Source organism: Chanos chanos, chromosome 14 (genome assembly GCF_902362185.1).
Source record: "Chanos chanos chromosome 14, fChaCha1.1, whole genome shotgun sequence".
Taxonomy (NCBI): domain Eukaryota; kingdom Metazoa; phylum Chordata; class Actinopteri; order Gonorynchiformes; family Chanidae; genus Chanos; species Chanos chanos.
The window spans coordinates 14,446,336-14,580,278 of NC_044508.1; the positions used below are offsets into that span (position 1 = coordinate 14,446,336).

At 40.1% G+C, this 133,943-nt stretch overlaps 8 protein-coding genes across 10 annotated transcripts; 5 read left to right on the top strand and 3 right to left on the bottom strand.

Moving 5' to 3' along the window:
- Positions 1-17,030: 17,030 nt before the first annotated feature.
- On the bottom strand, positions 17,031-29,527 carry osbpl1a (oxysterol binding protein-like 1A). Its single transcript, XM_030791305.1, has 21 exons — positions 29,469-29,527; positions 29,022-29,066; positions 28,785-28,858; positions 28,538-28,601; positions 28,285-28,386; positions 27,704-27,832; positions 27,304-27,385; positions 26,800-26,906; positions 26,141-26,303; positions 25,073-25,268; positions 23,378-23,453; positions 22,555-22,689; positions 22,072-22,169; positions 21,782-21,964; positions 21,537-21,644; positions 20,923-21,012; positions 20,669-20,805; positions 20,441-20,547; positions 20,063-20,186; positions 19,400-19,490; positions 17,031-17,587 (listed from the first exon to the last, which is right to left on the bottom strand). The coding sequence occupies exons 1-21, from the start codon at positions 29,499-29,501 to the stop codon at positions 17,485-17,487; spliced, it is 2,247 nt and encodes a 748-aa protein (XP_030647165.1). The 5' UTR covers positions 29,502-29,527; the 3' UTR covers positions 17,031-17,484.
- Positions 29,528-36,054: 6,527 nt separating this feature from the next.
- impact (impact RWD domain protein) lies at positions 36,055-61,077 on the top strand. Its single transcript, XM_030791480.1, has 11 exons — positions 36,055-36,361; positions 36,507-36,635; positions 36,715-36,767; positions 36,934-36,996; positions 37,491-37,576; positions 43,901-44,032; positions 44,395-44,489; positions 50,503-50,576; positions 52,035-52,125; positions 56,250-56,384; positions 60,376-61,077. Exons 1-11 carry the CDS (start codon positions 36,320-36,322, stop codon positions 60,433-60,435), a joined length of 960 nt encoding a protein of 319 aa, XP_030647340.1. The 5' UTR covers positions 36,055-36,319; the 3' UTR covers positions 60,436-61,077.
- A 5,480-nt stretch (positions 61,078-66,557) lies between these two features.
- On the top strand, positions 66,558-77,962 carry LOC115827287 (histamine H3 receptor). The gene is made up of 4 exons (XM_030791098.1): positions 66,558-66,630; positions 67,369-67,623; positions 71,470-71,636; positions 77,081-77,962. Exons 1-4 carry the CDS (start codon positions 66,558-66,560, stop codon positions 77,960-77,962), a joined length of 1,377 nt encoding a protein of 458 aa, XP_030646958.1.
- Positions 77,963-87,942: 9,980 nt separating this feature from the next.
- Positions 87,943-107,808, bottom strand: LOC115827357 (lon protease homolog, mitochondrial-like). 2 transcript variants are annotated; one of them, XM_030791163.1, is made up of 24 exons: positions 107,282-107,808; positions 106,634-106,722; positions 106,028-106,147; positions 105,518-105,794; positions 105,355-105,416; positions 105,126-105,255; positions 104,944-105,027; positions 104,466-104,686; positions 104,119-104,257; positions 103,694-103,872; positions 103,502-103,589; positions 103,277-103,399; positions 103,061-103,177; positions 102,769-102,909; positions 102,504-102,669; positions 101,884-102,104; positions 101,350-101,514; positions 99,998-100,137; positions 91,308-91,508; positions 88,937-89,162; positions 88,698-88,805; positions 88,435-88,554; positions 88,205-88,303; positions 87,943-88,049 (listed from the first exon to the last, which is right to left on the bottom strand). In XM_030791163.1, the coding sequence occupies exons 1-24, from the start codon at positions 107,768-107,770 to the stop codon at positions 88,008-88,010; spliced, it is 3,747 nt and encodes a 1,248-aa protein (XP_030647023.1). In that variant the 5' UTR covers positions 107,771-107,808; the 3' UTR covers positions 87,943-88,007. The 2 variants fall into 2 exon arrangements, with proteins under 2 accessions (XP_030647023.1, XP_030647024.1); XM_030791164.1 differs by lacking the exons at positions 99,998-100,137; positions 101,350-101,514; positions 101,884-102,104; ... (13 more) ...; positions 106,634-106,722; positions 107,282-107,808 and adding exons at positions 91,896-92,021; positions 92,224-92,394; positions 92,673-92,798; ... (1 more) ...; positions 93,822-93,958; positions 95,450-95,678 and having other exon boundaries at positions 91,308-91,528.
- On the top strand, positions 96,468-98,276 carry rpl36 (ribosomal protein L36). The gene is made up of 4 exons (XM_030791165.1): positions 96,468-96,492; positions 97,009-97,103; positions 97,720-97,854; positions 98,146-98,276. The coding sequence occupies exons 2-4, from the start codon at positions 97,011-97,013 to the stop codon at positions 98,233-98,235; spliced, it is 318 nt and encodes a 105-aa protein (XP_030647025.1). The 5' UTR covers positions 96,468-96,492; positions 97,009-97,010; the 3' UTR covers positions 98,236-98,276.
- Positions 107,809-108,182: 374 nt separating the features above from the next.
- On the top strand, positions 108,183-117,547 carry ftsj3 (FtsJ RNA 2'-O-methyltransferase 3). Of its 2 annotated transcripts, none has more exons than XM_030791705.1 (21): positions 108,183-108,308; positions 108,840-108,945; positions 109,154-109,200; positions 109,329-109,408; positions 109,515-109,614; positions 109,857-110,051; positions 110,174-110,289; positions 110,401-110,505; positions 110,766-110,866; positions 110,967-111,053; positions 111,250-111,414; positions 111,584-111,719; positions 112,449-112,639; positions 112,983-113,106; positions 114,563-114,647; positions 114,877-115,036; positions 115,236-115,324; positions 115,477-115,579; positions 115,677-115,860; positions 116,163-116,257; positions 116,768-117,547. In XM_030791705.1, the coding sequence occupies exons 1-21, from the start codon at positions 108,242-108,244 to the stop codon at positions 117,027-117,029; spliced, it is 2,598 nt and encodes an 865-aa protein (XP_030647565.1). In that variant the 5' UTR covers positions 108,183-108,241; the 3' UTR covers positions 117,030-117,547. The 2 variants fall into 2 exon arrangements, with proteins under 2 accessions (XP_030647565.1, XP_030647566.1); XM_030791706.1 differs by having other exon boundaries at positions 111,256-111,414.
- A 2,266-nt stretch (positions 117,548-119,813) lies between these two features.
- On the top strand, positions 119,814-121,443 carry lim2.2 (lens intrinsic membrane protein 2.2). The gene is made up of 4 exons (XM_030791959.1): positions 119,814-119,991; positions 120,269-120,409; positions 120,787-120,921; positions 121,373-121,443. Exons 1-4 carry the CDS (start codon positions 119,814-119,816, stop codon positions 121,441-121,443), a joined length of 525 nt encoding a protein of 174 aa, XP_030647819.1.
- Positions 121,444-122,582: 1,139 nt separating this feature from the next.
- On the bottom strand, positions 122,583-123,776 carry LOC115827288 (G-protein coupled receptor 55-like). The gene is made up of 2 exons (XM_030791099.1): positions 123,716-123,776; positions 122,583-123,509 (listed from the first exon to the last, which is right to left on the bottom strand). The coding sequence occupies exon 2, from the start codon at positions 123,501-123,503 to the stop codon at positions 122,583-122,585; it is 921 nt and encodes a 306-aa protein (XP_030646959.1). The 5' UTR covers positions 123,504-123,509; positions 123,716-123,776.
- Between the last annotated feature and the right edge of the window lie 10,167 nt (positions 123,777-133,943).

The window sequence follows — 133,943 nt, forward strand, 5'->3', positions numbered from 1 at the left end:
GACAGGTGGCCAGTCCATCGCAGGGCAGACACACGGTCAAACACACTCACACACACATTCATACCTAGGGGCAATCTTTAGTGTCTCCAATTAGCCCAACCTGCATGTCTTTGGGCTGTGGGAGGAAACCGGAACTCCCAGAGGAAGCCCACGCAGACATGGGGAGAGCATGCAAACTCCACACAGAAAAGACCCTGGCCATCCAGCCCTGAACCACCGTGCCGCCCTTCAATAACAGACGTAAATTCTAAAATTAAAACTCTTAAATTCAGTGTCTGTGCCCTTCTCTTGACCTATCAGTTTCAATTCCCATAACCCAAGGGGGCCGGTAAGTCATCAGGGCTTAATGGTTTTTCTGTTGAATATTACAAAAATCCATCTTGGCCTTTATCTTGGCTCCAGTATTTACCAAGGTGTATAATGAGGCACTACAGGTTGGGTCTTTGCTGGATACATTTAATGAAGCTTAAATTTCATTAATATCAGAGAAAGATAGGGATCTGATGGATCCCTCCAATTTCTGTCCAGTCAGCGTGATTAATGTAGACTGCAAAATTCTTACTAAACCTCAAGCATTTCATCTTGAGAAAGTTTTGTTAAGCATTATACACAGTATGACCAAGTAGGTTTTTATAAAGGTAGAGCCTCAACAATCATGAGAAAACTACTACACTTACTTTACCATTCATATACTTTTTTGTATTTTGTTACTGATCAGCTACCCTCACAAGTCCCCACCAGTGCTGATAGGCATCACGGAAGCTTGTTCAAAACTCTCTGGGTACAAAATTAACTGGCACAAGACATAGGCTAGTATCAATAACTTGTACTCGAAATATGGTGACACAGTGTAATTTGAAATAGATTCCAAAAGGAATGAAATATCTAGGTGTTTATGCTGAGACAAGTTACGCTATGGGATAATATTAACATAGTAAAGATGGTAATCACCCCTCTATTTAAGTATCTTGTCACAAACTGGAGCAGAGGCTGGATGCATGCACAACATCAGGTGGTTTATTTGAAACAAGGTAGATGAGGGTCCAATGAAAGCAGAACACTGAAACGGGAATAGGACACAGGACGCTTAAATGGAGTGGTACAACAAATAGACAGGATTACAGGATTGAACAGAATTACTAGACTTTAACCAGAACTCAGAGAATCAGGGCTTGATTTTTACGAACACTTCACAAAGAAACAAAGAAAAGGCAGTGGTGTTTATATACACTGAACAGAAACTGGGCTTGATTAAGAAAAACAGGCAAACAGTGTTTGAACAATTGGCCTGATCAGACCGGTGATCAGTAGACCGGCAACACAGATGTGCAGCGGAAAGGCTGCAAACAAAAGGGTACGTATAGGCGTGTACTTCGGGAGTTCCCTCTGGTAAACCCAGTTCAACAAAAAAGGTCTCGACATTTTGAGTAGGTGGCTTTGATCAACTATTCTAGTATTACTTCAGTTGTGATAGTGAGTCACAGGAAAGAACTTCCCAGTGCCACACATACTGAATTTCATGTTATTATAGTTGGTATTATAACATTTCTCAGAAAAAAAAACAAAAACAAAGTAGAGGGACAGGGGACTGATTTAGGATGCGTGTGTTTAGGAGGCAAATAGCCTCAGAAAGAAAGCTGCAGGGATACGGGTTGTGCAAGTCTTGTGGCTCAATGTCTCTGTGATAGCAAGCTGTTTCTCATGCTGCTATGTGGATGTAAGGAGTCAGCAGAGATCTTTCCAACCCTCACTCTGGCTATTGCGATGTACAGACACTTGAGGAGTGGAAGCAGGCAGCCTATGATCTTCTTTCTGCTGGGTGGAAATATTCCCCAGCCAGGCCAGGGTATCTGCAAGTATCAGCAAATTCAATATACTGCTTTTTAAGACCCCTTTAATGTCACTTGAGGCTTTTTAATGACATTTCGACCCACGGGTTAAACCACTAAGGCTAGGCAAAAGCTAAATTTACTAATCAGACAGTCTTGATGGGCATAACCTCTGCATCTTAAGTGCTTTACCAATGGGACGGTCACTGTAGCAATGCAGTGGAATTAAAACATGGGGGGAACAAAGCACTAGACAGAAAGTTGTGAGAAAGCCTTTGTTAAGCTTGCTGTATATCCTGTGCTTGCTTCGTTCCTGGTCTCTTGTATTTCCTTGGTTTGAGCTCAGTCATGTTTAAATAAAGCTGATATGTGACTGCATCCAGCCTCACCTCAAGTTCAGCAGAATTCTGCAGCCAAACATGGATGCACCAGATTGGCTTCAGTTCATGGAGGAACCTATATTTCCCCTGTGGTGGAGCCAGCTATGATGGTCTCCCTTGAAGTGCCAGGAGTTCCAATCTGAATGCTCCTGGTACTGTCTGAAACATCAGAACGTCTGAAATATCTAATGTCATTCTGTATAAATGCTTAACTTTGGAGTCCCTCATCTGTTGTATTGTGGAGGAGATTTTAGGATGGCATACTTAGAGGCTCAAAACTATAAAGGTAGTTATTTTTAATTCTTTTGTAACATTCCTCACACTGAAAAGTTACGAAGTAAACATGATTTCTTTCAGCCAATCATTTATCTCCCCTGTGTGTGGCTATGTAATGCACCTGGTTCTCATCCCCCCCGTGCTGGCAGTTTGATCCGTTTTCATTTTAGTCACTTCCTTCTCCCAATCAGCTAATTATTCAGATAGTCTGGACACCTGTTCCTGTCAATCTACTCTGCCTTTCTGTTCGTATAAATACCCCTAGTTTTGCTCAGTTGGTTGTGTGGAATTTTTCCCTACATGATGTCTGTGATAGTCCTGATATCTGTAATTTTAAGAAAATCTCTGTCAATCTTGTAACCTGAGTCTGCTATGTATCCTGTGCCTGTCCTGGTCAGTTGTATTCCCTGGATATACCCTGTATAAATTCTGAGTTCATCTGTGAATGCATCCAGTATCACCTTCAGTTTGTGACAGGGTTTTAGGCTTATTTTCAATCAAGTGTCAGAAATTGATAAACTGTTTTTTTTCCCCCCCATAAACATTTTAGAAATACAGAATTACTGGTGACGCTGTCACAAACATATCAATTTGTCTCACTGATTTTTGGTAGATGAGATCCCTCCAGCATCAAACGTATCCTGGAATTAGGGTTGCCACCTTCTATGTGGAGAGATAAGGGACCACCCCCACACCCTCCACCCCCTTTGCATACTGAGAATCCAATACGCTGATACACATGGTTTGAAGTGCTTTATTGCAAGACAAAATAAGAAAAGCACTCAAGATCAAGATTCTGTAACACAACATATATATATATATATATATATATATACTTTCAAACACAGATATAAAGTATAGACAACTAAGTGAGGTCAATGGACGTACACAAAACCAAAGAATTATACCTTAAAAAAATAAAATAAAATAAATAAAGTTGAGGAAGAGTGCAGAGAACGACATGCCATTCTGACGGCGCGTTACCATGCAGAGGTTGTAGGTCTGTAGCTCCCGTGAACGTGCTATTTGGGAATAAGCTTCTCACTTGTACAGAGTTTGTCTGTTAGTAATGTAAATCGTAACAATATTTCGAACTGGCCATTTGGTTTTCATTTCATATTAACATCAATTTCGACAGAGGGTTGTAAATGTGTTCTGATGTTATTGACACATCGTGTCAGTTGCATCACAGGTTGCTCGTTGCTGAGAAACAAAAACATTCTACTTCGGTAGAATAAGCATCAGCATAACCGAACTTTGTATATTCAAACCGTTTTCATACTAAAGGACAATTCTTCTCTAACCGCCGTACAAAAGACATTTTGTGACCCACCGTACTTTGTGACCCCGAGTGGTCTGGGTTTGGGATATTCTCGTCCGCTGAGCAGCGGCCACTGGGGGACACAAAACGGTAAATCATAAATAACGTTCGCGGCGTGAGAGAGTGACAGTTGTTGTTTCAAGATGCCTGCTAAATTTGAAGACATGTTTCACCCACCGGTAACACTCTTTGTACCATACGGATTAAAAAGTCTGCTCGAGGCTATCTCTAGGGCTGTACTGCTGGAGCGCCCACAGCACGTCAGTCAGTTCATAGCTGACTACTGTGCAAAGGTTCAAGACTACAGAGATGGTAGGCTGTCTATAACTGTTCTATCAACTTGGTAAACAAGAATACCTGATTTTCAGACTCACACATGTTGTTTTATTCTTTTAGAAGAGCCGCGAATGGATTTGAAAGACGTCTCCATCACTTTTCAGCAAAAGAGAGGTAGTGCTCTTAGTTGCCAATATTGTCTAATATTTTATATTCTGTTACAGTATAGTACATTAGTCAGTATTATAAGATACAGCTGGATACCTACAAATTTGTATTTGTGGTCATTCCATAGAGGTAAACGAGGCTGACAAGCAAATTCCCCCATTTGAAGAGATACTGTCTGGCAGACTGTCAGAATTGGGAAGATCATCTGATCCAGAAAGTTTGTTTGAGAGTTCTTTCTTTATCAGACGTAAGTAAAGAGCCTTTTTGTTTCATCAGACTCTATGTTTAAGTAGAAGTAGGGAGAGATATGTATCTCCAAAAATATTTTATATGTTGTCATATTTTATGTGGTAGAGTTGTATTTTCACATATAACAGACATTTTTGCCTTTGTTTTTACTTTTTAGATGAGGGTATACAAAATGGGGACCCAGAACCAATTGTTAGTTCAGAGAGAGAAGAAAGTCGAGAGAGGAGAGAAGAAAGAGTGCCTGCTGAGAGATTCATATCACCTACAATGATGGCAGAAACAGCTTTTATATCAGGTGCAGTGAAAAACTAATGGGGAATCAGGAGATACTGTTTTTTTTTTAGCAGCAATTTGTCATATTGATATTGACATTGTCTCATTTGTTCGTATGGAAGGGACTTCTTCAACTGAAAAAATATCTTCAGGTTCCTGCTTAGAAACATTCAGCATCGTTACCCTCGAAAGTGGTAACGAGGCAGAAAAAATTGCTGCTCTGTCACTGTCTCGATCTCTTATGGAGCTTCTTGAGGCATCAACAGAACACATCACTCAGTCTGTTGGTCTGAGTGAATGCCCAGACAGTGAGATCCCAGAAAGAACATCATCTGGTAAAGCAACAGACAAAGAAATTTTTCACAGCATACCAACTCAGAACCAAGATGCTCTAATGCAAAAGGTGGAACCCTCTGAGGAACTTCCCACTCCAAAACTAAGTGGTGATGCAGGTGATTTTTTGTTTCTTCATGGTAATAAATTGTTGTTGGTATTTTAATGTTTTTTTTTTTTTAAATATGAGTGCAAGTGCTGAGTCGAGAAAAAAATGAATCTAACATTATAAACATATACTAAAGATTAAATTAATAATATAAGCTATTGATTCTCATACTAAAATGTTACTTATTTTCATTTACTTGGTAGTAATTGCTGATAGTGAGATGGAGGCTCACATTCCCCTGAGCTGTAAAGCATCATCTTCAGAGCACAAAGACATAAGTTCAGCAGTTCTTCCATCCCGGGTGAAATCAAAGGACAGCTTTCCTTGTACATTAGTGGAAAGAATGCCATCAGAAACTTCCAAAGAATTGTCTGGACAGATCCAGCGCTCCAGTACTGACATCAGTATGGACACAATACCTATGATCATGCCTGAGAAGACATCTTTAATCAGAGAACCCAGTCAAGAGGAGAAAGTTGAACTGCAAGCTGTCGTTTTTGCAGAAAGATTCATATCTCCTATATTATCTGAAGAGGCATCATGTCATGCTGGTAAAATGCTTGCCATTGCCACAATTGGACAACCTTTTGATTGTGGTTAAATGTTAACTTTATCAGTGCAGAACTGAATCCTAAGTAGTTTGTCTGACTGTTCAAAGAATACCTCTATTTGCAGGCTTAAGTCTAGATAAAGGAATTTCTTACTTTTGATGACTGTGATCTCTGTATCTGTGTAAACAGGGGATTTAGAAGTGGAGGAATTAAGAGAGGACTTTATTCCAGTACCACTTGTGTGTTCATCATCTGCTGTGGAGAAAGCACCTTCAGCAACATCATCAAAAGTAGCATCTGATCAAAATGGATCTTATGCATCCCTAAGGGATGTAGTGGGTGTGGACGTAGTTCTGCCAAGAGAGAATCTGGAAAGCTGCTATTTATCACCCAAATCATCCTCCATTTTAGGTAAATATTTCCAAATCAACTTTCACTTATTTTGTTAATATGAATTAGCAGTACTTTTTTTCCCCTCCTTAACTAGATAAAACTGTCTTGGACAAATGAAACATCAAAGTCAGGTTTTAAGGGAGCACATTCATCGGTAAAAGAGAAGGGAACAAGTCTTATAGAGTCTAATATTGTCACACGTGTAGAACAGCTCCACACAGGTCTATCAAACAAGGACTTGTATCCCTTAGCAGCAGCAGAAGATGTGGAAAGGGTGTCTTCAGGAATTTCAACAGAGTCATCTGCATGGGTGAGAGGTTCAAGCAGTGCTGTTGCTGAAGAAAAGCCACTTGAAATGATGTTGCAGAGAACTTGTTCCTCAATAGAAAGCAAAGGAAAGAGTACCTCTGTGGAAAGCCTTGGATCACCTCATTTATCTCCAGAAGATTCGAAAATATCAGGTACTCTGTCTTTCATTACAAGCACTGTGATTTGATATTTTGATAAAAGACATGCTCGTGAGAGATCTTGATTTCAGTGATTGGGTGCATTCTTTTATGCACAATATCATTTGTGCATTGTGTGGACTTGAATCTGATGCTCATCATGACACACTGTTGAGTCTAAGCAAAATTTCTGCCGCCTCTGAAATTCCACCGATGGCTTACTTTGTACTGACTAAGGGCATTCACTAGACCTCACCGAAGTGTCACAAAATACCTTACAAGATGTAACGTGGAGCTTGAGTGACAGGATGGGCCAGGAATTAGCAGATTCGTACATGTCTTCACCCAGAACACCTAGTCAAGAGGAGAGAGTAGGAACAGAAAGAATGGTCTCAGATGAGACAATCAGATCTGCGGCTCCTATATCAGGTGAAATATTTCTGAAAAATAAAAATATTTAAGTTAGAGTGTTTTAATTTTAAATATCTGTTTTCACTTCTGGTCTTCCTTTACCACAGTGAGTTCTCTGGAGAATCCGGCAGACTTTTTCAAAGAAGTTGGAGATGTACCATCAAGACCAAGTCTTGTTAGGGCTCCTTCCTCCTCTTTTATGGAGAGTTACAGAGAACCAGATGTGGTGGTCATCTACAACATTCTTTCAGATGAGTCATCATTAGTGGATAGAGCTCCATCAGAAAATTTGAACGCATTTGATGAGACAAAACCTTGTGTCAGTGATGGCATGAAACAAGAGGACACACTTGGTGGCTCTGAGAAAGCATCAACTGAAATACCAGAAGAGAGTGGTTCATCTGTCAGAATAGCTTATCAAGAGGACAGAGGCTCCTATGAGGATCTTACAAAGACCCACAGAGTTCTTACAGAAGAATCATTGTTGACTGATAGAATTTCATCAGAAAATATAAATGTGTATGAAGAATCTCATCCCCTCACATTTGAGAACACAGTTAATTTGACCTCATCATCTAAGTCTTGTAATATCAAAAATGCTTGGGAAAACATTTTCGACAAATCAGATCACAGTCAGACTCATTTGTCATTAAGCCCAAGAAAGGACATAATTTCTGCTGACTCCGAGTTACAAGGGGAGAGCCGCCGAAGGTCACAGCTAATTTTGGAGCGAAGTTCATCAGTAACATCAAAAGAGTCCATGGAACAGCTTCAGTGGCAAAGGACTCATGTTGTGGAGAGAGAGCCCACTGAAACAGAGTTGCAGGAGATTTCAATGAAGATGCCTGTAGACGAGCAGACAACTGAAACAGGAACAGCAGTGTATACAGATAGACTCAGATCGCCTAGATTATCCCCCAAATCATCCTTGGTTCTAGGTAACACACTTTCTATTTGAGCCATTTTCAGCCAATTTGGATAATTGACAGAGAACATGTATATCTTCAGTAGTCTATAACTTTTAAGATGTGAGGGATCAAAACTTGAGAACATTTAGGTTTGAAATATAAGCCCAGTATTATGCAGGCTTTAAAAAGAAACTCAATATTTGGTACTAATATTTTCAGAAGACCTTGCTAAACCAACTCCAGTTGCGGAAGGAGGCTCATCCACAGTTTTGGAAACACCATTTGGGATCACAAGCTCAAGAAGTGATGTTGTCGAGAGAGAACCCTCTGACATAACTGCTAATGGTGTGAGGTCAGCAACCTCACAGTCTCTCATAGATATGCCAGATGAAGGTATGGTAGGCACCTCTAAAGATCCCTCACTGACAGATGTAGATGGCCACATTATACCTTCAGACAGTGAGACAGCTGAGATGCAACGGTCCTCTGAAAGGATACCTAGTCAAGAGGACATTGCAGCACCTGGAGCAGATATAATAGAAGAAAAATCCAGTGCTCCAAGAGGATTTTCTCAGGCCTCTCTTGTTTCAGGTGAGGACATTTGAGTGTTTTTCATCAACATGGTTAGCTACTAAAATTGTATTTGTACCTAACTGAATGAATTTATTAAGTTCAAAAGTGAATATTCATCACTGTCAAATATTAAACTTCTTCATATTGTAGTCTGTCAGTTTCAAGAATGCTTAAGCTACTATCAACACCTGTAACGTTTGGGATCCATTCTTCAGTGTTTGATATTTATATGTAGGTGGCTCAGTGGACATTTTCCATGATAGCTTTCAGTTTGAAACAGTGTTGCTTTTTTTTTCATTTTTATTACCTTTAGTGAGATCTCATGAAGTTCTGGAAGACACCCACTCAGGTCATAGTTCTACTTCACTCTCTTCATCCCTCATGATACAAAGTGCTAGAAAATCAGACACCACAATATACGTGTCAGCCAGCCGCTCTGATGGGGAACAGTTGGAGTCACCCTCAGTACCTGACAGAGCTCTACCATCAAATGTAAATGCAATATATGATGCATTTGGGCTTTCAACCAGTGATATGGTTAATGTCCAGTCTTCAAGAGTTGATGCCGATGAAAGGGAACAATCTGAGACCGTGGAAATGAGAGTATCCTTAGAGAAGATCGCATCTAAGGAGGAGACAGTAGAACTGAGGGAAACAGCATCAGCAGAGAGGTATGGCTCTCCTGGCCTGTCTCCTAAATCATCTCTTATTTCGGGTAAGTCGTACCTCAACCATACAACAACCTCCTCAGAGCCCCTTGCTTTGTCATCATGCTCCAGCTCAGGTTATGTTACTTCTGTCCCCATGGAATTAACAGGAGATGTTTGTAAACCACTCTCAATGACAGAGGAGGCACTAACCCCAAGGGAATTAAAAGTTTTCTCAAATGATAAAAACAGCATTCAGTATTCAAGGAGTGACAAAAATGGAAGGGCACCATCTGAAACAGCTTTAGAAGACCAACCCACATTAAGGATAGCGTCTGAAGAAAGCCGAGAACATATGGAAGAGCTAGCTCTGAGGGAGAAATCCAAATCTGTTGTATTATCTCCAGTAACATCAACTGTTTCAGGTAACACTTTTTGTATAAATATCTGATGTCCATCTGTTTTTAAAATGTCTTTTACATCACGAAATGTCAAAATAAGTTAAGAAGTACAATAATGTGTTATACCACTGTTGACAAAGCACTAACCAGAAGAAAAGGACTAATTTTCATGTCAAAGAACAACAGTGCTATGGTAGAAATATCTGGGACACAAAAATTTCTTCCTCTGATATAGTGAGTGACGGGGAGAGTTTTCCAGTGTATTCGGTAGTGTCGTCAGAGAGACTCGGATCTCCGACGTTATCACCAAGATCAAGATCGGGTAAAGCATTAGCATGTTATTGGAATCTGAAACATTCTTTTAGTAATTCAGTCTATTTTTTTTAATGTTCACACCCATGTTTTTACAGGGAGCTCAGATGGTATCCATGCTGTTAGAGATGCTTCCTCAAAATCAAGTCTTAAAATGATCTCTTCCCCCTCTATCATGGAAGAAAGTGAAGAAAAAGAGATTGATATAAATGTGCTCTACCAGTCAGCTGTGGATGATGAACAATCACCTGCTGTTTCTTCAGGGATTGTGGATGAGTCTTATGATACAGCAAAGCTCCTACCAGAAACAGCACTAACAGACATTTCATTGTTAAAGATACTATCTGAAGAACGCTTAACACAAATGGCAGAGCTGTCTTCTACAGAGCAGCACAAATCTCCCAAACTATCACCAAAAACATCACTTGTCTCAGGTAATATTCTTTATGACGCAAGGCTGATTTGATGCCTGTTTTTGATTTTTAGTCTCTCTCTTCCTATGTGCCAGAGTAAACATGTTTAGATTTACATTTATTTTGGTGCTTTGAAGTCCAAGCTTAACCAGCAGAACATTTAGCAGCACAGACTCTGTCTCACTCACTTTCTCAGCATCTCATCCAGTCACCCCCAGGGACAGCTCCAGCTCAGTCAGTGTTCACTCTACAGCCATAGAGATAACAGATGATCTCTGTGAACCACCAGCGATAGGACAGAAAACACTAACACCCAAAGAATCGTCAGAAATGATTATTCCAACAATGACTGACAGTGCCTTAAGACAGCAATTTGAAAAACAACAATCAGTTTCTTCTGAGGTTTTAATTCAAGAGCAGAGTGTGAGAATAGATTCAGCTTTGTCATCAGAGAGACTTGGATCGCCAAGATTATCTTCAAAGACATCATCTAGAACAGGTTAAACATTAGCGTTTTACTGAAACAGTAAAAATTATTGAACGGGGTCCACACATATTTTAATGCGAACACTTTTGTTCTTTTAGGGAGCTCAGAAAATGTCCACATAGTTACAGGTACTTCCTCAAAATCAAGTCTTGGAAGGACCTCCTCTTTTTCCTCAGTGGAAAAATGTGGCACTGATAAAGAGGTTATTTGGCTCCACCAATCAACCCAAAGGGATGAAGAACAACCCGTTGTTTCATCAGGGATTTTGGATGTCTCAGGTGATCAAATGACACAGCTATCTGAATCAGAACCAAAGGATGTTCCACTGTATAAAACATCACATGAGGAGCACTCAACTCAAATGGCAGAGCTGGTTTGTATGGCGAAGTACAAATCTCCCGTGTTGTCTCCAAAAACATCACTGTTCTCAGGTAATATTCTTTATTAAGCAAGGCTGTTTTGATTCTTCTTATTATTTTTGAATCCTTTTAATATTTGCTGAGCTGACAAAATGATTATATGTATAAATGGCTAGAGGCTCTATGTTCACTTTACAGAGGAAGCAAGACAAGAACAAGATATTCAAATGGAGACTATCATGACTTCAAGTCCAAGCTTATCCAGTGGATCAGTTAGCAGCATAGAATCTGTCTCACTCACTTGCATAACATCTCATCCAGTCACCCCCAGGGACAGCTCCAGCTTGGTCAATATTCACTCTACAGCTATAGAGACAACCGATGATATCTATGAACCACCATTGATAGGACAGAAAACACTAACACCCAAAGAATCGTCAGAAATGATTATTCCAACAATGACTGACAGTGCCTTGAGAGAACCATCTGAAACACAAGTAGTTTTGTCCTCTGAGGTTTTCATTCTAGAGGAGAGTGTGAGAATAGATTCAGCAGTGTCATCAGAGAGACTCGGATCACCAAGATTATCTTCAAAGACATCATCTAGAACAGGTTAAACATTAGCGTTTTACTGAAACATTCAAAGTTCTTTTAGCAAGGTGGCACACATTTTAACATTTACACTTTTGTTCTTTTAGGGAGCTCAGAAAATGTCCATGTAGTTAGAGATACTTCCTCAAAGTCAGGTCTTGAAAGGACCTCTTCCTCTTCTACCATGGAAAAGTCTGAAGAAACAAACATTGATACAGAGGTGATTGTAAGACATGCAAAACAAGAACAAGAAGATAGTCAAATGGAAACTGCCCTGTCTTCAGTTCCAGGCTTGACCAGCAGAACATTAAGCAGCACAGACTCTGTCTCACTCACTTTCTCAGCATCTCATCCAGTCACCCCCAGGGACAGCTCCAGCTCAGTCAGTGTTCACTCCACAGCCATAGAGATAACAGATGATCTCTGTGAACCACCAGCGATAGGACAGAAAACACTAACACCCAAAGAATCATCAGAAATGATAAATCCAACAATGACTGACAGTGCCTTAAGACAGCAATTTGAAACACAACAATCAGTTTCTTCTGAGATTTTAATTCAAGAGGAGAGTGTGAGAATAGATTCAGCTTTGTCATCAGAGAGACTTGGATCGCCAAGATTATCTTCAAAGACATCATCTAGAACAGGTTAAATATTAGCGTTTTGCTGAAATGGTAAAAATTATTGTACGGGGTCCACACATATTTTAACGCGAACACTTTTGTTCTTTTAGGGAGCTCAGAAAATGTCCACATAGTTACAGGTACTTCCTCAAAATCAAGTCTTGGAAGGACCTCCTCTTTTTCCTCAGTGGAAAAGTGTGAAGAAACAGAGGTGGTTGGGCTCCAGTCAATCCAAAGGGATGAAGAACAACCTGTTGTTTCATCAGGGAACATTTCATCATTCAAGACACCACTTGAAGGAGAGAGAATCCAAATGGAGGTGTTATTTTCTATGGAGGGACACAAATCTCCCACATTATTTCCAGAAACATCACTTGTCTTAGGTAATATACTTTCTTATGCCAGGCTGATTTGATGTCTTCTGTTTTTCAATTTTTTTCAAGTACCAGAGTGTGAAAATGTATTTACTTATATACTTTTGGACAATTCATATTTACCTTACAGAAGAAGCAAGACAAGAGCAGGAAGATATTCAAATGAAGAGAACCTTGTCTTCAAGTTTGAGCTTATCCAGAACTTCATTTGGTGCCCCTGTGGACAACACAGTATCTGAGACAGTCACTGATGTAATGACCCATCCACACACCATTGAGGACAGTTCCAGCATTGTCAGTGCTACCCCTACACTCTACACCACAACCCCTCAATCGGTAGATGATCTCAATGAACCATCTTTAACAGTAGGGGAGACACTCACTGTAAAAGGTTCTGAACAGCTGAAGAGTGACAGTACTGTGAGAGAGCTTTCTGAAGTGGAGCAAAAGGTTTCTTCCTCTGGGATTTTTATACAGGAGAGTGTGGGAATGGATTCACCTGTCTCAGCAGAGAGACTTAAATCTCCAACATTGTCACCAAAATCATCCCTTATGACAGGTAGGACATTTGCACAGTTTTCAAGATTAAAAAATCCCTGTACTGATTATAGATTTTATATGAACATTTTTGCTCTTTTAGTAGATTCACAGAAGGACCTGACAGAGGATATGAATGAGGAAAGGGATAAGTCTTCAGTATCAGGTCTAGAAAAGTCTTCCTCTTTTCCTCTTTTTCTAGAGGAAAGTTTTGAAAAAACAGACATTGATGTGAAGATCATCTACCAATCAGACTTGGAAGACAAGCCATGCAAGTCACCACTGGCTTCAGAGGCACTGGATGCTCTCTCAGCCAGTAGTATCAATGTTCAGTACTCAAGAAGTGATGCAGATGTAAAGTCACCATTTACTTCAGAAGACATGTCCTTGACACAGACGGAAATAGATATGTCATCAAATCTGGGTATTGAGCCTGGAGTTTCTGCTTCCTCAGAGTTAGCACCTGGGGATGTTTCTTTACCACCATGTGCTGTAAGGAAAGTATCCTCTTTAAAATTATCTGTCAAGAATACAACAGATGAGATCGATGAGAGCAGACTTTCTGAAACAGATGAAGAAAAAGAGCTCTGTGCTAAGACATCGAGTGAGGAGAGTAATCTTGGAGTCAGAACAACCTCGCCACTGCCGAAACGCGGATTTCGCAGATTATCCCCAGCATCCTCACTTGTTTTGAGTAAGTGAGTGCTTCCTCAGAACTGTCGTTGCGATTTAAATGGTGCTAATACTAGAATGTTATTTAACAGGCTTTGCTGTTTTGTCCTTAGGTTTCCCTCCTTCTGAAACGCAGAACTTCAGTGGTGCAGAACAAGGAGCTCCTATGGTTGTGGGTACTACACTGGCAAGATGTAGATCATACACTAATCACAATGTTATTGTACCTGCTGATCTGCCATCACGTCTGGTCACAACTCATTCTTCATCCAATGTGGTGACTTCGGGCGATTATTCTCACCTTCCTCCTATTGACAAGAGAATGTCGCCACCATCATGTCTTTCAAGAGCTTCAAATGATAGCATTGTTATAAGAAAAACATCTGAAATGGAATTACAGAAAAAGTCCTCAGAGACACTCCGATCTCCTAAATTATCTCCTCAGTCATCACTTATCTCAGGTAATGTACTAGCAGAGGCACATATGAATGATCATTTCTGAGTTTCCAGGTGAAGTGGAACAAAATCAACACTAATTACTCTTATATATGAACCTTAAGACCAGACCATAAGACAGTAAGCTTACTTTACAGATTGTTACCACGTACTCGCTTAGGTGGCAAAATGTTTGTGTAACTAGCATTGCTGAGAAAATAATGAAAAACATCTGCAGAGTCTTACATTCCCTTTTACATGAGTCCATTTACATTTTAATGAATCACAAGACTGATTTTTAAAAATATTTATTGACCTCTTTTCCTATTTGGTGTCAGGAATTCTAGAGGACCAGGGCAAACAAAGGCCACTGCCAGTGCTTTTGACTTCTGATGGGTTGGTTGGTCAAAGTGGACCTTCTCACAGTGGTGTTCACCCTGTCACAACCATATCTGTACCAACTAACTTCAGAGTTCCTGTTCCACCTCCAAAGGCTGATCGACAAGGTATCTAATTTGTGACACAAGGACTGTATATTATCATGACTTACAGAATCTAATTTATTTTAATTGCTCAGTTACAGTAAAGATCTATGTCAATACTGGCTTGGGCAAGCAAGAAGAAGGGACAATGGGAAACTATAAATTGGCAGTCCAACAAACTCTTAAATCAGATTATGTCATAGGTATTTGTTCTCCAATTTAAGATAATCCAGAACAGGGCATGGCTCCACAAAGAGGCTCTGATGAGGATGGACCTGGAGATCCAGCTTCTAGTCCGCTGTGGGAGAGCTTACTAAATCGCACATGGACATTATACCATCTGGAGCACTACAGAGATCCAGGAACATTGTCCACTAGTGTCTTGTCCCAGCCACCGTTTCAAAATGGAGCTGAAATCAGAACCTTTGGGCCAGGGAATGTCTTGGTGGCGCCTACACCATCTTTTGACTCAGGGTCTCCGTCTCATTTGAGGTATTTGTCTGCACACCGAGGCCCTGTCCATGGACAGCTTTATCCTGCTAGCCATTTTACCCCTGGGCAGAGGCCTCCTCCACTTGGTCCAAATCATTTAGTTATCCGACCACCCCAAGAAATTAAGGATACATCCATGAAAACCGACTACTTTTTTGTGGTTGATACCAATGAGATTACTCATGATGGTCAAGATACCAACATGATGGGAACCAATCAAGTCACACTAAGCAAAGTTAGTGAAGGGGGAATGTCAAGCATTGCATGTCAAACTTGCCAAAACTTTAACTCTTCTGCTATACCTGCTACTACTCTGTCCAATTCAACAAGTGAAAATCATTTACGTTTACCACAAATCAATCATCACAGCGGCCAGTTTGTTCCCTCTCTAACCAGTGAGCGTGTGACCGACACATTTAACACAAACGGGGATAGCAAAAACTCCTCTAACGACCATTAGCCACTTACACATGAAATGACCTGGAACAATGACACAACAATCGCTTGTATTCCAGTTATACTGTCAATAAAACAGCATGGTTGTCAAAGGCAAAGGCTTTCTCTGTTCAAATTATTGTCCATAGGCCACAAACCTTAACTGAGGATATAGGAATCTACAGGATTCTCTGAAATAAATTAGTTATATCCATCTTTGTATCTGTATAAACAGACAAATTTGATAACATTTTAAAAGGGAAAAAAACAATGAAAAATTAGGCCATTTTCAGACAATGAATCGATAGGAAGATATAAAGACTATTTACTGATAATGGTTGTAGTTTCTTTTTAACAGCAATTCAACAGAAAACAGACAATGTTTGTTTTTCATTTTTTATTAGGATCAGATGCAATTTATTAGAAATGATAGATCAGTATTAGGAGGGTCCATATACACAAAGTTTGTTACACAAATAATTTTGAAGTACACACAAGAGCACACCTCCATAAATATCTGTACATAGTTTTCGGGGACAGGTTATGTGTGTGAAAAATACACACACATAGAGTGGTTTATTCACCACCTCAAGTACCCCAAGTTTGTTTAATAAACAACAACCTCATAAGCTCCCATTTTGGACTGAGGAAAGAAAACATGTTGAATACATTTTTTTTACATTCCTGTCTAAAATTCTTGGGTTACACTCCCATATACACACATACACGTACATACACACAAACACACAGACACAGACACACACACACCCTGAAATAATTGTTTTACTGACTAAGTAACGGATGAGGATATGACAGTCTAGTTCATTAAAACACACCATATCATATCTGTCGATTATATGAGAAAAAACATGAATCAGAAACATCTAAAATCACTGCTGGTCACGCAATTAGGGATTAAAAGCAGCATTCAAGGGAAAACAAACACAGTCCTTTAGTGAATGTAATGTATACATGTGTACAAATAAGTGTTCATTTTTTGTAACAGAAAACATAGAACTAGATGTGTTTCTGTCTCCAATTTCAACAAATTGGTGAGGAATGTGGGGGAAAAAAAACGTACTGACAAATCATCGGTGACTCAGAACACAGTCAGACTGAAACAGACCGGTGTCTTTAACAATACAGTGAGCTCCCATGTTGCATGTGGATACAAAGACAAACTGATTCTCTGATTTAGGGGGTGGGGGTGGGGGGGGCATGTTAATGTAAAAGGCTCTTTTTAGACTTAAAAATATATACATTATTGCTATTTCAATTACAGTACCATGATGTTAATATGTTAAGGTCAGCTTAGCTTAACATTTTTGATTGGTTTCATTTTTTTATGCCTAAAATGGGTATTTTTTGGTGTAACTGACCCATTGCTACATTAAAACATTTAAAAAGTGGAAATGAACTCGCATTGTTCCTTGTTCATTGTTTCACTGATAAAGTGCAGTTGACAGAAGTAACTTTTTGTTTGCAGTAATCCATGCTGACTTCAGAACCCTGATTAGTGCACTTAGTAACTTATTGTCATAAACAAAACATCTGTGGAATGAGACTGAGACACCCAGCCATGGATTGTGTTTTGCTTTATGCACATTTGTGTTTTTGTTTTGTTTTGTTTTTTTGTTCGTTTTGACAACTGCAGCTCACCTTATCACTTTTAGCTAAAATTGAGATTGAGGGTTTAAAGTTAAGGATCACTTTTTAATGGAATGCTGATCAGTAAATGTCAGGTAACTGGGAATAATTCCGATCCCAGTACCCACTGGAGAACAGCCAGTCCTGAGAACCATTGTGAGGATTTGGACCCTGTTGGAACCACCTGGTCAAAGTGGGGAAGGAGAGAGAGCCTGATTAAATACTGCCATAAATAACACACTTACCACACAGGTGTGATGCTTTCATATACTTATATAATGCATTTAATTGCACTATGGACCTCTCTTATGATTGTTTCAGTGGCCTTCAATAATTAAACAATGGCAGGTCTATACAGACATCAGCATAATAAGAGAATCCACCCTTTTAACGTCTATACAACTTTTCATTATGAATATGAAGCATTTGTAAATCATTTGACTGATATCATTACATATATATATGTATATATATATATGTAATATATAGAGTACAAACTCACAATTAGACAAGCAGACACTATGAGAGTAAACAGAGCCTAAAATTAATTCCTAGCTCTAAGTCCTACAGAATTTCATACCTACTCTAACCAGTGTGAATCTACAAATTGGGAACAGCTCCACATGCTGGTTCTATCAGTTGTGTTTGTGTAGTGCAAAAGCAAAACACCTGTGGCTTTTTCAAGAGGATGATTGTCTATCAGGTTCAATAGCAATGACTTGACTGGCACTGCCTGTGATATTTACACCAGGAGTAAAGTTTCGACAGCCTGGCAACCACGTCCCTCATGTACAGAGGGAAAGGCTAAGGGATCTCGTTTTACATTGTCTAATTCCACGTGAATTATTGATTGTCTAAAGGGGACTGTTTTCAAATCTGATACAGTTAATTGGCAAGAGGATCTTATTCAAATGAGAGGGCTTTGTTGTAAATAGATATAGTCCCCCACTAAAGTCGTGAAAATGGCATTGAACGTTACAGAGTTCATTTAGTATAGATTTTGCGGTCAAATCACTAGGAGATCTCAAGGGAAAGATGTTTCATGGTTTTGTTTTTTTTTTCAAATTAATTTACTCTTTGAGGCGTGAAGACATCTAACGCACTGTTGTTGTTTTTTTTCTTCTGAGGATATGCTAAACGTCACAGGTCTGACAACAGTGTGCATTCATTATATCAGTGGCATCTTTTAAGAAACTACAGAGGCTTATTGCCACCTATCGGATTCAAACAAACTCTTTGTCCAGTCAACTTGGGCATAGCAAATGAAAACACAGTCCTAGATTCTATATTACTGTATTTGTGACGCAGTTGCAAAGAAATGTGACCATAACGTAAGCATTACATTAGTGAGACAAGCAAAGGCAAAGCAACAAAGTCAAACCTGGGCCCGACGGCAGGGTTTCTGCTCACCACAGGGAAAGCCCAGAGCAAATGGTAATTTAAAGAAAGATGGAAAAAAGAAACAGGTTTAAAACACACAATGCATGAACCATGAACCAAACCAGAAAGACAATGAGCATTATGGTGCCAGAGAGGACAGCCAAAAGTTGTGTATATTAGCTGTAAACTTAATTTCACTATGTGTCTGTCGAGTAAATGACTGTCGAGTGTTTTAAGGAAATGGGATGGGTCAAGATGAAAGGAGAAGCTGCGGTTTTCCCGTGATGCTCGTATGGTGCTAAATTTCAAAACTCGCAGCCGCAATTAAAACCACAGCAGGAAACGCTACTGAGCTGGACGGTAATTGCAGGAAATTGGTGAAAAAAAGATGTTAGATCATTTGTCAGGCAAAAGCCTCCCAAAGAAAGTTTTATCAAGCATCCAGCTTCTCTGTGTGATCAAGATTTAGTTTAGGAAAGAAAAAAAAATTGTTCCTTAGTACAGAAAATATGTTATGTGGGATAGGTAACGTAAAGGCGAATAAGTAAATAACTGAATGAAGTGTGTGTGCATAAACATGGCTCAAAGCGCAGCGAGCGCAGTAAAGTTTGCATACCTAGTCTTCCACTCCTCGTCTGATTTGAAGCGGCTTTTGCGAGCTGCTCTCTGTTTCTCCTCCAACCTTTTCTTCTCCTCGCTCGCTAGATCTGCGATAAGGGGCGGAAGTGAGAGTTTCAACAACCGTTCACTTTCAATACCGCATCGTTTCCAAAATGAACGCTTTCTTGACGGGCCTCTTCTGTGTCTATAGCTCGTTAAGTAGGAATCTGAAGAGTTCTTATGCAGTAAGTGTATGAGAACGCGTCAATGACAAAATCGGCCTGACAGCACTTTGAAACCGACAGCTTGTGTGTCGCTCTCCTATCAGATAAGGTAACACGTGACTGTGTAGCACATTAGGTCTTGTGATTTCATTTGTGATAGTGCATCACCAATGTAACAGGCTAATCTGAATGTCACAATGCATATATTCCTGTACATTAAAACTGAAAGATATTTGTAAGGATTTCTGGGAAATTCTGAGTGACAGGGCAGAATGTATGACGTTTGAAATCGTATACTCATATATTCTTGTGAGAAAGTTCAATGTTTCTTTTATTACCACAAGGCTAGGCTGGTGGAATTAATCTCGGTACAGATGGAATGACTGTAACAATACAGCCATGACATCATTCACATCATTTTGTGAACAAATATGAAAGTTGAGTAATGTTCTTACCAATTTCTCCATTCTCCATGGCCCGGATGTCAGGTCTCAGTCTGCAGTCTGTCTTTGGGATGACCTCCTCCATCTCTTTGTCAAGCTCATTCAGTTGCATAGCAAAGGTAGTGAAATTGTACATCTAAAAATGACACAACAGAGAGATACATGAAGATGACATCAATTCAAGACTTTCATTCTTATTCAAGCCCAAAATTACTATATACTCATTGAGCCCAGCTTTGGGATGGGTTACATCATCATCTAGCCTGTATTCGGAAGGCTGAATCTGTGGCTATATCATCATCAGTCAATGGCTAACATGTGGTACAGCTCAGGACTGCTGTATGGTGTTCTGACAGATCTGCTTATCAAAAGTTGCAGGTTGTGACAAACCTGGGCAGAGTTGGCTGGTCTGGGTGTGATCTTCCACAGAAGCTGACTGCCTGGAATCACTTCCACAGTGTCACTGTCTGGCTGGGGGGTCTCCTCTGACTCTGCAACTGTGTCCTGGGGGGTGGGGGGGGGGCATATTAGTACAGACAGCTTTAACCCTAATCTCAGATATGCTGGTCAGAAAATCCTATGACCCAGTGAAACAAACAAGCAAACAAACAAACAAACAAACAGGTACTTGTTTGCTGTTCTTTTTCTCTTCTGCAGCCTTTTTGTCATTCTTCTTGTGTGCCTCATAGGTAGCAGGATCTATTGTGTACAAACACTCTGTCCACTTTCCATACAGGACACAAAGTTTCTTTTTGCTGTGTGAGAAACATTAACAGTTCGTTTAAAAAAAATCTCAGTACTGGGATCCATGGGAACCAATGACATCTTTCTGATCAGTAGCACTGAGTGACATACAATTATTGAGCAGTTACCTCTTGTCCAGAATGTAGCCTTCAACCTTATGCAATTCTTTACCAAACAGCCCGCAAGGTTTAAAATTTAGGCAGCATCTCTCCCCAGTTCTGAGGGTAAAACATGAAAATGAAACATAAATTCTTCTTTCTCTCCTTATTTAAACACTGAAATAATTATAGTTTTGTAAACTATACAAAACAGAGATTAATCGCCTCTGGTGAATTAACAGTGACAGGGTCTAGGGACCAACTAGAGGGCCAAGCAACAGATAAGCTGTATACAACAGGAGTCAGTAACAAGCTTAGACCAGGATCACTGAATGATCAAAAAATGTGACATTAATGACAAATATAGCTCAAGATGACAAATATAGAACAACTGACTGTTAATTTAAGTACAGCGAACAGTCTGCAAAGATCAGCATAAATAAATGATCAGCTCACAGCAGCACCCATGAATGATTAGTAAAGAAAAGCCTGACTGACATGCTTGAGATAAAGACCGTAAACAATTAAGAACAGTTCTGTCGCTCAATTATCTGCATTAAAAGAAAGAGTCAAATGTGAAGGACAGCACCAGGTAAAGATCAGTCTATGGTGAAGTCAGCAAAATGAACAGTGTGCTTCCTTACTTGTGGTTGAATACTTCTATGTTTCCATACTGTTCGATCCACAGCTGACCCACAATAATGTTGTGAACGCAACAGGTTGGGTTCGTCCATGTGTATGCCTCATTGTGTCTGGGCAAAGAATGAACATGAAACCGTGTGAGGATGGTAGTTTTAAACAAGATGTCGATTCAGTTCACTGTGTAATGGCAATGCGTTACTTTCAGATGATGAGCATTCAGCGACTGTACTTAATCGAATCTGCATACTTGGGCAACTCAAGCGTAATGACGCCTTTGGGTTCCGCCTCCACACTCTTTCCCCAGAATTTGAGCTTGGGATAGATGGAGCCGTGGAACACAAAGTCCTTCTGCAGGCCCTCAGCATGGAAGGCGCTCACCGGCGGGTGGTGACTCACTTGTTCCGATATCAGTCGGAAGCCGAGATCCTCTCTGGGGACCAAAGGGAGAGGGAGAGCGAAAGAGAGAGCATGAAACAGACAGAAATATGACAGAATGAAAACTGCTGCGGCGACACGCGATGAGACGCTGAGTCTCACCTGACTAGTTCATACGTCTCTCCAAGCAGGGGGTTGAACGGTTTTCCGGTCCTTTCCCACTGTGAGGCGACAGCAGACACAGCGAAGGCTGCTACACACTACAGAGAGCGCTCAGATTAATATTCACCCTGACATCTCCCCATTTACACACAGACAACAGCAAAATACAGCTGCTCACACGCAGCTGAAAATACTCTCAATCCAGAAACATACAGTATGTACCACATTCATGGCTTTGCATGGCACAGCTTCTGAATAATAACTCCTGTTGATAACCACTGAGTCTAACGATCTGCTCGGTGATGGTTTACATTCTTTTTCTGCGTAAAATGACAAGGCACATTTCCGCAACACAGGTGTTTCGGTAACTGTTAAATAACATGAAGAAAAAAAATAAAATGTATGTCTTAATCAAGTACAGGGCAGTAAGCCAACACTTAAATGACCGAAATAATAACCATAGCCCTCTATTGGCCTGGTTACCTTCATTCTCTCAATGGAGTCTGTAGAGCCATTGGCCTGGTGAATAAGGTACGTGTGCTCCATGTACTCTGTGAGTCTCTGTAGAAAGCTCAGGGGCTCATTAAAGATCACAGGCATAGTGATTTTAGATAACTCCTGAAAGACAGGGAGAGAGAGAGAGAGAGAGAGAGAGAGAGAGAGAGAGAAGGAGTGTAAGGGGTGAAAAGTAAAGAGAAAGTGAGAAAAAAAGGGGGGAAAAAAAAGAGAGGTCAGAAGCCATCCTTTGGTGTGGAGGAAATGGATAGGTAGTCAGTCACACTGTAATTATTAAATGGCTGAACGTACAGTGTGTGTAATGCACTCTCTCAAGCAGCACACCACTGTAATTCTAGTGTCACCCAAAAACACAAAATGGAGCCTGTGGCTGAAAAACCATCAATTATTTTGATCAGTCAGCAGCCATTAAAGGCTGTTACAACTCTGCAAATCTTAGGGAGCTAAATTAGTAATCCACATTCATTTCACAGTATTTCAACATTTCATCACAACATTTCAACATTTTATTATGGCCTCTAAAATACACCATTTTTTACACTCTTGGAGATACAGTTAAAGCTTTTGAGGGCAACCAAAATCCTACTTTTGTCCACAAATAGTCCTGCTTTTTCTTAAAGGACAGAGAAGAGCAGAAGAGATATGTGTCTATTTCTGTTTACTCCAATGTGACAAAGAGACAAAAGCCAACAGGACTTTGGTCCTGGAATTTTGTACTCATGGTTGAAGATTTCAAAACACAAAGAAGAGAGCAGAGGAGAGCACAGAAACAGAACAGAGGAAATCTCACCATGCCAATACACTTTTTTAAGATACTCCATATACTGAAGTCATTTCTGGAAAACATAGGCGCCGGCAAACTTGTTCTAGGGGAGGAAAAATAACACATTCCCCACCACACACACACACACACACACACACACACACACACACACACACACACACACACACACAGACACACGAATGTCCCACGAATGGTTAGTACATAGAAGTAACAACTACTAACAGCACTTGACAATGCATCACACAACTAAGTGTAAGAATGCCTTGGTTGAATTCTATTGACAGACTGACTGCAGTCGTAGGGATCACTTCCATATAGTCCTAGGATGTCTAGACTAGCGTCTGACATGTAACGGATGCTTTATATCTTATTCAAACAAACAAGGTCTAATGGAATATCAGTTTCAGGCACGCAGCTTAGGGAGTCAGCCCTCATTGGATAAAGGTTAATCAGTCAGGTTTTTTTATTTAGCTAGCTAGATAGGAAAATAAATAACATATAACATGCATTAAAAAAAAAACACATTGAGAAACAAATATGTTTAAGAACCACAATGGGGCCATTTAGACTCTTTTAATGAACTCTTTAAACAACCTGGATCTTTTTTCTTTGTTGTTGTTGTTGCTCTGACTTCAGCCAACAGAGCTGTTGTCTTACAGTGGTTTTGATGAAGTCTGAAACAGAATCCAAACTCTAGCAAAGTTCATTTCTGTGGATGTGGGACCAACAAACCGCATTAACAGACTCAGACCTGCATCCTCAAATATAACACAATGTCCTGCCCATATTCTTCCCATCATAAAAAGACATAGCTACATAAATTGCTTACATGAACAAATATCAACTGCTAAAGTATATCATATCAGAAAACCTGTGTGAAGTAGGAAAAAAAACATTAAAATTTATAAGAGAGACGGCGACCATATAGCCAAGTGTTGCTTTACACAACTGGCCATCTTGGTTAACAGTGCCAAATGCCATTTAAAGGGGAAGCCATATGAAATTTCACCTGTGCATTTTGGGTTAGACTTAAAACCCCAAAAAAATCACCTCAGATTACAGTCCTGTGAACAACTTTTATAACAGAATTAAAACTGAACGAGGTAAAAATGAACCTGGCTGGCGTGAAAACGAGCTTACACGGTGGAAGGCAAAAACACAGGGACATATTATAAAGCCTTCATCACTGGACACCGAGTCCATCAGTCAGTCGGTACACAGTGCCTTCAAGTTCAAATTACGACGTTACACCAAGCTCCTCTCATCAATCTTTAACCATTTCATTATAAGCGTCTCCTTTACCTGCTGCCTTCTGAATTATTCAGTCTCGAGATATGAGAAAAAACAACCACGCATGTAAAACGCCACAGACAAACACTACCTTTTTAAACATGTGATATGACACCAGGAGATGCCAAAGCACCGTTTATTCTATCACGAAAGTGTTGAGTGCAGCCGTGACAAATTTACCCTCATAAATGAACACGCGTCTATTATGTGTTCAGTCAGCAGAACACCCAAACACTGTGTCGAAAGTTCTGTTAAATTGCAGGAAGATACAGAGAGGTATCCTTTCTTTCCTTTTCCTTTCCTTGACAGCGATTCTCTTCCTTAAACTTGCAAAGCAACTTGTGAGAAGTCAAGATGAGTGTGGCCACGCTGTATGAACCCGTGTATTCTAACACGATTAGCAAAATTTACCTGTGTTTCCGCAAACCATTGGGTCTGGAGATCCCCTCTTCCTCTTCCTCCTCGTCACCACGGCGATCCTCCTGGGACATCCCCGCTGGGTGACTGCGGACGCTACAGAAGAGTTCGGAGGTGTCTTCTGCCTCTTCCTCAAAGGACTGACTTGCAACTGTTTCAAATCCACTCAGAGAATGCTCTGAGTCGGACTCTATGAAGGGAAACAGAGACGAGCTTCAGGAGGGAGAACGTGTGTGTTGTCATCGACAGCCAGCTACCTGTGGAAATCTGACCAGGGGATCGGATTGCTTTTAAAGAGCCCCGGTACCAGCAAGCCAATCCGGCTCCATCACCGTGTATTCAACTGAATCAACGATCGGACCAATCCGGAATCATTGGAATAATCAGATGTAATGCCTCTTACTTACATTATTGTCCAACAAAATCACTCAGACAACACAGATAAGCAGAGCCATCCCATTGTTCCACAGTAAACTTAAAAGGTACACAGATAGGAAAGCCATAGATTGCATTTTTTAAACGCAAGACTAATCAAAAACATTATCCTGATTACTGGCCCTATCACAAGTAGATACTGACATTAATCACAAGACCAAAGGCCAGTGAGGACAGTCTTCTTTACAATGGCTCATGTGAGGAATGCATCCATTGATCAAGTTAAACAAGTTAAATTCAAGAAAGCCACAGAATGTGTGAGACTCCACAGTCTTCTGTAAAATCTGGATTCAGTTGACTCTGAGGCACTATTAACTCATACATTTAAATCTGTTTTTGTTTTAAACAGAGATAAACCTGGTTATGCAAGAGGTTTCACTGTTAATGTGGACTCTCCATTAAATACTCTCAAGTTTTCCCGACGTACTTTTTTTTCCAAGATAGGTTGTAGAGCCTCAACTCAAAGTATTCTCTCTTTTTCCAACTGTCACCTAACAATTTGCGCTTGGTAACAAATCATCTAAGTGCATTTTAAATTTAACCAAATTCTGTAATGACTGACATATAAGATAAGTGTATTTTAAGTGTGTTCTCTGACTGGTTCTCTGAACCAGCTGACCCACTGACCAGATACTGCGTCGTAGAATTCATCCTCACTGAGTGCACTGCGTGGAGATGACCCCTTAACGACAGACTGCTCCAACTCGTGATGCTCTGTTGCCAAGGTCTGCAGAGCCTCTGACAAGATCTTATTCTTCTCTACCTCCTGCTCCAGTTTTAGGCTCCGTGCCTGACATGCACCCACACACACACACACACACACACACACACACACACACACACACACAGATACAGATACAGATACAGATACAGAAAAACACAAACCCCATACCACATGGTTAATATGCTGCATATGTAATGTTTTTGAATAAACAACATTACCAGATCTGGATTCAAATCTGAGTGTTGGTTTTTCTGTTCACTGCAGAATGATCCTCTGAATATCTCAGTAATGTGACTACACCAGGCAGGAAAATGGTTAACCTTCGATTAACCTTCAATGTTAATATTCAATATGTTTCATCATGTAACTCACAGCTTTAATGCCTCTAACTATATCTTCATATTTTTAACCATCTTACTCAGTTCAGAAGCACCTGCATATACAGTATAATACAGCTCACAATGAGGACTGATGTCCAGTGAGTGTTGGTAAGGGGCAGCCCCTCCTCTGCTCCCAGGTTTGTTGATATCTACTCATCAGTAAGTGATGTGACGTGACATACCCCCTCCTGTTTGGAGAAGAGCCCAAGGCACTGACGCAGGGAGGAACAGGTCTCACTAGATGCCTCACACACCTCTCTGACCTTCTGCAGTACCCCAGCTGGCAGTGCTGAACAGACGGACAAGACCACAGCCACATTCAGTACAGCACGATACAATGTGAACCCAAGACTAATCATGACTAATCATAGCTCTGAACAAAGGGAAGACTTCCAACACAGTCTTCTCGGTTCAAATCCAGAGCATAGTGGTGATTTATAAGGATTTATGTATGAGAGAGTAAAGCTATTACAAAACAATTCGTTTATTACTACTAATGCTAACAAAACAATTGACTTGCTCTGTCAATGCTCAATGTCAGAACCCACTGATTAGCTGAACAAGGTGTGCCAGTGTTGGGCCAGAGCAAAAACTCTGGTCAGTAAGTCAGTTTGCGTTGAGCTGACAAGGGCCAGACTAGACGAAAACAACCACTGTTTGTTCAGTGAAAGAGATTGAAGTCCTACCTTCTGCTAGTCCATTCTCCTTCACCATGGACAGCAGAGTCAAGATGTCTGCCTCCAACTTTTGATGACTGGCCTCTGCCCGCTGCCAAATAGATAGAAGACCAGAGAGAGAGAGAGAGTGAGAGAGAGAGAGAGAAACAAATTGAGGGAAAAATAGGGAAAACAAATCACTGCAATCTCAGATCATACTAGCCCAATGTTTTTTTTTTTTTTTTATCTTTTCTTGGGAACCAACAGCCTTACAAAATGTGACAACCGATCCTCAGGCTCCTAATTGGTTGAACAGGCCGTGCTATTTATGGGCTAGAAAACATATGAGAAAAAACACCCCACCTCCCACCCATCCCCCCCAAAAAAAACAGCGGTCTCCCAGAAAACAGACAAAGCTAACATTCCTCACCTGCAGAGACTTGGTCAGCTCACCCAGTGACACTGCCTCCTCCTCCTCCTCTTCCTCTACACTAGCCTGATCCTGAGAGCAGTAGTGTGTGCTGAAGGCAGCGTGCTCCTCCAAAGCATCCAGCCACCTCTGGAGAGAAACACACATGCTAAATGTCAGGCATTAGGTGTTGAGCACGTACGCATTACCATGATGATTGAGAGAATATGACCTGCGGTGTCGATCCTGGGCTCCTTATAGAGCTCTCACATGGGACCAATCATCACTACTAATGAGAGATATGGGTTCGCGCGTGTGCGCGCGCTATCGGACAAGAGCGTCTGTATCCGAGTGCGAGACGACTGTTTGTGTGTGTCTGTGTGTGCGTTTAGGAGAGAGGGAGAGAGAAAGAGGGAGAGTCAGAGAGAGAGAGAGAGATAGAGAGAAAGAAAGAAAGTGCACACAACATTTTGTGGATTAATAAGATGTCTGCTCTTTCCCTTTGACTTTTCTCAAAGAGAAGCAGTTCTGTTTAAGAGCAGCCTGGCATTTCTATAATCATTTAGAATGGAAAAAAAAAAAAAAAAAAAAAGCAGTCTCACTTTTCTCGTGGCCTCTGGCTCATTCTTGGGTGACACTTTGAAATGATGGACACTGTCATCAAAGCACTTGAGTGTGAAATAGCAGTTATCTCGCGGTTTAAGCTTAAAAAGAAACAAAAGAGCAAGTGAGCAAAACATTATATCACACTGATCACACAGAAAGGAAGAAATTTGATGAACATGTTATGTTACATTTCCCTAATATCTTATCTACGTCACGTTAACAGCCTTATAAAACTTGACCTTGACGTACCACGCAGTGGGCCTGAGTAAGGGATTTGCATCCTTGTCTACGGGTGTTGGCTGCAGCATCAGACCTTCGGAGAGATTGGAAAAAGGGAGAATCATACACTGTTCTGATGACTACACAACAGGTTGCACAGAGACAGAACAAAATGTTAAGCTTTAATTAGTTTTTGTTTACAGCTGAGAAGAGAAGAGAAGAGAAGAGAAGAGAAGAGAAGAGAAGAGAAGAGAAGAGAAGAGAAGAGAAGACCTACTGCTTGGGGTACCAAGACAGGACACCATCTTGGAGGACAACCCAGTAAGAGCGCCATCCAAAGAACCTGGAGCTCTGACAGATAGACAAAGAAAGAAAAAGACAGAGAGGAAGAGATGTTGTTGGTTAATTCCTAAAACACTTTCAGACATACGCTACATGGCAGGAGTGCCGATTATTCTCTACTGTCTGTTGCTCTCCTGCTGTGAAATGTTACATTTGATGTCTGATAATGTACCTTCCAAAGTGGACCCTCAAACGTCTTAACGTGGTGTGTCATACCCTGTGGAAAATAACATGTTATCGAGAGATTTTAGTTGACAATATTTTCCTCCAATTCCATGTGATCTTTTGTGAGTTTTATCTCTGAGAGTATTTTGAGGTCAAATAATAACACAATGCTATGCATCCTTCTCTGTCATACATGAAGCATCCACTTTAACAATAATAGGGGGATAAGAGTCAGTAACAACTGAATAATACTTCTGGAAGCGTGTGTATGGAAACACAGACATTACTGTTTCCCTTATTACATGATAGTACATTTTAAAAACCCAGTGTTTATACACAAATGTCTCGTTACACAGTATCACAAGTTTCAACATAATTAAGCCGCTGAGGCCACCATCTAGCATGGATCAGCTTTTGAGATGGTCGCCCATCTGAAAAACACGCAGACGCTTACTTTCATCGCGTTGCCTTGGAGGACCTGTCTCATCTCCGTATCATTAGCCAGGTCAAACGCCGTCTGATCTGTGTGTGTGGGAAGCGCACACATACACTGGAGTAAAGTCTCTCAGATGTCATCGCACCCTACCGCAGTAATATCGTCCTAATGCAAATTTTGTTGAATGTGCTCGATGACAATCACGAAGGCAAATAAAGAGAGAGGAAAATAAAAGAGCGGGAAAGCGCCGTCCTGTGCCTTATTTACCATTTTTGTTCTTGATGTTGGGATTGGCTCCGTTCTGCAGGAGTTTCAGGGCACATTGTTTTTGACCTCTGTAGGCAGCGCAGTGCAGCGGTGTGTTTCCCAACAGATCCGTGCAGTTAATATCTGGGGGCTTTTTCTGGTTCAGCTAACAAAACAGAGTGATATCAGCTCAAGAGATTTGTACTAAACCAAACAGTAATATCACAAAGTGTGTATGGAATTTTTCTATGGCAGATTAAAAGCCTGGAAGATTAGTGCTGAACAAAGGCAAGAACACGATTGTGAAACATTATCCAGAATAATTATAATTAGATTAGACAAAGTCCTTTTGCCTATTCTATAAAAAATAAAGAAAACAGTGTAAAATATAACTCCTTATGTCACCCTAAATACTGGCATTTGAGATTCACAAAGCATGTTTTTTTCTTTAATGATTTACCCTATTTCTCAGCACTCTAAAAAACTCATCCTCCTAACGTTCTGCAATATTCCAACGAATTAAAATAATGCAATTAAGTGTACTAAAACAGCAAAGGAGAGTAATGAATGTTTTGAATGAACAGAGGGAAAGTTAAAGATTAGCGCTCAACTAACAAGAGAGTAACACACACCGCTTAAAGAATATTTCCAACCTGAGTGGAATGCAAGGTCTGGAAAGTGGTTTAGTGGCTTGCATCAGATTTACATTAGGCTTAAATTAGCTACACGGCAAACACATTCCCTGACCAACAGGGATCAGTCAATATCCTTCCAGTTCAAATACAGATCTCCTAAACCAAGAGCAACTGTTACTAAACTGTCCCGGGTCATTTGCCACAAGTCTCAGTAAGATGAGGTTTTAAGGAGTCTCTTCCTTGGAATATTCCAGAATCTCACCAGTTTAGTTAGGGTATTAACAGCCCCCTCTCGAGCTGCCTCCAGGAGTTGTTCTTCCAGTTTCCTTGCCTCTGTCCTCTCGGCGGCTGACAGAGAGAAACAAGGACAAGGATGCATTTCAGCGTGAAACCTAGTACAATTTTCAACGCACATTGTTATTCATGACAGCCCTTTCTTATCTGAGTATCTGAATTCCAGTGTGGGGATGCGTTGTGTTTCTAGGTATATAAGTGTATACAAATCTGTGTATTACCACCAATGACAGTGGCAAAAAGGTAAGTACTGAATAGTTGAATAGTGAATGGTAAGTTTTGACATGACAGACATCGACAGTCTAAAACGAGAGAAGAGAGAAAGAGATTGTGTGTCTGTGGAGATGAGATTTATGTTTAAAGTTGAGTTTGTGTACTGAAGTCTCACCCTCCAGCATGCTTTTGATTTCCTCGCTCTGAGTGACGTCTTTAGGAATCTGCGCTGTGCCATTAATGATAGTGGAACAGGCACCGTACTGGAGAAGTAACATAACCACCTCCTGAAGAGAGGAAAATGAGGAGAGGCTGTGGAAATGTGTAATGGACACGGTGCTGACTGAAACCGCCTTACGTTTGAGAGAATATGAGGAAGGGTCAGATCAGACGTGTTGAGTTTTTTACCTTTCTGCCTGTGAAGGCTGCTTTATGGAGAGGTGTGTCCCCAACATTATTTGACAAATTTACTTCAGCCCCTGCCTGCAAAAGACCTTTATTAAAAGCCACTGGAAACTTGACAGTATAGAACAGCAATGCTTGCAGTTTAAAATGGTTTTAAAAAGACAGTGAAATTTCACATTTATTTCAAGCTTTATTCAAGCTAACTAAAAAGAAAGAAAGAAAGAAAGAAAGAAAGAAAGAAAGAAAGAGAAAGAAAGAAAGAAAGAAAGAAAGAAAAAGAAAGAAAGAGAAAGAAAGAGAAAGAAAGAAAGAAAGAAAGAAAGAAAGAAAGAAAGAAAGAAAGAAAGAAAGAAAGAAAGAAAGAAAGAAAAAGACTGCCATCAGCCGCATGTCTGTAAATGTTATGAGTTTTCCGTACAATATTTACCTTAAGCAATTCCTCCACCACATCTTTGTGTCCAAAGTAACAGGCCAGGTGGAGAGGCGTCCATCCGAGATTTGACTTTGTTTTACCTGAGGTCATTAAAGATTCTGTATTAGTTATGACAGTATACGCTGACTACTGCTGTGATACGCAGAGTCTTCTTCAAGAGTGAGGTTTCACCTGAATAAATATTCTAAAAAAAAAAAAAAATCATTGTAAAACTTTGGAGTTGTTAATTAAAAACAATAAAATATTAACTGACTGCCTCAAACACTGAATAAATATTAGCAACATTGAAGTTACATTTTGTGGGGCTTAGCTGAATATTCTCTGTAATAACGGAATGCTCCCAGTATTGAGATAACGGTGTAGACATATGCATATGCTCACACACTGCTTGTATAACGGTATGCTCACGTATACATCTTAAACATATGCATATCTTCACACACTCTTTGCATAACGGCATGCCTATGTGTACATTTTAAACAGTTGTATCATATATGGAAATCTCACCAGAATGTACATTTTTCTATCTTGCGCATTATTCCATGTAAGACCCACTCTCAGATATGGGTTAAAGGGACTTGCTACCTATGGCAGACAAGGTCAAATGCCTTGTGGAGCACGGGTATATCTTTGCACGAGAAATGGTTTTCTTTAGTCAGTAAGATCGTGACTCAGTCTGAGTAACATCGTCTGCACAGTGTGCAGGAGAGTCTCCTCTCCTCTTCTCTCCTCTCTGCTCCTGTTTCAGCTGTGTCATCTTTGAACTCCAATAAAGAAGACTACTACTGAAAACCATCTCTGTGCCTGTTTACTGTTTTTAACATTAAAACGTTGACGCCCAACAATTTGATTAAAATGTTTGATTTAGTCACTTCATTCTTGTTATTATCCGTTGCTTTCTGATTTTGGAGCCATGCTAAATTTTGCGGCGTACCTTTGCAGTTGATGTCAAAATGAGCTTCCTCTTTTATTTTACACATCAGCAACCTCTGGATACCCTGCAGGTTCCCATTCCTGGCATCATGGAGGAAATGTTCCTCTGGATCCAGCTCCTCCATCATCCTATGGAGTAAAAGAGAGACAGAGAATGTGAGTAGCCCACAACCTTTCTGCTACGCTATCTGCTGGACAGAGACAAGGAAGAGTTGAAAGACAAGGCAGGGTTAAGACTGACTGTAATTTATATTCATTCTCATGAACTGATTAGGAGTTACCTGAGAACAACCACTATCTCCAGCCTTAAAAAAAAGAGCTGTACTAGCCTACGTACATCTATGTTATGAGGTACCACTGACTGCATGATTATGAAAATGAAGAATGGTTGGCACTCTCTTGTGGTGCCTTTTTCTTAGTTCAAGTCAAGGTCATAACACAAGTAAATACATTTTCTAATGAGATTTAAGTCTATGGTCCCTCCTGGACGTGTTCACGGTGATGTTCAAATGCTGCAAGATACCTTTCTACTTTGTTGGCTGGCTTTGATTTACTGAGCTTCACAGCTGTCTAACACCAGTTTATATCAGTAAATTCAAAGAATTCAGGTGGAAGCACTGTCGGCATTCTTGAGAGTAAATGATACAGCACTTTTAACCTTAAAACAGAAAAGGTTTGCTCCAAGGGAGGAAATACATCATTTCTACTTCTCCAAACGATACTATCACAATGCTTGCATACAGGACTGTTCTGACTTGTGTCTTGTGACCTTAAAAAAGAAAAAAAAAAAGGAAATACAAATGCCGCTGAGCAAATTCACATGAACCAAACCTCCTGCACATGATACATTTTCAACACTCTTCAAATGTTTATCATGATGTGCCACATTAACTGTAACTATTAATAGAATGCGAGATTAAGCAGCAGGGACCTACTAGTTTGTTTGTCTACCAGGAACATTTTATTACTGTTCCTTCCTTGAAATGAGAAAGACAAGACACAAAACAATAGACAAATATCCAAAACAAAACATTTCACTGAAGTAAAAAAAAAAAAAAGGACAAACAGTATTTTGTTAGGTGCGGATCTGTGAATGGGTGAAGAAGTTCATACCAGTCAGTCCTATTAGGCCTTTCTTTTTAGAGAGGAAAACCAGAGGAGAGTAACAAGTTTGAAATGAGTGATTCTCTTCTGGGACTGTTGTTTTTCAACATGTTCATAAAAAAAAAAAAATCCTCCAAGTCCTGAGTTATCAGACAGGCCAGGCAAGCTTTTTACAGACACGGCTGTTTCAGACATTACTTGTGACTGTATGAAGACTCATGTTTTTAAGCACATTTTAAGCACAGAAATAAGGCTTCTTTGTACGGAGGACCAGAATGAAATGGATGGATGTCTGGTAGGTAACTTTGTGGCCTTCCACCATAAAGAGTTCCATTTCAAGCCTGTCAAACATTACTGACCATAACTGGTTATACAACGTTCACACATTGTTACTCCCATTACCTACAGAATGACTTAGATGGCAGTGCCCTAAGATCTGGTATTTCGATACTATTACTGTTGGCAGGCACTGTGAGAAGTGTGAAAGACCCAGAACTATCTGTGGTGCTTTAATGTGTGTCATGACTGGACTGTCAGGTCAGGCCATGTGAAGGACGGATCTGACACAGCAAATATTCTGAAAGGGACATTGCAAAAAAACTCTGTCATTCAAACCATAAAAAAAACATCCCGCACCTCAAAACACAGAAAAGAAAAAGAAGAAAGAACGCTCTGTCATCGGGATTTTTTCATTAGTGTTGCACGTTTTCAAACATTATTTAACATGTGGATAGAAGCGTCAGTTACAATTAAAGAAAGCAAGGGCTTTGGTAAACGTATGGTGCTAAGAGACAGGCAGGGGAGGATCTGACATCTCTGATGTTAAACCAGTCTCTGATCTTCTTTTGTCATTATTACACAGTTCTGAATATTCTGTAAAGACAACACCTCTAAATCTGATCCAGCGATGCACAGCCATGTGACTGACTCTAAATGAACATTTGAACTAATGAGCATTAAAAGCTCACACCCTATGTCACTATGTTACGCTGCAACTAATTTGTCCCAACTTGTCCTGCCCTTCCCCGTCTTGTGACATCTCTGACCTAACAAGCATGAACATGATAAGGAAATAGAAAATACTGTAACAAATGTTACTGTGCAAAACGGTTTTCATGTAATTCAGTTATGAACAGTTTTCACATTTCTAAGAATAGGATCTTTCACGTTCACTTCGTTTTCTGTACAAGCTGCTTTGTATCACTGAACATTAGCATTCTGTTCTATGTATCTATGTGCAAACTGAGACAAGTCCTGGAGCTCTCCACATTCCATGAAACACAGAGCCTCTGTCATATGGGCCATTCCATGTCAAATCAGTAACGAGAAAAGAGAATGTCAAACAAATCATTTGAGAGATTCCTAAATGTCCTGAAATTGTCAAAACCTGAAATAATGCCTGTTTGAGCTGGACATTCCAGAGATGCAATAGAGTGAAATTTAACTGAATAAATAAACATTACTAGATGTCTGTTAAAGAGCCAAAGTCAAGCATGAAACAGCCAGTACTTACAGTGACAGCTTCTAAACCAGTAATCGAAATCGAAGATCACTTGACTCAAATAAAGCGATAAAAATTGGTGAACGCACCTTAAGACGCACATGTCTGGCTACAGATTCTAAGTAGCCACTATTCCAAGTTTAAAATATGATTTGCCAGGTGTATTGTCCAAAATACGAGTAGCTTTCACTCTTGCAAGGATTTTACTACCGTCTACAAACGGGAATGTAGACCGTTTAAACGTTGTCACAAATTATGTCATTGGTTCATTCCATGACTGAAAATATAGAAAGAGGGTTGCTTGCTAAAGTAAATGCTGGTTAAAAATGACAGCAAAATATTGCACATGCACAGGTGCACTTACGTTACCAAAACTTACCTATTACTGTGAAGTCATGACTTGGAACACTGAAAAGACCGTACAGTCCCCAGTCAGTGAGTAATATGCGTAGAAACTGTACGAGTAATAGTAACACAGCGTTTCCTCAACTTCCCTTTCTGTATGTGGGAGAGGCATGTGATTCCTTAAGCCGTACACTCTTCCTGTTTACAAAAACCATGCACGTGAGAAGACTTTGCGAAATGTGCACTGTAAAACTGACGTGCAACTAGGCTGTCATCATACAACGTTTATAGCAGTCAGTGAGGATAAAAAACTAGCTCGAATTCACATCGAAAGGGAGACGATACACTTGCATCTGTGGTTTTGGAGCGCATCAGGAACTTCGGATAGTCAATGTAAGCTGTCACAGCAATCGAGTCCCTACCCCGGAAGTACAACTGGGAAGTTAGCAAACACGTCAGTGCTGTCTTACTTTCTCTCTTTTTGCCTCGTACACGTTGACTGTGAGAATGGACTTGGATTCAACATGTAGCCAACCGTTAGACAAAGTTTACAGACTTTGAATAAAAAAAACGACAATGTGTTGTTATGTCGAACTGGCTTGAATGAACACATTCTTGAGCTTCTACGGAATAACAGACGATAACAGTCATTGATCTACATAGTAACCGCTTCTGAAATCTATTTCCCGTCCACTTTTGGTTGCTCTGACAAGCACAGCGACAAGACTGCACTGTCAAGCAAGCAGCATACAATGAATAAATGGCAGAGGCTTTGCAAAACATGAGTGACCTGCAGTCTCAAGTATGTGCTGATGTTTGGTAAACCATTAACAGTATTATATTATGTCAAATATATTCGCAATGTTTCAAGATTTCTCTTACACTAAAGTTTCATGTCGACCTTTTTATTAATATTGCTGGTGGTAACGCAGTTATTCCTTTTTAAGATTGATGAAATCGAAGCTCTTTCATCCATATATGGTGATGAGTGGTGTGTGATTGATGAGGCTTCAAGAATATTTTGCATCAAAATATCAGATGACATTGAGCAGCCTAAATGGACTGTTTGTTTACAGGTAAAGAAATCATTTTTAAAAATATATTGTTTTTTTTTTTGTCTCATCTGACTAATACCTTACTGAACTCATTTTTCAGATTATACTCCCCCACGATTACCCAAGCGCAGCTCCACCTATATACCAGATAAAGTAAGTGAAGTTGCATCAGCTACCCTTGAAATTAATCCAGTATGGTGCATTGATCAAATTACAATGACTTCTGTGTTGTGGTGCTTTGTGTATATCTATATATATATATATTAATTCTTTCTCTTTCTTTTTTTGTTAATAATATTTTAAACTGTAACCCTTCCAGCGCTGCATGGTTAAGAGGTCCTGAGAGAGTGAAACTCTCAAACAGCCTAGAGGAACTTTACTTGTAAGTGTAACTCAGTGTTTGGCTATTTAGTTAGATGTAAAATTGGACAGAAAAATGATAATAGTAATTTTGTCATCATGTAACTACCCTTTTCAGTTAACTGTGCTTGCATTATAATGCCGGTGACAGTTGTGCTGTATATTTAGTCTGCCTGTTCTGTTTAATAATATCCCAGAATTCCAAGCTGTGCATTAGTGTACGTAGGTCTGTGAGGGGATCTGTTTGCACGTGAGACTGTTGTATCTTCCTGAGGGTCAAGGGTCACAGAAGTTATTCACTTACATAATCAGCATTATTACTAATACGTGCATGATACTGGAGCACAAATGTCAGTTAGGAACAGCTAATGAGTAGGCCTCCATGTCAAATACCATTTAACGTAACAGAGAGATTAGAAAGTGTACCACACTTTCATGGTTTTACATAATTGCTATAGTCTGCGTAATTTATATGTGTCTGTACTTTTTTGAATGACCGGTTTCATTTCATCACAGGGAGAATGCTGGAGAAAGCATCCTCTATCTGTGGGTGGAGAAAATACGTGAATTCCTCATAGAGAAATCCCAAAGTGGAGAAACAGGTAAGATGCCGGGGGGGGGGGGGGGGGGGGGGGGGGGGGCAGTTGATTACAGTGATGACACTAACAAGAGAATGTGCTTGTTTGTTTGTTTTTTAATGAAAACCACACTTATCATTAACATTGTAGTTCAAACCCAACAGAATAATCAAAGAGCACTCCAGGTTTCCTCTGTCTGATTGACTTAACTTGCATAATGGAATTACACACATGGGCAGTAACGGTCGTAACTGACACTGACACTGCTAGTTGACATTAGTAAGACAAAGTGGGCGAGTGTATGTTTGTCCCTTCTCTCTTTATACACTTGCAGTACACTGGGTGGCAGTATTAGCAATGTCACTCTCTTACTGCTTTGGCAGAAATAAGCACAGGACCAGATGTGGCTGATACCTGTGTGTTTTTTTTTTCTTGTCTGTGCATATTAACTATGACATGTTAGCGTAGTAACTTATATTAAAGTAATTATATTAGATCAACATGATAACCAGTTTATACGTATAAACATGTTTAAGTTTGTTATTACATGGTACAGGGTGAATCAATATGTAGCCCACTGCCTACACAATTACATGGTTTATTCATGTACTGTAGTTACTGAATATGTACAGACTTATAAAACACACTTAGTCAGAAGATGTATTTACAAATACCAGTGTATTTTATTTGGTTTACTAACACCACTAAAAAACAGAGGGTTTTACTGTACTATTTATGTTGATGCTAGGAAAGTGTTTGTGTATGTGTGTGTGTGTGTGTGTGTGTGTGTGTCTACTAAGTTTTATCATGTGACGCAGTTTGCGACCTCTATAGATCCTCATGGGTGAATATGTGATGTTAAGATATTCCATATTTTCGTTTCCATAAAATTGCTTTCCAGAGAGATTAGTTTGTCTGTGTTGTGAGGAGTGTGATGTAGATGACATTTGACTTCCATTGTGTCACAGTTCACACATGAGCTTTTCTGTATATTTTGCTCTTGTGAGCTCACATTAGTATAGTTTTACATGGGAGAGAATAATTTTGTGTGTTGATAATTATTTCAACAGATCAGTTGATTAAGTGCTTAAAGACCTTATTCGACATTAATCAAACTCATCTACGCAATCTACAGATATGATGCTCTTGTTCATGCAGTGTGTGTGTTTTCTAGACTGAGTGAATGTCAAGTGGGGACCAACACTTGCAAGAGGTGAAAGACCCTCTTTCTCAGATGAGGTCACATCTTAACCTGAGCTGAAATGTTTAAGTATTCTAGATATTTGTGAATTCTCGTTAGAGCAATCAGAATATATTTTGTGCACATTGCTGATTTTAGTTGACACAATATGGTGTCATCTTGCATAGACTGGAGTGACAGCTGTACCATAAAAAGCAAAACAGAATGATGCCTCTAAAGCTAACATTTTGTGGCTTAGCAAACAAAGTCTCCCACTGATTAGAGTGTCATTAAGGTGAGGAATTCCCCGTGAAAGAAATTATCCAATGAAAACATAAGTGAAATGTGGAGTGTAAATCTATTTATCTTACCTCTTAACGTCAGTGTCAAATAGACCCCTCAAATTCTTTCTCATTGGCTTTTGTTGCATAAATGCATTTTAAATACTCATGCTTTTGTTTTAAATACCCATGAAGAATACACTGGAGTTTTGTTTTTTTGTTGTTGTTGTTGTTGTTTTTGAAGGTATCTATATGACCATCACAACAGAGCCATATAGGCCAGTGAAGTGTGTATGGTGTGGGTTTTAACTCAATAGTCATGAGTGTTTAGATGTCTGTTCTTGTTCAGAACCTGCTTTCAAGCATTTGAAATGGTTGGAATCTCTTCTGGTTCTCTAGTCAGTCTGTCTTCGTCTCTTGCAAGCCTTTTGTTCTGATTGTTTGCCTCAAATCTCTCTTCCCTTTGAACATAATGCCTGCCAAATTATAGAATACGATGTTTTGAATACAGGGCCTTTGATCTGGTTATCTTGATAAAGTTGAATTGTTTGGAAAAAATGAATAGAAAAACCTGGTGAAATGGAAGTAGGTAGCATGACCAGCATTTCTTGTGGAGCTGTTGCATAGCATTTGTAGAGACTGAACTGAAAGTGAGATCTAATCGCAAGGTTAAACTCTGATGACTGTGACAGAACCCATTAATCTTCTCATTGGCTGTGAAAGATACAAGCCATGAATCTAAACACTTAAAGCTAGTGCAACACTCAGTACCTTTGCTTACCATAAAGAACCTTCTTGTTTGTGCATAAGTTAAATTATTAAAAAGTGTCATAGTAAAGATTTGTGAAAAAAAAATCTGTTAACTTTTGAATTTTATATATATATATATATATATATATATATATATATATATGTGTGTGTGTGTGTGTGTGTGTGTGTGTGTGTGTGTGTGTATAAATATGTATATATATGTGTGTGTGTGTGAGTATATATATATATATATATATATTCCTCAGAGTTAAACAGAGCCAGGATTAATGATAATATGTGAACATCCATTAGGCTTTTAATGCATAACCTCTGAAAAAGAACTTGCAAATTGTCTTTACAGAGACATTTAATCTTAATTGAGCCGTAATAAGTTCTCAGAGTTCAGTGGGTGACTCATATTTCCTCTCCTCACTCAGCTGTTTGAAAAAAAGGATAAAAAAGCAACAGTTTATTTTGTAATATTTTTCAACCAAAGGGATTGATTATTCCAAAGCAAGATTCTAGGAATTGTGTATTCCTTTGTTTTGTAGAGATGTTGGTTTTAGACCTATAATTTGATTCATTGGGTTGACATAGCAACCTTTGGTACTTCACAGCCTCAAATGGCATTTCGTAGTCTACATCCCAGAATCACTTTAATGCAACCCCAGGTTTGTGGTATTTAAAGGGTTATGCAATTACATATGTATGCATACATGTATGAATATAAAAACTGACTGCTTAAGTGGGAATCAAGCCTGAAGGACAGTTGAGGACAAAAATGGAACGGAAATTAAATGAAAGAGAAATTATGTATTGAGATGTGACCAAGTTCTTTTATTCTTTTAGTCCAGCTGATTAATCAGTTTGAATCTTGGCCCTTAACAAGTATGTTGCGAACCGATATAGCCCTGTGACTCAACTGTGTTTAAATGACATGGTCGAAAGAGAGACAGAAAGAGATAGAGAGAGATACTCAATTAAAAGAACGCCGGAGTGGGAACGTCTCCAAGTACCACATTATTATCTTTAATTAGAATCACAATTCGACGTTCATAAGGAGGAGAAAGACAGGGAGAACGTTAAAAGAAAGTGAGGATGGCAGAAAGAGAGAGCGAAAGTAGATAGGTAAGAAGAAAAATGAGTAGAACATACATGTGCTGACTGACAGACTGAGTGGTTCTCACGTACCTTTAAATCAACTTCTCAATCACACTTTTTTTTTTTTTTTTAAAGGTGATAGAACATGAACAGGTGTCATTAAGAAACAATCAGGTCACGAACGGCTGACACAAAGCTCTGACTGATTTCTCAGTCTGTGTATATTTCATTTGTCAGTCATGTTCATCAACTGCATTGAGCTTTTTTCCTCAGTGACTGGAACAAAAAACATTGTCACAAAAGCTGTCTTAAGCAAGTGTAGAACGGTGTAGATCCAGGTGTAATTTTCAACCAGATGCTCCCCCTGAAATTATCTGAAGGGACAATTTGGCATTTCAAGGTAATATCCATCTTAGCCCAAGAGAATATAAAAATCCATGGGAATGTGAATGGCCAAAGGACTGTCTTTTCTTAAAAAAAAAAAAAAAATTACAAATTAACAACATTTCTAATCCTGATCCATTGCACAAAACAATAGTGACCACACGTATTTGCCATTTTTCATACTTAATTGCAAAGGCATTCTTAAGAAGACGTACCTTTGAAGTGGATAACAACAGGCAATCTGCACTGGTGCCTGTGAAAGTAGAGGACAAATTAATGACATGTCTTTCTCAATACCTGCTTTGTAATGGCCACCACTGAGTTTTAAGCATGTAGACTGTCTCTCCTAAAAAAGATAATTGTACGGCCAGCAACTCGCATCAAATAATGAGAATTCAGAGCAGTAATTCCTCAGTCACCAAAATAAGTGAGAATCTACAACCGAACCGTCTTCTCTCATGACAGCATGTTTTACAGCCACACCCGTCGTATTGGCCAAAGTAACCAAGTATGTGATAAATGCAATCTCGGAAATGAAGGAAAGTTTAAACTGCGTCATTACTCGTCTCCAGAGCAATTATTTGGAGGCTCACTTGCAACATGTGATGTGAAAAGTGCTATTCGGTATTTCCTTGAGCAAACAGCTGTTCCTTTTTTTTAGTAGCCATTGTACTTGCATGCCAATGACAGACCGCATAGTATGGGCCTCTTGGTATGATCAAAAGCGTTTTTCTTTTTTTTTTTCCAAGAGGGATGAGTTATGAATATTAAAATGGGTCACAGTCAAGTTACCGAGAGCGAGAGGAAACTGTGAGGTTGATATTGGATTGGACGCAGTAGAACACTCTTGATCCCGACAACGTATAATTAACTGCTGTTTTTGTCGTAATACTGATTACAACACACACACACACACACACAAGCAGAACAGCTATCGTTCCCTCCTCCTGTTAGCCGTCGAAAACAGCTGTCACGTATATACAGTCATGACATATGCAGTATACACTCACTAACTTCGCAACACACTTATTATCTACACGACACATTCATTTTCTGTCTCTCTGGGCTTTCTCTGATTTTAATCTGCTCTCGGCTTATCTGATTTTGAGAAAGAAACAGCTCAGACTCCTTTCATTTTAAAAGGGTTTTTTTTTTTAGAATAAGCTTTTTCGAATAAGCTGCGAACCAAAACTAAAGTGGATCAGATAATGCCTGTTTAGATTCTAGCGATAAAAGCAACAAAATAAACAAATCAGAAAGCATTTGCAAGAAACTTGCAGTGTGAAAACATGATAGATAGCCTACTCGTTCCATTTCTCTATCTGAGGTTGTTTTTGGATCTTGCGCCTCCGTATTGGACACTAAGCCTTCACGCATAAACCACTGTTGGTGTTTTGGACAAACCCTGAGAACCATTACAGTTCTTGAAAAACACGATTCCAATGTTACAGCTAGGTGCCACTGATGACAGGATTGATTTACGAGTATAAAACAACATTGAACCTATCAGTCTTATAGTTGGATGATAGATGCTCATAGGGTCAGCGACAAATAGCAATGGAGGACCCAAGTCAATAACTGTGTCCTGATGTTCGCAAGTTAGTACTGGAGACGTCTGTTCCTTTGGGCTATTTTTAGCGCGCCAAAATAGGTCAGAAGGTTCTTCTAACCGAGCTTCTCATCACGCTTAGCTTTTTGTTCTCCATGGGCATGTTAGAATACAAAATATCACAGTTTTGCCAAGTATGTGATATTGCTGTTATCACTGTCTGCCGAATGTCTACTCTGACCTATATAGAGCTGATACATCTCCCATTGTTTTCATAGTGAAATTGTGAGTAGAAGACAGACATCCAGTCTGCCTAGTGCGACTGGTAAAGTAATATGCCGTGCTTTGTGAATGAGGAGGCTGATAAGTCCATGTTAATTACAGTTAAGTGTTATAGTTAAGTGCTCAAGATTTTTTTTTGTGCCACAGAGTTCGATATTCTCGCTGTTCTTATGTGATCAACTACTGTTTAGAGAGACATCTTTTGGTTTGTTGTCTTAACAATTTAATAAAAAGCTAATTCCCTTTTGATCCAGCCTTTTCTTCACGGTGCTTGTTTGCAAATGCTGAATAAAAATAGTGTCATTAAACACAAAATGGTAATTACTTGATGGAATCTCACCACTTAATAACTGTGATAAAACTATGGTACAAAAAAAACACATCATACTCTAATTTGGTTGTACTCACATTACCATTCAAACCTAATTTGAGCTTTATTACCATATCACACATCAGTGCCTGCAGTTGATGTTAAGCTCCTAGCACTGTACGGTTCATAAACTAAAAACTATATAATGCATACTATTAATGCAAAGATTTATATCATGTAAAGGCTCAGTATAAAGTCTGTGGCTTCTATGACACACTGTGATAGCTGTGATAACAGTTGATTCTGCTGATTTTAAGGCTCATAAAGAGACCGAATATGAAGCTTGGGCGTTTTCTGAAGGCTTAGATCTGATGCCGAGGAGGGAAAGAGATGACTTGTATAAGCTGACAGATAAGCTATTGGTTTTGCTTTTGAATACGATTGACCTTTGTGTGTGTGTGTGTGTGTGAGTGACACCTTTGTGTGTGTGTGTGTGTTTCTCTTTTGGCAGTGGAGGGATTGGATACGTTGAAGGCGATGAGAACCGAGGAGGAGGAGGATTATGATGAAGATGTTCTTCTAGATTACAGTGCACTGAAGCTGAACACAGAGCAGTCTCATCTGTTTTCCGATCGTCTAGTGGGTACGTCAGTCAAACAGAGCTTGAGTGAACAGAAAGTGATACATAGAAGAAGGGAGAAGAAGGTTTGTTTGTGTGTGTGTGTGTGTGTGTGTGTGTATGTGTGTGTGTGTGTGTGTGTGTGTGTGTGTTATAGCACAGGGAGAGTGGATAGTGATAAAGCAGAAAGAAAGTGCACAGCTTGTGAGAGAGAGAGAGAGAGAGAGAGAGAGAGCGAGCGAGCGAGAAGGACAAGAACATTTTTCATACGTTAATTTCATTCAATTTTCTACTCACTGTATTGACAGTGAGCTATTAATTAAGGGAAGCAATTGGTCCAATTAATGTTAGCTGTGAATGAAATAGTTCAATTTCTTTATTTTTAGATGAGGAGTTGCCACCCATACATCATGGTGAAGCAATAACCGATAGACGCAGCACCTTCCAACCCCATTTAGCACCTGTGGTGAGCCCTAAACAGGTATGCAACATTCATCCAGTTACTCACTTTGTTCAGGTTTGGGCTGCATTCCTATCAAAACTCTATGGTGCAGCCCATGAACTCATGTTAATACAGTTTAATTTTAGGCTTAATCCTAGGTGTAATCTTAACTGCAATTTTAGGTGTAATTCTGGCTAAATTTTAGGCTTAATTTTAGGTGTAGCTTCAAGCATAATCTTAGGTGTAATTTTAGGCTCAATCCAAGGTCTAATCTTAAAAGTAATCTTAAATGTAATTTCAGGCTTAGTTTCATGCTACATCTTAGGTGTAATCTTAGGCATCAGTGCTCATATTGTTATGGAGCCTTGATGTCTACTGTATGTCCAATCTTTTTTTTCACCTCAGTGTGATTTTTGTGATTCTATCTAATTGTAAGAATTGTGCTGTTGCGTTTAAAACATCCATGAATGTTTTTTTTATTATTATTGTTAAGTCTCTTTTCTGTATTGCAGATGAATTTAAACTGTTAGCCTTCTTCAGTGGGTGTCAGTGTTTCTGTTTGACTTTTAAGGCCCCACACATATTGTCCATCTCTACTAACAGGCACTTGGTTTAATCATAAAGCTCAGCTGTGTCAATTCAGTTGCTCAGCACGAGAGAGGGGTAGATGGAGGGTGACACACACACACACACACACGCACACACACACACACACACACACACACACACACACACACACTCACACATACACACACACACTCACACATTTGCCAAGTGGACTAGGATTGTTTCATTGTCAAGAGCTCTAATTGAAGTTCCTTTCCCCCCTGTCAGACACATTCTCAGCTCAGAGAAATCTCAGCTTATTGCAACATTATCATATACTGAATCCTGAAAAAAATCTGTATCTTGCCGAAATTATACACGCCTGTCTTGTAGGAATACTCAGAGTATGTCTGTATGCATTTATTTTTTTTTATTCATTTATTGATAGTCACCTCTGAAAAAAAAAAAAGAAGAAGAATCTGTGATTTTAGAAGTAGTAATTAAGCATATGTAAATGCACATCACCAGGAACAATAGGTGGTAATTGAAGGCTGAAGTCTCAGAGCCTCTGAAAAAGAAATGTGGTGTTCAATTTAAAAGGAAGAAAAACATCATTTCCAGTGTGACACAGGCCTTTGTTATGGCGATGAAGTTCATATGGAGTTTGAATAGGCTCGAATCCCCTTTTCTGTGCTGCCCAGCTGTGCTTAGCCACAGGAGCTGTGAGCTGTGTGGCGTTTCTTTTTCCTCATCTGGAACTCAATGATCACCCAAAATACAACCATCCAGCCTCCATTTAAGTACCTGAAAAAACGATGACGGAAAATACGAGAAATACAACGTTTCTATTACGAGACAGGATATTGTGTATCTGACTGTCATAACGCCTCTATTACAGTATGATTATATGCTTTCACATGTCTGCAGGCCAGAGTCTAATCTACACTGTTTGCCTCTTGCTTTGATGGGTGGAATCTTTTTTTTTTTTTGGAAATATTAGTTGAGCTTTGTGTGAAAGCGATGATGCATGACTTGCAGTGCAGTGTTAGATTCAGCAGGCTGACGATTTTACGTCAAATTTTTCGCTGAGAAAAAAAAAGGGGGGGGGGGTGGGGGGGGGCAGAATTGTTCATGCAGAATTCATCCGCCTACATTTGAGATATCTCCTCCAACAACCCCAATATCTCTGTCTTCTTCTGACGGAGTTGCCTTCTTTTCTTTTTTTTTTTTTGTAGGCGTTTGCCGTGACCCGCAAGTTGGCACGACCACAGATAAAAATGCTAAGATCTTTTGCATGGACTCGAAAGCTATTTTTCCATGCACAGACGCATTTAAAGTAACTGTCTTGATATGTTATTTGGATTCTCACACATCATATATGACAGCTGATTTCCATTTAATGCATTGTGTCACCAAGGTAAATTACAACAAAAGAGAGTCTATGCTCTTTCACAGCTGGACTAAAACCCAAAGTGGCGGGGCAGGGACCTCATGAATGTATAAACAGGATGAGTGACACAGAGATCAATTGAGGTATTTGGTGTGACAGAAAAACACTCCACGAAGATTTGCTCTGAACACCCACACAGTGCATTTAATCTCAAACAAGGCCAAATGTCTCCAGTTACTTTTCAAAAGCCATCACTCTTCGTTTTTTTTTTTTGTGATTACAAAGGTCATTTGATGGTTTAGTTTTTATTTCTGTTCTGTGCCCATTGTGTCATTTGCCATCGTTTGGGGAATTTTTCAGATGTTCGACAGTCAAAGTTGAAAGCTAACCAGCTTCCTTTAGAACAAAACACAACTTTAAACTGTTTAAACTATGATGTCTGTGAACTCGAGGCTTTCTCTGGTGCCATGTAGTATCGTTAAACACCATTGTAAAAATAATTGGCAGCTAAGTCGCTCTTAAACTTGTTGGAGGACACCCTGAAGCTCTGCTGAAAACACACATGCACTCACACACACGTGTGTATATATATATATATATATATATATATATACAATGACCCACTTTTTTTTTTTTTTTTTAAATTCCCGTAAAAGTACCTCAGCTCTTTCAATTAGTGATTAGTGAATGCCTCCCTAGCTTACTTATGCCTGCTTTTTCAGACCATTTCTTTCAGCAGTGGGTCAAACAGGGCAACCCTCCTCTGCCTCTGTCGCTGGCTTGTGTACACTTAACACGACATGGTTGCCATAGGCAAACCAAATAGGACTTTCCACACAAAAGATAATGTCCGTTAAAAAGTGACCTTGGTTTTTATGAATGGTTTTATGAGTGATTATATGAATGGAAAGGCTTTGTCACTGTATTTGCTTTAATGACATTTTAACTCATGCTTTGATTTATGTGTTTTTTCCTGTAAATTGCTGACTCTACAGTTTGTAACATACATATAGTGAGAGTGTTTTTAACCAGATACAGACAACATCCGTTTTTTTTGTTTTGTTTTTAAGCGTTACAAAGACAATGGGAGAATGACAAAATGACACGCAGCTCTGAAAAGCAGACATTTTATTCAGACTGTGGTAGAGGGTTTCAAATTCCTTGAAATTCTGGAAGACTCTGGCAGTTTTCGAACTTTACTTTCCATTTGAACCACAACTGTTGTTCCGTCTCAGTTTTGTTGTGTGTCAGAGGTGTCTTCCATGATGCTCAGAGGCTTACTGGTTTTTACCTTAGGGATGGAGTTCTGGCTCAGAAACAGATCTGCCTCACGGCAGTTCAGTACATACAGGCGTTGACAGAGTTGAAGAATACTGGACTGGAGTTGTGTATCCTACCATTTAGATGTGCGTTAGCATTATCACCTGAAACAAGCGGTGTTCTGCTCATTAGAACAGGGGTGTTAAATGCTATGCATGTGCTTTTTTCTATTTTATTTTATTTTATTTTATTGTTTATGCTACCAAACAGTGTTCACGGCGGGAGAAAAAAATGTTGGACAGCTATAGCAGTTCTTTTTCAAAGATCACCACTCCCCCCCCTTGTTTCCCTTGACATTTGCGCATTCTCATTCTCAAGGGAGCACAAGGTTGTAGGAAAGGGCTCTGTCTTGCACATGCAAAATTGCAAGACATTTCATTAGTCACGGGTCCAGACAAGTGATCACGGTGAGAAACGAAAGCCAATGCAGTCATCAGTTTTACAGATGAATTATGCACAAAGGGCATGGTGGTGCAGCCTAATACAATAAGACAATATATTCATCCAGGATTTATTTAACCTGACACAAAAATAAAAGCAAAGTATTTTTCATGGTATCTTATTTAATCTGATATTCCATCCATGTTTTACACAGAGAGAATACTATTTCGATCAGAATTCTTGCAAGAATTTCTTGGCTCCTTCACTTCTCCAGTGCCAACATAATATGAGTATGAAAAATTAAGCAAATGTGAATGGAATAATTCAGTGAATTATTTGGGTTCATGTTTATGTATGATGTACCCACTTTGCGGTACTGGACTCTTTGGGGTGCACAGTTACTGGCTGAAGAGACTCTCTCTCTCTCTCATGGAAATGTTGAGTGGAAGACACAGCAGAAATGAGTTGCATCTGTATGTTATCGGACGACCAAACCAGTTCCCCCAAGATACACACACACACGCACACATCCCGGTCTCTGTCAAACCCTCTCCTCAACGTATGTGCATGAAATTGCTTCATAGCCATTCCTCAGTACTTTCTTCCTACAGATAGGTTCCAAGCTAATACAAGACATCAAAAAAGAAATAAAGCCAACAAAAATGAATATATATATATATATATATATATATATATATATATATATATATATATATATATATATATATATATGAAGCTGTTGGAGAAAAAACCTTTTCCTTGAGCTTTGTAGACATGATTTCTCCATCATAATATTCAGCATACCTGTAAGCTCTCCCTCTCTCTCTCCCTCCCTCCCTCTCTCTCTCTCTCTCCCTCCCCCCCTCTCCCCCCCTCTCTTTCTCTCTCTTTCTCCCCCCCCCCCTCTCTCTCTCCCTCTCCCTCTCTCCCTCTCCCTCTCTCTCCCTTTTAATGTCCGTACAGGATATTTGAGAAGTGTGTTTGTTTGATTAAGAGATTATTCCCACGGGGTTCTGTTGTTTTGGTCACTGCCCCCGACAACTTGCCATGTTTTCTCCGTCTTAATTGGAATGGACAGAGAAATGTCTACTGCTGTGTCTCTGCATTAATTGGAGCAGACAAAAAATGGCAGTGTGGTATGGCGGTAAGAGTGGAGACTGAAAACTAGGAGGCAATTTCACTGAGCAATGAATGTTGTCGTGTACTGCACCAAAAAAAAAAAAAATAGGCATCTTTTCATTGCGGTGCCAAGGACTATCTTTGGAAATTCTGTTTCCTGATGCCAGCAGAAAAGATAGGGATTTTTTGAATCATTAGAAAACTGAGAGCTCATTTTGGAATGCATCTCATCTAAGCTTTTGCAAATGATGTAGATGTACTGATCTTTGCTCATTGCTGAACATCATCAACAACAACAACATCAACAAAAAAGTCATGCCAGATGAAAATGTTTTGGACCATAACATTTGATTTTTGACGTACATAATCAGTATACTAATAAATATCATTCCTCAGGCATCATACACAGATTGATGACCAAAATTACACAAGGATTGAATATCAATGTTTCATCACTTACTTGCTGTGTCAGGTCTGATTGAATTTGGGCCCCGTGCATATCCGCCGGTGTAAGTTTTAATTTTGGAAAACTTTTCAGATTGCTATTCATCAAGGCACATTCGATAACCAAATCAGTAGGTTTCACTCATGTCGTGGAGCTATTAATGTCAGACATGCTTTGACAAGAAATGAAATTGGTGAGGCAGTATCTGGATGCACCCGCCACTTGTTTTTTGGAACACCTTAGTAACTGTCTCATTCGTTTCCAGGGACACAGGCGATTTCAAAAACACACGCGTGGACGCACACACGCACAAGCACATTCACATACACTCTAACACACACACACAAGCACATTCACATACACTCTAACACACACGCACAAGCACATTCACATACACTCTAACACACACGCACACCGCTCTCCGTGTCATTTCTGTTACTGCAACACCTCTGTGCTATCGCTTTTCAAAACAACCTGGTGTCTTAGAAACATGAAAATGTGGATGAAAAAGAGAAGTTTTCACTGAAACCTCTGTATTTGTGTGCATGTGGGTGTGTGTGTGTGTGTGTGTGTGTGTCTGAGAGTGAGACAGACAGACAGACAGAGAAAGGGACTGCGTGTTCTTTGTCAGAGAGAAAATATCGCAATATCCCAGCAACGTGTTACATTTCCGATGAAAATACCAGAATATGCCTGTTATTTTTTTTTTATTGCACATTTGAATTTTTTTCTCACTTATGGTGATGTGGGAAAAAATGCAGTGGCTTCTAACGTGAATTTGGTATTAATATGTCACATAACTGAATTGTCGAATAGTTGAATGCCTAATACCCTGTGCAATCTCGTCTCAGGTTCGAATGGTCCTCGACAAACTGTACGAAAACAAGAAGATTGCAAGTGCTACTCACAATATCTACGCGTACAGGTATGACATCAAGTCTCCGATTCTCGGATCTTTGCTTTCACGGTAGACAGAGATGATTTTATTTTTTTTCCCTTAATACTCCCAGAGTATTACATAAGCCGTAAAGTACTAATTACTGTAGCTGTTAAAGTGTCTGAAAATGATATGCTGAAATTTTTTGGCTGTGCCACTGAGCCTTTCCCTCATAAGCGCCCTCCCACTCTCTCAGCACGTATGTACCGTCCCCTCCACAGAGACCTCCGCTACACCAGCGTTTAATTTACTTCATACATATCTGTCCAAAAATATATTCAAAGCGGTCGCTAACAGACTGTCAGCAATGAAGAGTGTATAATTGTATAATTTACAGTACTGTGATTTATTTATAAAGACTTCGTTTTCCTGTGTGTGTGTGTGTGTGTGTGTGTGTATGTACATGTGTGTGTCAGACTGTGCGTCCGTGCGTGCGTGTGTTGGTGTATTTGGAGCACACAGATTTGGGGGGGGGGGGGGGGGGGGGGGGGGGGGGGGGTGATGAAGGATGAGGGTTTAATGAAATGCTGTGGATGAGGAGTGGCTGTCATCCGCGGGGGGAGATTTAACGGCAGGTGATTCTGACATTCAGGATGTTTAAAGGATCTAGTTTATTCTGACGTGTGAAGCAGCTTAAACCACCCCCCCCTCCCCCCCTCCCCCCTTCCACCACCACCCTCATAATGCATTCAGAAACAGCCCTCATCAACATAGCACACAATGACACGGTTGTCCACAAACTCAAGAATTACTAAATGTGAAAAGCCAGAATGTAGTACATTCCCTAATGGCGGTAAAACCATAAGCATTATCTGAAAGTGAGTGTCAAGAGGTGTCTTGGCCGTGACAGAAGTGGAGCTGGGAAGGGAAGCGGGTTTGGGGTGTATGAAGTCACTCCGTCTCTTGTCTGGCTCAGGTGTTGCTCATATGAGGTAACGAGACTTTGGAAATAAGAATCTTAAAAGCATTGAGGAGAATTTGGCAGGTTTTCTTGTCTCGCTGTGGGAAGGCCTGACGAAGTGTTTTGGGCAGCGCTACCTCTGGGATAAAGAGAATGCAATATGAACCATCCCTAGACACTGTTAATAAAAAATGAAAAGAGTTTTATTTTTTTTTTTTTCCGTCATGTCATATTGTCCCTTAGTAAACCCTCCAAAATGTAATATTCCATGCACTTTGTATCAGATACCTCAGCACTACCAGAAGATTTCATCTTTATGCATGATGTAGCTTTGGTAATGTGAGTGTTTATTTGGGCACGTATGGTACAGCAATATGGCTCCCCTCTTTCTCTCTCTCTCCTTCAGCACACACATAGACTCTGTCCATATGAACAGAGGAACCCAGAAACTCTCATTCACGCCGGACCATAGTCTCTTTTTCCCTCTTTTTTTTGTTTTGTTTTGTTTTGTTTTGTTTTTCTTACTGTCTTTCTTCTCTCTATAGAATATATTGTGAGGACAAAAATACTTTTCTTCAAGACTGTGAAGATGATGGAGAGACTGCTGCAGGGGGACGGCTGCTCCATCTTCTGCAGGTAATATTCCTCTGAGAGAGAGTGTGTGTGTGTGTGTGTGAGAGAGAGAGAGAGAGAGAGAGAGAGAGAGAGAGAGAGAGGGGGAGAGATTACTTGTGCATGCTGTAGTTTCATAGGTGTGTCTTTATTGGGAATATATTCTTCTGTGTGTGTTGCTGAGCTTGTTTAAGGTTGTGTATTAAACTTCAAGTGGACATAGAGTGTGCATGTGAGTGTGTGTGTGTGTGTGTGTGTGTGTGTGTGTGTGTGAGTATAACAGATGGAGAGAGAGCTTCCAGTGTTGAAACTCTAGTGGTATGTGTTTGAGTGTCTGCCTGTTTTTACCCTTGGTCTCTGTCTGTGTGTATGAGTAATGTCTGATCTACTCATCTGAGTCCTACTTTGTACCCCTCAGTTGGCTGCTGGAACTAATGACACAAGTTCTATCTTACATCCTCAGAACAGTCAAGAAACATGATTTAGCTGAATGTGAGCTATGTTATCAAATATCGACAGTTCAATATTAATCCTTTCCACATATATCCTTCAAAGGAACTATTGTTCAGATAACTTGCCTCTCAGCAGTGCATGGTGTGTGTGTGTGCGAGTGTGTGTGTGTGTGTGCGTGCGTGTGTGCGCGCGTGTGCGGGTGCATGTGTGTCTGTGTGTGTGTGTGTGTGTGTGTGTGTGTGTGTGTGAGAGAGTGTGGCAACGGCACATGGACACTTAAGCATTCACCCACCCATAAAACACTGGCCAACCAGTTTTCCAAATCTTCCTCTTATCTCTCTTTCTCTCTCTCGCTCTATCTCTCTCTCTCTCTCTCTATCTCTATCTCTCTAGCTACAGCCGTTGAAGCCAAGTGCGGGAGTGTGTGAAATCGATGTGCCATTTTAATCAAAATCCTTTTTTGCTTCCTGTCAGATTCTGGACATGGGAGTTCAGCAGTTAAAATCATCCTAAGCTGTCTAGTTACCAACCATTGTTGTTTCTCTCCCATTCAAAGTTTTGAAATGTGCGTACAATATGCAAATTAAAGTGAATTGAGCATTTAGATGTGGAACTTGACTAAGAGGAATTTGTTTGCATTAGATGTCTGTGCAACTGTGATATGAATAAGTGTTTTCTGAATATAGGGCATTTTGAATATGCGAGTTTGACGCTGCGAATCAGATCTGGAAGCTTCTATGGTAACTGTATTGTGTTTTCATGTGTTGGATATCTTCTGTTCCTTTACTTATTACCATATACATGGTAATAGCTTATAACTGAGGGGAGAACTGACATCCTCACTGATGTGTTTTGTCAGCTGTACAAAATGGGGCGAATTTTGAGGAATTTTGAGTTGTTTATTTTACCGAAATTAAATGAAAGTTTGGCCTTTACTTTGAAACATGGGGAAAATAAGAAACATCATTAGAATTTCATTTGCTCCGCAGCCAAGCAGGAGCCCCCCTCTCATGAATTTTCACTCATAGTATTGAATCTCTAACATTGTTCAGAGATGAAGCTAGCTCTAACCATTGACGCCTCAAAACTGTGAGGCACAGGCTGAAATCACAAAGGGATCGTTTGTATTGAAAACAGTCTTGCTTGAGGAAATCTCATTTTACACAGCACTTGTCTCAGGAATGACTAAGACACCAAGGCTCTATCTCCTCACTGCCTGATGAACTCAGTTCCTGTATTATGTTTCTTCTTCTTCTTCTTCCTCATCTTCTTCTTCCTCATCTTCTTCTTCTTCTTCTTCTTCTTTGCCTGAACTTCCTCACCCGTTCCTCATCTTGAATTGAGCTCTGTCCATTCAAGGAACTGAATGTAACTGCAGGCAGAGGAGCATAGCAAATCTGCTATAAATAGAGTCAGCGTGCAGATGGTTCAGACCCCCCACCCCTCACAGGCAGTTTGCCAGCGATGCCTCTCGCTGTACTGGAGAAAAAAAATGATTGACAGCACAGGCAGCCCTGCGGAAGCTGTTATTTGTCACAATGAGGAACTTTGCTCTATTCATCCTCAGTGATGAACTTGATTTCCCCAAACGAAACCTGACAGTCTGCCTCCTTACTAAGGATAATGTATAAATGCGTGAACCGTCAGCTGTAGAATTGAATGTCAGCTACATGTTGTCTTATGATGTCTTGATGATGTCTTATGATGTCTTACGATGTCTTATGATGTCTTACGATGTCTTGATGATGTCTTGTGGTGTGTGCCACAGGTTTCACATAAAGACAACAACAAAAAAATAAATAAATAAATAAATAAATAAAATGGCAGCGCTATGAACTGGTTTCTCCTAAGCACAATTGACCATATTTGGAATCGAGTTTATATTTAATCCCAATTCCCAATATTTATAAGCCAGTTTCTTTATTATAAATTGTATCATTGTAGTTTGGTGATGAAATTGCCTGCTTTTGCCATGTGGTAATGTGTCTAGTGGGTGTGTATTCTGCAAAGTTCGGGATTTACTGATCCACAAACACGCTCCATTGACCTCTCCTCTCAGGACCCCGTGTCCAGCCAATAAACAGAGCATTTCTATTCTTGATCAATGCGTGTCAGGCTGTTATTTGCTTAATTGCAGGGTTCGACACATTTGCTTTTGCGTGATTTCCCTTTTTTGCTCGTGCGTTTCCATTTTTTCCTTCGTTGTATGTAACCTCCTCTGCTTGTGTCTGTAGAATTAAACTGTAATTACGGAAGTATTTTGGACCTGAGTTTAAATAACACATTACACACCAGTACAAATTGTTATCAGCGTGTTTATATTTCTAAATGTACGAGACCTAGATTATAAATGTATCCCAGTTGTACGTGTGGATGAAATAAACCATAACCACTGAAAGACAGAATAGTTTTAGCTCAGGGATTCTTTTTTTTTCAGTGACTCTCTTTCTTCTCGTCTCTTTACCCCAAACCCCAAACATTATGCCTCCAGAGGACAGACTAGCAGTTATCTATTTTTTATAGTATGTCATCTGTCATTCTTTCTGTAGAATTTGTCTCACTTGCCTCAAGCATGTGTGCCGTGAAAAAACCAGCACATGTGTCAGGAAATTTCAAAAGCACTTGAGGGTGATAGCAATCTTACTTTAACCCTGAAAACTGCTGGCATGTCACACCGCAGTTTACAGCTCCTGGCAAACACAGAATGTATGTTCATATTCTATGCGTATCTTTTAGTCTCTGTGACTTTTATAATTGCGATGTAAATGATTCTTTGTACCTCTATAATTGCACTGTGAAACGTATTTCCTTACGTTTTACACCTTTTGTCATTGCTCTGAATGATTCTTTATGTTTTACGCCATTTGATAATTGCACTGTGAATGATTCTTTATGGATTGAGTGTCTCTTAGTTGGGTTCTGTTGATTTCTAGGTCACCGCATGCAGCTCAACTCAAAAATGTCCTCAGGATGCTTTATTGTCTGAGTTAAATGGATGTAACAGTCATCCATGCAAATTATGTTGTATTTTGTAAATGCCACAAAGGTGTTGTGTTGATCCAGGTTGGCTTTGAGATTTGGTAGTTGCAGGAACCCAAAAATAGTGAATGCGAACAATGATTCTCACTCAAACCCACTGAGAATATTTTTCCAGACCCACAGCTCAGTTACAATCTGTTTGTGGAAAGCTAACTAATTTATTCACTAAGTATTCCACTCTATTCTCACCAATGTCTCAGGGAACTCCCACTGAATACTAATTATTCCATCATCTGAGCTTATGTTTTAAGAATGGTCTAAAAAAAAAAAGACTCCTTCTTCAATTCTGCAAGGGTACATAACTTTCAGAATGCCCTAGAAAGTTCTTGGCTGTTTGCATAGCACACCTGTAGAACTGACGCTCTGGAAACTTCTGGTGGATTCTCAGACAAACAAAGCCAGACTAGACATAATTAAAACTTTGTCTTGCAAAATTTACACAACAATACAATCAGCGTCAACACCAAATCAGCGGTACGAGTTTGAAACAGTAAAAGCCTCGCAATAGAAAATTGAATGGAGTTAACTTAATCTTTAGAATGACGGTTTTGAGCTTTTGTTGTCAGTGGTCTTTCGAGAATGAAGAAGCCTTCAGAATGGCCACGATATCCCCATTCAAAATAACCTTATCCAGACATTTTCTCGTTTTTCTCCAGATTCTGGACGCGCGGAACGTGCTGGTGGTTGTGTCACGGTGGTACGGCGGGATTCTGCTCGGGCCAGATCGCTTTAAACACATCAACAACTGTGCCAGGAACATCCTCATCCAGGAGGGCTACACTGAATCTACGGTCAGAGTTCCATTTTGAAAATGACTGTTGTGTACACCGGGCAATGTTTCCTCGTTCGTCACGTACATGAGCTCAAAGCATTCTTTTTGTATGTAGATCATTCATCTCAAGGTGGCGATAACGATGAGAGCGGTGTGTAGTTTAAAGCTTATAAAATGGCAAGCGTGTTAGCTTTCGTATAACGCTTCGTTACAAGCTCTCTCATAAAATCACCGCATGTCACATGGGATTGTGGTGGCCTTGTAATGTATGTGTCATAAAACCAGCATTATTAGTGTTTTGGTTAATCAGTAGTTCTCATTGCTCAGTTTGGCACCCAGTTTGACAAAAAAAAAAACCACCATCCTAAATTACACTGCCATAAATTGATGTACAGCTGGATGGTATACATGCTTAAACTACATGACGTGTCAACGCTGTCGTGAGCTATTCAACGGAGCTTTGAGAGCAGCAGGAAAATGTCCCCGTGGCGTTTGTGTCCGCCCATCATTTGTCGTTTCAATGGAAGTGTTGACGGGGACGGAGGCCGTCTAAGTCCTCACGCACTTTTAAACTGATGAGGTCCGAGAAGTGTCTACATTTCTTTTTTGAGAAGGAAAAAAAAAACCCCCAGATTTTGAAAGGATATTTGGTGGAGAGGGATATGAAGTGGCTGACTTCTGCCCAGGAAGCAATTGTTTGTTGTTTTCTTTCCTTTCATTTCTGTGCAAATGAGGGCTTCTTAGCAGCTGCGGAATTGTCATGGTTACAAGAGAGGCCAGGATATTCTGCCTTGTCACTTTTCTCTGGAACATCTGTACCCAAGGTTTAAATCACTCTTTGGCAAGTCTCACTATTGAACTATTCAGGCACACGCATAACAATCCATTAACTCAGCACACACTCATTCAGATGCACGCAGTGATTTTGTGAAACCGCAGTGCGCACAACACAAATACACACATTCACACACAGATATGCTTGCATTAGTAATATCAGGAGATGGGTTTGAAGCTTGAGAAAAAAAAAAAGCATTTGTGTAATCCTTTTAAAATGGAAACAAAGGGGAAAAAAAAAAAGCAGTTTATTTTTGGTCCTCAAGCACACTGTGAAAATGGCTACCCTCTTGCTTAGGTCTTACGATATGTGAGTTAATTAATGTGAAAAACACTCATCCAGGACCATGATTTTGGAGTGTCATAATTCAATTATGCATGAGTCCCTCAGAAACCTGAAGAGCACAGTTGTTGCGACTGTTGAAAGGGCTGGTTTCCCGTTGTTTTATTTTTTTTAATAGAATAGTTTAAAGAGAAGCATTGAAATGCAAAGTTAAAGAGGCTCAGTGAGGATTTGTTCAGTAGTGTGGACGACACTTGAGTTTGGACGCTCTATTGAAATACTGTGTGACAGTGTGGTGAGCACTACTTAACAGTTACATACACATTGATGTTTATGTCAACAACTCTCGACAGGTTTTAATTTGAAATATTTATTTTAAAAGTAAGGACGCGTCAATATATCTCTCTCAAAACTGTAGCATGAAAAGAGATCATTGTGATATATATGTATATGTGTCGATTTTTGAATAGATACCATAAGAGTCTGTATAGGTTTTATGTATATATGTGTGTGTGTGTGTGTGTGTGCGTGTGTGTGTGTACAGTATATATATATATATATATATATATATATATAGTAGGTGATTTGGGGTTTTTTTTAACAGGGAGTATATAGGGGGATGGCATCCCCCCTATCCCCCTACAAATTGCCTACTGTATACATATACATATACTTTACATATATGTATGTAGTGAAGCCAAGTTAATAGCCTTTGATTATCGCACATAGAACGCATGACAGCTTTGGGGGTTTTTGTTTTTTTGGTGTACGTACCAAATTGGATAAATATTTTGATATTTGCATACATAATTTGTAGAGCTAGCCATGTTTTAGAAACTGCTGGAGTTCCAGAGGGTTACATGCCTTATCCAAGGCCATCAAGGCAGGGCCAGGCTGCTCTCCAGTTTCCAATTAAATGTTTTCCTTAGCGCCCTGCTCTGGACTCGAACCAGAAGTTCTCTGGTCAACAGTTTGTATTTCCAGCCTCCCAACACCATCTGCTGTCTTATGCCTTTAAACTAAATTGGATGAATTCATCATTTTTTCGTATCCCTTTTTATTTAAAAACATTAATGAAAGTGTGTCACTGATGTTTTAATTTCTATTCTATATGTCGCCCTTTATATTCGCAGTTACCCTACTTTTTGTGTGTCTGATTTCGGCGCCTGAAAATACTGAAAATGTTGTCGCGCCCTGATGCTTTAATTGAATTCAAAAGATATTACTAATTTAATACTGGAAACTTAAAATAGCTTCAGTAAGTAACACAGCATGGACATTACGGTTTTCGGGTTAAGTTTTAGCAGCGTACACGTCCATTTTCTTTACAGGAACAAAAATTGATTTTCCTTGAATTATATCCTCTTTCCGTCTTTTCAGATTGCAGCCAGCTTTGACGGAGCTCTCTGTCACCTGCAGGCTGGGATACAGTACACTTTCCATTTGTCTTTTGATGCTGCATTTTCCCCCTCCCACGGACAATCTTGGCTCTTACAAGGCCACACAGTTCAATCATTACGTATTGAGCTAATTCAGGGTTTCACAGTGTGACAGAATCTTTCATTCCATGCAACATGTTCTACAAAACATAGAGCTATCATAGATGGTGTAAAAAAAAAAACCAAAAATTATTTCCAGCAGCTTTACAGAACCCGCAGCGGAAATTTGGTTCAGGTTTTGATTGTATGCAAAAACAGTAACTCCCAAATGAAACACTCCGAGGCGTGGTGTGTCATTATTTCCCTGCTGAGAGAGTTAAATGACTTTGATAGAGTTTCCGGGGTGTGCTAAGCTTTAACAGAAGTTTTTATTAGTAAACAAAACTCAGCCGATTGCCGGGAGATTTTAGTTCAACATAAGCCCGTGGGGGATTTAAGCGTACAGGAACCTTTATGAAATTGCTTCTTTTCATAACACACACTGGGGTTATTATGTAAAAATTTCACTGTGGCGAATGGTGAATTGTTGCCACCAGAGAGCATTGTTTTGTCCAAATATAATACCAAATATCATAAAGGGATGCAATTGTCTTTAAAAAAAAAAAGAAAAAAATGGCCTTTAGGAAAGGCATTGTGCATATAGAGGAAATGACCCAGTTGCCATGGCCAGCTGTAACCTGATCAGGTCTTTCTTACAGGCACCTCTGTCTCCAAGTGCTGTCGCTCTCTGACATCACCGCATCTTGAATAATACTATGAAAGCTTGATTTGATCATGGACAGCACATAATTAAAATCCATGACCCCGTCCTTGATTTGAGTTTCACCTGAAGATTAAAATTACTGGGGGGGGGGGGGGGGGGGGGGGTAGTAAATTCTCTTACTTAATTAAATCATGTGTATGTTAGTAATTCAGCTCATATTAAAATTTGTAGAAGCTGAACCTCAGCTGTTGTTATACGATATGAACAAGGCAGTAAATCTGCATAATGCTTTCAAAGTTAGCTAAGATTTTGCTTTCAGTGGAAGTCATTATCATGTAACAAACTGAATGTATGTGAGAGGCAGGGAGAGCTTTCAACTCTAAATTTGTTCTCGTAAAATGGATGATAATTGTATATGATTGCTATAGTAACCATTCCAGTGCTGTTTTGCTCAGTTCTTGCAAGGCATAATAAAAATTCTTGCAATTTAAAGGATATTGTAAGAAAGTTTTGTTTTAAAAGACCCAATTATGGGAATCGGGGCTTGGGTTTTTGGTCGTGTTCAAGGAGTAGGATCTAAGCAATTGTATGATTAAGGGTCATATGATTTCTTTTGTTTTATAATTAGAGGGCATGTTGATTACAAAAGCCTAAAGATAAGTGTTAAAAATGAACGTCACATATATTGATTCTTTCAGCTCATGTTATGTTCTTGCTTTCTTAACAGCCTTTTTTTTTCTTTCTCCTCTAGGATGAAGCTTCAAAATCAAGTGGGAAGAATAAAAAGGCTAAAAGCAAAAAGACAAAGTAAAAAAGAAGAAGAAGAAGAAAAAAAAACAACAATAACTAAGCCAAAAAGGAGTGAATTCTAGACACCTTTGTCTTCCCACCGGGAGCAAAATGCCTTAGGGGAGTGTCAAGCCCCAAAACATCACAATGACATGTTCCTCCAGAGCCTGAAGTGGAGGAGCTTCAGTCGGGGGGGGGGGGAGTAATGTTCTACCTAAAGAACACGTAATAAATACCTGGTCTCCAGTCAGTGCTGGTAAACACAGAATGAAAATGATGCACTTATATCAGCGAGGCATCCTAAATCGGAGCCGTTTCTACAGTAAATTGCATAGAGTTGACTGAAATGGTTAACAACTTCTGACATTTCTTATTTTATGAGATGAAACCCTAGAGTCAAAATGACTCAAGAATGTATGAAAATAATAATCCTGCAACAGTACCAATATTTTTTTTTTGCAAAATTTCTTTTATGAAGACCAGCTCTATTATCAAGATGTTTATCAGGCCTACCTCGAGTAATCAGCGTGCTTTTTAATAGAGCTTTGGTTAGTTTTTGTGTGGTGTGGTTTAATGAAAGTCGCAGCACAAAGGATGTGATGTACATCATGAGGCCGAGCTTCCTCAGATAAACGGCGCTGTATCCCTCTCGAAAAAATAAAAACAAAAAAAAAAATTACTCTCGTGTCACTTTAATAAACAACAAACATAACCTCAGCGACATGACGTATGCAGATTTGTAATGCTGCAATGCAAAGCTACTAAAGATTGAGGTTTTTGAGAACATGGACAGAATAAACTCACAGACCTTTTTCCCTTATAGTCTCATCGTGTCATCTTGCTTTGCTTACCTGAGATGATATGCTGTGCTACGTTTAATTTCATGGTTATGCTACATTGTGAAATCTTTCTGTATGGAAAGCACAAAAGAAGGCTTCGAGCACACAGTACCTAGTGTCTCCCGCATTTAGGCGTTAGCTCTGTTGTCTGCTGCCTTGATAACAGCTGTTTCAAAAGGGATGGTGAGAGCTGATGCCTTTTAACTGAGCTCTTAGAGCCCTAAAAGGATAGTGCACAGAACAACTAAAGCATCAGCAAGTGACACAATGCACCATCACGCCTCTAAGAAGTTAAGAAAAAAAAAAAAGACAAATCTGACATTGAAAGCATACCTGAGGCTCTCCCATGTGGTGCATGAAGACATCTGAGATCTATCCTTCAATAAAATGTCCTTTCAACCCTTATTTGACACACCTGACTCGTGTTCGGAGTGTCAAGGACTGAGGTAGTGTCATCATTGCCTCTGTCAGCCTTACCTGAATCAGTTGGTATATAGACTAATTTAAAAAAAATACAGCCAAGGAGCTCTTGGTAGAACCATCATATAGACTAATGAGTCTAAATAAACCATTTCCCCGTTATTGTAAATGCACCTTTTGAATATAACTGTCTCAGTACAGATGTTATTTTCAAAGCGTTTTAATTGCTGAGATGTAATTTTATCACCCCTGTGAGTCACCAGTGGGAAGATTTGGTGACTTTTGCCGTTGACACCTGTTGGGAAACATTTGCACTTGAATAAGTCCCATTATAATTTGTCTTCATGTATTATGTCGATTTTAAATGATACCGTCGTTGTCAAAAGTGACTTACCACCGTAACGGTGATATCTACTCCTCTCAGGATATGTTTTAATGAGTCGCTGTCAAGCAAATTGTCACAGTTAACTTGAACAATTCTCTCTGAAATAATGGTCTCTCACTGTATTGTTTGACCTGCGACGATGAGGGTCTTCTTATTAAAACTGTTAAATGCATTCATGTCTCACTTTTTTTGTTCTTTTTTTTTACTCACATGCATTTTGGTAAGGCTTATAGCTCTCTGAATGCAAATGATATTCCGGCCGAGATTCTGATGACCGTTGCACTTCCAATTCCAACAGAGTTCATCAGAATTTAACCTTGGCGGGACAAAGTGTAATTTCTTGTGACAAGTTTTGCAGCACAGTACCCTCTGACCTAAAATCCACAGAGGGAAGATTTAGGAAATTTTCTGCCTGTGCCTTGGAACACAGCTTATTGGGCATGTCGGTTAATCACAGGTAAAGAAAGTTATAATGCCTTTTTTCTTTTTCTTTTTTCTTTTTTTTTTTTTACGTCAACCTTGACCAGTAAGTTAAATATTGTTAGAGGCATCTGCAAGAATTTTCTGATTGTCTTCCATATCACATAGGAGTACAGGAATGTTGTGATCACTTGTCAAAGGCCATAAAAGGAGGTTTTTAATAATATTTTAATGCCCTGCATAAATGCAGTGTGCCTATAAGTGATGTCTGGCAATAACTTTAACTCATACACTCACACTCCGAGAACTGGTCGAAAACTGCTGAGTGAGCTGACTGCTCCCTTCTTTAAAATCGAACATGCCATTGGTCACAATTTTACAGCATGCGTGTAAGAAAGAGATTACTGTGAAATTGCTCTGTAAGATAAGCTTGTGTGATGAAAACTCATGAAAGATTGAGTTCTAATTTATGGGCAAAAAAAAAAAATGAAAAAGTCTTTCTAAGGGTTTCAGAGTTGCTGTCATTGCATCCATCATTAATGGGTTTAAGGTACCAGCAAGAATACTGAGACAAAATTTGTCTCATATGTGTTACACCAAGTTGTATCAATTTGATATGATAAGCAATCAAACCAGGTGATTTTTTCCCCTATTTGATATGATGGAGTTGTCTTTTATTAACACACACAGTATTCTACAGGAAAAAAAGTGTGTGTTAATCTCAAAAGAGGAGGGAACAGTTTCACTGAACTTTACCTAAAAGTGAACTTCTCTTAAGAAAATCTTTTCTTTTTTTTTTTTTATCTGGGTTAGATGGATATTGGACATTTACCATTTTTCAAGCATATTACTGTGATAATGGGGCTCTTAAAACATTTGATTCATAATAAAAGATGGTACTATAGGATATGAGAACATGATACTCAATTTCCTGGAGTTTCTTAGAAATGTAATATCCAGATGTCCTACTGGCAACAGTCTTCTCAGTCTCTTTCATTTTCTTTATGGTCGTTGACACTGCATTACGCCATTGTTCTCTTCCCTTTTTCTTCCCCTTTCAGACCCCACACTTTCATCACTCTCATCATTTCTTTATCTCTCTGACTATTACACCCTTTTCTCTTTCATGCATTCTCTTTCTTCTCTCTCAAGCCTTCACTTCACTTCTCTCTCTCTCTCTCCCTCACTCTCTTTCTTTCTCCCTCCCTCTCTCTCTCTCTCTCTCTCTCTCTCTCTCTCTCTCTCTCTCTCCCCCCCCCCCCCCCCCCCCCCCCTCCCCCGTGTTTTCGTCTTGCTGACTCTTCTTGATGAATATTAATACACCTTTTGACTGTGCTGTGGTGACCCTTTCAGATTCAATTTCTGCTCTCCACTACTCAGGGGGCTTTGCCAAATGTTTCTGCAGACCTTTGTTGTGTGAAGTTCTTCATCTGAAAAGCCAAGCATGATTTGCATGCATAAGCACTTGCTAACTTGCCTGAAACATGTAGGCCGAAACATAAACAAAACACATCTTTGGCTTACCTTGAATGAAGCGTAACATTCCGGTTGATCATCTCTCACCTGCTAAGCCTTGATGTGGTTAATGTGCTTAATGTGCATAATGATTAATTCTCTGGTTTAACTAAACATTTTGTTCCAGAACACTGTGCACTGAAGACATACAACTCTCCAAGGAAACAGAGCCAATATATCCATATATATATATATATATATATATTTACTAATTTTACTCACATTAAATTTGCACAAACTCAGAACTGAATATGCATTTTGTCAGGAACATCTCCTTAATTTCATAAAGGCTTTGCTTTGTACCTCAGATTTTCTAGTGTAAATAAACTATTACTAGATGTGAACATTTTACTTCAGATGTAGCCTATTTCTTGGAGCTTAAATGCAGTTAACACATTCCATGCTTGCCCTTAACTCAAGGAACTATTTTATGGTGCAGTCAGTTTTTAGAAGCTCTTGGTGTTCACCTGTAGCAGTTATTCAGTTGTACAGAGACATTAATAAGGAGGCATTTGCTTTACATGACAATAGTTCATTTGCATGTCATGTAAGAATTGCTGTCCTTTTGCACACGAACTGACGAGAACATCAATGAATAACATTAATTGGGGAGAGAAATCAAATCAGCACATTAACTGGGGCCAGATTCGTCACTTGAGCTCGAAGATAAGCAGAGAGGAATGGTAATGCATGTTATTTTACCCTCTCAAGTGGGCCTGTGAGATGGTCACTGTTGTTTACTCAAATGAGGGTCTAGCCCCTTCATCTCAGGAGATCAAACATTGCAAGGGGGCTTTGGAAAGTGTTCTATTTAAGTGTCTCTGTCTGGTCCTGTATCAGGAGAGCATCCAATAAGGACAAAAGAATTTCATCTACAGTATCAGGGCTCCGTGCTTCTTCAACAGCACATAAACATACTACAAAAGCTTGGTAAGCAGGCTTTCAAGTTCTTTTTTCTACCTTTGTATTAGTATAGTGGTTAAGTGATTGTGAATTGTTCAAGTGAATGGGTTGGGGTCCCCAAGCACACACTTAAAACACTCTAAAAACCTGCAAGCCTTATGCAGAAGTCTTGGGAACTTGCTGACATTTTCCAGAGTTTGATGGAGTACATCAGCTTCATGCGGATAAGTTTTTTAATGAATAAGGCCAATCTTTCAATGTCATAGATAACTAAGTCAGTGACTCTGAGAAAGAGATCTGTGAATTTGAATCGTCATTGAGGAAGACATCTGTGACGTCGAAATGTCAGTTCTGTTCATTAAAAACTTCCCTCTATGCTGTTGGCGTGTTCTGTCAGTCAGTGCGTTAGACTCTTTCAGTTCCCATGATTCCTAAAGTGTAGATTTGAAACTCTGTTAAGTTCCTTTGAGCGTATGTGTGGCAGACACACTGAAGTTCAGATTGACCACAACTACAATCTGCATGTCACATTTTTGGACAGGGGAGTGTATTACCCAAATATCGCAACAATGAGGATCTGAAAAGGGCAAACCAAACCTTCTGTGTGTAATCAGTGATGCACTGCTCCGCTGAGTAGCTAAGCTCTCAGACCACTTGATTGCAGAATTAAAATGTCATTTACAGAGACTAGAAAATTAACTGAAGTCATTGGACTGGTGAAGCATTGCCCTTCCAGGGAACAGTACGGTATCCCATGTCTTGTTTTAGCCTGTGAATCCACTCTCGGTCCTGCAAGTCAAGTCACACATTGACAGTTTCATTTGACATTCTGTGCACAAGATTCCACCAGTGCAAGAGAAAAGACGTTTTTTTTCTGCCTTTTTACATTTGATTGTCATGTTTAAGAATGGAAGACAATCTCATGGCTGGAGCTGTCCAGTTAATCAGCAGTGCATAATGTATTTTTACACTGAAGCTGAGGTGATGTGGGGGGGGGGAGTTATGCAGAGTCATGTGAACAGGCGGTAAGTGTGCTTACTCCTCTCATGACATCTGTCTGCTGGATACGTCAGTACGGCATGAATCCCTCTTGTGCTGTCAGTCACGTCAGCTGCTGACACACAGCTGTGTTAACTTATGGGCACAGGCTGCTCTTTTGTGCCACCGGGGAAGTGATTCACTTGGCAGTAGAGGACTCAACCTCTGACAGAGCATGTGATTACCAAAAGCAGTATGAGTGTGTGTTGTGAGTGTGTGTGTGTGTGTGTGTGTATGCTTTTGTACAGTTGGGTATTGTTTCAGGTGATGTGAGCTGAAGAGTTTGATGAAAGTGACATATTGGGCCGGAACATGTTCACCAGAGGATACAGCTCAGTCATTTTTTTCTCTGTTGTTAGCTGTGAATGGCTTGTTTGAAACCTGCACATGGGTGAGGGGCAGTTTCAGTGAGTTACCTCTGTGGATTCAGCATAGGGTTTTAGCACATAAATCTAATATAAACGAGGATAGAGCCTCTCGTGCTAGATTTTGATCTGAATCAGAAATGGCAAAATTTTTTTTGTGCCTCCAGAGAAAATGTTTTGCTCTCTGACATCCGTTGTTTCTGACCTAGATTTTTTTTGGGGGGGGTGGAGAGGGGGACCCTGAAAAACAATATGCGCTATGGAAACACGCTCTGACCAACTTGTCGTGCCAGTGTTGCTATCCATGGTGCTGAAGCAGCTGGTACAGTACCGTATGCAGAATGTCTGAATCGTCTAAACGTCATAACGGCGTCACTTAGTGTTATACACACATTTATTGTACCCAAATTAAGACGTCCTTTAGTCTCCGTCGTTTAGGACTATATTCGTCGAGTACAGTCAGGTCCGAACAAACAGAAACAGCTAGAAGTCTGCGCAGTTGTGAAACCAGAGGATGGAACGAGTAGCTGATATACTCTGAGGCTGACAAAAAAAACCCATATCATTTAAGTGAGTGACAGTTAACGGATTCACGAAGCACAAAACAAAATATTAAGCTGTTTATAGTCAGGTCCTCGCACAGTCTGATTTCACAAGGCCAGCCTTTTAAAGTTGCGCTAATTGGACCACACGACTGGTATCCGACGGGAGGCGCGAGAGCGCAACACTTCTTGTCCGCGCTGCTCACATTGCCCACATGCTTTTAGGAGCGCCTGTAGGTTTACATTGAGGGAATGCACCGCAACGCTTTCTTTTAAAATATTTCAGTTAGTCACAGAGTTTCATGGGACCAGATACTCTGCGGAAAAGTGGTGTTCACACCGATTTAATTTTTCATCAAGAAAAGTTAGACAAGAGACTCAGTTTTCCACCGGTCAACGATGCCTCTCAAAACATTTTTCTTGATGTACACTGAGTTTGATCCGAACAGCAAGCGCGCGGGAACCGTTTACTCCACATTATAATGAAGGAGAGCGCCAAGTTAGGTCTTTAATGCGAGTGAAACTTAGTTTTCTGTTTAAATCTGACAATGGTAACTTGTTTTTCCGATTATAATACAAGCTGGAGTGACACGGCTGTTGATAGCAATGGAGCCGCCCTACCAGGCTACATGATGGTGATTCTTGCTGTTCTAATGATAACCCTGGTTATTGTAGTCGTTGTTGGAAACGCGTTGGTCATCCTTGCTTTCGTCGTGGACAAGAGCCTGAGAAATCAAAGCAATTATTTCTTCCTAAATTTGGCAATATCAGATTTTCTCGTCGGTGAGTATGTATTCATGAGAGTTCACCTCTCTCTCTCTCTCTCTCTGTTTGACCATAAATAACGTTTCTTTGTCTGTCACACAATTGGGTACGTTATCACGTTTGTCGGGTACTTCTTTGTAAACAGTAGCATAAAATGCCTTTCAAAGTTTTCACCGTACACTGAGAACGAAGGTTTGTATGATCAAAAGTAATGGTTTTCACTGTTGCGTCTGTAGATGTAATGATCAGTCGATCACTGAGACCGTAAGAGGGAAGAAGAGAAGATCAGACACTTTAACCAACAACTTAGATCGCTTTAGCTGAGAGCACACATTACCTGAGATGCAGTTTTGCCATGCATTTTTGCACGTATGTAATCTGAAAATTGAACTTGGTTGCGTTTGATGACAGTATGTTTCATTTGACATGTGACACGCCATTCACAAGTGCCTAAAATGAAACCAAGCATAATTTGCCTCTAACGCCATAATTTAGAATTCAAAGTGTGTTTGTGGACATCGAAAAGAGAGAACCCTCTGCATAGCCAATATTTTGCCATAAATGTATTCTGCTTATGTCATAACAAGTCTGGAAGGAGTTAACTGATACTATGCAGTCACCTCTTCAAATGCCTCAGAATAGGCAGACATTAACAAACAACTAGAGTCCACATTGCTGTTGAATTCAGGATATACATCCAACGTTTTCTGTTTGATGGCACAGTTGTAGAGACTTTATTTCATGTCTTCCTGCCCCTTTTGTTTTGGCTGCTGCAGTGAGTGCTGATGTGCATGGAAGGATCTGGATAGACAATTTAATAAAAAATTTCCCTTTCAATTAAAGTGAGTTGCAAACCTGTGTTTCTCAAATTTCAGTGCCTCTCTGGAGCAGTATTTAAGAAGGGATTTAGAGAGGTGCGTGTGTGCTGCCACATTTATCAAGATTATTTGTACACGGAAAACATGATTTAGATGCCCAGATATGAGCAGATGCCCAGATCTGAGATGACGTCCAAGGAAGAAGGGGAAAAAATATAATTTGCCAAAGAAGATATTTCAGACTTTGGAATGGATTTTATCGTGTTCTGCACAAAGTTATAATAATAACACAATTCAGCAGAAACACGTAAGAGTTTGAGATTAATATTCTAATGACAGTGTGTCTTGGCCGTTGTGCTGTCTTATATGGAGTACTTTTAATATGCAAGTGCACTACCCTGTTGTATACTGCTTTCTTGTATATCTGTATACCAGTGTCAAGGGTCACCATTATGAGTGTGCCTCTTGTGGTTGCTGGGTTATCTGTCTATAGTGTATGGACCTGTGAATGCTGAACCTTACACTGATATTCTAAATAATTCAGTGGATGGACTGTGAGTCCACGTTGTGAAAGACTGTGAAAAAGGACCAGCATAAAACCCCTTGTTAATTCTGACTGCACATTTTGGATTAACTGGAGAGCAGAACGTGATGACAATAAAGAAAATTGTATTTGATTAGATAAATGAGGATTGATAAATGAGAAATGGAGCTTGCTATTGGTAATTTTCCATCACAAACAAAAAAAATGTTTGCTATGGCACACTGAAATTGGCATCAAAATCAAAATTTGGGTTGGAATGTTTATCTTTTTTTAAATTATTATTTTATTTTTAAGTCTAAAGAGGCTTCGTTATATTAGTTTGAAGTTCATGCCCTCTGCTAACAGAGTGTCTAAATTAACAACGACCTTTGGTAGCTACAGTCTGTCACAGCTGTTCTACCGTATTGCCTTATATGGTTGTTTTTTTTTTCCCCCCTAGGGATAATGTGGAGTGGATGCTGCTGATCACTGCTCTCAAGTTTTGAGTGCAAAAAAAAAAGAATGACAGGTCATTATTGACTTATTTGAAAACTTGGCGAGTATTCTCAATCAATTGAACTGAGCCTCTTGTGCCTCCTCAAGTGTTGATTTGGTGCGCCCGGGGGCCCTTAAACACTGAGAGTTGCAAAGCAGTCACTGGATGAGAAATCCGTCCCCTTTTTTCTTAACGCATAAGGACATCTGGGAAAAACTCAGACAGTAGACTGACAAACATGAGATGATGTAAAACCAAGGTACAGGATGAGCGAATATAACACTGTCCAGAACTTAAGAAAAGGAAAAAAAAAAAAAAAAAAAGACGATTTAGCTTGATAAATGGACAAACTGGAAAAAAAAAGGCCAAAGAAATCTCCTGAAGGTAAAAAAAAATGAAAAAAAAAATGACAGTACCTTAAATACAACATTTCTTGAACAGGCACTAAAACGGAATATGGAAATTTATCAGCATCACATCTCATACTTTAACACCTCTTTGGCAGAGGCAGGATGTCAGAAGAAGGAGCAGAAGAAAGAGATTATGGTCTATATCCTCATGAATAGATATAATGATGAGGATTCTCTCCCTTTTTTTTCTTTGTATTCAGGGATGACTAACTGTTCATTTGTGGAGGATGTGAGGCTTTTTTTCACTGAGGAAACAGAGAAGCCTGTTGCCTTGGCAGGCTATATATCGTGTTTATAAATGATGCTTTAAAATCATATCAAAAGCTGTGCCTCTCTAAGACCTTTGCTGTTTGTGATATGAGGCTCTTTCCAAGGTTCCATTCATGTATTGGTTTTTCTTTGACAAAGAGACAGAGGTCCACTCATTTATCAGTGTCGTGAAAAACTGAGATTTTTTTTTTCAACCCTTTAAAGTAAAGGGTTACATTTGGTTATAGTCCAGTAGTGTATTTCAATGGACATCAGTTCGGAATAAAACATCCTTTTTTTAGACTGAAGACCACTTCTATAGTGAGCCATAAGTTATTCATTTTGCACAGCTATATGATACAAGTCTACCAAATCTTTAGTTCAGCACTTGTGCCATAAGCACATACTGTACACAGGACTAATTATACTGTTACATAACTGTATGATACACTGCCTGGCCAAAAAAAAGTCACACGCTCTAATATTTCGTTTGAACGCCTTTAGCTTTGATCACGGCGCACATTCACCGTGGCATTGTTTCAATAACCTTATGCAACGTCACAACATTTATTTCCGCCCAGAGTTGCACTCGTTTTTGGCCGAGATCTTGTACTGACGACGGGAGAGTCCAACCACTCCATAAAGTCTTCTCCAGCACGTCCCAAAGACTTTCAATGGGGTTAAGGTCAGGCCAGTTCATACGTGAAAATGATTCCTCGTGCTCTCGGAACCACTCTTTTACAATTTGAGCCCGATAATTCTTTGCATTGTCGGCGTTGAATATTCCCGTGCCATCAGGGATGAAAAAATCAGTTGAATGAATAACCTTGTCATTCAGTACATTCAGGTACTCAGCTGACGTTTGTTGCCACGTAACGTTGCTGAGTCTAGACCTGACCAGTTGAAGCAACCCCAGATCACAACACTGCCCCCGTAGGCTCCAAATCCAAATGGCGACTTTTTTTTTTTTTGGCCAGGCAGTGTATTTAAACACTATAACATGTTGATATCAATATCAAGATGCAGTTGACAAGGAATGACAATCCCATATACTTCTCATCAAATTTTTTTGCTATTTTGCATAAAAACCTGAGTTTTCTTTTGGCATACTCTTTCGCATTATCAGCAACAACAACAACAGCGAGAAAACAGCAAACCTGAGCGCTCTGATCCTAACATGTAGGACATCATTCAGAATCTTAACTGAGTTTAAGCGCGCAGAACCACGCAAAGTCAGAGTCGCCGTTCTTACTCGTTGCCTTCCTGGAGTGTGAAAACAGAGCTTTGAGTGCTCAAAAATAGGCTATGGGTCCATTAGATCAAACTGAGGATGATAAAAGTAAAGCATACGATGTTTTCTCCTCCCAGGAGCTTTCTGCATCCCCGTGTACATCCCGTACGTCTTGACAGGCCGGTGGATGTTAGGCCGAGGCCTCTGTAAACTGTGGCTGGTCGTGGACTATTTGCTTTGCACTGCCTCCGTCTTTAACATCGTCCTCATCAGTTATGACCGCTTCCTCTCTGTCACCAGGGCTGTGAGTACAAACATGAAAGCACTCGTACACCCACACACACACACACACACACCTACACACACTGGCTTTCTCTGGCTCTAAAAGCCAGCTGTTAGCTGTTGCTTTGAAAGAGAGATGGAGTTCTCCGCCCAGAAGGACTGGAAAGTGTCAGTATACCAGCTTTGACCATCCTTCTTATCTTGCCCTGTCTTACTCAGTGACTTACTTAGTTTAGTTGGATATAAATCAGTGAGATGTATCCAAAAAAGCAGATCTTAATCAATGAGATCTATCCAAAAAAGCAGAGGATGAAATGACTGAATCCCATTTATTAAGTAGAGTAATATTCATGCAAGTTCAGCAGAACTGATCTTTGAGTTAGTGGGAGACGTGCTCAGAGCTTTTGAATATTTGTTTTGATTAGAAATGTTCGCGCGTAGTCCTGTTGTTCAATTACTTTTGGACGAGGAAAGATGCTCAAGCAAGTGTGTTATGTGTGTGTTTATTGCGGTTACTGGCATAGTCAAAGGTCTCCTGTCCACTTACAGACACTGCCAAACTGCAGATTCTGAATCTCCCAGGCCTTTATTGGTTTCTTGTTATCGTGCCCTCCCTTTGGGCTTGCCCACTGTAGGATGAGTCAACAAGGATGGTCATGGCGTAATTTGATTTTGTCGTTGTTGATCTCAGCCAGACGGTGTGGTGAGGGTTGATAATGACATCTTGCTCAGTCTACAGTCACGATAACAATATGGTAATGCTCTAGGTCATATCTTTTTTTTTTCTCTTAAATTGTTTAAATGTGTTGCTTCTGGCGTTGGCATGAGTCATGAATATAAAATAAAAAGGTATGCATTTGTCAGGCAAGCGTAAAAAAAAAAAAGGGAATGCCATTTTTTTTCAAGGTTTATCTAAATTAAATGATATGTATCAAATGTGAGGAGACAGTGTGAGTGCAGTCTGTGACAACGTGCGTGAGAACTGCCAATCACAGTTAATTTAGTTAGTTAGATGGCGACTGTCCTAACCAGCATGCACCTGTGGATGACCTTTCCACCCACCTTGTGTTTGCTGTGTGGTCGTAAGCTCTCTGATGCTTACCGTAAGCCTAAAAGTCAGCAGAACTAAAATAGACCCATAGAAATCAAATGATTATTTGCCAAGATGCCTCAACCCAGAACATATCTTTTAGGAGACTTACTTACCAGTCTAATCTAACTTACTGAAATGACTCACTGTTTATGGAACATCTATCTCAAGAAAAATTAAATGTAAACTATGCCATGCTGTACAAATAGTACAGAATAATGTTTCCTCAAAAAAAAAAAAAAAAAAAAAAAAGAACATATAAATAAATATTTTCTCTCTCAAAAAAGAAAAAGAATCAGAACAATTTCTCTGCAGTCTGTTCCCTTGGACTGTATTTAGCAAAGCAAAGCACCATTCAAATTGAGATATGAAACACAAATATTGACTTTCCCTCAAAAGAGAATGGCTCTTATGCTGGAGAACACAAAGCTTTAGGAACGTGACACAAATGTAACTGTGAACCGTGTGAAATGACCTGAAAACTTTTGAATAGTCTGAGCGATGCTAAGTGGGCATTAACAGAGGCCTGCACTGCACAGTCAAAGAGCACCATGTATCTAAATGAGAATTGTCTCTCCTGACACCAGTGAATCAATACTTCTTCATCCCTGCCTCTTCCAACAAGCCTTCCATCCAGTTAAACATGTGAATTAATGCACTATGTTGCCAGTAAACAATCTGGATCTGATTTAAATGGTCTGAGCACTATGTGTAATCACCCTTTCAAATGATTTCACCGAGTGTTATACAGTTGCATGTGACCAGAATTCAAATGGAAGATACCCAGGCTTTTTTAAAGGGTCATTTTAAAGACATTTCCGAAGCTTTCAACATTCGCTAAAATACCATCACCATGTCTATTACATACATAGAGAGATATACACTCAGAATGTAATATAGAGTGTTAGCATCTAAAACCTATTAAATTCTGCTCATGGCATAGTCATCAGTTAAATGAGATGTAAAAGTGGAGATTTGTAATTTCCCAAGGAACTGCATTTCATAACTGACATTTTAAAAAGCTTATAACAGACAGTCTCAGCTAGTCTATTTGGTCTTAGTGACAGAGCATCCTCTCAAATGTGAGGGGGAAAAAAAATGACAGCTGTGAAACCTAACATTAAAAGTCCTGTTTGTGAGTTACATTCTTCAGAGTCAGATTCTGATTGGGAGACTGGGCTATTATCGGACTTTGGTCTAATTTGTTAATACTTCTCAGTTTGTTAAATTTCTGGATTAAGGGATTAAGAGAATATACTATATACTCAAGACATAAAATGTTTACCACACTACGTGGTACAAGTTTTTTTTGTTTTTTTTTTTAAGGAAACTGTTGCGCTGCAAGCTATTTGTTTAAGCTGCATTTGACAAAGCAAAGCACCTTTAGAAATGAAATATGAAACACAAACATTGACCTTAGAAAAGAGTTCCTTTGTGCCAGACAACGCAGAGAAAAGATGAAACTGTGACAGATGAGAAGACTAATTATGTAAAAAGTAAAAAGGAACGCGAAAGTCTTTGCCATTGAGTTTTGTTTCAAGTAGGGCATCGAACAGACTCATCTCAACTAGTCGTTCCTTTCTTAGTGACACTCTTTCTTCTCAAATGTGGAGAGAATTAAGACAACAGCTGTGAAACATAAGATTAAGTGTGGCCCGCAGGCGCCTTTCACACATTGCGTTTCTGAGAGATAGATCCAGTATATATGCAAGGCAATTGCTTTGTGTAAAAAATATAACACAAGCCTATATATAGACCCATTTTATGTCTTCTTCGGTCACAGACTGAAAATACTTGCGCTAATTATGGATGATAAAGATTTCATCTATTTAATATCTCTGAACTGTCATGAGGGTCAGGGAGAAAAAGCATTGTGCAGCAGCTCCTGTGGATTGTGCTCTAGTTAAAAAAAAAAAAAAACTTTTACTTTAATCATACTTGAGCTGTAACTGAACATGCTTGTGAGCGAGTTGTTAGCATTTTATTTAAGTGCCCATATCGCATATTTAATTTAACATTTAATTTAAGTGTCCATATCACACATTTAATTTAACATTTATATAAGTGTCCATATCACACATTTAATTTAACATTTATATAAGTGTCCATATCACACATTTAATTTAACATTTATGTAAGTGTCCATATCACACATTTAATTTAACATTTATATAAGTGTCCATATCACACATTTAATTTAACATTTATATAGGTGTCCATATCACACATTTAATTTAACATTTATATAAGTGTCCATATCACACATTTAATTTAACATTTATATAAGTGTCCATATCACACATTTAATTTAACATTTATATAAGTGTCCATATCACACCAGTGAGTGGCCACATATCCCGCTGTTCTGTAGTCTTATGTTTTTCATTTAGAAATGCAAGATACAAAACATAAAATAATTTCAGTGATTTACAACAGGGACTCAGAACTGACTGTGCATGACAAGTGTTTATGCAGAACAAGTATTTAATACTGTCTCATTTGCTTCTTTCATATATTACGTATTTGGGCCAGAAGAAAGGGGATTAGTTCATAAATACCTGTTTAGTGCCTCATAAACATAACTGCAAACAATGAAAGTGCTACTAAGGCACTTTTGTATGTTACAATAACATTATGTTACTTTTTAAAAAATGTAAATATTCTTAAATAATTATCTTCAAATGATCTTTAAACAGTTTTTAATTCAAAGTAAATTATCATAAGGGATAAATCAGCAAGCTCTGCTCTCTTTTCAAATGGTTAAGTGAAGTTGAATTCATGAAATGAGTATGACTGTATGGTGAACATAAATAAGAAAAAAAGATCAGTTCTGAAAAATGATTGATCAAATGAAAACTGTTTCCTAATTTTGTCAAACTTTTTTTTTTTTTAAATAGTAGTTGTTTAAAGCAGTCAGGGAAACGGGGCAAAATGGGCCATGTGCAGGTGTGAATAGTGTCTTGTCACTGACAGCATTAATCTGCTGACTCTATGATGTAAGGGCTTAGAATATGCACCAACAGTTCGCTGTGGAGAAAGATGAAGCGTGAAATACCATAATAACTGTTTCACTCCACAGTATTCAGTCTGTGGCCCAGGAGATGTGACTTCCCTGTTCCAGGCATGACTTTTACTTCCAGTCATTTTAGGGCAACAAAAAGGTTTATCTTAAAATTGCACCTTGGGGACTTGTGTTTTTCCTCCCTAGGATAAAAATGGAAGATTACTTTTATTCCCAGTAGTCATTTCTGAAATTGAAAACACCTCCAGGTTTTTTTTCCCCAGTTAAACAGAGAAGCAATCATATTGCTCTCACCTAGTTTGTTACAGTGTCCTGAAAAATAGGTTACTAAAAACAGAGACACGGTCGCCGGAATTTCAAAACGAGGGGCGAATTGAATGCTTTTCTGGGTGCTTTCTTGATGAACAATCGATCATTAGATGCTGAGGAGAAAGCCTTGTCAGTCTCCACAGTGCAGCTGCCCATTTACTAAGAAGAACTTAGGCACTGCCACAGTCAAAGAATCCTACAAATAAACAATAGGAATATTTATTTTATTCAATTTATATATATATATATATGTATGTATGTGTGAGTGTGCTTATTTAGACAGTAGTGCTGATATATTTGTATTTTTTTATGATTTCACAGGGGCTATAGTTGATTTGTTCTTTCACTTTCTTTGTTTAAAGAAAAGTCACCAATACTATAGCTGATACCATGGTGCTCATTGGACTGACTGATGAAATGAAATGTGGCAGAGAGAGAGAGAATGACAGGGAGAAAGAAGCTTTAATGCCAAACTTTTTTTTTCTTTTTTTTTCTTTGAAAGAAGCAATCACAGTAATCAGTAATCTCTTTCATTCATGCCACATGGCATTCTGGAAGCATACAGATTTTGTAGGGTTTCTCTGATGAATCTATCCAGTAGTTTCTGTGGAGAAAAAAAAAAAACACTTTTACTCTCAAATTCTCAAATGCAGTGCAATACGTTAAATACTTCCCAAAGGCTCCACCGAGACACTCAATCAAAGACTGATTAGACTTAGTGATGCTGAAACTAATTGTAGTAATCAATTGATTAACGTACATGCAATTCCAATAACACACAACAACAACATTTTTTGGTTTACCTCATTTAAATGAAATGAACTCACTTTTTTTCTTTGATTTTTATTGTGTTTCAAGACAAGAGGTCAACTCTACGTTTTTTTCCTACGTACTTATTTCATAGCTATACATTTTTAGCTCATTTGTTGGTTTTGAAGAAACGTTTAAGACTTAAAACTGAATGCCGTCTCATTACTCAACCATTGTTTTCACACAAATAAGTCTACTAGTTTTGTGGGTGCCAATGTAATTCCTCACTTCCCAGGTCAGATACAGAGCTCAGCAGGGGATGACTCGTCTGGCTGTGGGAAAGATGCTTGCCGTGTGGGTTCTCGCCTTCCTCCTCTATGGCCCTGCCATCATCTTCTGGGAGTTGGTGGTGGGTGAGAGCATTGTCCCAGCTGACGAGTGCTTTGCCGAGTTTTACTGCACCTGGTACTTCCTTCTTAGCGCCTCCACCTTTGAGTTCTTCTCACCGTTCATCTCAGTGGCTTTCTTCAACTTCAGTATCTACCTGAACATTCAGAGGAGGAACCGAAACAGGGCGGCTCGTCGAGAGGCCGAAAAAGAGGACGGATGGAGGGTCATGGAAGGGAGGGCGTCATCTGTCTTTTTTGTTAAATCACGAAAAGTGTCCTCCAGCGAACCAGCCGCTGTCTCCGCAGTTATTGAAGAGGAGGATGAGGAGCTGTCACCTTCCTCCAGTGGAGACCCCAGTAGCAGCCACTCCGTAGCGCTGACAATGAAGACTGTTGGCAAGAAGAAACAAGTGGTGGGAGGCTGGCTAAGGACACGCATGATCCAGGCACAAGTACCCCCTACCTCTTGCGCCCCCTGCAGGAACGGAGGTCACTCGCGCCTGTCACGAGACAAAAAGATCGCCAAGTCTCTGGCAGTGATTGTATGTGTCTTTGGTGTATGCTGGGCGCCCTACACTCTACTGATGATTATACGTGCTGCGTGTAGTGGACGATGTGTTGAGTACCACTGGTATGAGGTTACTTTCTGGCTACTATGGCTAAATTCGGCCATCAACCCCTTCCTATACCCACTGTGTCATAGCAGCTTCCGCCGGGCTTTTGCCAAGATTCTGTGCCCAAAGCGCCAGTCTGTTCGGCCACATGAGGAAAGCCCGTCTTGCCAGTGACAAGGCCAGCCAAACAGAGTGCAAAGCACAATCAGAGCACAAAAAGCCAGACATTTTTTCCCCCCGAGGACAAGCAAGTGTGTCAGAGGATTAGAGCTGAATTGCTTGTGGATGAAGTTATACGGGAAATTCAAGTTATGGGAGGATGGGAGCTTAAAAATGTAACGATAAACACATTTTGGATAACAAAAATAGCTGACCAAAATGTCTCATGATGACAAATTAGGTGTCATCAGGTGTCCTCCTAGAAGAATAATTCAGCTCTGGTGATTTTCATGACAAGGTCCTAACTAAATAAGTTCCACTGTTGGTTGGGAAACAGAATAAGAATAACACCGGAAAAGTATTTTTCACAGGACATGAGTATAAGCTAAAGAAGAATTTAAATTAAGTTATGTATAAAGTTCACAAATCCAAGTCAAATCATCATTTAACGGTTTCTGTCTTAAATTGAACATAATCACAAGAACAGTGCAAGTAATAACCCATAACCCATCAATTTTTTTTTTTCCCTGAACATTGAAACCTGGCCAATAACCTCCCCATTATATTGTTTATGAGCCTATTTGTATTACTGTCCGTAAAACAGAATCTCTTCTGATAAAATAACTGGTCAGAGCCTTTGAAGATTTCATATCTGAAAATATATTATGTAAATGACAAAGAGTTACGTAAGTGTAGTTGGCCATCAGTCATGAGCAAACAATTAAAAAACAAAACAGTTTTTATAAGACAGTGTTTAAGGAGAAAATATCGCCATGAGCATTACACCCACTAGTGCACTAGTTTGTAGATGATATACCCAGCTGGACAAAGCTTATGAGGTCAGAATGAACAAAAATACTTCAAAACAAACACAAAGGGAAAAGGGTCTAGTAGCACTGCCAAAACACTCAGGCACTTAGACTGTAACAGCTCCCTAGAGACAAAAACCATATCAGCTTGTATTTATTGAACAGACTGTGTCATGGAATGTTTTTCACTCTTGCCTGGTGTTATTTTTGTCAACTGAATGGAATGTGATCTACAGTTTTTTTTATATGTTGACTATAAGAAATCTGTTTTGATGTGGTTTTTGAATACTAAACAGTTGTGAACACTTTGATAGGTAATGTTTTGGGGTGGATTTTTTGTTGTTGTTGTCTTTTCGTTTCTTTTTTTAAAGGTATTCAGATAAACAATAAAACATGTTTCTCGAAATACCAAATGTCAAACTTGAGATTACTGTGTTTAACTCAATATGTAATTCTTAGAACTTAAGTGCTGCTTTGCCGATAAGCTTGTTTGGCCCATTTGGCAGAAGGATTTGCAATTTAGTCGCTACATTTCAAAGTCCACCGTGCAGCTCAACTCATCAATTATTAACTCATCAATTAGTATTGTTAGTGGTGCAGTAATAACATTTTGTAACAGGACTAATACTAAACCTGAAGGCCCTCTTATTAATTTATCAAATGCATAACATACACAGTGTAGACTTAAAAACCAAAACAAACTGAAATGTGAAATTTTATGATAATACAATAGTTCAGTTACTGAGAATGTACTGTAGTGGTTTCTAGTAATTGTCACTGGATTGGGGTGAAAACAGCCACATGCTTTTTCGCCAGGAGTGGTCAGTCTGTTTCACCATATTGATCTACACTGAGCACCATCGAGGCATAAAACCGGTCTCAGAGCAATTAGAAGAGAAGCTGACATTCAAGAGAATTCCATTCTGTCTAAAACATAAGGCCTTGCTATAACAGAACTGTGAAGTGTGAGCTTTGAGATAGACAGTTTGAAGGGGGAAAAAAAAGGTGTAAACTAAGGTTCAATGTCCATGAGAATGTGATAAGGAGATATAAATATGTTAATGTTTTGCAGAGGGTTTTTTTTTCCTGCCAAATTACTAGGAAAGTGTATCCATGAATGTGAAATGTCTTCAGGCTTCAAACAAAAGACAGAAAAGCTTTGCAAATAAATAAGACTATTACTTTTAAGGTCAAATCCTGATCTAAATATATACCCTTTCGTTTAATGACTCTAGTAAAATATTCCTTTTAACCGCTGTTGTATCTCCAAACATGTCCACCTGGGATGACAGATGCAGTCAGCAACAGGTGCACTGCACCACTGCCCGTGCATACAGATTATTTTCTGCTCACAATTGTCCAAATTGCCACAGAAGACTTTACTTAGGGCAGAAAACCTGACCCTGTAGCTGAGACCACCAGCGTTTCAAACCCCATCCGTCTGTCGCTAACTTTCCCTTTTCAGTTTCAGACAAGTATTGGCCATCAACACCATCTGTCTTTAGACTGCCCTGGTGCTGTGGAAATCTGACATCCAGCAGATCTAGATGACCTGTCTGGTCATTACCAAAGTTCATTTGGGACTGACTGGATAACGCAGCAAACACCCAGAATGTGGAGACATATTCATTCCAACAGGACTATTTTTATGAATTTGTTTACTTTTCCCATGCTTCATTACAAAAATGATTAATACTCCTGTCGTTTTCTCATATAAGCTAAGTTTCATAAGAATGATTCATTTTATGGTTTTAGACATGAATTTGCGATAATAGTGAACTACATTTTTTTATTTAAAGCTGTGTCTTAAACATTTCTGCTCTGCAGAGAACTTGACCTTATACTAATTAATATAAGAATAATTCATAAGGTTGTGCTGTCTGGGTACCTTTAGCACACAGAGAATGACATGAGAATATGAACACTCATATTAGAATTCTGGTCTTCACGTTAAAGTTTATAGAAAGTTTAATATGCCCCCACTGTGTTTTCTCCATGCTAATGTGTAGTCTGAATCTTGTTAGAGGCTCTTGAGGGACCTATATTTTGGACCTCATTATTAAACTAAGGGTATAAAAATCTGTTTTTCCCCATTAGGTTCCCAAGAACCACTCATCCAGTGTGGAGCACAAGGTAATTAAAACTCAGTTACAAACATAATCATACGATTCTTGATCTTAATACCCAAGATCACTTAGCCAGTAACAATTAACACTTGACCAGGTGCTACCATGACACAAAGTGATGTCATTGATACATAGACAGCCAGCAGAAAGATGAGAGAGACTGATAGCAATGGTAATTTTATTTTATTTTTTATTTTTTTTGATTGTCTGAGAAGTTGATATGATTGTATTTTAGGTTTTATAAAAGCTGTCCGACCAGCATCAGAAAACAGACGCAGGAATGAATATCCTGTATTGCGTTCATCTTTTTTTAACCACATGTTTTTTGACAATTAAAGAGGAGACAGGAAACAGCAGTGGGAAAATCTGAAATGGAAGACCATTCCACTTGTCACGGCGCCAGATTTTTGTCTTAAAGACAAATCATTTGAGTTATACCAGTAACACTGTCGCCAGCTATTCCGGGAAAGAGGTTTCTCATATAATGTCTGAATCATAACACAACGAAAGTTCAGCGTTAGCAAGAAGAGAGCCTTTAGAAACTTACAATAAAATATGTAGGCCTATCCTTATTTGGAATGGGCTTTATTTCTTTATTTCGTCACCAAGTCGAGTTTGACGTGACCGTGTATTAGGATATCAATTGATTAAGTGATTTTGAGTGCTGCTTGATTGCATTACACATTCCAGAACACCTCTTCGTGAATAACGCCGGCCAAGTGAAAACAGAATAACTGAAAATACAGTTTTCCTGGTTTTGCCTTTCATCTGTGTTCATTAACGTAGCGTCGCCCTTGAAGACATTCTGCCGTAGAGGATAACCGCAGTTGCACATCCTGTAATTCCAGCGTTTAAACATCACGCATTCATTATTTAAAGAAATCATACACATTGTCATCGTCATTTATTGTGATTCACAGTGAGAGGTATTTGTATGGCCTGAGAGTTAGCAGTGTTGTGACAAAATGACTCAAACAAACGCCTACAGTGCCCACGCTTTTTAATTCGGTCGGTAAGAAGTACAGAGATACCCATGACAGGACTCCTTGTTTAATTACTGGCTGTGAAATGATTAAAAACCATCTGTGGAACAAAGGGACGCAGCAGAACGCTTTTGTTTACTATTTCTCCTCTATGAGAAAACCCTGCACAGAGGAACTAGCCCCCATCAAAGACACGTTTCACTCTCTTAATCCCTTCCATACTAACTACCTCTAATTTGTTCTCCAAGTAATTAGCGGCTTTTATGAAAGCACGATAGCCCCTCTAGCAATACAGTCACAAAATATAAAAAATAATTAAAAAAAAACAAAAAAAAAAAAACCCCTAAAAACATACCAAAAACAACAACAGCAACAACAAAAATGAATTTATTCTCTGAGAACTTTTAGGGACTTCCTCTCTGTGGATGAACATACTGAAATCCTGCCAAACACAACAACAAATACTCATTAAAAATGGCAGGAAATCAGCGGGGGGACAGTATGACAGAAGAGTATAAGCACTGTCTGCTACTGCCGCCAATTTAAAAAGTCTGCCAGTGTATCTAACCACTCTGGGACTAGAATGGACCAAACAATCGATCACATCTGCTACACTGGTCTTGCTATGTCACTTGTTCATGCCACTCTCTATAACGAGCATTGGATGAAGACAAGAACTCAAAATTGTTCCGTTTCCTAAAAGTCAATGATATTTATTTGTGTCAATTTATCAAAAATCCATTAGTCTCTCCCGTAAGTCCTGAATCTAGCCAGAGCTTTATGGTAAAGTCACTCAGTGTTGATTGTTCTAATTATCTTGAGCATGCCACAGCAGATGCTAATGGATGTCATGTTGTTTACCCTTGATACTAATCCAGCGGAAAAACAAAAAAACCTTTCACAAAATTTCTAAAAATGACAGGGAGGTATAGCTTTTCTCACTCTCTTCTAAAACCTTGTGCCAAAGCCCTCTGTGTTTTGTTTAAAAGGTTAGCAGTCATTGGATAGGATGCTGTGAGGCTTTTAGAGACCACAAAGCAAACCTGCAAATTGGGACCAAACTGCATAGTTGCACCATTGATTTTCATGTGTACACAATATGTGAGTGTTAAATGCCTGCTCTCCCTGTCTCTTGCTCTTTCTCTCTCTCTCAGTGTGTGTGCGCTTAGAAAGGCTTGAGGTGGAGAGTTGGACATTTGCAGTGACATGACAAAAACAAGTCACACAAACACACACACGCACGCACGCACACACACACACGCACACACACCAAGGAAATAAACAGTCCCCTTGCACTGCATATTTTTATGACTCTGTTGTCATGGATACCATAAACAACAACATGATATTTTTGCCCTTAGTTAAGAACGATGATCAAAAGGTCACTTTACTTCGCTCAGAGTTGAACCAACTGTTACCACACAGCAGGTGTTTAAAATCACAAAGGGTGCTTCAAACTAAATCCAAATATATCAATTTTCCTGTTTTCTCTTGGGAAAAGATGCTACACCGCATAATCAAATCCAATTTGAAGAATGAACAGCACTAAAATAAATGAACAATAGGAGACTCTGTTTGTTTAAAAGTAACATGTAAAGCCTTCTTGTTGCTTTGTGCATGGACTGCGTAAGCCCTGCACTCATATCAGTGAAACCCTGTAAATCTGGACACGGGTGTGTCAGAGGCTATAGGGTGTACAGTACAGACTGAGGCAGGCGGAAAAATGGAGAGACAGACAGAGTGAGAGTGAGAGAGAGAGACAGACAGAAAGACAGAGTGAGTGAGTGAGTGAGTGAGAGAGAGAGAGAGAGAGAGAGAGAGAGAGAGAGAGAGAGAGAGAGAGAGATCGGGGATTGCTTACCCTTCAGGCCGGATGAAAGGGGACTGTGCAATCAAGTCTCGGTACAAGTCGCTGCTCTCAGATGGTTTTCAGAGCTGCTAGGGAAGACAGCTGAAATTACGGGGACGTAGCCATGCTCTCTCAGAGAACAGCATAATCACAGGAAGAGTGGCCCTGCATGCCACAGTGCGTTATGTGAGAAATAGAATAAGCAAGGTGGGGTGGGGTGGGGTGAGATGGGGTGCTGGGGAGGGTGAGCAAGCAACCCTTCAAAGCTAAGAGAGGGTTATGTTATTCATTCCTGAAACCAAATTACGGAACTGCTTCTTCACAAGAAAAAAAGGTGTTCATGCCAAACAAACACCAAGAAATTGCTACTCGTAGGAACCCCATTATAAGTAATTCATGTGTGATTTTAAAAGAACCAGCTCCACTGGTTGCAAACGGTTGAAGTAAAAGACTGGAGTTATAGAGACCTTTCCAGTGACTACTAATTTGACATTCAAACACAAATATTAGTCATCTGTCTAAGCAGAGCCAAAACAGAGTGGTTTATGAACAACCCAGGAAGTGCTATAAACAGACTACAGCTGACCTTGTGCAAACATTTACCAAAAACATTTTCCATCAGATCTCCATAAACCCAGGACTTCCCTCATTACAAGTTGTTAAAGTCAGCATTTCATACTGTACACTGTGCTATCAACTGAGTATTTGAAAATCACTATTTGATACCACACCTAGGTGTGTGTGTGTGTGTGTGTGTGGTTCTGTGTTTAAAATGATGGATTGTTCGCTAAATCACTCTATTTATGAGAACACAGCAGCTGATTAGATATTAATGAAAACCTCATTTCTTTTACTTACTGTGTATTAATAAATCACAGAGTTTTAGATTAACAGACAAGATTTGCTCTAGTGGGCTTCTGATCACTTAAGAAGAGACACAGTGCCCTCTACTGGCATTAATGAACTACTACAGCCTTTTGTCTGTCTTGAACATCTCATTGAGCAGTGACTGAAAAGCATTTTACCTCCAACATTACACTAACCTGCAGTTGTAGGTCATTCATTCACTCCCACAAGACTGTGGCTCAGGATTTTGCATTAGGGTAAATGAACATTGCACACAAATATCATATGGTGTGACCTCTGAAAACACTGTTGGTTAGTAATACTAAAAACCTATACACGTACTACTGGAGAAGACTGTATAAACTAACACTACTGTTCCTAAGCAACTACACAATTTAGTGCACATTTCATAGGGAAACTGCATTACTGTATACAAATACAGTGATTCAAAGACAAAAGACAACAGTGAATAAGCACAGAAGGCGAAGATTATATGTAAAACATTTATTGTATAATGTATACCAAAAAACATATCAAAGTAAAATAAAACGTAATGAGACAACGAACATGCTCCCTACCTCCCGCCGATTCCAAGCCCTCTTTCGATGATTAAGGTTATATTTTTTTTTTCACTCAGATATTAATCTGTATTCATAATTTAAATATGGCTCAAATCAGTCGGCCTTCAGCTCGCATTACCGTGTTGTTTCTCTGAAACACTTTCTTATTAACTATTCAAATTTAAATTAATTAAAGCAGATTATTGCTCTAGAACACACCTAACCCACCAATTATATATTCACCCCCCCTCCCCGGCTGAGCTGAGCATTGAAGAAGCACTCTGCATCTGTTGCATTTGTCACAATCCAATGCAATGACAGAATTCGGCTGATTAAAAACAGTGTATGAAACATTTTAAAAACCCTGAAATGAAAAACTGAATCATATTCACAGATTTGGAGTGTTTCACATAAAACTGGAAAAAAAAAAAACCCAAAGCAAAAATGAACAGCCAGCTCTCACTTCCTCTCTCCTAACTGCATGGTTTTAACCGCTCTTCAGATGATTGAGGAAACTAATGACAAATTGAACAAGTCAAAATATTCTTCACTCTTTGTGGTCTTACACAAATTTGGTCTTTCTGAGTCAATATTAATATCTGGTTTTAACCTTAACATCTTTTGAGAGCCTTCAGAATTAACACAGAAACAAACAAACAAAAAAAAAATAGATGTAAACAAACTCATTACAACAGCCCTGGTAAAATATTTTAGTATGCAAAGCACTGCATTCAAAATCTAAAAAAAAAAAAAAAATTCTGTTTCCCAGGCCAACTGTAGAGTTAAAAAGAGGTTGCATTTCGATCTCTTGATTACAGATCACTTTAAAAAGTATATCACGCTGTATTTGTTTCTGGTTTTGCTAAGACTGCATACTTAACCCATTGCCACCAACACAGACAATGCTGTACTTAGACTTGGTTTCACTACAGAACACAACTTAAAACTTCAAATCCTGAGACACTGAGATCTATTAAAAATGAGGCGCTGAGTTCAAAAGCAGTCCCTCTGTATATTCTGTTTAAAAACACGAGCAAGTTAATGGGGCTTTGAGATCACACTTCAGTATTGACCCCGTCTTGTGTTCATTAATCTCAACACATTGTGTAATGTTGAAAATACAGCACTGCCTGTTCCATGTTTTCTTTCATGACAAGGATGAAGACTGGCTCTTGGTTTAACTGTATTTTGACTGGAGGATTTTTATCCTCAAAATACAGTTCATTTCTTCAGTAGCCTTTATCATTGCCTGAGAATCTAGTGTTAAGCCAAAACGTAACTTATAGGTTGGCGCACAGGTTTGGTCATACAATCTGACTCATATCAAAAATATTCGATTTGCATGCATAATTGTCTGAGAAACATAATTTTTCACATTAATCAGTTTTTTTACAACTGAATAACAGCATTAGAATCAACAGGGTGGAAATGTATATCTGACCATATGGTTCACTGTGTTCACATAAACACATTTATGTGAAACATTCTCATTACAAAACATGAGGACATACACTGGCTAGACTGTGATTCGTTCAATCCCTTAGAGAAAATCCACCAGACTTTTCCTCTAAAAATCGCCTTAAAAGAAATAATCTAAGAATTTGCATCTGCAGATTACTCCTTGAATATTGTTCTCAAACAATGGTAGACAAAAAAAAAAATGAACTTGTGAAGACATTCAGCACTGCAAAAGAAAGCAGAATTATTCTGTTATCTTTGGTAAAACTACCAGAAGTAAAGAGTGAACAATCTGGTCAGATTCTTCATTGTTCGTTTCTTGTGTTGTTTACAAGCAATTAAATACATGATCTATTTATGCTAATTAATTAATTAACACTCTGAAAAAGTAACATAGTAATATCTTGAGGACTATATGCATTTTATAGTCTGGGTTCATCCTTGCCTGTACCTCTGACCACAACTCAACCAATTACAGTGGTCACATGGCCCTTTCCAAAATTTAACTGACCAGTAACCAAACTCATTCTAAAGCCACCAACACCACAACAGGAAATCTCCTTAGCTGCGAGCTAAGTAGATGAACAACAAAAATAAGATGGAGTTGCTCTTCCAAAACGGGAAACTGGTACATAATTGACTCGAATGATGAAGTTAGACCACTGCTGGTAGAAAATGAGTAGCCAGGATAAACAAGATGGAACCCAGGCCATGAAAATTTCCGCCCTGTTTATCTAGAAAGCGAAGCCAATACAAACAGAAAACATACATTTAAGCCACTGCTGTCAGTTACACCTACAGTACAATAAAATAAGGACTTCGGGATCACATCCCTGCCACAACTTCCCCAGAATGATTTTTATTCCTGTACTTCCTACAAGATGTAAAGAATGTGCATTATCTTAAGTAGATTCATAAGAGTCTCCAACTTGTACAGACATAGACTAATTTGCATGGGCTTTAGCCATTCTCCATTGCCTGACTGTAAAATCACTAATCAGATTAAAGCATTCAAGGTTTTTTTTCTTTTCTTTTTTTTTTTTTTTAGGGAGGTTTCTAGAGAAGCTGGTGCGAATCCAACAGATTAAAATCTCTTGTTGACAGCTGGAATGAGGCTATGCTAACATTTAGTAGAAGATCATTGCTATTTGTGCTTGAAAGAACTGCGTTTAACTGAAAAAAAGAGAGATACACTTTCACTGAGGATAAATACCATTGCTCAAACAGTTTGAGATTAGATGCATTGAAAAATGAGGTCCATAAAAAAATCTGGGGCAATGAGGTTTTTTTTTTGCCCTTTTTGAGGGGGACACAAATTTAAGAACTCAATATTTAAGTGTACAAAAATAGTGGCTCTACAAAACAAAACCAAAACAAAACAAAAAAGAAAAAAAGAACTGTAAGAGGAAAATAGAGGTGTGTCACTCCTTCACATGACGCAACATTCTCTGGACCGGGCTTTTGGATCCCCCTGAAACAGAACATTGAAACCCAAACTGAAAACAACGAAACAAATAACAAATGCCTTAAAAACAGATTCACATTGTAAAAGTGAAATGTAAGTTAGAGCACATTCAATCACATTATGGTTTTTTTGGGGGGGGTGGGTGGGTGTAAATAACTTACCTGCTGATGGAAAAGGTCTTCTTCTCCAAAGTCTCCATCCTCATCGTCACCATTTTCCACCTCTACAATGTTTTTCGTGACAGTCCTTTTCGCTACCTCCTGCAAAACCAACAGCAAATTTTTAGTTGATTAAATGTTTAAATATTTGCCGTTTCCAAGGTGTCACTAGAGTAACAAACATCAGTGTTAAAACATGTGTAAGAAGCCTCTTAGACATGTTGGTATCTTACATCGCCATCAGAGTTGACCAACAAGGTCACAATTTCATTCCCTGTGCCCCAGGAACTCTGGCTCTTCCACAAGAGATCGGTTGGAGGACTGTGGGACACTCCAGCATCTGAACCCCACACCTGGAGCAACAAAATATAACAACCGACAAAGAAATATCTAAATCACAAAACAGCACCAACAAGTGAATTAGCATGCTAGTCACTGTCATTTCGACTAAAGAACTTTTGAAAAAGAAAAAAAAACAAAACAAAAAAAAGCTTACCGACACAGTCTGTCCAGCCTTGAGCAGAAACTTCGGGCTGAACTTATAAGAAATCTCATCCCCATTGTCATTCTGCCTCTTCAGCCTCCAGCTTCCCAGAGACTGGTCCTAAAAAATAAATAAATAAAATAAAATAAAAACAGAAGCAAGCGTTCGAGTGAGTGAGGCAGGTTCCTGCTCTACCTGAGGAGCTTTTTATTAAAAAAAAAATCTCTCTGTATAAAATACGTTTAAAATACCTTGTCCATGTTGTTTTTGAGGGTGACGCACTTGCCCTCCAGGTCGATTTCCTCGATGCTGACGCCCCCGGTGGCCTGGGCCTCCTGACTGATCTGGACGCTGGCTGCGGACGACTCCTCCACCTCCACGCGCTTCCTCTTCGCGCGAGAGGAACGGGAGGAGCTGCTGCTGGCCGTGGTGCGGGAGACGGTCACGCGGGAGGAGGGGCTTGGGGACAGCTTCAGCCTGGAGGTGGGGGGGGGGGGGTCAGAGAGATGGACGATTTAGTGACCCTTCCATCCAAAAGATTTAGTATTACTGAAGCATGGGGTAAAGGTTATGCAGAGTGTACGATAGCCGTAAGAGACTATTCCAGACAGCGTCAATCCTTCGGCTGTGCTAACCTGCTATGGACAGCTCTACCTTTATTTGTTTTCCTATGCTCCACTTGCTGTGCCTGGTCTGACTGGCTGACTGACTGTTGCTTCCTTCTCTCTCTCTCTCAGCTCCACCTCATCCTTAACCTTTCCTGCTTTACACATCAATGGCAAAAGAACTTGTTTTTCAAGACCGCTTTTATAACCGCATCCTCACAATATCGGGCACAAACTGAGACTGTCAGGAATGGCAGATATTTGAACTCTAGTTCAAATCCCCAATGCCTTTCATTTGCATGGTTATCTGTAATTAAAAAGACTTTCTCCCCGCCCTCTTTGAATACGTGTGTTTGGAGGAGTGCAGGCAGCACAGACACATTAACATGATGCACTGAAGGTAATCAGCACACCATCGCACAGAGATACAGTCAGAGAGGTATGGCAAGACAGAGCTTAGAAAAGAGAAAGTAATTTGTGACATGCTGATCTGTAGTAGATGTAGGTAGTGAAAGGATGGGACATGCAGTCAGGTAAGTGTGAGAGACTCAGCCAGAGTGAAGACATCACTTATATCTATATCTCACGTTTGTGGGAAACTGATTCTCAAGTTTGAAAATGAAATGTGGTGTTACTCACATTTTCGGAAAGCAGCAAATCTTAGTGGCGGTTTGCCAATGAGCAAAATCTGTCCCTGAGAAGTAGTGCAAGTGTGTCTGACAGATAGTGAGATTACAATCTTTGCTTTAGCATTCAAGGTTGACTCAATGAAATGCTTTTTGAGCTCTGAATTTAAACTGACAGTCCTAGCACAAGAGGAATAAAGGCAACGATGTTTCTATTCATTTCTATTCCTCTGACAGACCTTCAATCATTTGGCCAAAATACAGCAGATGTAACCTCTTTAGAAGACACGTGTAAGATTTGAGGTTATGGACACAAATAAAATCATTTAAGAAAATGCTTAAGAGCCCTGTGGAACAGTTTAACTCCAAATGCACCTCTGGATACGTGTAAACACTCAGTCAAAAGAGACAACCAGACGTTTTCTTACAACCTCTATCCACCTAAGAATGCAAATGCAGAGGGAGAGGGCTGCAGTCCAGACCCTCGAGCACATACACGCCACATTTTACTTGTCAATCCGTCTTGAGTTCTTTCAAAGGGTGTGATTCCAAACATTTGAAGCAGGCAGTTCTGTTGCTGGCAAATGAGAGTGTCAACACCTGTGTGTGTGTGAGGGCTCAGGAGGAGGAATGTGCTGACAGAAAAGGGCCCCTGGGCAGTGTTTCCCTGGTTCAGCTCTGGGGGGCCCACTGCATTTCACATCTGTTACATTCCAATAGGGATGCTCAGTGCAGACCAGAATACATATCGTTTTTTTCCCCGAAACCGTTAAAGTGGTGTGACATGCGATATTATCAAACATTCGCTGTTTACATGTGAAACTGTAATTTTGGAAGTCTCAAGAATGAAATCAGTGATGAAGTAAATAATGCAAATAATAAGAGTCAATTATTGTTCTGGGTGATATTTGTTACCGTCATTTTGACTAGACAAAAAAAAAAAGTCCGTTTTTAAGTGATACATGCACCCCTCTGACGCAGTCATCACTCTCTGACAGCTACGATTTTGAAGCCTGTCCTGCCCGCAGCACGATCAGACGGACTGAAATGAGGACAGTAACGAGTATATAAACAACCTACTCTCTTCTCCGTAACTGCAGGAGAAGCTGCTCTGAGGAGCATTTTGCTTTTTCACTGAGTTTAAATGCAAGAATAGCATTATAAAGTTGCAGAAATCACTCAGTTGTTGGCAAAAATAGGATAAAGTTACAACACTAACTCGGTAACACACTTTCACTCATGCTCTCACCGGCGACTCACACGTATGTGACTATTCCCTGCACTCACTACATTGTCTGGCTCAAGACCAAAGACTGAGCAACTTGGAAACACTGAATTCCTAACTGCAGAGTACCAACACTTTAACAATTTAGGGATAGTCCTCCACAAACCTGTCCTCCTCTCCTTCCAGAAGCTTCCGGTAGGCATTGATCTCCATGTCCAGGGCCAGTTTGACATCCAGCAGTTCCTGGTACTCATTGAGCTGCTGCTGCATGCGGTCCCTCATCTCCGCCATCTCCCGCTCTTTAGCGTCCAGCTGCCGTCGGTGCTTGTCCCTCTCACTGGACAGAATTTCCTCCAGCTCACGAATACGGTCCTCTGCCGCAGATGCCTATTGGCCCGAGAAACACGTCAATCTACCGTACTGGCCAATTAATACCCACTTTTCCACTCTATCGCTGAGGAACACAGTCACTGAGGCACTTGATCTAAAACATCACCCCCCCCGAAGAGTCACACTTTGATTAGCTGAACACTGAATGTTTCAATATGATTGGAAAAGAAATCAGGATAAACATAAAAAGCCAGATAATATCCTTTCCTCTCAACAAAACCGATAAGCATGAGTTCAGCAGGTTGTTACATGTGTTACGTGGCTGAAAGAAACTTTGGGCAATGCACAGCATTTCCCTGCAGGTCAGACAGACTGGTTGGCGATTAGGCAAAGCTCAGTGTGAGACGGTTGTAGTTGTGCATACCTGTTTCTGCAGGGCAGACAGCTGGAGGCTCAGGGTATCAATCCTCATACGTGCTTCCTGAAGCTCCTCGCGTGCTGTGCTCACAGCCTTGTCATTGAGCTCCGAGGAAACTTTCGCATTATCCAGCTGCAAGAACAGACACATGGAAAATTGAGTTTAAACCCTCTTTTTTTTCCCCCTCCGTACAGCTCTGCATTAGAATGAAAAGTGAGGTCATGTTTATATTCTCCATCCCCACATCACTGTCATTTCAACTAGTTCCACTGTCAATAAATTTGCTTTTGAACGTATTCTTTAGGCGTGTTGTTTCCATGAGTGACAGCGGTACCTTGGCTTTGAAGGTCTGTTCCAGCTCCTCTTTGTAAATGCTGACTTGCTCCTCATGCTGCTTACGCAGGTCCTGCAGGGCCTGGGACAGTTTGAACTCATATTCCTTCTGAACTCCTGAGTCCACCTCCACCAACCGCTTCTCATGACGCCGTCGTGTCTCACGCACCTCCTGGTAAACCAGCCAAACACGCACACACACACCACCGGCTTAATGAAGAGATGACTTTACCTTTTCCCTGTCCCCCGCCACACCCAAATACACTGATCTTTATTTATTTTGCTCCTGAGAGGGAGTCTCTGACAACCAAAAATATTTTTGAAAGCATCCAAGTATGTGAATAAGGTCAAATAAATATAATTAGAACAAGGAGAATGTCTCAATTCTAAAAATGTTAACATTTCAGGCTGAATAATGAATCTAAACTAAGTCACGACACACACACACACCTCGTCAAAAACGCTCTTCCTGAACTGCAGCTCCTCAGCCAGGCTCTGGCAGCGGTTTTCCAGGTCCACGCGCATCAAAGTCTCAGCCTCCAGCTGCTTCTTGGCAATAGCATGAGCATCCTCAGCCTGCAACAGCACAGGAGACAGCGTTAGAAACAACACACAACAGAATGGCACGACACAGAGAGGAAACTGTGGGCAGTATGAAACTACCCTACCAACCTTGGCCAACTGAGCTTTCAGGTCTGCCACTTCGGCGGAGAGCGCACTGTTCTCACTCAACGTGGTGGTTAGGGCGGCTTCGCTCTTGTGGTACTGAGACTCCAGTTCCTTAATCCGAGCTTGAGCCAAGGCAAGGTCTCCATCCTTCTTCTTAAAGCTGATACAAAAGACAAAGCATCTCTCAGCATTTCAAAACTTACATGTTCTCTAATTCTTGGTTGGGGAAAAAAAAAAAAAAAATCATTCAAGTGAAACCATACAAAATGTCATTGAAATGACCTGTCTTAGACAAAGCCAGGTCAGACACTTAGGAAAGTAAAAGAAGCTTCAGAGCACATGACTTCGCAGCAGACCTGTTACACAACAGGTAGTTCCCCTTGTGGCTACAGATTCACTCATAACCACAGAAGACATCCATCACACCATTTCCAGTTTATTATTGTCACCTAGCAACCAACTACATTAAAGTAAACAAAACAATTTGGGTAACAGTTTGCTTTATCGGACAGCGCAGAAGCATAGCGCTTTCAAAATTATTTTGCCAACATGTGGGGGTTGGACTTAAGTAAATCTTCCCCATTCCTCAGGCCAGTCTTCTTAGTCACACCAGAAGCAGATGGAGCAGGATTTAAGCTGAGTTAAGTAAGCAAAGCTTAATTTTAATACAGACCAAAGGCTCTGAACTTAACAGTTAATTGAACTCTGGTGGCAGTTATAGACAAGACCTTAACATAAAAACAGATTTCTTTTACGTCTTCACTTAAGTTTCATAATAAACATCACAGGGCACTGGTTGGTCCAGTAAAGGAGATACACCAAACTCAGGAGGACGGGGTGGCTTGACTCAACCTGTGCAGTATATATTCTTGAGAATCCATATAATTCATTTAGCCTGATAGGGGGAAATTTGGTTTTGATGGTACTCACTTCTTGGTGACCTCCTCAAGGTCAGCATTGGCCTTGCCCAGGTCTATCTGCAGTCTGGCTCTCTCCCGGGCTGTCTCATCAAGGACACGTCTAGCGTCGGCCAGTTCTGCCTCATACAGGACTTTAATCCCTGTCACCTTCAGGACAGCAGAAAACACAAACATTCAGCTGAAAGGCTATTGTGCTTCACTGCACATGTTTCCCCCCCACTGGTGCTCCAGAGTTTGTGAAGGAGGCAAACTTGAGGGATGAGACACTGATTTTTTAAAAAACAAATTACCAGGTAAATTCTCAGAGTTGTGCCTTTGGGTGTGAAGGTAAAGAGGCTCTACAAATAAGCACAGGCCTACCTCACACTGACTACATAACCATATTTTCCAGCCAGCAAAGATCTAATTTAATGTAAGTGATTAAATGTAGTGGAAAAGTTCAGGACACTCTTAGTTTACTGAAACGTATTTGAAATTCACTTTTAAAGACCTATGCTAATATAGAACTAAAAACAGGATAACTGATTAAAGGTAGTTTCAATTTATTCAGTTCGGACGATACGCTTCGCTAAGAAAAAAAAAACACACACCGCAATTTCACTGCTTTGTGAACGTTTGACATTTCAAATATCAGAAGATCCCGGTAAACAGAAACATGGACCAGAAAAACAGATTCAAATTTGAAACGACCACTCCCATCGTCTTCCCACATTAATACGCCTGCCAACGTCACAAAGTGGATTCAGGCGTTGGCCGAGTAGTTGGTCATAGTTGGCCATTCCTCACGAAATTGACATTTTTTTTTTTTTAACAATTATTGAAACAAACCCCAGATTCGCATACAAAAGAAAAAACTACATAGACGGTGAAAAACGGTAAACGTAGTTCAAAACTGTATTTGCTCCAATCCACGGTCTTGCTCTCTATTTGTAATTGTATTATGTAGTATTGGATACTGAAATTCAACTTGTCGCATTTGCGCGTCTGCGCACTCATACTACGCACGACATCTAAGTTGAATCTCTTTGGTCCTCTTTCACGAAGAGTAACCAGTTAATTAACCTTAGAAGACCTGGGAAAATCGCCCAATAGTTCTTACTTCTGTCAGACATTTTTACGAAGTAAAAACACGGAATGGTGATTATAAGCCAAGAACCCAGGCGGGAAATTTTGTTTACTAACTCTCTCGCGCGTTTTTCGAGCACCAATAGTAACCTGTGCTTGACACTACACGCTGACAGACTTATGGACCTAGAGTGGTTTGGCCTACCAGCAGCATGAGCAAAAAAATTTCAAAACACTTAAAATATAGGAGAACATGTTGATTCAAGAAAACATTGAGACCATCAGCCGTTCACAAACGAATACTGTGCTCTGTTACTAAGTCCCGGTAGTCAATGTGGTTTAGCTAAACAAGCTAGCTTAATAAGTTAACCCGGCAATACGAAATACACTGTTTTAAGCATGAAAACAAGCGTCAATATGTTAGATAACACGAAATGCTCTACAGTTAGCAATCAACTGCATTAAATAAACTTGTACCAAAGAAACTGAAAGTTTACGTGCTACGCTGTAAATCCATTACCAAGCACGCTTGTTAATCATGTGGTCCGCTACAATGGAGAAATTCAAAATTACCTCTCGTGTGGTGACTTCCTCCTTTTCAGACACTTTGACCATAAGCCGGTCATTCTCCAATTCTAATGCCCTAACGCGATCGATATACACCGCAAGCCTATCATTCAGGTGTCGAAGCTCTTCTTTTTCTTGTAAACGCGAAATTCGCGTCGGAGACAGTGGGGTTGTAGCGGCCGCCCGGCCAGATTCAGTGGCAGCGCGGCTAGGGGTTGCAGTCGCCATAACAGTTCTTCTTGGAGAGCCTGCAACTTCAGTACCGTTTAACTTTCTCAAAGGTTGTAAGCCCACGAATAAATGAACCGAAAGTGACCGGGTTTACGAAATGCAGATTTGTTGCATTTGGAAAAACGTCTGACTTAGAATTCTGCGTGCACGTTTGCTGTTCGCTTACAGTGTAGCTTGCATATAGCTAATGTGTGCTGAGTAGTAGTAGTCCGACTCTTTGAAAGAAGTCGAAAAAGGAAGATGGCCGACCCTAACGTAAACCGCGCCAAAAGCAACAGGGACCGCTGTACATGGCACTTGGTAGTTGTAGTCTTTTGCGCAAACATGTCCTGTTGTGCTCGTACTACTACTGCTACTACTTACTACTCTGCTTGTAAAAGGAGTTTGGTTAATTCTGGCCGTCAGCACGTTTGAATTTGAAAATACATTGCAACAGTACAGCATTTTTAAAAAACGGTGCATTCTTGTCTAACACGCATGTTGTGCATAAAAAAGTTAATATGTAATTTAAAAGAGGCTGATTTAAAGCCAATTGAGGATGCAAGTAGAGACTGGGCAGACCTGACTGTTGTATGGTATGGATTTTGATTATTATAAATACACTTTAATGTACTCTCGAGAACACAGGGATTTCATGTATAGCCCACTAATGTAGTACGTTAATAAGCGGAATATGTAAACCAGTCAATCGCTGGGAAACAAGCTCTCCATAGAGGGCGCTACGCATGTTTCGTGTAGATTTACAGCTGGAAATCTTTGTATCGTATCCATCCGCCTCTAAACGTTCCTTCCGGTCTGGACGCCATTAGAAAAAGCAGGTAAGAAGATCTGAGATAAAATGATATATAAAATCCATGTAATATCTGCAACATCTTGCTTTTTACAACCTCAGATTTATTTCTGTGTATAAATATAACATCCATACGCACCGTGTGAGTATAAATTGACCTCATTATTTACTCGAAATTATATGTTTTAAATGAGATGGAGAGCGTCGTCTCGATGTGAGGAGCGTGAGTGTAAACGTCAGTGTTGTATTGAAAGATCTTTGTTCTGTGTGGCGAACGACATTGTAGATTTTGAATTGAGTGTCTTTCTTCGTGAAGCCGTTTCTTGCACACATTTCTTTGGTTTTGTAACTCGTGCATCAGTGATTCTTGTCAACAGTTTAGCTTTAGCTACCGAACACACCAGCAGCAGATCTGGTTTACTTGTGTAGCGAACTATACTGACAACATGGGGTGTACATAGAAGGCATGAATCTGCTTTCCCACTAGATTATGAAATGCTTTTGACGGCAGTTAATCGCGTGCTCAATTTGTTTCTCCCTGCAGAGATGGCCATCAGGTATCCTATGGCGGTGGGCCTTAATAAAGGCCACCCGGTAACCAAAAATGTGACTGCTCCCAAGCACAGTCGCAGGAGAGGGGTGAGTATAAAAATTTGCGTGTAATGGTGTCTAGAGGCAATTAGTCTTCTAAAAGTTGTGCTTTGATTAGTTGTTACCTATCAGGATGAAGGCTTGATGTGTGGTCTTTTCCTGTATGTTTTGCTGATTCGGATTATTTGGTTAAAGCATTTTGCTGGACTAGAACAGTCATGGTATTCCTGTCTTGTTGGAAGGAGTGTGTCGATAGAAAAGCACAATTACATGTTGGAGCTAGCAAATACATGAATGTGCCATCAGCAATATTCCATTGGTAAAATTCCACAAACACCTCGGTGTCCTATAAGGAGTATTATGAAGACTGTTCAAAACAAACAAGTCTTTCCACAACATAGCCAGATTCTGTCATTTCCAAGGCAAAAGTATATACTACACATTGATTTCCGTTTCATATTGATTTCACAAGAACAGTACTACAAAAGCCTAGTGTTGTTATTACTGCAGACTGTAACATGTGGCCTTTAAAGAGAATCTCGAGAACTCCTGAATATCAGCAGGCTAAGATGTGGCTGTTAACATATTGTACGGATGCCTCGTTCAATAAATTCATCAACCAGGACACTGAATTGTCTAATCTGTTACCATTGCCTGTTTGCAGCGTCTGACCAAACACTCTAAGTTTGTCCGTGACATGATCCGTGAGGTGTGCGGCTTTGCCCCCTACGAGAGGAGAGCTATGGAGTTGCTCAAAGTGTCCAAGGACAAGCGTGCTCTGAAGTTCATCAAAAAGAGGGTAAGTCTCGTTCCTGTACTGATCAGTATATGTGGATGAGAGCTGAAAGATACAGTAGGAAATTGTACATGTATGTCACACTACTTAAAAAGACTTGGAAATGCCCAGAAAACACGTCTTCATCTGTTCTTCTTTAGTCCTCCTTCATTTGTAAATATTAGATCGTATTCTAGTCAGCAGGTAGCTACAGATGGTGTTGAGGGTTTATAAGTTATTGTAATTACGTATGTAGTAAGGAACGTATTAATGTGGAAGTTGTGACCTTGTGTGCGTTTGGTCTCTGTGGAACAGGTGGGAACTCACATCCGTGCCAAGAGAAAGAGGGAAGAACTCAGCAACATCCTGGCAGCCATGAGAAAGGCAGCTGCCAAGAAGGAGTAAACTGTAATGTTGAGCTAATAAATTTGTATCTGTAAAATACACAAGGTGTGTCCTGCTTGATTTCAAGGTATTAGCAACCAGTTCATTCATGTTCGTTTGATTTTTCAGGTCAACCAGGCCATCCAGTTTACAGTTAACGCGGTGCTTTGTTGCTGCACGTTGATCTGTTTTTTTGTGGTCAAACAGTAAATCTATGAATTTTTATTAAGCACTAATGTGCCAGATCTAATCTGAGGAGTCACAAAAGGCTTTTAAAGCCACAGAAAGCAACTGACAAATAGAAATAACAGGATCGTTTCATTACTTAATAGCCTGCTGATCTGCTCAGCCTCGGAACAAGCAAGTGCAGAGTGTATGCACTTAACACCGTAGGTAAAGTTTCATATGAATTTGAGCTGAGAGCATCAGCAGAAGTGTTAGCATGTGGCAAGGACGGCACCCTCTACCCAGCACTTTGTTTCTCCATCACCTGCTTAAGAAGTGTGTGCTCTGTGCTGTGCGTGTTGTCTACGAAATAGGTTGCTACGTTGCTTTATGAAGTGTAGAAGCTCTTTAAGGCCTAATGAGGTTAACCTTTAGTTTTGGTTGTAAATACAGTGCTGAATAAGATGGTTTTCTTGTCGAAACGGATGCATTTTTTTTTTAGGTCGGTGCTGGCCAGTTATATCAGAACATGCTTAGCTTCTATGTTCAGGAAACACTGGTTTATCAGTGAACCAAAGAAATAAATGTCAGGGAAAATACCGTTGTCAATTAACAAAAACACCAAATAGCAGTGATTACAATTTAGGAAAACTGGAAAAATAATTATTGTTAACCAGGATACTCCAGTTAGGTTTAAAATGAAAGATTCAACAGAAAGTGGAGATGCTGAATTTTATGGCCTTTAAGACCAGTGATTCTCAACTCCAGTCCAGTCTTGCATGTCTTTTGTTTTAACTCTTCCTTATCACAGTTAATTGAGCTGCTCAAGGGCTTGATGATTAACTGATCAGTGGATTCAGTTGTGTCAGTCCTGAGAGAAAACGAAGATGTGCAGGACAGTGGGGCCCTCAGGACTGGAGTTGAGAATCACTGTTTTAGACTAAACTTGAAATGCCAAAGGACGCAAATAAAGTGGCACACATGCCCCTCACTGCAACTCAGGAAAACGACTTAACACTTTTTTGAAAAGCAGAGATAAACTGGAGGTCAGCAGCAGGAACGTATAGTCAAAATTAAAATCATAAAGGCAGTACAATATTCATAACTTTGGGGAATACAACAGAATAAAATGAGCACTCAAAAGGTTGTGAATATCGTGTTTTCATCAATAGATTAAATGCAACATACATATATTAGTAATTTAAAAAAGTCCTGCTTGATGTCCAGGCTGCGTAGCAGCAATATCATGATCACGTTCCCAGAAGGTCATGAGAGTTTTCTTGTGATTTGAGTGTGGTTCAGCTGCCAGGCTATGCACCCTTGTGTACTTCCAACCAAAAATGGGGTTTTTTTTTAATCATCTCTCTGTCAGTGAAATATGCAGTTTTGTAACATTATACATACCACCGATGTTTTATAACTGGATAAAAAAAAAAAATCACTAATCAGTTTTACTTTTATCTATCCAATCGTTACAACACCAGGGACTTGATTTGGCAAATCAAGGTCAGGGAACCTGAGGTTCTTTTTCTTTTTTTTTTTTACACAACGGACTATTCATCACTGACAATGGCAGCCACTGATGGATCGCCTCTGCTATATCTGGCATCACTGTCCTGGGAAAACGATATCGTAAATCTGATCATAATGTTCCACAAAGTGAACTTCCAGCCCTTCTGTAATATACTCGGCAAGATCAGAGAAATCCTTCTTGTTCTCAGCTGGTAGTATGATGCAGGTTACGCCAGCTCTTTTGGCCTGTAAAAGAAAGGGAGAAAGTATATAAACAGTTAACAGCGCACTACCATGTTTAAATATGTATCATCATGATGTAACTTATACTTGTAAATGAACGGTGATCATTTACAGATGCTGGACAGAAGACTGGAAATTTACTTGATGAAAAATAACTCCTATTTTGAAGTAACTTGTAAATCAAAACCAAATCTTTAAATGTTTCATTACGAGAGCCAAAAAAATAAAATAGGTTATTTCTCGGTTTGATTATCAGAGTGAAAACTAAAGGTCAGAATGATTTGTTGAAGGGAGCAGTGGGGAAAATCTGGATGATGTATGCCAAAAAGACAAAACCATTAAGCAAAAGGGACAATTCACGCTCACCTAAGGATTTATCAGACACTTAACCAAATAGCTGCTGAAAGAAATGTCTGTAAAAAAAAAGTCCAACAAAAACTCTACACTGCAAGTTTCAGAAAGTTGACATTTATGGTAAAGCAGGCATTAAGAAACCACTGTTTGAGTGGGGCCAGTGTATGATAACATTACCTAAACGTGTTGTCTTGGTTTTGGATTTGTCTGTGATGGTATGTCAATTCAGTTCATGTATGTAAGGATTACAGCTAAGGAACAAAAAGCCATTCTATACTATCAGGTGTGTCATAAATAAAAGAAAAGAAAACCCAGACACACTATTAAAGTGAGTGAAGCAGTAGCACCAGGATGAAGTCAAACAGCTTCTCCTATTACCAAATCTAAACGTCAGTGAATCTTAATGGGGAGTTTTCATTGACTGAATGCAGAGCGCATTTGCACCTCATTCATCTCTCCAAGAACTGGACACTCTCCCTCTTTAAGAGTGGCCCAAAATGGCACAAAACTTGTGAAAAAATATCCCTGGAGAAAGGGCAGGCAAAGTGCAGCCCAAGTCCTTACAAGACAATCCTTATAAGGCTATTAATATTCATAAATAATATTAATAATACATATTGGTATGGTGTTTTTAATATTTTGTTACATCCAACAGTAAACGAAACAGTTTAATCTAAAAAGGTGGCTTCAAATCAAAAAGGGTATTATAGTAGAGATACCAGCAATCTTGGAGAAAGATTTTTCCAGTGTATTCAAACACTGCACAAAATTTCTCTAAGTCTGTTTTCATGTAAATAATGCGTGTTTATGTAGTGGAAGATGGATGGTTTAAAACCCTTTTCCACGTAATCATCAACTCACTGCAATGGTCTTTTCCTTGATGCCTCCCACTGGGAGGATCTTTCCAGTCAGGGACACCTCTCCTGTCATGGCCACGTTCTGTCGTGCTGGTGTGTTGGTTGCCAAGGACAACAAAGCAGTGACTATGGTGCAGCCTGCACTTGGTCCATCTTTAGGGGTGGCACCCTGAACAGATACAGTAAATAAGTCAGTCTGCCTTAAAGCTCAACCATCATTTAAAATAACAAGGCTACAATATGTTAATAATATTCTCTAACATGTTAATATGAACTTCAGTTTACCTTTATTGAATCACAATACTCTACAGTGATGTATCTCCCCTTCTCCCCATTTTGTTTATAAAGAGATCATACAATACAGCATTTAATTTAAGTTAAGCACCTTATACTAATACCTGACTAAATCAACATTATTACCATAGTATGCTAACAGTGAGATGTGATTATAACAGCAACCAAGAGAGAAACTGAATTATCCTCTCTTCACATCACCGGAAAACATGTGAAGCCCCAAATGTACTGCCTTGACCCTTACCTCAGGCACGTGCAGGTGAAGATGTGAGCTCACTAAGAAGTCGTTGTCGGGCTGCTTCTTCATGAGGAACGACCTGGCAAATGTGTACGCAATCTTAGCGCTCTCTTTCATGACATCACCCAGCTGGCCGGTTACCTCCAGGGAGCCTTCCTTCGGCCCCTCCTTTGCATCTGAGTTCCGCGGCCGTCGCAGCGAGGTCTCAATAAACAGAGTGGATCCACCTGTGAATCGAGATTTTTTTGTGTCAGTTGTGCCCTTGTGTTTGCATATCCTCAGGTGTATGGGGCAGTAGTTCCTGTACCAGGACCACTGGGACCTCCGTCCACTTCAAACTTTTTCCTACTGCAAGGGCATGCAGTTGCTGATCTAGCTGATCTGAAAGGAACCACTTAGACTTTGGTGTGTTTGAAAAGTCTCTAATAAAATTCAGCAGGACTGCAGTTATCAAGGAGGAGCCTGTATTTCAAATATAATCCAGCAGAGTTAAGCTAGAAGCATGGTTCTCACAAGCAGACTGTCAAATTCATGAGTGAAATGGTTATTCTCCAAAGTATTAGGAATGGCCAACACTTAGAAACAGCAAATGATACGGTATATGTTGCAGTATTTTGGTTTCTTACCCATAGCTGTCCATGCTAAGCCCATAACAACTCCAGGCGGTGTGACTTCATACATACGATCCACTGTGAAAATAGGCTTCCCAACATAGTCTTGAAGGTTGTCTTCTGTAACAGCGACCTGAGTGGCCTCACCACTAACAATGCGGAACGCCACTTTTCTGAACACCTTTGCACAAAAGGGAAAGGAAGCATTGTTAATGTTGAGAACAGAAGAGATTCTGTAGGTTCGTTAAGACAGATTTGAAATGTTTGTGATTGGTCGAACCTTCTCCACTTGTTTCTGGAGGTTCCTGACACCGCTCTCCCTGCAGTACTGTCTAATGAGGACATTCAGAGCCTCTGGGGAAATATTACTCTTCTGCTCATCCAGCCCACAAAGTGATCGCAGCTGGGGAACCAGGTATCTCTGTGGCACAGGACAAAAGCATACAAAACAAAGCCACTTAGTTAACTTTTCTTAAAGACATCAACTTATCTAACTGAAGATCTTCTAAGGATAATTTATCAAACATTTTAAGTCCTAAGTACAATGTTTCTTCTCCATTAGGAAATGTTACCTCTGCAATGGCAAGCTTCTCCTGGGCCACATAGCCTGATACATTGATCATTTCCATACGGTCCCTTAAGGGCTCTGGAATGGTATCAATCACGTTGGCAGTGCAAATAAAGAGGACCTGGACAGGAATTACAGTGGAAACAATAAAGAATGAGATGAAAATGCTGCTTAAAGTTCAAGGAACGCAAGCTAAGTCTAACACAATGCGTTCTCTTACCTTAGACAAGTCCACTGGCACGTCAAGATAGTGATCAAGAAAATTTGCATTCTGCTCTGGATCTAACAACTCTAGAAGTGCAGAGGATGGGTCACCTTGGTAACCTCTGCCTATTTTGTCAACCTGTGACAGGTGCAAAGTATGGAATGCAAGTTCAGTACTTCAAAAAATGAACAAAAACATGCCACAGTTCTGTACAATTTCTGGGATTGAACCAGGATGTACCTCATCAATGAGGACCAAAGTATTTTCTGTTTTTGTCTTCTTTAAGCACTGAATAATCTTGCCAGGCATAGCTCCAACATATGTTCTCCTGCAATTGACAAAACACATAGAGTCAAATATGGAACCAATCAAGCCCTATTACTAAATAAAGCCAACAGGGTAACGTTTGACAAGATAAAGTGAAGAACCAACCTGTGACCTTTGATTTCAGCCACATCTGTCATTCCACCCACACTGAAGCGGAAGTACTCCCGATTAAGTGCCCTGGCAATGGAACGGGCAATGCTTGTTTTTCCAACACCGGGAGGCCCATAAAAACACAGAATCTTCCCCTGTGTGCTGCCTCTCAGTTGGCTCACTGCGATGAACTCCTGCATGTGGCAGCGTAGGTCAATAAATCAGGATTAAAGGGTTTAAGACATTACAGTTTAGGAGGGGTTTTTTTTTGTATTCTGACAAAATTCTCAAAAGTAAAATATCTGCCAGCTTTTGTTTATTATAGCGCAAAGACACTGCTGACTGAGGTCAACAGATGAGACAATATAAAATCCATAAAAGATCTGAAACAATATGCTCTCTCATTGACAAAGGGCTGGCACAGTTCTTCTGTTTCTCACCAGAATGCGTTTCTTAACATCTTCCATCCCATAATGATCTTCCTCCAGGACCTCTTTGGCTCTGCTCAGCTCCAGGTTTTCAACGCTATTGGTGCCCCATGGCATAGAAGTCAGCCAGTCCAAGTAGTTTCGTGTGACACTGGGGGTTTGCAATGAAACAGAGAATAAATGAATGCAGGAGCATGACTAGAGAGGCCAGCAGAATTCACCTCAAAACTACACATCTAGAACATTCTTTGATCAAACTTGTAAATTATCTACAGAAGCGCTATGAAATTAGAATTCCTTTAAGAAAAAGTATAGATGTGAGGCCAGATAACACAATGGTTAACATGGACAACACTAACTTGAACTCAGAGGAGTGATTATCGAGCAAGCTGAGTTTATTCAGCTCCTCATTGATCACTTCCATAACATGCTGGGGAACCACACGGTCCTTTAGCCTCTCCCTGAATTTCTCCTCAATCGCATCTTTGTCCTCTTTCTCCAGACCCAATTCCTTTTTAATGATCTTCAGCTGCTCCTGAAGGAGGTATTTCCGGTGGGTCTGCTTGATCTTCTCCTCAACCTAAGCAACAGAGCCAAAAAAAAAAAATACAGTAACACCATCCCGCCAAGAGCAACCACATTTAAAAAAAAAATTATCATCACAGTTTTGAAAGTCATAAAACTCTCACTGACTTGAAACACACCCTCTCCAAATTCATACCACATAATGAAACCACGTAATCAAGAACAGAAGGCCGAGGCCCTTTATCTGCTTACAAGCCAAACAGACTATCAGACAAACCTCTGTTAAACAAAGAACAATTAGGCTATGCTTACCTCCCTGCCCAGGCGCTGCTGTAGTTTGCTGAGCTCATACTCTTTCTTCAGCAGAGAGAGGGCCTTGTAGAGCCGTTTGGGAATCTGCACGACGACGTGTCAAACATATTAACACCAAATGAAAAAAAAACAAACAAAAAACGAACGTACTTTAATACTGTTAAATTGACTGAATGACTTACATTGGTCTCTTCCAGGACATCCTGTAACTCGTGAGATTCTGCCCCGGTCAAAGCGGCACCCATGTCACTCAGATATATGGGATTATCCACTACTCTCTGTCCAGCTTGCATCATCTGGAGTACCGATTCTCTGGAAAACACACAGAGGACAAAATTCAAGGCCACAGATACAAAGAGTAGTTATGAAAACGACTGTTTTCCTAAAGTTTGCTTCGTAAATTAAACTTACCTGTACAGAGGATTCAAAGCGATGATATCACGAATGGTCTTAACTATCTCTGCAGTCAGAGCCTGGTAGATTGAACCATACGCAAAAGGAAAATTACTCACGCTAATATCAGAAGTGTTGTTAACACAAGTTGTTCATTTTGACTCATTGATAATGGTTGTACCTTGACTTCCTCTGTGATTTGAAAATCTTCGTGAACCACGTTGTCTACCTCCACCATGAGGATGTCACTGGACACGTTTGGTAAAGGCACCGCCTCGACCACAAACTCAGCCTCCTGCACTTTCTCCTCCATGGCTTCAGCGAGAGAGGCCGGTTCTTTGCGAGAGCGTTTCTGTTTGCGCCGCGGTGCCTTGTTCGGTGTACCCTGTTCACCCTCTGGCTCAAACCCTTCAGCCGGCTCATCTGGTTCAACATCCAACTGTCTCGTAATGCGAATTCTACAGGAAAGATCATTATGAAGAGGGTTGATGTCTAAGTCAATATAAGTGAGCCTTAGAAATGGATAAGTATACACACATTTTGTTAATTAAAAATGTTATTCAGTCCAGTTACAGTTACTGCCTGGGACTACAGCAACCTTTATATTCTCAGTCATTGGGAGCTGTCTGGAATAACATGAAAACTATAATGATTATGACTGATGAAGACAATTTCAGTGTTTTGTTATTACCTTCTGTGACCCATCACAATCATGCGAAGTTTATCACCCAGGTCTTGCAGCTCATGGATCTGAACAAAGGTTCCCGTGTGATAGATAGCGTCCAAGCTTTCAACGACATCTGATTCATTACTAGTCCAGACCAGAGAAAGACAAGGTCAGACTGTGTAAACATTTACATTCACAGACACAAACAAGCACTCTTATCTAGAGTATCTTAGAGTAAGTGTATATAGTAATATGTAAATAATAATATGAACTATGGGTTCTCACAAGCACGGTTTTGTAAAGAAAAGTGACTGTAGGCTTCAGCTGCAAGACAAATTCAACACTAACGCTAAGTGCAAAATTAATCAAGAAATCAGTTCTGTGCTATACAGTTGTGCACTTGTACAAAAATTACATAGTCATGTAGTAGCTATACAGCAAATAAAATACACAAAACAAAAGGCACATAAACAGTATAATGCAGCAAATATAGAAGCAGACAAAGAGCTGTGCAATGAGTGCTCTCTAATATGAGGAGAGTATTAATTACATAACTTATAGAATAGTTATAAACACGGAAATATTAAAGCAGTGAATCTTAAATTATATTTATAACACGTCAGTCCTTACTTATCATCTTTCTTCATAAATACACCAGCATAGGGCTGAGCGAGTCGTACTTTTCTTCTCAGGAGATCCATCAGCTGTTTATTCTTTACCTGCACATTGATAACACAGGTGAACAGATGCCGCAATACTTTTGAATTGTTTAAATGCCACATGGTCACAATGCTATTACAATTATGAGAACATGGTGAGATAAGATCTGTTTTTGATTATGTACACTATGCGTGTGTTAGCGAACGCAACTGCAATTTTTGCAAGAAACCTTGTCGTATTATTATAAACTACCTTAATAATACGATACACAATAAAAAAAACACACACACACAGTTCGTTAGCAATTCATTCATTAATGTGTGCTGTTCCGTCCGATTTCACCAAATCTTTACATTCTTTGTGTGGCCAAAGATTAAAAGTTTACACCCGCTCAGAGGGGTTTGTGGTCTAGCTTAGTGGATGATGAAATCAGCAGGCAACCATTCTAACGGCACCTTTTGTTACTGAACACCCCGCAAGTCTGTTGTACCTTAGTACGACTACTCACAGCACAGTCTGACATTTCAAATTCCCTGTACACCAAATGATTCTACTGTCTGCAGGCAATGATCAGTAAATTTTAACCACAAATGTGTCGGCTTTTATTACTGAAATTACCTCGATAATTTTGATGAACCGCGGGAAAACCGGGTTTCTGTTTACAGCGATTAGTGGCACGTTGGGGAAAACTTCAGGCACCATCATTGGAGTCAGAGCGGTCATCTGCGGGGCATTATATGCCCCTCCGTCTCCCCCCGTCTCATCTCCCCCAGAACCACTCTCTGATCCATCCTCTGAAAATCCACTAGCACCGCTTCCCCTATTACCGAACAGGAATCTCCTCTGGTCACAGCTGACAAACGCCCCTGAACCGACAAGCTCTCTACCGTGGGCAAAAACACCTGCGACTCTAGCCCATCTATTGAAGTCTGTTAACCGAGGTCCTATCATTGATGGAGTGATGTTCCCAAAAATGCCATTGCATAATGATGACTTTCTACAGGTCGAATAAGAGTTGTTTGACATTAATCCACTTCTGTTCAGTGCCCCGCGCGACAGAAGGTTACTGGTTCCGACTCGGAACACGGTGGAATAATTTTTGTACATAGTAGTGCCGTTTCTGTAAGCTTGCTTGTAAGTTCCCCACATCTTCATGTAAGCAGCCATGATGAATCTCGAGAGTTCTATGACATGCTTACGTTTTCGTCAACGTTTGATTACGACACTCTTCCCACCCATTTTTGTAACACTGGCCCTGCGCAGATCACTCTGAATCTGCACAGAATTACACAATTTGTACACATATACACTGACTAGAATCCCACATCGACAGCAAAAGAGTAATTTAATGTAAATGCCACAGAAGTTACGATGAGTGTGATACCCTTAAATCGTAAATAAGAGTGTAGGTAAAACTGGTTGTGGGTCGCTCACGTGCGTGAAATCGATCCAAAGACTGCCTCTATTTGATAAACGTTGACGTCGTAATTCTGCGCAGTGGGTCTACACGTGTTGTGCTTTAGGACGAACACTGCTGTACAATTTAATTAGTTTCAGCACTAGCCCAAAGTAACAACCATGGGCAAAAAATTAAAAGTCGGAAAAACCAGGAAAGACAAATTTTATCATCTGGCAAAGGAAACCGGTAAGATCCATTCGTGACTAATATACCTACCGCAGTTAGAGGATTGTAAACGACAACGCTATTTAGCTATGAGGTTTGGTTTTCGATTTGACAGATTAATTTGATTACTTCTTTTGAGATCTGTTTTCTTTGCCAGTGTACATGTGCTGACGGTTTTATATTGCCAACTATAACCGTATAGTATAGTTTGCTGAAACGGCCTGATTTCTTTGTTTTTCGGTTACTATTGCTAACTCTGGTTTGCACGCCTAGCATAACAAGTCGTAGCAGCTTCATAGTTTGCTTAAAGATGGGACGATGATCTTACAAGTAGGGGAGCAGCTCCTCCAACCAAAATTTCAACCTTAAACCGTGAAGGGGAGATAATAACTCTTCGTACATGTCAATCGTTCGTAAAGATGTAATTTACAATGGACAGTGTACCGTTTTGAAGCAGCAATCTTTCTGACTGCTAAATACAGAACGAGCAGATACTATATTGATATCCAAACGTGTTGATTACTTATAAACTGTTGTGTCCCCTTCCTCCAGGATACCGATCTCGTTCGTCATTTAAGCTTATTCAGCTGAACCGTAAATTCCAGTTCCTTCAGAAAGCCAGGGCACTTATTGACCTATGCGCTGCTCCAGGTGGTTGGTGAGTTTGACCATGCGTCGGTTCGCTTAATAAACATCCCTCTTAGTCTTATCTGAGTTGTTTAGGGTTATTTTACTCCTTGTTTACAAGCAGTTACCTGCGAGACATAATCCTATTATTTTTAGATTGCATGGATCAGACAGTGTCACATTGTTATTCTTATATTTCCATGACTTAGTGCCATTAACCTCGTGTCTTTTCTATATAGGTTGCAGGTGGCATCAAAGTTTATGCCTGTTTCCAGTCTTATCGTAGGTGAGGTTTGCTTTAAACTATATATCCAATAGTCTATGTGATTATCATAAAGTGTGGGTCACATTTCAATTGCCCAAAAGTTGCCAGACCCTTATACCTAATAGTCATTCCACTGTTTCACTTTTAAGGAGTTGACTTGGTCCCTATCAAGCCCATCCCTAATGTGGTTACTCTACAGGAAGATATTACTACTGAAACCTGCAGACAGGTAAAAAAAAAAAAAGAAAAAGCAAGAAAAAAAATTGCACAAGCCCAGAAAAATGTATGAACGCTGATATCATGACTCTACCGACTGACACTGTTCTTTCCCACAGGCTCTCAGAAAGGAACTGCAGACATGGAAGGTAGACGTTGTCCTCAATGATGGTGCTCCTAATGTGGGAGCCAACTGGCAGCATGATGCCTTCACTCAGGGTATGAAGCCACTTCCTAAACATGTGCTGCAATTATGCAAGTTCTAAAGGCACATTCTGTTGTTACAACGGCTGAATCACCAATTCATGTAATGATATGATTGAACTGAATGATTACTGATTCATGTTTTTCATAAATTCAGCGTCACACTTGTTAAACCAAACATTTTAATTAGTTTTTTTTTTGTTATTATATTTGTTGTTATCAGTCCTGTTTGAGTGAGTTCTGTTTTCCTTGTGTAGCTCACCTTACCCTCATGGCCCTCAAACTTGCCACCGAGTTCCTCTCAAAGGGTGGTACTTTTGTTACCAAAGTCTTCCGATCAAAAGATTACCAGCCTCTTATCTGGATCTTCCAGCAGTTCTTCAGAAAGGTGCAGGCCACAAAACCACAGGCCTCCCGTAACGAATCGGCTGAAATCTTTGTCATCTGCCAGGGTACATGACTGAAGTTCATTTTTACTTTTTTTTTATTTTTGTTCTTTTAAACTCTATACATTGCTGTCTTGTATGCTTTGTATTTTGCATTTAAATAATGTATCTTCTTATGTTTGTTTTAGGCTATTTGGCTCCAGACAAAATAGACAACAAATTCTTTGACCCTAAACATGCGTTCAAAGAGGTCGACGTTCAAGTGAAAACTGTCAAAGAGTTGGTCACCACAAAAAAGCCGAAAGTATGTGACTGTCTGTGTACATATCAGAAATACACAATGTATAAAAATACTTAATGTACATGTATTTTTGACATTTGTTTTTTGTATTTTTTATTTATTTGTTTTTTAAAGGCAGAGGGCTATGCTGACGGTGATTTGACGCTTTATCACTCGTTCTCAGTGACTGAGTTTTTGCGGGCAGAAAACCCAGTGGACTTCTTGAGCAAAGCCAATGAGGTGAGTTGTTGACAACACAAACCTTTTCCCACTTCTGCATTTGCAGTTCAGTATGTTCTTTTGTTCCAGTCTAACTCTGATGTTATGTTGATGTTTAATGGAAAAATAGCATGAGCTTACAGGTATAGTAAAAAAAGAAAAGGCTAAACAGCTTTTGTTTTGTGGATGAAGTCTCTTTTAAACATGCATGATTTTTGAATACTAGATTCGCTTTTTGCTATCTACAAGTTCTATAGACACGTGTTGTGTTTGTTGTCTAGATTACTTTTGACAATCCAGAACTGGAGTCCCACCCAAAAACAACTGCAGAGATCAAAGAGTGTTGTCAGGATATCAAAGTCCTGGGCCGGAAAGAGCTACGGTAAGAGTGGAACATCCTCTGAGTGTTCTTAAGACTTTGGTAACAATTTGTTAAAATACTTATGGCCAAATTCTCATTGTACCTCTCTCTTCCTGCCCAGGCTTCTGCTCTCCTGGAGGTCTAAGCTGAGGAGGTTTTTAGTCAGGAAACTGAAGGAAGAGGCCAAGCAGCTTGACCAGGACATTAGGTACCAGCAAACATTTATGCACATGTTATAAGTGTTTTCTCAAACTAGGATAAAGGCTTTGTCTAGACTGAACTCTTTGTAAACACTCCGTTCAGAATGCAGTTTAGTCCCAGGCTAGTCATAATAGTCATAAACAGAGAAACATGCTCATTATACTCTCCTTTCCTTGTCTAATCTTAATGTATTTCTCCCCAAGTCTAAGCTCAGGTGACGAGAGTGATTTGGAAGAAAGGACGGAAAAGAGAAAGGACACAGGTGAGAGGGATGGAAAAGAGGAAGAGGCAGAAGGGGAGGAAGAGGAAGAGGAGATGGAGAAGAAACTGGCAGAGCTAAAAGCTGGGGAGATTGCTGAACTTAAACGGTAAACAACAAGCAGTCCAAACACCATTTTTGACCATCTTTATGTATGCTATGATACATTTTGTTTTTCCCCACCTTGACTGTACCTTCTCTATAGTAGAGCTTTTCATATAAACCTTCACAAAGATTTATGCTGAGTTGAGTCATGGTTTGTATATATTAATATCTAGTAAAAAGAAGAAGCTACTCAAAGAGCGTCGAAAGCAGAGGGAGAGGATGGAGATGAAGATGGACCTGCCTGGAGTGTCCATCGCAGACAGCCATGACACCTGTTTGTTTTCCCTGAGCACCATCAAGAGTGACAAGGTACATTAGAGCAGCCCGGCCTGCCCATGGGACACAGCATCACTTTGAACACATGCATGAATACACACACAGGTACTTTTTGGTTCTGTAAGGTGAGGAACCACAGAGTCCTGGTCTTAGGAAGGGCCCATAATGGAAAGAGGAGGTGCCCAGTAACCACAGAGTTGTGGGTTTAAACCCCAAACACGAAGGTTGGTTGCTGATGTGTCTCCAAACAAGGCACTCATTCAACCCAATGTTGTAGTAGATGTTGTATCATCTAACCTTTGACATAGAAAGAAAGAAATAATTGTGAATGAGTTAAGGATGAATCTAGGAATGTCAGCAAAATAAAAAAATGTCAATATAGAAATATACTCAAAGTAAAATAATGTGGAAGTTGAAATTGGGGATCATGACACAGAGCTCATGTAAGATGTACCATGAAAAGACCAGCAGATTGTTTTCTGGAGATTCTGACTCCTGCACAGACTTGATTAAAACCCTAATCTTGTAATCTGAATCCCAGTAGTCCCACAGATCCTGTGTAAAGGGTGTTTTAGGCATACGCCTGTTCACACCGCAGCTTTCCAATGACAGGGGTAGTCTGTTCAAGGTATAGATAAATGACATGCAGGCTTGGTAAACTGAGCCTGATTGTGTGATGTGCCTTAGGGTCTCAGTAACATCTCATTAATGTCTCATTAACGTCTCAGTGACTGATAGCTCTGTCTAATTCTCACCATACAGGCTCTGGGTGAGATCTCCCAGGGAGACATGAAAGCAGCGGACACACTGGTGGATGAAGAAGGTGATGAGGAAGACTTGTGTTTGTCTGATGCAGAGAGTGACCAGATCTCCCTGGCCTCTGACCTGGACTCAGATGACCTCGAAGAAATTGAGGAGAAGGAAAAAGAGATAAAGAAGAGAACCCCGAAAAAGTGAGTGATTTTATTTATGTATTTACTTTTTGATAGATTCTGTTATGATGTGATCGCTCACTTTTCACAGAGTAAAACTGCTGAACTCTCCAGTAAAAATGTGCAGTATAACTTAAATGTTCTGTGGTGTATTCTAAAATTTTGTTTAACTGAAGTCTGTAACTGTAGACTCCAGTCTGCTTATCTAAAGTGGAGCCGTGAACCACTGTCAGATTGTCAGAGATACCCTTGCTATTTCAGTAGCGACTGTTTGTCATATGTTATCTGCTTCCTCTGTCAGTGAATATATTTTTGAAAGTATGTTATAATATCTGCCCCCTCATTGCTGTCTTATTTTCTGTAGAGTGTCATTCAAATCTGCAAAGGAGGAAGAGGAGGAGGAAGACGCAGACAAGAACGAACTTCTTGTGGCTCTTGAGGAGAAAGACGAAAAGAGAGACCGTGAGACCAATCTGTGGTTTAGCAAGGTGCCTAATGTACCATTCATACTACTTTAGCCGAACACTTCACATGGTAACTATTGAATCTTGGGGCCTCACAGTGGCTCTGTTAGCACTTAGCACTGTTGCCCCACAGCAAGAAGGCACTGGTTTTGAATCCTTTCTGTGTGAAGTTGGCATGTTTTTCCCGTGTTTGCACGGGTTTCCTCCGGGTGCTCCAGTTTCCTCCCATTGTCAAAAGCCGTTTTCACATATGCACTACGGTCTATAACTGCAGAATCAGGTTTGCATTATGTCCGAAGTTGCCCTTTCACACATGCAGCACACAGCAGCCGATAGTCCGTGTCACACGCTTTCACATGTACTCGAAATACTCTGTTTGGTTTTGGCGGGGGTTGGCGCCTGGGTAGAGTGTGCAGGAGGCAGGACACGATGCAAAAAGTACTCTGCTAAAATAGCAGTGTTTTGTTTACAACAAATTCGAAAAAGGTGGACGAGGCTACCGACTTTTGCCTGACGATTTCGGTGTCGGCCCTCACTGACAGAAGTTCCCGAATCTCGTTGTCTCTCCAGTTAGACATTTTCGTTGGCCTCTTCTTCACCCTCGGATGTTTTGTATTCTTCCAGTTTCGCATCAGTCGCATGTTAGAAAGGCCATCAGCACGATCACTTGCTCGCTGTGCATACTCTGGAGTATAATCCGCTCTGTTCACACATGGACCCAAATGAAGAGAAAACGGAGTTTGCACTACGAGGCTGGTAGAATAAAGTCCATTTAGAATACGAGTCGACTGATTTGGACATTTTTGTTCACGCATCCAGTCCCTCTGGTTAGAGTTCCAATTATTTTAGGGTAGCAGTGCATGTGTGAAAGGAGCTAAAGACATCTGTGCTAGGATTAATACTCCTGTCAGTGACCTTGACCGAGGCACTGGCAAAAAGACCTGGAGTTGGTCCCCACTGCTCCTAGCTCCTAATATGTGTGTGTGTGTGTGTGTGTGTGTGTGCGCACTCACTACTTGCTCACTGGTGTATAGGATGGTTTAAATGCCAAGGCTGCATTTCAGTGCTCTGGTGTGTGTGTGCGACAAAGTACTTTTACTTCTAACAGCTAACGTGTCATGCTAACTCTTAGCATGTCAGCATTACTTGCTGTTTGAAAATATATGTGGGGCCCAAAGCATACTTTTGTTTTAGACAGCAAAAACTTAGCTTTCAGTAAGTATGAAGGTTTTAGTGAAAGTCTGTGGAGTTCTATGCCAGGTTTCCTAAACCAGGGTTAAGCAACTATACTGTTCTAAAGGTCATGAATGCATAAGCTTCCTCCAACACACCACAGACTCACTAAGACAAGGATTCAAGGAAACGGTGAAGTCCTTTGGAACACCTGACCAGCAGAATTATAGGAGGGATATACTGAAATACTGATAAAGATGTTTTTCCTGTTTCTTTTATTCATTTAACATTTATTTGTCCCATACAGGATATTTTTGCAGAGCTGGATCTGGATGCAGATGTAGAAAGAGAACTCAAGCAGTCTCAGCTGCTGAAAAATAAAGACGCTGCAGGTGAGAAGTGAAAATGGCCACACGGCCTAAACCAGTGTGTCTCGTTCTAGATCAAAACCAACTGTTGGTTTGACACCCCTGACGCTAAAATGAGGCATCTTGGTGGACAGCCACAAGTAATACAGGCTTGTTTACAAATCTGTAAGGGGGGGGGGGTCTTGAATGGCACTGTGGGATAGATTTAGTATTGACCAGTAGATGACTACTAACCTTTACTCTTCGCATCAAGGTAAGGGCAGTAAGAGAAAGGCCCAAGATGAAGACGAGTCTGCAGACCAGCAGGGGGAGGAGGCAAGTACCTCACGGGAAATGGACAAAGCCGCGGAGAATCAGGAGGACGGCGATAGCGACAGCGATTCGGACGATGACAGCAGCAGCGATGACGACAGGTCAGAGTGAATAAGAGGCATTTCTGTATTTATCGCATCTGTGCACAGTTTCATCTGAATGATCCCTTTTGAAGTAATAGATAATTAATGTGTAATGCCGATTATTTCAATTTAGATTGAAAATGAATTTAGTTAAAAAAAAAAAAAGAAATCAGGCATCATTGTGTGAATCTTGAATGCATCTCTTGTTTATCAACAGAGCTATTGCTCAGATGAAGAAAGGTTCTGGAAGTCTCTCAGGACAAGGGGACGACGAGGACTTTCAAGTGGTACCTGTCGAGAACATAAGTGAGTTAGATAAAGTAACTTTTCTAACTGTGCAAAAAAAAAAAGTGTGTCATAAAATATACTACAACTTGTAACCATTTCGTTCAACGCAAGATGAAAGGTATTGTTCGCTTTACTAACTCTACTGTATAATCCCCCCCCCCCCCCCGCAGATAAACGCGCGCGGATTTTGGATCCCGAGGGATTGGCTCTCGGCACTCAAATTGCCACATCGAAGAAAAGGGCGAGAGACCTGATCGACAACTCCTTCCATAGGTGTGCACACCTATCCATTCAACAACTCTTACGCATGCTGAAGCAAGTTTTTTTTTTTTTTTTCCCCCTTTCAACCTCTTTATTTTCATTTCTGCAGGTTTACCAATTCACAGGATATGACTGAACTTCCCACCTGGTTTGTGGATGATGAACACAAACACAGGAAGAGACCTGTCCCAGTCACCAAGGAGATGGTGGAGGAGTACAGGGAGCGCTGGAAGGAGATCAACGCCAGACCTATCAAGAGAGTGGCTGAGGCCAAGGCTCGCAAGAAGAGAAGGGTGAGAGTTAAAGAGAGTTCATCTGTGAATGACTTTTTTTATTTTCTCGTGTTACATTTCGCAAATCCAGGAATGAACCCTAAGCTTCCCGTGGAGGAAGTCGCTTCGGATAAAGGCGTCTGCTAAATGAGTTAATGGAATGTGATCTATACCCGCTCCAACATAGCTCTCTTCTCAGATTTTCTCTTCTCTTCTCTTATTAAGGTCTTTGTTTGGCATGAAAGGCACTGATTTGAGCTTTGGGGGGGAGATGCTGCTTCATTGGTCGGTGTTTTGGTCAAATTTTGTGTGTGTTGTCGTAGACGCTGAAAAAGATGGAGCAGGCAAAGAAGAAGGCCGAGGCTGTGGTTAACACAGTGGACATCTCTGAAAGAGAGAAGATAGCGCAGCTGAAAAGGTCAGCTGTTACGTCATTTGCTACAGAGAGAATGTGGTTCAATCTCCCACAAACTCAGTCCCTTCAAACAATTCATTTCTCACTTCCAGTCATATTCTCAGACTTCATGTTAACATGTGTTTTGCTTTTGGTGCACTTAATGGGATATTCATTTTAATGTATTTATGTAGCAACAATTTCAATACGTATTATGGTTAGCATTCACTGTGTATACACGTATAACCTGTGGAACATGATTGCAGACAGGTAACAACTCTTTCAAATTCAGACCATCAACAGTGCCTTGATACAGCCGTTGTAGATAGAAGTCCCACGAAGTGTTTTATGTTGTTAACTGTGTATACCTGTTAATCCGTCAGTAAAAACATCACAGCACAGAGGTATCTGTTTTTTGACAGTGTGTACTTTAAAAGTGTTGTTGCCATATGAAAGCACAACACAAACATTGCACGCATTGAAAGTGACGTTCGCCAGTGTTTCATTCTTCATGTCTCTCATCGATTCCTGCAGCATCTACAAGAAAGCCGGCGTGGGGAAAGAGAAGAGAGAGGTCACGTACGTGGTGGCCAAGAAGGGTACAGGGCGTAAAGTGAAGCGCCCGGCTGGGGTGAAGGGGGTGTTTCACGTCGTCGACGGAAGGATGAAGAAGGATCAGAGAGGCAAGCAGAGGAAAGAGCAGAGAGCCAAGGGGAAAAAAGGAGGGAAAGGCATGATGGGAGGAAGGAAGAAAATGAATGGAAGTAAAGCCCATAATAATAGGAACAGGAAATGAGACCCGCCTTACTTTAAAAACCTCCTCACTTGTTCCTCCCTCTCCTCCCCACCGGGACTGTCATGGCTGGGATACTAGGAACAGCCTTCGGGACCTGCGTCCTCAAGATTACAACTTTATGTTGTAATGTTGTTCTCATCCGTAGAGGATCAAGTCCAGGCGACAGTATCTTCAGCGTGGACTACTGTTGCTAAGCTTACGAATACAGTGATGCTGTGATCATCGCGTAATGGGTAAACCATTGTAATTTGGGCGTTTCTTTTTCCTCTTAAGAAGGAAGAGTGACCTTTTAACACTGAGCAACAGTGTACACCATAATGGCCTTCTCACCAACGCGCGGATCGCTTTTAACCTTCCATATGTAATTTCTACAGGAGTAATTAAGTTGCTTGTGTTTTGTTTTTTGTTTGTCATAATGCATACTTGGTCCAATCAGTTATGTAGAAAAGAATGAAAATATACATGTTGTTTAATGTTCTTTTCTCCACGAAAGAGCATGATCTACATGAACAATAAAGACTTTCATGTTTGTTAATTTCTGTATGTGTAAACTCCTCACCCTCTCATATAGCTACTCTGTATTCACGTTTTCACAGAGTACTGACCGGTACATAAATACACTCATATAGCCATAAAGTACTTGACTTTGTGCTTATGTGAATAATTGATAGAACTGAAACCGAATCTCTTCTGGGTGCATGATTAAGTTGTTGGAGATAAGAGATATCTGTACACATTTTAAGGAGGAGTGGAGGGAACCACATCTTGATAGTGCCAGCTAGAATTTACTGAATGTCTGATTACAAACCTGACGGACTTGCCCACCCCTTCAGCTAACAGAGTCCTGCATTGTGAGGCCTGAGCCGTCCCTGGACTGGCCTGAGCGCTAGCGCTGGGCCGGGGGTCACCGGGACTGTCGAGGCTGCGGCACTCTCTACAAAAGAACCTCATGATGGTAAAGCCATGCCAAGGCTGATCAGCGACTTTCTGACCGACGAGCCTGGATGGATGGGACGGGACAGTTGCGATGGCAGTGGACGAGAAGGCAAGAGTGAGAGAGAGAAGATAAATGCGGTGATGGGGGGGGGGGGGGGGGGGGGGAAGAAGCAGGGAATACGAATCTTTCTCAGAGAGGAGAGAGAAGAGTGGAGTGATTGTAAGATATGGAGGGAGAGATGGAGGGGAGGGAATGATAGAGGCGGAGAGAAAGAGAAAAAGAGGGGGAGAGAGAGAGAGAGAGAGAGAGGGCAACGGGGGATTACCTCACATCTCACATGCTGCGCTCGATCATTCGCTCTATTGTGGCAGAAACAATGACAGCCAAGCGTAGCAGGCTTAAAAAGGATAAAGAGACGCAGAAAGCAGGCGACCCTCGGGAGAGACAGCAACCAACAGAGAGGTACCTACATTATAAATATACATTACGTAAAATTGATTGAATTTAAATGATTAGTTCCAAACATATGTGAAACAGACTGATTTTACTGACAGACAGGATTCCAGATTTGTCCTGCACTGATGACATAATGGCTCTGACATCTCATTTTATTGGTGTCAAAACTGCTTTTATGAGGAGGTTTGTGAAAACAGTTCTCTCAATGAATATTTATCATTCTAATATTTGGGGGTTTCTTTGTCTTCAGAAACATCACAGCCTTACTTAAATAGAATGTTTTGCTGTTTTGTTTTTTTGTGAACTGAGGTCCAGTCATAAACAAAGGCCTTAATTGTTCTCCTTTCTGCACTCGAATCCACTTGTAATAATTTCGGTCATGTTTACTACAAGGTTTTACATGAATGGTGCTCTTTTTATCAGATGAATGTTGAATTGTAATAGGCTGTGCAATAGGACTGGCAAACACCACAGTGTGTTCTATAGGGACGGGGCACGCGCGCGCGCGCGCGCGTGTGTGTGTGTACGCGTGCGTGTGTGTCGGGTGAGAGAAAAGCTGTGACGACTGTTGGCCGACAGTTTGGGCACGTGTTCCAAAGGCTTCCCTGAATGTGCTGATGTAGCCTTCGCTGTGTGGACAGTTGACATTCCCTGGCGTCTTACTCATATAAAACAAGAGAAAACAGAGATTACATTTAACTTTCTATTTTTTTCTCATTTAGTTCTTAGACTTAATGTCGGAACATACGGAACAGAACTGCACGTATGAAAAACTTTCACTGACTACGCTGGAATGAATGGCTTCTGTAGACACACAATGGTTAAGCATGGACAGAAGAATTTAAGGTTGTTAAGCTTTTTAAATGCATCAGCAAAATGTATGTAAAACAGTGCTTTCTTACCTCTAAGACACACAGAAATCCTTATCCTAACAAGAAAACCAGTTAGGGTCATCTGTCCCAATGCACAGTCCATTGCAATGAAATATTCAGTCAATGCTTAAGAGGACTAATCATGCAAAACTCTAGAGAAAACAAGACAGAAATGCCTGAAAATTCATGTGCTCATACATTTGGAAATATCTTTGGACACTAGACAACTTTTTAAATTAACAAGAATCACTGGTGTTTTAGTCAGTGTATAAAACAGAGGTTTGTGGCATTAACATATATTGTGTGCTTAGCACAAGTACATCTTGAATTCACAGGGTTGAAAATGAATTGACCCAAACTCTGTTTGTAAAGCCTATTACAATAAAACAGGGGCTCTGATTAGCATTATTTCACTGTATTTTTATCTGCCTCCTTGTTTATTATAAACTCTTTTCTTCCTTTAATCCCCAGCAGCCAATGAACATTTAGGAGTCTTCAGTGACACTAGGCCTCTCCTTGATGCTGTACACTCTAGCTACTGGGGGCACACTATGTGGTGTGGCTGCCCTAGTGCTTCTGATTGTTTCCACGGCGACTGACTTTTGGATGCAGTATCGCTACTCGGGTAATTCAGCCAATCAGGGACTCTGGAGGTTCTGTATCAATCGCAAGTGCCATGCCCATACTCTTACTGTGGGTGAGTGAAAAATACATAGAACAAAAACACTTCTACAAACACAATATATTAACATGCCCATTTCACATTAAATTTGTTTGATGGTTTCTAGAACAAAAATCCTGTAAAAACATTCAGAATATGCAAAAAATGCCATCTGAGAGTTTGAGCGTGTCTTGATTTATTTGCACAAACATACAAGGCACTAGACTCATCAGTGAAAAAATCTGGTGCAGTATCTTACACTGAGTGACTTTAAGGGTGACTGATTTTCAATGGCTTTGCAAATGTTTGGCAGCTTTTTGGGATGCCACGCGTGCCTTTATGCTGCTGTCAGTTCTAAGCTGCTTGGTTGGAGTGGTGCTAGGTCTCAGTGCCTTCTCTAACAGAACCAAATCCAGGAGAGTGAGGACAGGAGGGATTGCACTGCTCTTATCTGGTGAGTCAGCAGCTATACAGCAAAAAACACACATCTGCTAGTAATTGTGCATACCGTGCATACACATATGCAGTAATAGTTATGGAAATGTTTGGATCGTGGGAATGGCTGGTATGTGTGTGTGTTTGTGTGTGTGTGAGAGAGAGAGAGGAAGAGAGAGAGAGAACGAAAGAGAGAGAGACAGAGAGACGGAGACAGAGAGAGAAGCATCACTTGATAGATTTTCTTTTCATGTGTTACAAATGCACAAATCTCTCATTAAAGAGAAGAGCAAAAACTCCATTTTTTTATGTTTGATTTCACATCCATTTTACATTCTGTAGCTGTATCAACAAAGTCCTCACCTTCAATAACAAGTATCTCTTCTTCTCTCTAAGGATTCCTTGCACTGCTTGCTTTGGCAATCTACACTGGGGTCACAGTCAATTTCTTTGGCAAGCGATATATTGACTGGCGCTTCTCCTGGTCCTACATCTTGGGCTGGTTGGGTATATTACTGGCGCTGGCAGCTGGTAAACATGTTTTTCTCTAACAATGTGTCCTTTGAAATATGCACCTGACTAGACAATATCTAGACCAGTGGTTCTCAACCCCAGTCCTGGGGGGCCACTGTCCTGCACATCTTTGTTTTAACTGTTCATTATCACAGTTAACTGAGCTAATTAAGGGCTTGATGATGAACTGATCAGTGGAATCAGGTGTGTCAGTCGTGAGCTCAAGAGAGTTAAAACAAAGATGTGCAGGGCAGTGCCCCCCCCCCCCACCAGGACTGGAGTTGAGAATCACTGATCTAGACAATACTTGCAATATCTATGTACTTTGAAATAAACACCTACTAATCATATTCATACCGGGCTAATCATGTAGGACATACTGGGCTAATCAGAGTGCAATACCTGTACTCTGCACTATGCAGAGTGCAGTGTACAGACAAAGCTCTCATACTATAACATGTGTTTTCAGGTGTCCTCCATCTCTGTGCCTTTCAAAGGAATACTGCCGAACCAGCACCTCCAAACGTCTCCGACAGTTGAAAACGGCTCCTATTTTAAGTTAGAAATGTATCACTTCACCTCTGGACCTGTTCTCCTACCTTGATTTTGAAACTCAGCAACATGACTGCAATAGATGAGAAGGTTTTATGAACTTTTGTAACCTGGATAAAAGCACTGGATAAAACAAAGGGTGTTTTGGTCTGTTCTTCATGTTTTTCTTTGCTGGACAAAGACACAATGTAGTATACATTTGCGAAGATTATTGTTCTGTCAGTCCTCTGTTCTCACAGTGTTTAATTTAAAAAGGGTAGGTTACAATACAATAATACAAAAAACTACTACACAGAATAGTTAGAAAGGCAAACAACAAAATTCATATACACAAACATGTATGACTACCTATGAAGACAAATCAACAATTGCAGTTTTTAGTACATAAAAAAAGAGTCGATAGTATACGGCGCCCGGGGGGTCTCCATCTTCTCTTTTTTCGTCCACACTCCCTTCAATAACTGTGTCTGTTTGACTGGACTTGATTTGTTTTTACTAAATGGGCATGCGCACGATTTAAGAAAGCTCGAGCACGTAAATAATAAAATGAAGTAATAATAAATCGTGCGAGCGATTTTTTTAAAAGTCTGGATTTCACCTCCCTGGCGCCATTGTATTACGCTTAAAACTGCTGTTTGTCGCTTATATGCCTCACATTTCTGCAAAATACTGTATGTCAGAAAAGTAGATACAACCTTCTTTTAATTCCAGACAATAGGAAACTGAACAAACAACACAAGTATCCTACAATATGTAGCCTATACTTTGGCACTTCTTAGTGCGAACTTTTTTGTCACTTCAACAAGAAATCTCTGAGCAGCATATATAAGTCGTCAATGACACTATAGGCTCCGTGGAACGCTAGAGGTTATTTATCTATTTATTAATTTATTTATTTAGACTGTCAGTAATTCCGGGTCGAGATTCTTATAAATACAAATTGGCAAAGCTGGAAACAGCGGAAATGAAACGGACACTGATAGTCACACCGTGCCTGTTATCCCTCTGTTATCCCTTATTGATTGTTTTTAACTGTTTTATATGGCTACATGAACGTTGTATTACCAAGAAAATGATTTTGCAGAAGGACATCAATTTTTATATTCTGTTTTCTGAATATTCCCTGGTCAGATGACTGAATTACTGGTCGAATTTGCTCCTCTGAAAGGACGACACCTGTTCCACGAAGCCTGAGTGACAAAATAATAACTGAAGATGTCCAGACAGCAGTTGAAGTTCGCAATGCAGGTGGCAGTGTGAACAAAGTTATGCGCAAACAACTGGAGAGGGCAGTCCGATGGGTAGTACGTCTCAACGATGAATTTGAACATGAATCCAAAGTGAAAAGGTAAAAAACACACGCCGAAAACCATCAGATTAACTGTCACGATTCCAATACTCCGAATTTTCTCTCGACGAAGGCCAATGTCCAGTTGTTTGGCCAATGTGTGAATCACATTACAGGAACAATACATCATCACAAAGAATGGCAATAGAAAACCTACAATGTCTAACACAAGAACGAAAGAGAGAGGTAAAGGCTTTTCTTTGTTCTTCTGAAAGCACCTGAATTCGGTTGTATTGGATTGGGGTTTATCAACATAGTGGAAATTAGCACTAAGTGAGCAGATAAGTATCCAAATCAGTACGCACACGACCAAGGCTTTCTTAGGTGACAGGACAGTACGTGCTTTCATCGGAAACCTGATGGCCACAAAACGGACAATACTTATTGCGGTAATAGTAAAGATACTCACATACATGTTGACATAATAAGTGGACACTAGAAACAAACAGAATTCCGGATTTAAATTCCATGGATGATAGTAGGAGTACATCTTAAATGGCAAGGATATCAAGACAAGGCAGTCCGCAACAGCAATGTTCCCAAGGTACACCTTCATGTAGTTCCAGCCGTCCTCACGTCGCCAGCAGAAGAAGATTAGAAAAGTTAAATTGCCAATAACACCCAGAATAAACGTGGGTATTGTTGTCACCATCTGGAATACTTGAACTCCGGGTGTGATACTGATATTGCAGTTACTCATTTTGGTCTGCAAGAAATGAGATTGTATTCGAAGCTGTCAGTTTCGTCAGCTCACAGCATGTAGAAATTTACCAGGTACGCTCGTTTTATGTTTAGAATTTTTAATTCCAAGAACAAAAACCCATGCATAAAACAAAATGGAGCCAATGGGTCTTGCTGGTGTAAGGTTTTTTGAAATTATAGCTGTAAAGGTAACTGATAGAGGAGTCTCACCTAGTTCCTCGTTTTAAATCGTCCACTTTCTGAACAACTGAGGTCCAATTAATCGCCTCTCCACAGGGTTTTTAAGCATTTGTTCGATTATGTAAATCAACTACCCTTAATGCACCCTTACGGTCGCGCACTTTCGGTAGCAATGTCTACCTATAGAGCGAAGAAGAAAGTGCAAGAAGAAAGTGCAAAAAGAAAGTGCACGCCCTAGCCTGCCTGAAATACGCGACATACGTCGCAGTTAGTCTTTCATTAGACAATTCGAAGACATTCGGATTTCCCTTTACCAGTTTCTCCACAACTATCTTTTTTTTTTGTCGCTCATTGAATGATAGAAAACTACTATCATGATCTTTTTGAAAGTATTCACCATGTTTATTAAAACATTATTTTTTTCAAGATTTTTCATTCTGCGGAGGTGATCTGAATGAAGTTGATTCTGAGTAACCTATAGCTTAGTGTTAAGAGACAAGAGGTGTTGTCATCTTTGGATGGGCATTTGGATTATTTGGGTGGGCAACAACAAAAAATGTTGCTTTTCCTGAGTAGGGTGTGTAAACAAGGCGGTAATTTAATGTGGGTGGGGGAGGGGGGCACAAAAGGAATACAATTCCAGCATCCAGTTTTTGTAGGGGGGTCCGGGGCCATTACCCCGTGAAAAAGAAAAACAAACTCTGTAAAATTTAAATTTAGATTTTATGATGCGCATTCGTATGATGAAGTAGAGAGGAAAACCTGTGAGCAAATTTTGGTTTGGATCTTCAGTACGCTACAATAGAATAGAATGCACAGAGTCAGGCAGCAGTGCCTGTATGATGAACATTTGTATGATGAACTAGGATAGTTCTGCCTAGGACAGAACAATGTCTAAGCCCAGTATGATTAGAAGATGCAATAAAACATTTTTTATATCATTATTTATCGTTTTTAGATATTTTTTACTTTTGTGTGTGTGCGTGTGTGCATGTCAGAGAGAGAGAGTGTGTGTAAAGGAATGCAAACTCCTAGAATGTAACTGGTAGCTAAGGTAAACATCAATAAAGGTAAAAAAAGACAAAGGTGAGTAAGCTAAGAATGGAGACAGTATAAAGAAATATTCTGTTTGTCTACTGGGTGGGTGCCATTAAATCACACAGGCTACTTGCTGAATGCTGTGTTTAGATGATGTGCTCTAAGATGATGTGAACTAAATGGTCGGATCACCACATATCACATATGATGTCAGTGGGGGAGCTAGACCAGTAAAATTATATAAAGCTCAATGCAGTAATTTCTATGGGAAGCTAGGATGCTAGTTTCCAGCATATAGAAATTAATTTCAGGACCGGTCTGCGCTTAGCCTTGGCAATTTTTTTTTTTTTAAAGATTTGTTGTGATGGTTTTCTCGTGTGCCAAAATGACTAAATCTCTTTTTCCTTGAATGCAGCATTGATCTGCAGAGAGGGGTAAGAATGTGAGACACAGTAGCAAAAGAGCTTTCACATGCAGCTGATGAAACACCAGTGATGAGCGCTGCGACATACAGCCTATGCAACATGGAGAAGGCGTCTTTGTGCTCCTGAATGCATTTGCAAACCACAGAAAGGTCTGCATCAGTGTGCAGTTCACTGAGCCACATTGCTTTTGCCACAGCAATTTCATTGTGCAAACTCATACTATTTTGCTCTTTGCCTGTAAGCACCCGAAGTGGCTTCAGGATAGAGCGGTGAAGAAGAGATCCTGATTTTGGCAGGAGAAATGATGCGGCCCTCATTAAATCAACATTTCCTTGAGAGAATCTTGTCCCCATCCCCACAATAACTCTATCAAGAATGCTCAACATAGCTCTTTTTAAAAGGCTGATTTGCAGTGCTAGTTTGCCATCAGAGTCATAATGCCCAATAGCTGACAAGACAACACTACACTCAAAAAAAATGAAATGTCAGTGCTGTTTGTACAAAAAGGTAAAACTAAGTTGAAATGAATCAGTTGTTTCAAGTTTGTCAATGAAAAGTGAGACTAGAATTAACCTCAGAAAGTCTTGCATCAAACTGACTAAGCTTGCTTACGTTAGGTCAGTGAAACTGAGCTGTGCTGTTTTCTTGCATTCTTGTTAAACACATAAATATCATCCACTTGCACTTTATGTACTTTCGCGCATGCATTAACATGCAAGAGAGAGCTACTGACCCTTCTCATAACATGCTATTTTTTTCCCAGTATTGACATTTTGTTAACTCACTCGACAGATAAAAAGAATTGTACCATTTTAGCTTGTATTCAAATTTTGCACTTCATGCCAAGATAATACTTTAACTTGGGCGTTGTCAGTATGTTGTAACTGGGGTGACTGAGACCGTTTGCCATTTACAGTTTTTCCAATTTAAAGGAGGTTTAGATTGCCCTAGAGCAAAATTGATAAGCCAGTACTTTTAAGATTAGTTTATTGTCTTTGGAAACCTGGCCATGTTGTCCACGCTGTATTTCCGAATGTTCAAATAACTTAACTGAGTGAACTTAAAACGTCCTTATAAGTTTTACAGACTTAAATTTTTTAAGTTGTTATAACACGTAACCCAATTATGTAATGTTATGTAAACTAAAAACTTTTGATTAATTACACATCACTTTTGGATTAAGTAACATGAACTCCGGATTATTAAATCCCCATCCTTTAAAACCGTGGAGTCCCAACGTCCGACATCCGCGCTGCGAAGCATTTTGTGGCGCCTCCGCTTACATGCGATCCAGCGACCTTCCCACAGCGACTGAAAGTTGTTTTTTTTTTTAAAAAAAACAAAAAACAGAACTGTCACTACAGTCGCCATTACAACTATTTTGCATTTGGTGCAGTGCTTGGCTGACAAGCCAATGGTGTGATGCTACCATCGGCGAGATAATGACTGAACGCCTCTAATTCAGAATCTCGTCATGCATAATTGTATTATTTTGTACTAAAATATGACCGATTTCAGGTTTCCATCACTGGTGGCGTGGGAGCGCGCGTCTAGAAAGGCGTACGAGGAGAACATCACGCATTATTATGGACAATGACCCCTTGCAGTGTGTGAGAGTCTCATAATCTAAACTTTAAGCTAAGTTTGTTTAAACTTTGTTCAGTGATTCCAACATGTTTGCTTTACTTGAAAGCAAGCACAATGATTTCGTTGAACTGAAAATGGCATTTAAATTGAAATTGATCATAATACTTAAGTTCTGGGTGAGTATTTTGCTTAAATACAAACTAACAAAATGTTTTAATCATTACTTAACTCACCAGTGTTAATTTAACAATTTAATTTAAGTCACTCAAGTTGCTTTTACTAAATAATACTATTTGGATGCTACTCGACTAATTTAAGTGGAACTTGTTGACATAACTGGGTTAAGTACATCTAACAATTTCTTTTTTTGAGTGTACTGTGAAGCTGTGAGATCACGGTCCTTCTTCTCTTTGAAAGACTGGTATTTCCACGTTGAGAGAAACGCTCCTCCCAGAACACGTCACATCTCACCCCCTTCAATGTCCCCAGTGAAGCAGTCGCCACATCCCCTGGAGTGCACAAATCCACTGTTTGTGAGTCTAGAATTGAATTGGCTGGCTTCAGCGCACCAAGCACATGGAGGAGAAATTTGCCAATGTCAAAGTGCTGTCTGTTTAGCTGTGTCAAAAGACCACATGCCTCTGTGCTGTGATCAGAAGGAGCACTGTCATCCTCTGCTACCTCAGACAACAGACTCATGATACTTTCCTCATTGTCAGCAATGGACTCGGTGACATCATGATGGCTGGTCCAGCCAATCTCTAGTAGCCTTATGAGTGTGGGAGTATCATACCTTTGTGCAACATAATGTCTGTGGCAAAATGTATTCAATGAATTGAGCCATTCAAAGAAATCATTTGCAAGAGGTCCTGATTGCATCGCATGTACCACTGCCAAGTGGAGTTGGTCTTTGTAGCAGTGCACATATGGAATGTCCTTGCCTACTTTTAGTTGCAGCAAAGTCTGCACAAGGCCCCCTCACTCCAGTCATCACTGAAGCACCATCATAACACTGGGACACTAAATTGTCAGCATTGTATCCCAGGTCAGGGAGATAAGAGAGAATTTGGTTTCACACATATTCAGCATCAAGCTGAATCAAGTCAATAAGCCAATTAAACGTTCTTCCGGGATGGAGTTGCGGACAAATCTTATTATTACTGACAAGTTCTCAATGTTACAGCCATCCCTGGTGCCATCACTTTTAATGCAAAGGCCAGGAGGGTCAGTTTCCTCATATTTGGCCTGGATATCTTTTAAAACCATTTTGACCATTTTTTTCCCCAATTATTTCGTTTTGAATGACATTTGATGTGTATTTGGGGTTTTCAGGAATGCATTTTGCAATTTCTGAGAGTTTGGAATCTTTTTGAATGGTGGTAATCAAACAGCCTAATTAAAAGGCCTGCCTCATCCCCATCCCCCTGACAGTGCCCACGGAGAGCTAGCTCATTTACAATGAGAAACTGAATGACTTTGCCTATGCTTTTAACATAGTACCTGTTCTTTTCTATCTGGGTTGGACCCAGTAGCTGCATGATACTTTCACCTGTCTCTGAGTGATATTCCTGCCATGCAGACATCGCTCTAACGTGAGGAATACTTGAGGTATGTTTAAGGCTAGGCTTCCACACAGCAAAACACCTTGCGAATTTCGCCATACGGAATTTCGCTCCGGGGGCATGGTCACAAAAACAACAATCGAGTTTGGCTATCCTAGTAGCACATGCAGTTGTGGTGTGGTGTGGTGTGGTGTGGTGATGTAGCCAGCTGGCAAGCTAGAAGGCTAGCAAGCTATTGTAGCCAGCAAGTAAGCTATTGTAGTGATTCAGTGAGCTTGTGAAGTCGAATCAGTCAACTGTGATTAAATGGCATAGACACGTTGTTGTGTATGCTCTTAATCAATTTAATTACCTCCAGTTTTTTGCCGTTCATGTTCTGAGTGAGTGTTCTGAGATTTTATCAATGATTTTATGAAGCCAATTATGTTGTGCACATCGGTATACTGTACAACAACACGGTGAATAAAATTCACGTACGTGCTTTTGCTATCACCCGCCATGCCTACCTCCCGCTTTAAAACATAAATCTTCTTAAGGCAATCAAATTATGCTGTGCACATTTAGTTAAGCCAATTAAATTTTGGAGATGTCTGTCAGGCAATCTGGGACTGCCTGGTGGTTGACTTCATGCCAGCGCTAACCAAGCAGGAGTAGAGGGTTTCCTTCAGCAGTGGAATTTCCTGAACTACTTGAGCTCTACCGATGGCAAGCATGTTGTCATGCAGGCCCCCCCCCCCCCCCCCCCCCCCCCCCAATTCCGGATCTCTCTTCCGCAACTACAAGCACACATTTTCCATTCTGCTGATTGCTGTTGTGGATGCAGAGTATTTATTCCGGATGATGGACGTGGGCAGCTATGGCCGGAACGGTGATGGCGGGACACCTCCAGTCGGCGGTAACCGTGTCAGGGAGACATTCGTGTCAGGGAGACATTCTCTGCAAATTTCAATGCAGAGGGTGCTGTTCCCTTGCAACAACATGTGGTGTAGCCTATGAAACAAACCAAAGGCTCTTTTAAGAGCCACCCATATTACTCACTGGAAAATGATTTCCAAATGTTGCACAAGCATTTTAAGGATTTTAAATTTAAGGTCCATGGGAATGAGCATTCAGACAGCTAGTAATTTCTGTTGTGGCACATTTAGTGTTAGAAATAGTAATAGTACAGCGAAATCATAGTAAGTCATTTTTGTAGTAGTGTTCCCAGTAATTTATTTAAATTTCATCAATTATATTAACAACTTCTATTTTTACTTTTAATCAGTTGTGATCTGGGACTCCCTCCCTTTCAGCCTCATAAACCATTTTATAAAAAGCTAATTTTAGCTCTGAATGCTTGGTCAATGGCAGCCTTTTGAGCATTGGGATAAGACTTGTAAAAAAAACAGCTCATCCTCATCTGGAAGGGCTGACTGAGGTGAGAGCCCCTCAACTGCAGAAAGCAAACTCTGTTCAAAAGAGCTGAACTGCTCCTTCATTGCTCTCTTCCGTGGTGGACCAGAGGGGGTGCTGGGGGGGACCTGGGACCTGACCTGGGGATCGGGGGACTTGTTGGATTGGGGGGGCTAGTGGGGAATTACCCTCCACTGCCTCACTCTCCCTACCCTGGCTTTCAACTTCATCCTGGCTCCTCTTGGGGTCTGGGGGACCGTCTTGATGTACAGGCTCTTGAGGGGATGCTGTCAGGCTTTCCAAGGGGCCGCCCTTGCTGCCTCCTGTGCGGAGCTGGCTGAAGTTTCTCGATGTCTCCCTGTGCTCCATGAAGGGTGCCAGGAAACCCATGAAAATGAAAAACTCCCACGTACCAGTCCTGGACCTGTCCTTCTCTTTATTTTTTTCTTTTCTGTAGGTGTCTCGGGGGCCTTTCCTTTTTTTTTTTTGCATGGGAAAACAAGCAACATGTGGGAGAAGCAGTAAATAATATGTAACCTGCACCGGAGTTTGTCATACCTGCACCTGTGTGCTCGCAGTAGTTATTTTGTCTCCTTGGTCTCCTTCAAGAAAAACAACAAACCAAAAACCCCCCCCACACACACACACACAGCCTACGAGCATGTGGTTCCTGCATCCTGCTTTGCAAATCATCAACCTCAAGTATAGGCTACACACATTAACACATAATGGCGGACTCAGGCTGTTTGAAGGACAGGGACGAAAAAATAAAAATGGCACCTACTGCATGACATGGGGCCCCACCAGCAAAAAGCTATGATGCATCATGTATGATGAAATAGTCTTCACTTTATGTTATTAGGCGATCCAAATTAAAAGTATATCCACACCCATATGATAAAAATACACAGGGAACTATACACCTTCAAAAATGTTTATTTCACAAACACCTCTGAAGTAAAACACAGAGGGAACCATTAACATTTGTTTTACACACACACACACACACACGTGATAATGTCAATAGGAAAGCTATGATATGGTAGAGTCATAGCAGAATTCTTCTTTTGGCCACGTGTATATATGTCAGTGACTTCATTATGGCCAACTGGGATATTCCCCTCTCAACTGACAGCAACAGAGGATCGGAGAGCCTTCTTTCCCCACGTCAATTTCTGGGCTGGATTTTGATCAGCTTCAGTTTGGAGAATGATCACTCTACTGAAGCTGTTGTCACTGGGATTGTACCATGTGTTTTGAGGAGCAAAATTAGTCAGATTAGGGAAAAACTGACTCCACTTCGTTGTCTTTAAGGCGCCCCAGCACAGCTTTAACATTGCTGGATGGGAGAGCATATGATGAGTGGAATACCTTAAGTTCAGTGACAACATTTTCTTCCTCCACCGTTAGGGCTGGTGAGGCCTGGTTGACTGAGGACCCAAAAGCAGACTCAGAGGACAGAATATATTTTAGCAGGTGTTTAATGAAGTCTTATCTTCCAAGAAATCCAAAAGACTGAAACACGGTGACGGTACCAGTGGGCAGAGACAGAGGCAGTGGTCAAAAACAGGCAGAGAAGGTCAGGCACAGAGAGACAGAAAAAAACAGACAGAAGTTCCAAAAACACAGTCCAAAAAACAGGCAAAGGTCAAAAAGGCAACAGGCAAAAACACTATCCAAAAAACAGGCAAAGGTCAAAAAGGTAACAAGAATGATGCAAACAAACCAACACAGGAAACATGAAAATGGCTAGATAATCCGACAAGCTAGTGGGGAAACAGACAGGGCGTAAATGCAGTGGCTAATGAGGAAAGTGGCAGCAGGTGAGCGGAAATCAGGCAGGAAACAGTGTAAAACATGGACTGGAGCAACCTGGAACAGACAGACAAGACATACATGACAGGACACAAGGAAAACATGGACTAGGATCTGGAAGAGCAGGGCTGGACCGTGACATCCACATCATAAAATTGGCACACATCTCTGAAATAGTCAATTAAAAACGGAATTCACTCCAAACTTTAATGTCCTATGGACATTTCGTATGAATTGTCCTAAAATAATTCTCTTTGGGAAGGATATTTACACTTCTGCTTGATTTCCAAATTGAGTCCACAGGTTAGCATAGAATCAGTGGTACAACCTTACAACAAGACTACCCTTAGAAAGAATTCATAAACTAGGTTACTAATTAGGTTGTAAACACAGTTTTCATACATCAATGCAGGCTCACTATTTGGCAAGATTGAGTTACTGCTGCACTTTTCATCTATCAGACCTGTTAAATCTTGCTACTTGCTTAGCTTACGTTATGTTGTCCCTTTATCAATGAGCATGTTAAACTGTCAGCTTCATCTCCTTTTTATGACCATTTATTTATTAGTTACTAACATTTATAACTGCCAAAAGGAAGTCTTATCATAAAGTGTAAAATGTACGATCATCTATTGCTGAATTACTAATATTTACAACTGCCAAAAGAGAACTTTTCTGTAAAGTGTAAAATACATCACCATTTACTACTGAGTTGCTGGGTTTTCTGTAGAGTGATGACATGGCCTTTTATTTTGCAAACCAGAAAGTAATATATTTAAAATGCTGACACAATAGGACAATAGGAGGGAAGTAACTTATTCACGCAGACAATTACATTTACAGTACACAGATAACATTAAACTACCACAACAATTAACAACAGAACACAAAGACTACATGAGAAACAATACACATACACTTCTACTAGCTACAATGGGAAAATTAAACTGAACAATAGCAAACTGTGGTTAACCAACAGTCCGTTGCCCCAAGGCATGCTGGGAAGCTCCACCCATCCACCTGCCCAACAAGCATCACAGTATACCACTTTAATATGATAGCATATGTCATATCAACACCTGTGATAATAATGAGGATGGCTGCTCATAGCATGCTGAAAAGGTCAAGGAAAACAATATTGCCAAAGCCTTGGCATATGAATCTGGTAATTTGATACAAAAACTAATCTGCAGTAATCTGATATGCCAAATGAAACTTTTTGACTATTAAGATATGCTAATGGTGGTTAAATGCTAGTAACTTCTGAACAAATATCTGATGGGGCCGATGGGTATGAATGCTGGCTGATGGAGAAGACAAAGGTAAGTATCCAATGAGATCGGAGGCTTAACAGTACAGATAAATGTGGGATCACTATTTGGCAAGCAAGAGGTGACTGTTGTGCTTTTTATCTAATGTTTTATAACAGCTTATTAATGATTTATGAAGTGCTCACAGCCTAATTAATAAACTAATTATAAACCATTCATAAACCCTTTATAAGGGTAGTCTTATTGTAAAGTGGTGCCGAATCATTACCTACCTGCTCCATTACCTACCTCACACACTGTAGTAGGATGTTAGGGTTACAGCTGTGACTGTATTAAGACCCCTCTGACATCTGAACATTCAAGAGGGGTGTGGCTAAGACTTAAACTTCAATGAATGGAATAGATGTAAGTTTTTAACAATGGGAATGAGTATTTTAAATTTTATTATGTCATTGTTGGCAACAGTTTACTTTGTATTTTACTATCAAATACAGTTAACCTAACATAATCCAACCTAACCTAAAGGGTACATTGAAAAATAAAAAAAGGGACAGTCCAGATTAGATTACATCTGGCACTTCATAACACATCCCTTTCCATTGGAAGGGCACTCATAGAAAAGGTCAAGTTTAGACTATTGTAGGGGAACCTTATAGGGTACTGCATCACGTTTTCTCCACTAGAAGGGCACTCATTAAGATACATTATTTTCTCGCTCTAGAGGGCACATCATCATAATTTATTGCATGAAAGGGCACCCCAGAGGGCACTCAATCATTTTGTTCCTCATGTGAAGGGCAGCCAATAGGGCATTTCCTCTCGTTTTTGCCACTCTAGAGGGCACTCTAGTGACACGGGGAGGGGGGCGGTCACAATGATAAGAAGGAGAAAATAAAATATTACTTGGTAGCCTATAGGTTACATTTGATGCCATGTAGGCCTAGGATTTTTTATTGTTGTTTAAACAGATGTTACAGGTTTCAGATGTTTGAAAATAGTCTACATTTTAGCAGCTAAGGTTTTGCTCAGTCGTTGCTGTTCATTAAATAGTCAAACTGATTTGAGGTCGTTGTCATTCTGTCGTCAACCTAGGTGTACATTATATTTGCGTTTCTAAGCAGACAAAGGAAAAGCAGGCATCACATGATACAGAATATTCTAGCCATGG

What these genes read in the sequence shown, in the direction of transcription:
- osbpl1a (XM_030791305.1), bottom strand. Translation starts at nt 29,501, where the DNA reads ATGAGACAGGTCCTCCAAGGCAACGCGATGAAA. An exon ending in ATAGAAGTATTCAACCACAA is followed by an intron (nt 21,013 to 21,536) that starts GTAAGGAAGCAC and finishes TTTTACCCTCAG; the next exon opens with AACTGGGGAGAGATGCTGCC. An exon ending in CATGGAGAATGGAGAAATTG is followed by an intron (nt 19,491 to 20,062) that starts GTAAGAACATTA and finishes CCCTTATCGCAG; the next exon opens with ATCTAGCGAGCGAGGAGAAG.
- impact (XM_030791480.1), top strand. Translation starts at nt 36,320, where the DNA reads ATGGCAGAGGCTTTGCAAAACATGAGTGACCTGCAGTCTCAA. An exon ending in GTTTTCCGATCGTCTAGTGG is followed by an intron (nt 44,033 to 44,394) that starts GTACGTCAGTCA and finishes CTTTATTTTTAG; the next exon opens with ATGAGGAGTTGCCACCCATA. An exon ending in CACAATATCTACGCGTACAG is followed by an intron (nt 50,577 to 52,034) that starts GTATGACATCAA and finishes TTCTCTCTATAG; the next exon opens with AATATATTGTGAGGACAAAA.
- LOC115827287 (XM_030791098.1), top strand. Translation starts at nt 66,558, where the DNA reads ATGGAAACACGCTCTGACCAACTTGTCGTGCCAGTGTTGCTATCCATG. An exon ending in GAAGCAGCTGGTACAGTACC is followed by an intron (nt 66,631 to 67,368) that starts GTATGCAGAATG and finishes AGTGAAACTTAG; the next exon opens with TTTTCTGTTTAAATCTGACA. An exon ending in AATATCAGATTTTCTCGTCG is followed by an intron (nt 67,624 to 71,469) that starts GTGAGTATGTAT and finishes TTCTCCTCCCAG; the next exon opens with GAGCTTTCTGCATCCCCGTG.
- rpl36 (XM_030791165.1), top strand. Translation starts at nt 97,011, where the DNA reads ATGGCCATCAGGTATCCTATGGCGGTGGGCCTTAATAAAGGCCACCCG. An exon ending in AGCACAGTCGCAGGAGAGGG is followed by an intron (nt 97,104 to 97,719) that starts GTGAGTATAAAA and finishes GCCTGTTTGCAG; the next exon opens with CGTCTGACCAAACACTCTAA. An exon ending in TGAAGTTCATCAAAAAGAGG is followed by an intron (nt 97,855 to 98,145) that starts GTAAGTCTCGTT and finishes TCTGTGGAACAG; the next exon opens with GTGGGAACTCACATCCGTGC.
- LOC115827357 (XM_030791163.1), bottom strand. Translation starts at nt 107,770, where the DNA reads ATGTACAAAAATTATTCCACCGTGTTCCGAGTCGGAACCAGTAACCTT. An exon ending in ATTGTGATGGGTCACAGAAG is followed by an intron (nt 105,795 to 106,027) that starts GTAATAACAAAA and finishes TCTTTCCTGTAG; the next exon opens with AATTCGCATTACGAGACAGT. An exon ending in AAATCACAGAGGAAGTCAAG is followed by an intron (nt 105,417 to 105,517) that starts GTACAACCATTA and finishes TCAATCTACCAG; the next exon opens with GCTCTGACTGCAGAGATAGT.
- ftsj3 (XM_030791705.1), top strand. Translation starts at nt 108,242, where the DNA reads ATGGGCAAAAAATTAAAAGTCGGAAAAACCAGGAAAGACAAATTTTAT. An exon ending in CTGGGCCGGAAAGAGCTACG is followed by an intron (nt 110,867 to 110,966) that starts GTAAGAGTGGAA and finishes CTTCCTGCCCAG; the next exon opens with GCTTCTGCTCTCCTGGAGGT. An exon ending in AGGCTCGCAAGAAGAGAAGG is followed by an intron (nt 115,861 to 116,162) that starts GTGAGAGTTAAA and finishes GTGTTGTCGTAG; the next exon opens with ACGCTGAAAAAGATGGAGCA.
- lim2.2 (XM_030791959.1), top strand. Translation starts at nt 119,814, where the DNA reads ATGCTGTACACTCTAGCTACTGGGGGCACACTATGTGGTGTGGCTGCC. An exon ending in TGCCCATACTCTTACTGTGG is followed by an intron (nt 119,992 to 120,268) that starts GTGAGTGAAAAA and finishes AATGTTTGGCAG; the next exon opens with CTTTTTGGGATGCCACGCGT. An exon ending in GATTGCACTGCTCTTATCTG is followed by an intron (nt 120,410 to 120,786) that starts GTGAGTCAGCAG and finishes CTTCTCTCTAAG; the next exon opens with GATTCCTTGCACTGCTTGCT.
- LOC115827288 (XM_030791099.1), bottom strand. Translation starts at nt 123,503, where the DNA reads ATGAGTAACTGCAATATCAGTATCACACCCGGAGTTCAAGTATTCCAG.